General features: G+C 42.8%; 1 protein-coding gene across 1 annotated transcript; it reads right to left on the reverse strand.

Annotated features, from left to right (window-relative positions):
• Window positions 1-4,043: 4,043 nt before the first annotated feature.
• Window positions 4,044-96,489, reverse strand: METTL24 (methyltransferase like 24). The gene is made up of 5 exons (XM_082251403.1): window positions 95,948-96,489; window positions 50,140-50,238; window positions 45,085-45,224; window positions 25,261-25,489; window positions 4,044-4,922 (listed from the first exon to the last, which is right to left on the reverse strand). The coding sequence occupies exons 1-5, from the start codon at window positions 96,248-96,250 to the stop codon at window positions 4,608-4,610; spliced, it is 1,086 nt and encodes a 361-aa protein (XP_082107529.1). The 5' UTR covers window positions 96,251-96,489; the 3' UTR covers window positions 4,044-4,607.
• Window positions 96,490-144,179: the final 47,690 nt, after the last annotated feature.

Genomic DNA, 144,179 nt, shown 5'->3' on the forward strand with positions numbered 1-144,179 from the left:
AAAATATTTTTCTTGAAATGATGTAGTTCTTTACTAAATAAGGACTTATGTGCCACAGACTTTTAGGCCTTATGCACATTGGACATTCTAAAACCGCCAGTACCGTTCGCTGTAGAAAGCTGTGGCTGTAGAATTAGTTTTTCAGGATTTTTTTTAGCTTTTGTGGTTTTTTTTTTTAACAAAACTATACCCCCCACAAATGCTCTTGGCTCAAAAATACAAATAAATGCTAAATAGCCATGTTTTTCAGCTTTTTTCAGAGCTGAAATCTCCTCTCAAACCCATTAGTTCTGGGGTTTTTTTTTCCAGCCAGAAAACTCTCCTGCCAAAAACTGCTGATAACAGCCTATGTGTGCATGGACACATAGGATAACATGCTGCAGAGTTTACTAGCTGCAGAACAAAATGTCTGAAGCCAAAAAACTTGTAAAAACTTCCAGTGTGCATGAGGCCTTAAAATGCAATATCCATTAGCATTGTGTAAAATTACTAAGTACCTCTGGTGGCCTGAGTAGTAAATTATTATTTGAGATACCTTTGTTTAAATTTTAGGAGTGGTCACAAGCAGGCTTCAGCAGATTAGATAATATAATGCGTAAAGAAAAAACCCCAAAAGCACACAACTAAATAGGACTTTAACGGCACCACACCAGAACATTTTCTATGTAAAAACAGTCAAATTTTATTACATCATTCCATAAAAAAAGTCCCCGATAAGGAACTGAATTGCACATTTAGTGAAAAGGCTTTACAATTTAAAAACCTCAAAAGTACATTTACAAACGAGGTTACATTATTCCTTCATAGTAATTCCTTCCAAAATGCAACTTCAGAATAAGAAATTCCCCTTATCACATCTAGTTTGTATTCTTCAACATGTTTCGCAGGACAGAACCTGTTTCTTCAGGAAGATAATTTAATTATGTATAGCTGTCTGTCAAAGCTGTAAACAATATATACAGACATACAAGATGAACAAGCCACATGTATAGATGGATGGACCAAAAACCAGCGATCTTCAAAAGAGCCAGCAAGGCAATGGAGTAAAATAGTGTAGTCATCAACCCTCCTAGGTGTAATTCTACAAAATCCAGGATGTACGACTGTGACTGCCTCCATCCTATGCTGTCCTAGTTAGTTGCATGCTTTAGGTTTTTTTTTTTTTCTTTATGCAAATGTAATTGTAAAGGATGTGGTACCAGTAAGTTCATAACACGAAGGAAGAGGCCTTGTTGCCCTTCTCCCCTCAATGATCTGCGAGATAGATAATACAATGCCAGATATCTTAATCTCTTTAGTGGATACAATTACTTAGGCCAATCATCAGCTATAGTTACTTAAGTGTTTCCTGAACCTGTTCTAAAATTCCACCAACAGTTTGTTTGTTGGGTATTGCACCCATGTCTGTACTGCGTTGCAGTTACTCTATCTATGCACAGGTGAGGTGATTTGGTAAATACAGTGCATTCGGAAAGTATTCACTGTGCTTCACAGCCTTTTTCCACAGTGGATTAAATTCATTATTTTCCTCAAACTTCTACAACCAATACCCCATACTGGCAACATGAAAGACGTTTGTTTGAAATCGTTTCAAATTTAATAAAAATGAAAAATGATATCATATGTATATAAGTATTCACAGCCTTTGTTTAATACTTTGTTGAAGCACCTTTGGCACCAATTACAGCCTCAAGTCTTTTTGAGTAAGATGCTACAAACTTGGCACACCTATTTTTGGGTAGTTTCTCCTTCTTTGCAGGACCTCTGAAGCTCCATCAGGTTGGATGGAGAGCATCGGCATACAGCCATTTTCAGATCTCTCCAGAGATATTCAATCAGGTTGAAGTCTGGGCTCTGGCTGGGCCACTAATGGACATGCACAGAGTTGTCTCGTATCCAATCCTTTACCTTGGCTGTGTCCTTAGGGTCATTGTCCTGTTGGAAGATAAACCTTCGCCCAGTCCGAGGTCCAGAGCGCTCTGAAGCAGGTTTTCATTAAGGATGTCTCTGTACATTACTGCATTCATCTTTTCCTCGATCCTGACTAGTCTCCCAGTTCCTGCCCCTGAAAAACATCCCCACAGCATGATGCTGCCACCATCATGCTTCACTATAGGGATGGTTTTGGTCAGGTGATGAGCAGTGCCTGGTGCCCTCCAGACATGATGCTTGCCATTGAGGCCAATATTTGAGTTTAATCTTTGTTTCATCATTCCAGAAAATTTTGTTTCTCATGGTCAGAGAGTCCTTTAGGTGCCTTTTGGCAAACTCCAGATGGGCTGTCATGTGCCTTTTACTGAAGAGTGGCTTCTGTCTGACCACTCTACCATACAGGCCTGATTGGTAAAGTGCTGCAGAGATAGTTGTTCTTCTAGAAGGTTCTACTCTCTCAACAGAGAAATACGGGAGCTCTGTCAGAGTGAACATCAGGTTCTTGGTCACCTCCCTGACTATGATCCTTCTCCCCCAATCGCTCAGTTTGGCTGGGTGGCCCGCTGCAAGAAGAGTCCTGGTGGTTACAAACTTCTTCCATTTAAGGATGATGGAGGCCACTGTGCTCATTGGGACCTACAATGCTGCAGAAATGTTTCTGTACCCTTCCCCAGATCTGTGCCTCGATACAATCCTGTTTCGGAGGTCTGCAGACAATTCCCTGGACCAAAAAACAATAAGGTGTAACCACCCTTCTCCTGCGCTTGGTATCCAAGCCCCTTGACCACACACTTCACGGGACTGACAGCTGGCTTCTCAGATGGCTAAAGTCTTGCTGCCCTTATCGGACTGGGGTAGTCCACCGATACTAAAAGCAAAAAGAACAAAAAAGGGCGCACCGACCTAGCGCATTATCCTCAATAAAAGGCTTTATTTAAAAGACAATTCCCTGGACTTCATGGCTTGTGCTCTGAAATGCACTGTTAACTGTGGGACCTTAAATAGACTGGTGTGTGTCTTTCCAAATCATGTCAAATCAACTGAATTTACCAATGGTGGACTCCAATCAAGATGTGGAAACATCTCAAGGATGATTAGTGGAAACAGAATGCACCTAAGCTCAATTTTGAGTGTCATGGCAAAGGCTGTCAATACTTATGTACATGTGATTTTTATTAGTTTTTTTATTTTTAATAAATTTGCAAAGATTTCAAACTTCTTTCACGTTGTCATTATAGGGTATTGTTTGTAGAATTTTGAGGAAAATAATGAATTTAATCCATTTTGGAATAAAGATGTTACATTTCAAAATGTGGAAAAAGTGAAGCGCTGTGAATACTTTCCGGATGCACTGTATGTACTACTGATGGGACTTGGGGACAGGTTTTAGAAAAGCAGATACTGAAAGGCTAGAATGCAAAATGCAGTCATTTAAAGAACGCAACTGTCATTGTAGTGAAGTAGTCATGTGACAGCTTTTACAGCAACAGTCATCAGAACTTTTGGCTCAGGTGTTTTCAGTCGTTGCTTCAGCTTCAAACATATTGGGGTTGATTTACTAATGGCAAATAGACTGAACTTTCCAAAGTGCAATTGCACTCTGAAAGAGTAGCTGCTAACATCATCCAACCATGTGCAAGCAGAAATATTGTTTTTTTTTAATTTTCCTTGCATGTTATTGGGTATTCTTTGCAAAGTTAAGATTTACATCATTTACTAAGCTCTGGTGCAACTGCACTTGAAAGCCTAATTTAACAAGCTGAAGTTAAAAGCTGATTGGCTACCATGCACAGCTGCACCAGATTTTTTTATTCTCCAGTTTTAGTAAATCAAGCTCTATATGCCTTGTTATTGGATGGATTGAATTCTCTTGGATGTTGGTTAGATACACAAAGGCCCTCACATATGACATTTTTATAATGAAATGGCTAGTATGCATCGCATACTAGCTCATTATGAAATACTTACCTTAGAACAAGCCCCCGCCGTGCCGCCTGCTTACCTGTATGACGGGCGACATGTTCAGTCGCCCGTCTTCTGGGATCGCGGCATCCGGCCATCTGATTGGCCGGAGCCGTGGTGACGTCACTCCCGTCACGTCACTGGCTGCATGTAAGGTAAATATCTCCTAAAAGGTGCACGTTTAGGAGATATTTACAGTACCTATAGGTAAGTCTTATCATAGGCTTACCTATAGGTAAAAGTTGCAGAGGAGGGTTTACTTCCTCTTTAACTCTCTATAATATGTATGAAATGTCTCCTTATTCTAGCAGCATTTTTGTATAGTTGTGATCACTTCAGCCATACTTCTATGTCATGAAGCAGCACAAATACATTTTAATTCTTGGAAAATGGGCATTTAATGCACCAAAATCAGAATACCTTACCTGCATAAAGGAGATTGATCTGCTAACAAAACAAGTAGTAATATGCAAGAACTTAACTGAATATGGTAAAAAAAAAAAAAAAATAAGAAAAAGTACTGCAATGAATAAAGTGATTAGCAGAAAAATGTCCATGTTTTATAATTTAAACAGTGAAAATTCCCTTCTTAATATGCAACCTGGCTAACATTATTTATAAAAATGTAATTTTTAAATAAACAAATATTTCTCCATCCAGCAGATTTCTGTAAAATAGAGGTTTCTATCAACAATTCTGTAGACATGTTCATTTCAAGACCACCTAGTGTTAACCCAGCTAAGGATATAACAACTGCTTGCATTGAAATCTTCTTTCTTTAGGAACATTTGTGGTTTGGATAAGTCCTTATATGTGTAGAAAAGTTTGAAGTCTTTTCGCTCAAGTTCTTTGAATAAGCTGTACCAGAATCTCACAACAGTGCTGTCATTGCCACTGACCTCAAATCCAGGCCAGTGAAGGTGGATTTCCACAACAAGCTGTCCTATCTGCTCCACAATACCTTCTAAAATCAGATTCTCCAAGATCTTCCACTCTGCACTCTCCATGTCTGCCTTCAGGACATCAATCTGGAAAACGTATAACAAAAACAAAGTAGAATCAGTTAAGTTTCTGTAGCTATCATCAAACTTATCACATTTCACAGAGAAGGCCATCAATCAAAGCAGAGAGATTTATAGGTGTGAGAGGATCTGTCCATTTTGTTTTTTGAGCAGCATTCTCAAAGCTAGTCTTAAGGAAATTGTAAGTTCTGTATAAAATTGTGTTTAATTTTGTATGTTTGTCTATGTATTGCACACTGCACTCATTGTACACATGGCACTAATGATGTTTTCATCACATGTTTGCATTCTTTCGAGTCCTAATCAGAAATTAGCCTGCCTATGTTACGCCCCTTGTTACCATAAAAGTACAAATGTAATATGTGATACTTATGCAATCATGTGTATAAAAAAAAAAAAACTTCAAGTGCACTGAATAAACAGAACAGGTTTTTGGAAAGATGCTGAGTGTATCTTTTGCCTCGTTTCCACTGAGCGGTACGGTTCGGTAGAGTTCAGTACGGTTCGGAACAGTACACCTTAATCAGGCTTGCGTTTCCACCCTCAACAGTACCCTTACATGATTGGCGTGGTGTAGCCGGAAAGTAGTGATCTACGTCACTTGATAGGCCTGGCGAACCAATGGTCAACCAATCAACGTTCTGCAGAGTGTAGCTCCACTCTGTTGCTATGGTACAATTGCGCTTGGTACTCCAACGAAAGGGTCCCAAAAAAGTGGTACAGTACGGTTCGGAATTAGGGTACCATTCACAACTTTTGAAAATGGAAACGGCAAAAATTGCGTACCGTACCGCTCAGTGGAAACGAGGCATAAGTGTCTGTTACCTATTGCAGTAGTTATTAACTTGGAACCACTAATCAATATAAGTATAGGAGTTGCACATGTATAACATTCGAAGAACAGCTGAAAAGAACTCTTGCACACCATCAAGGCTTCTTTAGTATCCTGGGGGTGTACTTTCACAGCTCCAAACACTGTTGCCTTCCGTAAGATATGGGTGTCTAAAACTCAGATCATGCTTGCACTTCTAACTGCTATGTATTGTTTATAAAGGTCTAAGCTCTTCTCAGATTAAAGACAGTGCTTACATGATCTGTGAAAGATCTCTTACATAAACTCCTGGTGCCCAACATGCAGCCAATGGCTCTCTGTTTGTGGCCTGCTGGGTCTGCCACCTGTTGGGCACCTGTAGGAGCTTTGGGTAGCTACAGCAGGTTTCTAGAAACTAAAACACTTTACATTTGAGAACCTGGCACTGAAATAAAGACAGTACTGCCAGGCGGAGATGCTTCTGCCCAACAGTACAATTACAGTACTGATCTAAATGAAAGAGCTGCCTTTCTTCCTTGTTTCCTATGCTTGATGAGCACTAAAGTTTATTCAATACAAAAAACTCACAAAGCCAGAGAATTTTTGTGCACCAATGCTATGAGTTATATTTCTCTTCCACTTCACTGACCATCAATGTGGAGGGGAGTTTAAAAAAAACACTGCCACTGACCACCAATGGCAGGAGTGTCAAACTCAATTTCATCGCGGGCCGCATCAGCATTATGGTTGCCCTCAAAGGGCCAGTTATATCTGTAAGATTATATAAATGTATTTACTGCAAGTCTGAAAAGGAGGGTTGCACACCACTGGTATTATCCACAAGAAACTTTACTAGAGACTTCTCAGAGAGAACATGGTTCTGCCATGGTGTTCTGTCTCAAGTCTCCAGTAAAGTATCTTGTGGGTGATACCAGCGGTGTGCGACCCTCCTTTTCAACTGGCATAGAATCGTAGTATTCTCTTAATACTTATAAGCAGATGTCTAGAGCCCCCCCCCCTTTACATCAAATTTCAAGAGCCCCCCCACCACCAGAAGTCAAGAGTCCACCACCCTACCTTACACAGTGCATTCCCTTACCTTGTGCTGCTGCCAGGAAGAAGCTGGGGGGCGAAGCTGCAGGAGAGGTGCGAGGGCCATATGAAATGACCTGGAGGGCGGGAGGGTCGCATTCGGCCCCCGGCCTTGTGTTTGACACACGTGACAAATGGGATGGGGGTTAAATAACATTGCAGGGGTTTGAAGTAAGGAGCACTGCTACTGACCACCAGTGTCGGGGGGGGAGTGGTTTAATAGAACCGACAGACACCAGTCCTGGGGGTTATTATTGTGTCACTGATACCAATGCTGGGGGCTATTATTTTGTCAACTGACACCGATGAAGGCATTATTATTGCAGTCACTAACACCAAAGCATGGAAGTTATAATTGTCACTAACACCAATGATGACTCCATCTTTCTGTTCAGTGTGCACTGTGGTACATTGCAAAAAATGCAGACCAACATTTTTAGGAGCTGAGGTGCATTACAGCCTTATTCTATGCAAATGCCCTCAACTTGTGAAAATGCGCTGTTCTTGTGTGGCCCTCTGAAGGTATGGGGGGGTCACACTTGAGGCCCTCTATAATTTTCAATGTGACTGTTACTGACATAAACAGTGACTCATTTTTCTACAGAAAAAAATATTAAATTGATGCTTCCATACAGAGGAAATGCACACGTTTATTTGTCTGCACTGACAACTAATATTCTACTCACAATTACATTATTCTTATGGCCAAAAAATTATGGTATCTAAGGAAATTAAGCTAAGGAAGCAAACTAAACATCTTACAAAGCTGCAGCAAACATCTGTCCAAAAAATGATAGATGCAAATCTTTCATGCAGTTGTAGTAGTAATGTAGGCTTCTAGCTAAAAATAGTAAAGAGCAATGCACAAATCGCTGCAGCAATTAGAAATCATCATCCACTCTTCTTACTGCAAAAAGTTTTATTATCTCAATTTAGTTGCCAAAGCAGGCCATACATTATGCAATTTTTTTTTCTTCAACCATAGGTTGAAGAAAAGAAAATTGATCAATTCCTCCAATCAACACAGTCAGTGTTGACAAGGGAAACCCTCCTAGAGCGCTATTGTGTTCTGCTGGCAGGGACCCTTCCCCACCGGCAGAATACAATTATCACTGCTGGCGGCTATCACATGCAGTGATCGGAGGGAAAAAAAAAACCCAACATGCTGGTTGTACTGAAGTTGATCAATGGATCGACTACAGTACAGCCAGCCTGCCCATAGATGGATCGAAAGGAACTGGCCGAATTTCGATCCGTCTATGGCCGGCTTTAGAGTTACTGATAATCACTTTTAATTACACCTTTATATTTACATTACGGTCACCAGATGCCTCTGGTTTCAGGGGACTGTCCCTGATTTCATTGTGCGTTACATACTACTGATCTCGGATTTCCTCACTACTGACCCCTGCATTCAAAGCCCTTCCTGACATCTGTCTAGTCCACGGTGAGCCTCCAGGGGGCCAAAGTCCATCATAACCCCAAACCTCTCCCATATGACTGCATATTGTCACAATTGCCTGTTTGTTCATGTATTGTCATGATTATCCTTTTGTTGCCCACGTATTTTAGCAATTGCAGCATAAATGACATATAGAAGGAAAAAAGAGCTGTTGTCATGGAGTTGGGACCCTGGGAACTCAACAGCAGATGCAATGCAATGACAAGGTCCATTGATTACAATTTCAGAAGGGAATAGGGAATTTGTGACAGAGGTGGTTTTATCATGTGGGCTATATTGGGAGGCGATGGTAATGTTTGCTTACAAAGCATCCTGTGCTTTACTTAATTCTGACTTCTACACTGTTTGCATTACGGACTCCTGACCCATGCACTCTGTGTGTTATGCACTCCTGACCTCTACACATTACGCTTTCTAGACCCAGACGGAGTAGGCTCAGGCTTATTTTATTCATACCCATTTATGCTCCTCCTACTGCAAGCTTAATTTGGCCACACTCACCATTTGGGGTACCACAATTAGCCCCATCCCTGTCCCATCTTCCAATAAAAGTGGGCATGGTAAGAAGGGTTTCCCTGGATCATGTTTTGAAACTCTGGTCATCTTGGTTTACAATGAACCTTTATATTCAAATGGGTAGGTTTTCTAAATGGCCCTTATCAGCCACACAATGCAAGCTGATGTAGCCTGGTCGCACGGCTAGTATTGTTCAAATTGATGTTTGTTGTTAAAGTTCTGCAAATACAGTGACTTTGGAATTATGGGAGATGTAGTTCCGGGAGGAGCCAGGACCATAGACTGCTATGTAAAAGGACTCTTCTCCCAGGGAGCAATGTGACTCGTGGAGCCTGCTGGCAGTGTCTTTATAAAGGGGGCGGGAACCATTTTCACTCTCTTGCCTCAAGGACAGCATGCTGTGAAGAAGGGGAAGAGCTGCTGCGGACCGCAGAGGAGTAGGCCGGAGGCCTAGAAGTGGATACCGGAGCTGAGACGAGCGGTGTGAACAGAAGGATCTCGGTAGTGTGACCGAGTGTAAGGACGCCTGACAGGACGGGAGAGAGTCGCTAAGCAGAGCGGGGCCTGGTTGCAGTGCAGAGCGGAGCTTCCGGTAGTGGGTGAGAGACATCCAGCATCTGCATCTGTATTTATCACACACACTTAGGCTGGCCATACACTATACAATTTTCTTGTTCAACTTTCCTTTAGATTTACCAAAACCATGTAATATAGGGTCAAACCTAAACACTTTCAATTTGTATTCAATCAGGCATGCCCTTGCACTACATAGTTTAAGGTAAATCTAAAGGAAATTGAATAAGAAAATTGTATAGTGTATGGCCAGCCTTAGACTGACCCTGGGCGGAACTGTTGGACCGTTGAGTAGAAGGCCACACTGAGTCCTCAAGCCTTCACTGGACACTGTAGTTACACATAGTGTGTGGTGGGTCAACAAGGCCTTAAGCCCTTTTGCAGTACTAAGTGTTTGCCTGTTGGAGAGCATCAAGATCTGTGTTCCCATTCATCTTTGTGGATTACAATTATTCACTACATTGGGGATTATAGTCATCAATCACCTTTACTTGGATTACAATTACTTTTCTGGATTGACCGAGGATTCGTTGCCGGTTAAGACTAGTGAGCCCTCACTCTCCAGGAGACTCTTGCAATCGAGTGTAAAGGGGGCCCCCGTTAGTACACAGAGTGCACTCTGATATCTAGTTAGTACTGTTACACCGTTTATTCTACAGTTATTCTCTAAACCTGATTAACTTTAATTTGTGGTCACTCTCTATTTACTAAAATAATTCAATGTGTTATATTATTACAGAATACAATCCTCTAGCATATAAATGTATGTATATACATTATATATATGTGGCCTGTATTCCAGATTCTGAGTGCTGAACCCTACTCAAGTTATTGGTTGGGGACTCAGGATCTACATTACTATTAATCTTCTTACATTATAACTGGTTCTATTTGTATATTCTTTAACCTTAAAAAACCAAGAGCAGTAAATTTGATCTTTTATTGCAATCTTTTGTTGTCTTGATCATTTAACATGACAGAGTCAATAGTGTCAGTTGGGTTGGAGCAGGTTCAGGGCAACCGAAGTGAAGAGGATATGCTTGCATTAAGCCACTCCCCTGGGAGCAGGGCTACACTACTATTCTAGCCAATTTACTACACCTTAACCCACCAGGAAAAAAAGCTATGGTGCTATCCCTAAACTGTATGTTTTCTTGTTCAGCACAGTGTCATATCTAGGTAATACTGTTAATATCAAATACAAAGCTGTAGAAAGCATGCAAACAAGATATTAAAGTGACAAGGGAGGACACTGTGTAACATGCTTTACAGCAGCAGTCAGTTTAGTCTGTTGAAATGTTACCACCACATGAGTTGAAACCACATGGCCTGTGCACGACTCACTTTTTTAGAGCCTGTCTAATTTACATGTTTCTATAGCAATGTTTCCTTTGTCTTCACAATGTCAGACCATTGGACCTGCACTCTTACCTAAGGGCAAATTACATTTTCAGGTCTAAGAAGCCTGCATGCCTTACCATGCCTTGTCTGTCAAGATGGGAATTGGATAATTATTTCTACTTAAACCTGGTCATCTTTCACCCTTTGGGCATGGCTGATAAGTACTTAATGAATCAAGCGTATTTATTTTCACAACAGGATGTGCATTTTAGATATAAAATGCACAAATAATGCCTATACCCTGTTTTTATGTACAATACAAAAATCTATGTTTTTGCTCAATAGTTTTGCATTAAAGTTGTCGTGAAAATGAACTGGACCATAATATGCGATCATTCTTTACTTTCCTTTTGATACGCCCTACTAGCCATCTTTTAGGTTTAGTGCACTTTCAGAAAGAAGTGCCTTTATCCTTTTTTTACTTGTCCCTGATGCACACTTACCTTGTCTACATCAGCATGCAAGTGAGGCAGGGGGAGAGTGCAGTACAGTAACCCGGGAGGTGGGCAGAAAAGCAAAAATGCACTTTGACCAAAACAATTTTATGGAAGATAATGCGTCTGCATTTCCAATCTGTAAAGTTACATAAGGCCTTCAACATGCATTCCCTGAATAAGGATGTCTGAGGATATGAGAGTGTCACAAATCACTGTTGGTCTTATGGGTGTGGTAATTCAAGTGAAAATTATGGAAAATTGTCATTCATATTAACTGTAATTTTCCTTTGCTAGCTCTTCCTCATGTCAGCAAACTAATAAGTTGCTCTGCCTCAGATACCTAATAGGACAACCCATCCCTTGAGTACTCCAATGGAGAGGAGAGAGGGGGTCTGTGCTGAGTAGAAGTAAGGGGCTGAGAGCACAGTATGTGCTGTGAGGGTGGACGGTACTGGGAGATATGTACTTAAAAGGGGCTATGAGGGGAATTTAGGGTTGTGGGAGGACATTTGTAATGGGTGGGAAATATCTGTATGGTGGGGGTTATGGAAAATAACTTTTCCTTACTTCCAGGCCGTGCTTTATGGTCGATGGCTTTAACGGCATTGCTGTTGAAGCTTAGGTTTTGAGGGACAGAGAGATCAATTCCGATACCCTGCACGCAGAGGCGATAGCCACCAAAAAAATCTTCTGGGACAGTGCAAGCGGAGGAATCCCCCAGATATTTTCAAAGGAAACATTTATGAGGACTGAAAGCACTACGTTAGTATCCCAAGGCGGTAGTGGAGACTGCACTGGTGGAGCCAGTACCCCCTGAATAAAGGGACGCACCAGGTAGTGCATGGCTCAGGGTCGTTAAAAGAAGACCGTCAAGGCTGAAACCTTGCCTTTGATGGTACTCAAAGCCAATTTCTGCTCAACCCCCGTTAAAGAAAGATCAAGACCCGAGCCCCCAAGAAAGAGCGAGGGTGAACACCAAGTGACTCACACCATGAAATGTACGCTTTCCACGTACAGTTGAAGATATTCCTAGAGGTAGACTTCCTAGCTTTAAACAGTGTTGAAATCATCGACCCAGACTATCCTTCAGCACCTGGCTTTCAACAGCCAAGCCGTTAAAGCCAGCAACTGTAAAGCGGGTTGGAAAATCAACCCTTGGGACAGCAGATCCTCCCTGAGAGGTAGTCTCCAAGGAACGTCAGCGACTAGCCAAACAAGGTCAGCATACCAAAACCGGCGAGGCCAGTCCAGGGCCACTAGAATGACCGGAGTCCCTTCTGCCTCGATCCTGCGCAAGAGTCTCGGCAAAAGCTTGAGAGGAGGGAAGGCATAAATCAGACGATACTGGCCCCAGGGGACAAATAGTGCATCTGTGTCATCCGCTAGCGGATCCCGTGACCCTGCCACAAACCTTTGCACCTTCCTGTTGAGCCGAGAGGCCAACAGATCCACCTCGGGTGTGCCCCCAGATGAAGGGACCACTCCCCTTGGTCCAATGCCTGCCAAATGATATAATCCGCCTGCCAATTTGCTGCCCCTGGAATGTGTACAGCGGAAAGGGCGAATCTAAGCGATCTGCCCACCTGAGAATATCTGCTACCTCCAGAGCTGCCAACGCACTTCTTGTTCCACCCTGGTGATTGACATAGGCCACTGCCATGGCATTGTCTGATTGGATTCGCACAGGACACCCCTGAAGATGATCTGTCATGTGATTCAGGCACAGTCTGATCGCTCGGAGTTCCAGAACATTGATCAGGAGTCTGGACTCTTCCAGTGTCCAAACTCCCTGAGCGGAACTCCGGCTTAGAACACCTCCCCACCTGGACAGACTGCCATCCATGGTGACCACTGTCCAATACAAGGGGAGAAATTATTGCCCTGGCGAAGAGCTGGACAGCGAAGCCACCAGACCAGAGACCCTTTTGTTTCCCGGCTGAGCTGGATCTGATTGTCCAGAGACTTCAGACACTTGTTCCATTTGGCCAAGATCTCCCTTTGCAGGAACCTTGTATGGAACTGTGCAAACGGGACTGCCTCGAAGGTAGAAACCACAGACCCAGCACCCGCATGCAAGTCCGGAGGGACGACTACCTGCTAGACAGCAGGAGATGAATCGCAGCATACAATTTCTAGAGTTTGTCCAGAGGAAGGAACACTCTGGCTAAGGCCTGAGTCAAGAGTCAAAGCCACATAGTCCAGCTTCATAAAGGAACCAAAGCAGACTTCTGTTAATTCAGAAGCCAGCTTAACTTCCTCAGAGTCCGTATAGTGATTTCCACGTTGTCCACCACAGCAGTAGGGGACTCCACTCACAGAAGGAGGTCGTCCAAGTAGCCCAGTATCGTGATGCCCCGTTGGCGTAGCAAAGCTAGCACGGGACTTACTCTTTTGTGAAGACCCATGGAGCAGAGGCGAGACCAAAGGGTAACACCACAAACTGATAATTCTCCTCTGCCACGGTAAAGTGGAGAAAGCGCTGGTGACAGACACATATTGGAATGTGTAAGTAAGCAACCTTGATGTTGATAGAAACAAAGAGAAACAGAGGCGCCTCTAAGTGTAGAGGCGATGTACACATTTAATGGATAAAAATATGCACTCACATCAGTAGGCGTATAATCATAGAAAGGAAACCATTGAGGTAGTTCCGATAAGATGAGGTAATGAGGACTGTCATCTAATCCTGGGTAGCCATCTCGCTGGAGCCGAAATCTCCTCGCCGCGGCCGGTGTTGTAAAATTTTGTCGGACCCGTGAAAAAATCGGACCTCGTCACTTCCGGTTATGGGAGTCTCAAGTGCGCATGCGCACCAGACATTATCTTGGTTTGGTAAACTTATAACACAGAGCGACCAGTTGAATGAGAGGAGGCGGGGCTGAGGTGGGACGGAAGACACCGCCGCGTCATCTGCAGAGCTGAATAGAGGAGGCGGGACGGAGGTGCGACCGTGTAATAAATGCAGGACTTTAGCGACTCCTTCTGTTTTATTATCTTTACTAATTATCGTATTATTTACCCTTAGGATTTCATTACATTTAGTATTTCTTATTTTGCATTATAGAAATACTAAATGTCATGAAATCCGAAGGATAAATAATACGATAATTACTAAAGATAATAAAACAGGGAGTCGCTTAAGCCCTGCATATATTACACGGCCGCACCTCCGTCCCGCCTCCTCCGCCAGCTCTGCATATGTGCCTCCGTCCCGTCGCACATCAGCCCCGCCTTCTCACAATCAGCTGTCCGTTCTCTGTTATAATTTTGCCAAACCTCGAAAAATGTCTTCTGCGCATGCGCACGGACGACTCCTATCAACTGTTTTGTGACGCTCTGTCACCGGAAGTGACGAGGTCCGATTTTTTCACGGGTCCGACAAAATTTTAGAACACCGGGAAGTACGGCGGAGCTGGAATCAGGAAACAGGCTCGGTAGTCACTGAAAGTGAGGCTTGGTTGGCGGTCGGATGAAGATGACATCATCTATGTGCGACGCGTTTCCGAGCGTGCCTGCTGCCGGGGGGAGGGCAGCCGCGCTCCTTCTTCAATTACAATTCAAAAACAATTACTCCAAAGTTAAGTATCATTGCTGCACATACATAGGTATTATTGATGCTGCAAGGCAACATGACAGTCAGTGTTCATGACCTTACACTATTTCTTCCTTTTTCTATGGGTATGAGCCTTCCATTTTATATTTATGTCATTTTCTGCAGTATTCTGATCTAACAGACAGTGTGCTATGTGTTCACAAGCTGTCCATAAAGATCAGCCATCCAACATACTGCCCACACACTACATTTAAAATGTCACAGCAGTTTGGTTATTTTGATTATCATAGCAATTGTCAAATCCCTTATTTTCCACTCCTGCCCACTTTTTTTCCAATTATTGTTCCAACATTCCATTTCAGCAGAGGCACTGTGTAAGAATAAGTGTTTTAATATATGCAAATTGTTTTATTCATATCCATGTATTTAACCACCTAAGAAAAAAATACATGAGCTCTCAGATGCTTTTTTATGCAACTGCTATACTAAAAATAGCCCTGATTAGCAGACAAACTGACTGCCCTTTCTCCCTGCAGAGTGGCTAACAGTGCTTAGCTTTCTATTTAGAAAGCCCAGCATGATTTTCACACTGGGTGTCATGGATGCAACCATGTTTGTTTGGAAAATAAACATTTTATACAAGCAAACATATTATAAATTTATCAGTTTATAAACTGAATAAAAATGACTAAACTAAATATAGCTTTCTTTTAACAGTAAAGGTTTTCCAACACCACACATCCTTTTTAACTAGCAAGTGATTCCTTGCATGGTATATGCCTAGTGGAAAAGGGATCTCTAATCCTTTTTAATAAAGGACAGTGATTTACCTATTTTTTTGATACATTATTGTTTTCTTGCTGCTAATAACTGGACTTTGTGTAGCATTTGGCCACTATAAGAAATATGATTGCTACTGTATGGAATGATGTGTCAGATCTTCTGTTTCTGTAACCTAAATAACATCACTCAATACAAACTAAAATACAAAAAATGGCAAGACGGACAAGACATTATACACAGTGTTCTTGTGGCATATGGTATTTATTTGTGATATCCTCTGCATAGTTTGCATGTGCTAGCTATGGCTTCTAAGATCCATTGGTTTTAATTTAATGTAAATTTCAGGAAATTGCACAATCTCACTGAAGCTAATAAAAATCAAACTAATAATACTGAAAATGTGTACTACCATTTTATTGTCCTATAAAACCTTTAACTTTAAACTCTAGATATCTTACCTAAATGATTGCTGAATGTTAGTTTTCAAACCAGTTCCTAACTTACAGCTGGTACAGATATCATTTAATTTGTTGGAAATGTAAAACCATTTTTCTTTGTAAATGTCCATACTTAGCATCAGTCAGCTTGCATATACAGTATACAGGCTTGTTGACAGAGGAGACGAGTAAGGAGGTCTGGCTGTCAGGTAAGATATGGACTGAGAATGGAGGTTTTATGCCTAATGCGTTACAAAGCTCCTGGGCTGCAGAACACTGAGCAGAACTTATTAGGTCTCATAAACAGATTTTTTTTCAGCTAGAATGTGGTGGAACTCCATTCTGCCACCTCCAGCTATGGTTCTCTGCTTTCAGCTCACCAATGCAAATTATAAACACAGAAGCCCAGCTTCTGTGTTTACAAGGGACAGCTTACCTCTCCCAGCGGCTCCTACAGATGGCCTGTACTCAGGGTGGGGACAAGGGAGTTGCAAGTGCCTAGGGTACAGTGTGGTCATGAATCTAGATGCCTCAATTGCTGGATGATCTTGCTTCTTGGTGGAGCTTTAAAGGACAGGGGTGATGAGGGAAGTGGAGGGGGGGGGGGGGCTGTGCACAAAATCAGGTGAGATGTGGATGGAGAGGCAGAGCCACCTACAATATTTTGGTGGGCACTAGAGCTGGGCCAAGTGCTTTTTGCAAAGGTAAGACACGTGGAAAATGGTGGAGCTTTAAAGGACAGGGGTGATGAGGGCAGTGGAGGGTGGGGGGGGGGGGTGCACAAAATCAGGGCTGAGGTGGGATGTAAGTGAGATGGGGATGGAATATGTGGCGGTAAGGAGCAGTGGAAGGGAGCTAAACTCTGCACCTTGCATAGCCTACCCCTGAACTCTGCACCTTGCGTGTAGCAGCGCACACCTGAACTCTGCATTCTGTGCATACGACACTCCTGAACTTTGCAACCTGTGCGTGGCGCACTCCCGAAGTCTACACTCTGTACGTAGTGCACTCTTAAACTCTGTACGTAGCACACTTCTGAACTCTGCGCTCTGTATGTAGCGCACCCCTGAACTCTGCACACTGAACATGGCAGAGTTCCTGCACCTATTTTCTGAAAAATAAGCCCTACACATCTTAATATGGGGCCGACTATAAGTCCCAGTGGGAAACTCAGCATGGTTTCTTCTGAACAGCTGTGGGTGGGAAGCCCTATTCAAAGCAATGAAGACAAAGCTCATAGCAATTTGTGCCATTCTCATGCATTCAAACATGTAGCAATTACCTGTTGATGAATGACGCTGGAAAAAAGACTGTTTGTGAGAAGCCTAGGTAATAGATACACACTGTCCTTAATCCTGCCAGCCAGTGATATATTTGTGTATAAAGAATGTTATGAATACTGACATGCAGCCTTTGAAAATATTACTGTAATTAAATAGTGTAGTTTGACATTAGATACTTTTGGGTGAGACAATGTTCCACGTTCCAACCACCATGGCTAATCATCTAAAGAAATCCCAATTATTTTTGTAATTCTTTTGTGCACATACTAGATTAGCATTGGCAGAGGCAAACAAGGCATTGCCAGATGCTAACTTTGATTTCAAACACAGCTAATTATTAAATAGCTTCAAGGCTCAGTGCAGATAAAATACACCAGATAATTAAAACTGTATTGTCCATCTATAAACCAAGTTCTGGTTACCATAACAGGTTAAGGCAAGACTACTTAAAGCAAAACTCAATTTCATGTACTTCTATGCACTGAAGCTGAGCTTTGACGTGGTGTCTGGTGGAGACATGAGGTGAAATCTGTTACATTGTGAAAAAATGTCTGTATTTTTATGTAATGCATTTCAATTAGGGATGAGGTTGGGCATGCCAAACTTTCCTGACCTATCCCGCTAGAAAGCTGTCACTACACTCTGCCAATCATAAGTGGCAGAGGAATTCCCTGCCCTGCAGGTGCAAGTATACAAGAGGCATGTAAACACACACCTGCAGGGTGGGGAATGTCTTGGCCACTTATCACTGGTGGTCTGCAGTGACAGCTTCCTGGTGTAATAGCTCAGGTGGGTTCAGATTGGGATCTGAACCCATCTGAGCTCATCCCTGATTGCAACCCACCTGAAGGCTGCCTTGTGGTGTGAACATGCCACATAGAAAACAATTGTTTTATGTGCCCTGGCATTGAGCCTGTGTTGATCTATGTAGCTCAACTAAGGCGGTGTAAAGGAGCCCTTACACTTTCATCCTGGCCTGATAGTATAGCTCTCGCCTGGTCTGCTGCATCTCTGAGTATGCGGAAGCCACAGAATTGTTTGTCCACCCCTCTCTCCCCTTACGCATTTACAGAACTCCTTGTATTCTTTGAGAGATTATGGAATACTATAGCTATGCTATCTGGCTAGGGTTGCCACCTGTCCGGGATTCGCCCAGACAGTCCGAGTTTTGAATCATGTGTCTAGTTTTCAGTCCACCTAGAAACCGGACACATATTTCAGAGTGGACTATCGCTCCCTAAGATAGCTGGAAAGAGGACTGGGTGTTCCCCTCCCTCCACCCTTCAGGTTATAGAATGCTCAGCACTGCAAGTGAATAACAACTGTCTGCCTGGAGACTGGAGAGAGGAATGAGAAGCTGCCTTGTGCAGTTTGTGATCTGTGAGTACAGGATGGGGGCACCTAATGTAAGGGGGGACTTTGATGGGGGCACCTAATGTAAGAAGGGACACTGATGGGGACATCTGATGTAAGGGAGGACTCTGATGGGGGCACCTGATATAAGGAGGCACTGTAATGGGGATGCCTGATATAAGAGGGACACTGATGCAGGCACCTGATGTAAGGGGGACTCTGATGGGGGCACCTGATATAAGGAGGCACTGTAATGGGGATGCCTGATGTAAGAGGGACACTGATGCAGGCACCTGATGTAAGGGGGACTCTGATGGGGGCACCTGATATAAGGAGGCACTGTAATGGGGACGCCTGATGTAAGAGGGACACTGATGCGGGCACCTGATGTAAGGGGGACTCTAATGGGGACACCAGATTAAGAGGGGACTCTGATATGGGCACCTAATGTAAGAGGGACTCTGATAGGGCACCTGATGTAAGGGGGATTCTGATGGGGGCACCTGGTGTAAGGGGAACTCTGATGGGGACACCTGATGTAAGGGGGACTCTGATGGGGATGATCAGTTGATCAAATACCCTCAAAAGAAAGCTCTGTTTGTCAGGGAAAAAAGGACATCGATTTTATTCGGGTACAGTGTCGTACAACCGTGCAATTGTCAGTTAAAGTAACGCAGTGCTGTATCGCAAAAAATGGCCTGGTCATGAAGGGGGTAAATCCTTCCAGAGCTGAAGTGATTAAAGAAATGACGGCAATATATAAACTGGCATACATGCCATGAGATTTAACTTTTTTACACTGCAGAGTTGAAAGAAAAAAAAAATGCCCGGAGTTCTGTTTTAAGTTCTAGGATGGCTACTGTATATTTCCCCACTCATCAAATGTTTTTGTGTCCGAGTTTTTGCAGTATTACAATATGTAAACACAATTTATAAATCCAGTGAGTTACTAATAATGACTGAATTTGTAAAAAAATTGCTTGTAGGTGTAGTTTGGAACAGTGGAACAGTGACCCATGTCTTGGAAGAAAAAAAAAAAAACAATGCAAGTAAGGGCAACCGGGGCTCTGAAGAGCAAGGCTTGTCTGTCACCATACTTCCAGAGTTTCCAAACAGCATTGGTTTATCTACAGTGACCCTAAACATAGAATCATAGAAGAGTGCAAAGAGTGTAAAGCTCCTGTCAACATCAACCTCAAAAAAGGTGTGTTGTATAATGTAGTTAACCCCTTACCCCTCCCTGATGGAATGCAAATAAGCGGCCTCGGCTTCAGGGGGTCGTACCGGGGTGATGCCTGCAGCCAGAGTCCTCACCTTGGTACAGTTGCTTAGAGCCGGCAGTCGGCTTTCTTCTAATAAAACCCCCCTCCTGAGCTTGCAGTGTTACCCGAGCAACCAGCTGGCATGTCCACCGGCTGGCCGAAGACCCGAACAAAGCCGGGTTCGGCTCTGATCGGGTCTCCAATGTAGAAACCTGGAAGCGATGTCAAGACATCACTTCTGGGTACTGGAGCGCCAGATTTAAAAAAAAAAAAAAAAAATGACAGCATTCAAAACAATCAAACTTAGTGTTTTGAATGCTTTTAATTGCAGAGGAGGGAAAAATAATTAAGAAAAAAAAAATTAAAGCACTCTGTCCCTCCGTGCTCACGCGCAGAAGCGAACGCATATTTAAGTCGCACCCGTGACCCGGTGTTTAAAACCCGCTGCAATCGTTAGCTGGAGAACAATAATTCTAGCACAAGACCTCCTCTGTAACTCTAAAGAGGTAACCGTTAACATTTTTTAAAGCGTCGCCTATGGAGATTTTTAAGTACTGTCGTTTTTCACCACCCCACGAGTGTGCGCAATTTTAAAGTGTGACAGGTTAAGCATCTATTTACTCGGTTTAACATTATCTTTCACATTAGCAAAAAAATTAGGCTAACTTTACTGTTTGTTTTTTTTTTAATCCCTGTAAGTGTATTTCTCCCCATCTTCTTCTTTGCATTTGAAAGACCACTGCACAAATACCGTGTGACATAAAATATTGCAACGATCACCATTTTATTCTCTAGGGTCTCTGCTAAATAATATATATATAAATAAATATATATATATGTATATATATACTGTATATATATATATATATATATATATAATGTTTGGGGGTTCTAAGTAATTTGCTAGAAAAAAATACTGATTTTAACTTCTAAGCAACATATGCCAGAAAAAGGCTTAGGCTCCAAGGGGTTATTATGTAAAGTTTTTTTAAAAAAAAGACAATGTCTTCCTAAATATCTATATGCAGTGGTAAATCTAAATAAATAAGCTATATGGTTAGGGAACAAAATATCTTATCCACTCTGGGAATAACAGACAGGAGAGATATATACATTATATACTATTACAGGCTGAATATGGTACAAATCAGACTCAGAAATTTAACCACTTCAGCTCCAGAAGATTTTTGCTATTCAGCACTGCGCTACTTTAACTGGCGATTGCTCAGGCATGCAATGCTGTACACAAACAAAATTTATATTTATATCATTTTTTTCCCACAACAGAGCTTTCTTTTGGTGATATTGGATCACCACTGGGCTTTTTTCTTTTTGCGCTATAGACGCAAAAAAAAGCATACATTTTGAGAAAAAAAACAACAATATTTTTTACTTATCCAACAAAAAGAGTATATTAATTGGCTTGTGTGTTATAGCATCATAAAGCATATAGAATCATATAGCATAAGTTATAGCATCTACAATAAGCTATATGATGGAATTTTTATTTATTTTTTTTCTTTATACTAGTAATGGCAGTGATCGACCTCTGGCGGGACGGTGGGTAATCAGACTCTAACTGACATTTTGTGGGAACTGGCTAACTGCCACTCACATCTCCAGTGACACTGATACAGTGATCAGTGCTAATAATATACACTGGCTGGGAAGGGGTTAACATCTGGGGCAGGCAAAAATGTGTGCCTAACTATAAATACTATGTGTACTGTGGTGCTTTTACTAAGGGATGTGCCGGGTTTTATTCTCTGCTTTGCAGGGAAACAAAAATCGGCATATCGCCGCTGGCAAAAAAAAAGCTTTGTGTTGTTTACATACACAAAGCTCTCTCCTGTCACTCGCTCTGACGATCAGCGGGTCCCGGCCATAAATCATTGGGTGAGCACAGCCCGGTGGGTGAGCACGTACCCTCTACCCAGAAATGCAGAATCATGTATACATACGTGATTCTGCGCAGCCGGCCCACACTGTAGCAGTAAAATTACAGTGTGCAGTCGGCAAGTGGCTATTATGAAAGTGTCATTTTCTTACAAATAGATTTATACATAGAAAGCTATCTCAAAAATCTGAAAGCAGCAAGTTTAGGCTAACATAACACAGCAGTGCAAGAAGAAAAACATTTGTGTTTTCATGCAGCAAAACTGCTAGGTAGAGATCCCACTTTTTCCTGGACCCATTAACCACTTTACCACTAGAGCATTTTGCTGCCTTACGTCTTGGCCACTTTTTGCGATTCGGCGCTGTGCGACTTTAACTGACAATTGCGCGGTCGTGCGACGCCATACCCAAACGAAATTTACATCATTTTTTTCCCACAAACAGAGCTTTCTTTTGGTGGTATTTGATCACCTGTGCGATTTTTACTTTTTGCGCTATAAACAAAAAAAGAGCATCAATTTTGAAAAAACAACAATATTTTTCACATTTTTTATTTTTTTTATATGAAATTCCCCCCCAAAAAAATGTAAAAATCAAAATTTTTTTAAATTTTTGGCCAATTTGTTTTCTGCTACCTATGTTTGGTAAAAAAATTCACAATAAGCGTATTTTGATTGGTTTGCGCAAAAGTTATTGCGTTTACTAACAAAGGGAAAGATTTCTGTCATTTTTGGTGGTTTTTTTTAACGCGTAATGGCGGCAATCTGCGATTTTTTTTGCAGGACTGCGACATTGCGGCGAACAGATCGGACCCTTGACTGACATTTTTGACACTTTTGGGGGTACCAGTGACATTACTGCAGTAATCAGTGCTATATATATGCAATGTTACTGTAAAAATGACACTGGCAGGGAAGGGGTTAATTTTATTGGAGAGGGAGGGGTTAATGTATGCCTGGTGCTTACTGACGTGTGGGGGGGGAGGTGACTGTGTGAGCCAGGGACAGATCGGAGTGTTCAGCTATGCTGAACACTCCGATCTGTCACTCCCTGTCACTTGGGAGATCCGCCCACTTGTGTTTACACAGGCGGGCGGATCTCCACACTAAATCCCCGACGATCAGGGCAGAGCAGCGGCGATCGCCGCTGCTACTCCCCTGGCCCGACTCCCGCTGTGACTGAATACAGCGGGAGCGAGCCTCCGGCGGCGCGCAGCGCCGCCCGCAAAGGGGAGTATCTGACGACGTAGGTCTACGTCGTCAGACGATAACGAGCCACTTTGCCGCAGTAGTACTACGGTACTCAGTGGCAAAGTGGTTAATGCTTAGGTAAATGCAATGTTTATCCAAAAAAAATGTTTTTTTATCTATTTTTTTCATACATTTCGGCCAAAATGTATTCTGCTACATGTCTTTGGTAAAAAGAAAAGAATATAACTTTTGCTAATGTGACTTTAGTAAAAATTCACCCTGATTGCATGCTGTTGGTTGCTGGAATTCTCTTTAGCAATCCTTGCACTCTATTGAATAAACTTGTGAGTGTATTGGCTACAGTGGTTTACCAGATTCTTTTAGGGATATGTCTTCTACGTATAAGATGTTAGAATGTGATTCAACCTGCCAGCACTGATGCAACTGAACAAAGGCTGATAAATCCAAATAATAAGATAAACTTGTACAGACCTGGTAAATACGTACTTTGGCTAACATGATCGCAAGAGGACATTGCTGTCTGCCTAGTCACCAGATAGAGGAATATAAAATGGAGGTTTTATTAAGAGCTCCTAGTGTGGGATGTAATATCTCATGAATCAGAGGGCCGTGTGTCCCTTATGTTGACTGGTAGAATTTACTCTTTATAATAGGGGTGCAACTAATGAATTTTTTCATAATCGATTAGTTGGACGATTATGGATTAGAATTATCTAATAAAAACCTCAAAAAAGGTGTGGTGTATAATTTAGTTAATATCTAAAATTTTTAATAAGTATATATATATATATATATATGTATATATATATATATATATATATATATATATATACAGTATCTCACAAAAGTGAGTACACCCCTCACATTTTTGTAAATATTTTATTATATCTTTTCATGTGACAACACTGAAGAAGTAGTGAGTGTACAGCTTGTATAACAGCGCAAACTGTTGGCACTATATAAATCCTGTGTAGTATACAAGGTATTTCAACTAGGAGTCGGACATGAAGCTATATGAAGGGGGGAGGGGTATATAATCATGGGATATAATCATGGGCGTATCTGCCCCGAGGCAAACTAGGCGTTTGCCTTGGGTGGAATTTTTGAGGGGGTTGGCGCCTGTACCGGGATGATGCATTACTCCGGTATAGTTTTTTAGAGTCGATGGTCAGCTCTCTTGTAATAGCAATCGGAACTGCTTAGTAGCCACCCGATTGCTATTACAAGCAGCAGGAGGGGGCTCCGCAGCTCTCTGGGGCTCTCCTGTCCCACTGGTAGACCCAAGCTGGTCGGACAGCCAAGCAAAGCCGGGATAAGCTTTGATCGACTGTTTGTAACAGTAAACCAGAAGCGATGACATGACAACACTTCAAGCTTACTCGGAAACCATCTGCGCCATTTTTAAAAATCCAAAGCATTAAAAAAACACTGATCTTGGTGTTTTGAATGCTTTTATGGCAGGGGAGGGATTTGGGGTCTTATAGATCTCCATAAAGAGTACCTGTCACATGCCTATTGCTGTTACATTCCTTGTGACAGCAATAATAGTGATAAAAAAAAAAATTGAAAAAATGAAAGCAACAGTGTAAAAAAATAAATAAATAATATTTAAATTAAAAAAATGAAAGTGCCCCATCCTCCCATGCACGCAAGCAAAGGTGAACGTACATGTCGGCCCTACGTGCATGCAAACAGCGATTGTCCCACACATGTGGGGTATCACTGCGAACGTCAAATCATGGGCAGTAATTCTAGCACCAGACATCCTGTGTAAATCGAAAGATGCAATCTGTAAAGGCTTTTAAAGCCTCAGCTATGGATAGTAAAATGTACGTCGTACGCGGCTGGGGTGGGACAAATTTAGATGGGGGGCGTCTGATTTTAGTCTTGCCCAGGGCAGCACAAAACGAAAATATACCACTGGATATAATGTTTCATATAAATATAAGATGCCTCTCCGCATCCCCCCCCCCCCCGAGCTCATATCCCCTCTTCTCTTTCGCCACCCCCCTGCTCCTTCTCCCTTCTTCTCCCCTACCTCCTTGCCCCCAACTCCTATATTCCCAATTATTCTGGACTGGTTTGCATATATTGTCTAGTATCATGTAGACCAAAGCCTGTGGATTTACTTGCACAATGTGTCTGTTACTGCTACAGTTTCTATTCATGCCTATACCATTTTTTCTTTTCACCTGACCTGTACTATTTGTTATACCTCAATAAACATTTTTACTGGCAAAACATTTTTCAAAGCAGCAGAATCATTTTTTTTACCTTCCAATGCCCAAATTCATTGAGAATGGCTCCAAGCTTCTTAGTATTGCTGTGTAATCGATGTGGGGCAATTATTGGGTTAGGATCCCTCCAATCAACCGAAAGTCGATGATGCCAAAGTCGCTCCCCTTCATGGAAGTGAGCAGACCCAATACTTGGATCAAACCGATGGACTTCACAACCGCCAGTGGCCATGTTCACTTCAAATATGCTGTCATCTTCTCCTAATCTAAAACATAGAAATGATTTTAATATTTCATTATCTTCTACTAATTAATTCTATAACAAAACAGGAAACACAAAACAGACATAAAGAGTCGGTTCACACTAATCCGACTCAAAGTCGCCCCGACTTCGGGCGACTAATGAAGTCGCCCGTGCAGGCTTGCAACGACTTGTCAAAATTAGTGCCGGTTCACACTATTCCGACTTGTCAGGCGACTTGGTCGCCTGACAAGTCGTGCTCCATTCTGTGCAATGGGAACCGTTCTAATAGGAGCGACTCAAGTCGCTCCGACTTAGATAAAGGTTCCTGCACTACTTTTGGCCGAAGTCGGAGCGACTTGCATTGACTTCCATTATGTGAAGTCAGTGCAAGCCGCGCCAAAGTCGCGGTGCATGGCGACTTGTTCAAGTCGCCCCGAAGTCGTGTAGCCATAGTGTGAACCGACTCTAATAGAAGTCAATGCAAGTCGCTCCGACTTTGCAAAAAAATAGTGCAGGAACCTTTTTCTAAGTCGGAGCGACTTGAGTTGCTCTGATTAGAACGGTTCCATTGCACAGCATTGGAAGCTACTTGTCAGGCGACCAAGTCACCTGACAAGTCGGATCAGTGTGAACCGGCAGTAAGAGTCGGTTTACGTATATGCGATGAAAGACATCGCATGTGATTCGCAGCGCACTGCTATGCAAATCACCTGCGATGTCTGTGCAATGCAAATTCAGCGAAGCGGGAACCAGCAGTAGATTCGCAGGGTTCCCGCATCGCATATGTGTGAACCTGGACTTAAAAATACCAAATTATTTTTAGGTTATTTATACATTTTCTGGGTTTTATTTCAATCAATATTACCTAAAAGATAAATGTGTGTTTTCAGTAAGTATACACTTTAAGTTGCTTTTTTAAAATACATTTTAGACTCTTTTATTTTTCGACCTGTTACATATTTGTATTAATGTAATTAATTGTATTAATTAGAAAACACTTCCTTTAGCCTGTTGATTGGGGGGCAGTGTAGAAGCAGCTATACACATACTGGTCAATTTTCTAAAAAGAATTGTTGGCCGAATGTAACAAGCATTTGCCCAATGTTGACAAAGTCTTACTGTATTTTCAGTTCCATCTAGTGGCCATAATATGGTATTTATCTCTGATTAAAGTATTTCATAAAAATTACTGCGTAATGGCCAGTAGATGGAGTGGATGATCAGAAAAAATCCTTCTATTAAAAAAGATAGGGTGAATGATTGTCACATTCATCCAACAGCTTTTTATTTTAAATGAATGGAGCTCTAAGGCCTTGTTCACATGGCCAGGGGGTAGTAAAAACTGGTGGTTGAGCATCCGTTTTCTGCTCCCCAGTTCTGTTATACAGGGTATGCAGGATAAGTAGGAGGAGAGGGGAGAGAACATTTTAGGAATAGTTAGACTTTACCCAACTTTAATATTGATGTGAGCAGAAGTCAAGGTCCCGTGTAGAGCCCCGGCCTATGATCAGAGTGGATGCACTGGGATACATAGGTTAATCAGAAAACTAACATAGCCACTTTCAGGCACCATAATGCACCTGTGCTTTAGCAATTTTGTTACCTTTGCTTACCTTACAGGTAAAGTTGATCCAGGGAATATCCGATTGCCTCTCAGGGAATCAGGAAGGATTTTTTCCCCCTGCTGTAGCACATTGGATCATGCTTTGCTGGAGTTTTTTGCCTTCCTCTGGATCAACTGTGGGTATGGGATTGTGTATATGGGATTGTATGGCAGTATTTTCTTTTTTCTTTTATGTTTTTTTATTGGTTGAGCCAGATGGACTTGTGTCTTTTTTCATCCTGACTAACTATGTAACTATGTACTATTTCAGGTCTAATTCTCTCGAAGGTCTTGGTCACACCTGTACAGGTTGCAGTTTGCATATTCCAGGCGCATTTTGCATTTTTCAATACAAGTTTTTGATCCATTGAAGTCTATGGAACCAAAAAACAGAAAAAAGTCCCTGGCCCTTTCCTAAAATGCACGGATGTAAACGTGACACATAGGAAACCATGTTAAATGGACTGTAGTGTGTTTCTGCAAAACTGAAAATGCACAAAAAAAAAATGCATAGGTGTAAACCAGGCCAAAAGAAAAGCTTTCTTGGGAGTCAAATGCAGGCTGCTGACTTATTTGTCTAAAAATGCCAGCACCTTAGACGGCCTGCTAATTTAATGGCTTCAGTAACCCTGTAATTCAATGACCCAGAACAAGTATGTGGATCAGGTGTTCTAAATTCAGTCTGACTTTCCTGAATTGTATGCTAGGTAAATTACAGACACAGGAGAGGCAACTTTTCAGAAGCGAATCATTAATGGCAGTCTTCACGTTTTTCTCAGCACATTTCCTTTAAGGATTGCAATCTCTGTTATATTAGATATCGTGTCATAAATGCCTCGTACACACGATCAGACAATCGTACCAAAAAAATGTCTTTCAAATTGATTGTGCGATAATCGGATCGTTAGTACAAAGTTTTCAACCGGCGATCGCAACATTTCGTCCAACAAAATCCGAAGGGACAAACACGAAAACTTTTGTCGTACGATAGCCTAGCGAACAACAATCGTTTAATCAGTACAGTATGCGTCTGCTAAAAATCGATAAGACAAAAACCATTCATGATCAGAAACACGAAAACAACCCGGAAAAAGCCTGGCTGCCATTGTTTTTGTTTTTCACTATCCGATACGTAGCAACGCAACCGGGAATCTTTTCCAGAACCGTACGAAAAAAAATCATATGTTTAGTACGCATTGTTGAATTCGATAGTATCATGCAACAAAATGAGAACGATAAATCGTCCGATTATCTGATCGATTGTACGAGGTATAAATCTCAGATACAAAATCCTAATATTAGGCACTAGGGTACATAAAATGGACACAAAAGACTGCATAAAAACTGACCAATATCTAAGCCCCGTACACATGATCAGAATATTGTACAATGAACACCACTTTCAAAGCAATTGTCGCTAATCTAATCGTTAGTACACAGCTTTTGTCTGCAAATTTTCTGAAGGGACAAACATGAAAATGTTTTTCGTATGATACCAGATTGTACAATTTTGGTTTAATCAAATACACTACAACACATTACATCACTTCCAAATTTTTATTGTGTCATATGAGAATTTTCATACTTTAGTAACCTATTCGTTTTCGATATGGAGATTAAAAAAACGGATGCTCATTCGCCCGGTAATCTTATTATTTGTACTAGGCTTAAGTCCTGGTTCACTTTAGTGCGATGACAGACATCGCATGTGATTCGGAGCGCACTGCTCTAAAAATAACATGCGATGTCTGTGCGATGCGATTTCAACCATACAGATTGTATGGCTGAATTTGCTTCGCATTCGGATACAACTCACACAGGACCCTTTTTTGGGTCCGCACCAGAATTGGATTGCATGGTGATTCACACCTATGCTAACTGATTCATGTCCGAACTGACAGTTCGCCCTGCAGTATGCGAACTGTCGGGGGGGGGGGGTGTCGTTAACTTTTTATTGACACCCCCAGCAATTCGCATATGGCAGTGTGAACTGCCTGCGATTTGAATGCGATGTGGGAACCCGCAGTGGATTCGCAGGGTTCCCGCATCGCATATATGTGAACCAGCACTTAGAGATTGCTAATCAATGCAACAATGCTGCTTATCTTCTAGTTTACAGTTCCAGATCAGCAGGGAGAAGGGTAAGGAAGGGTTCTATTACAACATGTGTTTCCAATAGTCAGAGAAATGTGTAGTGTAAACTGTGAGTAGAGTTGCTATGATAAAGAGGAGCCAAGTCAAGAGACAGTATTTATACACCCATCAGATACTCAACGTGGTATACAGATCTGTCAAGGCTAGGAATTTTTTTTCGATGTTTGTTCGCGTTGCTATGGAAGTCTTTGTTCAGATGACTAATCCTTAAAGATATACATTATCAACCAATGCCAGCATTTTTTTTTTTAATGTATTAATTCAGCTGAAAATTATGCTTTACTGTGGTTACATAAATTTTCAGAGAAAAAAAAAAAATTTCACATCTTTTGTATACAGAGAGCCGAATGACATTCACCAGCTCCCTGCTTATGAAACACGGAGTTGTTAATTTCCACCCTAGTTACAGCTTTTCCTGCCCTGCTACAGCATTTTGAGTGACTCTTCATCCCTAATCTTGTAAAACAACCCATTCAGTTTAAAATAGCTGCATAAGGAGTTCAGAGAGCTGGGGGAAGAGAAACAGCAGTACATTGGTTTTCCCAGTGAATCACTGTGCAGGGGGGGGGGGGCATGTCAGGACAATCTGATCACTGGAGGAGAGCAGGCTGAGTTCTCAACACAGCTAGAGAACTGACCATGCTGTGCTTGCATGCCTCGTTTGGTCAGATGTTGAAAGGAAAGAAAAAGGATCACCAGATAATTCACACATAGGATGCAATACAAAACAGAACAGTAAACTATTTCATACAAGTACGTAGTACAGCATCCACTTTTCAGATACCCTGTCGAGTCTGGTATGGAATTTCTGAAGAACCTCAAGCACATTTTTTTTAAGAAATGGCATAAGGTCCCTCTCAAAAATCCACACTGGACCCTTATCTGAGCATGCAGCCTGGCAGGCCAGGAAAGGGGGGGGGGCCAAGTATGAAGCCCCCCTGAACAATACCAGGCCACATGCCCTCAAAGTGGAGGGAGTGTCCCCTGGCAAAGCACCTTATTTCCATGTTGATGAGGACTAGGGCCTCTTCTTCCCCGCAACAGTGGTTCTTCCCCGCCCAGTGGTTATTGGTGTGTGTGTGGGGGAGGGGGGGGTGTGACATATCAGAATTTGGGTATATAGCACTCCTACACTTTTACCAACAAAATAGAATGTGCCCTAGAAATCAACACACCAATACTTTTGACAATCTCAATGAACGCCACCTGCACGAAAAAAAAAAAAACATGCTGCCCACCAACACAACCACTCCATCACTTGGCTCCCGCCAACTGACACACCTTTCCATCGCCTCTGAAGTAAGCTAAGGGGCGGAGTCACCCGGTGACACCATTGACCTTACATAAGCGATCCATATAGTGAACTTGGTGTTGTTATTCACTTTAGAGGACAAGGGGGCACTCTACGTCTAGAGGAAAAGAGATTTCGTCTCCAAATACGGAAAGTTTTCTTTACAATAAGAGCTGTGAAAATGTGGAATAGACTCCCATCAAAGGTGGTTCTGTCCAGCTCAGTAGATTGCTTTAAAAAAGGCCTGGATTCTTTCCTAGGTGTACATAATATAACTGGGTACTTATATTTTATAGGTAAAGTGGATCCAGGGAATATCCTATTGCCTCTCCAATTTGTAGAAATTGGATCATGCTTTGCTGGGGGTTTTTCGCCTTCCTCTGGATCAACTGCGGGTATAGAATTGTGTATATGGGATTGTATGGTTGTGTTTTCTTTGCTGTTTTATGTTTCCTATTGGTTGAGCCTAATAGACTTTTTTTCAACCTGACTAGCTATGTAACTATTTAACCTTACATGGACACATTTATATTTGGTCAATGATGTCATAACAGGGTGGGGTCAGCCAGTGATGTCATTGACCATACATGGTCAATATATATAAAATAAGCGAAGGGGAAGGGTCACCCAGTGATGTCATTGACCTTACGTGGACACATTCATATTTGGTCTATAATGTCATAACAGGTTTGGGTCACCCAGTGATGTCATTGACCATTTATGGCCAGGATCTGGTGGCCTCCTTGCTAAGTGGCGCTTCTTCATTCTGGTAATTCAACCGCCTGCAGCCTCACAGACAGTGCCAGGACAAGGTCATCTAGAGCCCAGGGCGAACATGGCATATTGCACCCCCCCCCCCAAAACTGAGCACTAATCTGCATGCTTACCCCCTAAGCATAAATTCCTCCTCCTCCTAGTACAAGTTCAACCCCTACTGAAATTCCCTCCTTCCCAGCACAAATCTTTGCGCCCCCCAGATAATATCCTCTCTCCCCATATACCCCCAGCACAAATTCCTCTCCCCAAAAAAATTCCCCCTCCAAACACATATCTTATAACCCTCAAATGTCCTCTCCAACCACAATTTCTCTCCTTCCCCACTCCAAATGTCCTCTCCAAGCACAATTCATCTCCTCCCCCACTCCATAGAATGCATGAAGGTAAAAAAAAAAAAAAAACCTTCAGCCTTTAGAATCAGTTTATCTCTTAGTGAATTGAGCCCACGTATGATAACTTGAGAAAAAGCACCTAGATGATGAAAGCCTAACAACCAATTTTCTTTCATTTCAAAATAATTCATGTTATGAATCACACTTTAATCACCCCAGGATGCACCTTATTAAGTCTACAATAACATCACATTTTTCTAATTCCACATTAACCATTTATTAGATACTGATGCATTTGAAAATAAATAACACAAAGCTTTTCAAAACTGGGAAAAAAATATCTTTTTGGCTTAATGTATCTACATAATAATGTTTGCCAGGTCTGAGGCTGCCAGGAGAAACTTCTGCCAGGCATCTAGGAGGATAAGATGCAGCCCACAGGGAATTTAAGAGCTTCAGCGATGCCAGGATGAAGGAACGCACAGCATAAACATTCCCCAAGTCCTGCTTCTGTAGAATTTCATAGACTAGCCTTTACTTCAGAGACACATTACTGCTTTCACACAAATAGCACATTCATTATTAAGCTGGCCCAGCAAACTCAAAATGTGTTAGCCTTTGAGCTCCAAGATATGGAAGAATATATATTCATACATTATATATATATATATATATATATGAACATACAAACATACACAGTACAGCCCTGACCAAAAGTTTTGAGAATGGCACATATTTTAACTTTCACAGTCTGTATTCTCAGTTTTTATGATGGTAATTTGCATATACTCCAGAATGTCATGGAGAGTGATTGGATGAATTGCAATTAATTGCAAAGTCCCTCTTTGCCATGAAGATAAACATAATTCCCCCAAAAAAAATATATATTTCCACTGCATTTCAGCCCTGCCACATAAGGACCAGCCGACATCACGTCAGTGATTGGCTTGTTAAAACAGGTGTCAGTGTTGACAAGGACAAGGCTGGAAATTACTCTGTAATGCTGATTGAGTTAGAATAACAGACTGGAAGCCTTAAACGGAGAGTAGTGCATGAAATCATTGTTCTTCGTCTGTTAACCATGGTTACCTGAAAAGAAACTTGTGCAGTCATCATTGCTTTGCACAAAAATGGATTCTCAGGCATGAATATTGCTGCTACTAAGATTGCACCTAAATCAACCATTTTTTGGATCATCAAGAACTTCAAGGAGAGAAGTTCAAATGTTGTGAAGAAAACTTCAGGGTGCCCATGAGAGTACAGCAAACGCAGGACCGTCTCCTACAGTTGGATAAGCTGGGGAAATGGGTCACCACCAGTGCAGAGCTTGCTCAGGAATGGCAGCAGGCAGGTGTGAGTGCATCTTTCTCTCACAGTGAGGAGAAGACTTTTGGAGGATGGCCTGGTGTCAAGAAGGGCAGCAAAGAAGCCACTTCTCTCCAGGAAAACATCAGGGCCAGCTGATATTCTGCAAAAGATACAGGGTTTGGACTACTAAGGACTGGGGTAAAGTCATTTTCTCTGATGAATCCCCGTTCAGATTGGTTGGGGCATCCAGAAAAAAACTTATCTGGAGAAGAAAAGGTGAGGGCTACCATCAGTCCTGTGTCATGCCAACAGTAAAGCTTCCAGAGACCATTCATGTGTGGGGTTGCTTCTCAGGCAAGGGAGTGGGCTCACTCACAAGCCATGAATAAAGAATGGTACAAAAACATCCTCAGAGCAACTTCTCCCAACCATCCACGAACAGTTTGGTGAGGAGCAATGCCTTTTCTAACATGATGGAGCCAGGGCCGGCGCTACCTATAGGCTAGGTAGGCGCCGGCCTAGAGCGCACATCATTCAGGAGCAAAGCCTCATATAAAGTCCCAAACCCTCTCTTTTTTTGCTTTGCTAATGACCCAGGGATGGAGATGTGTGTCCCGAGTCACCACTTTTCTGATGACTCAATGTGCCTATTGTGACAATTTTTGGTTGAGCCCTTCACATATGGACTCACCACCATAATTTATAATACTCTTATTTACCAATTGGTGAGGTCAGGTTGTGTGCATGCTGCCATGTCTGGGCTTTGTCTGATCCCGGGAGCTGCGATGCGTTCCGCCCGCTCTCCCCTCCCTCCGCTCTCCCCGACCTGGGGCAGAAGTGGGGGGCGGGGTCTGTGGCCGCAGCGCATCGGCGTCACGCACGTCCGTGCGGGTCCTGACGTCATGATTGGCGTCGGCGTCCTGACACGTGTTGTCCATCGGCGTTCCCACATATGGACCTTCGCTTCCGGCTAACATAGCCGTTTGCTAATTCCTTGTTGTGGTTCCAGCAGCGTGACGTTGGGAGCCAATCCTGCTCATGTCTTCACGGAGGTACCTTTTCTTTCTCCTTTTCACCACTACTGTTTCCTCCATCCAGTCTCAGATGGTCAGATACTCTCAATGTTATGCACACTTACATCACTCTAACCGGGCTACTTATCTCACATGACCCCCCTGGGAATCACTGGTTTCGTTTACCAGTTATATATTTTTTCTGTAGGATACATTTTTACTGGTTTATCACCATCTACTTTGGTTATCTATCTACCCTTGCACTTTTTCCCTTCTTCCTTTCTTGTCTCCTCCACGGTCGACACACTCTCCTACACTTTGTTACTTTATATTCACTCTATGGTAGACTCTCTTGGCGGCTTGGTTCTCGGGTATGGACATTCCACCTTATCTCCTTACTTATATACGAGCTATCAGCTTCATTTAGCTTTCATTACTTTATTATGATATTACTTTTTTCTAGAAACCCATTGTGGTCAATTGATGGAGCTTTTGGTGGTCCCCACCCTAGGATTCACAGCATCCATAGATCTACTACTACACCTACTCATGTGCGCAGGCTTTGCCCCCTCAGCTCCCGTGTCAGGCACACCCTCCTATGGCGCATCTCCACACATCCTGCAACTTTATCCGGAATATACTCGTGAGTTTCAATGCTACAAGGGCTAGGGATACAAGGCTGTACTACAGCCACATACATGACCATTTTGACATATACATGTGTTTTTTATACATTATTCTTTCTAGATATTTGGACCTTGCCCGCTCCTGATGAAGTGTTTTTACACGAAACGCGTTGAGCTTTCCATGAAGCAAATTTATTTTACCATTTTTGTGTCATCATGTATTTTTATGCATTGTTATACTACCTGTACACATTGGGGACATTCATGTTGCGAGACAACATGCATGTACTCATGGTACTATGTCTCTGTCATTGATGTTACCGATACTACCAGATGCATGTATGACCCACACCCTTTTATGTCGTTCTCCATGTACATTGCCATGATCATCATTTTTTTACCTCTTTCATGAGTACAATTAAACGTGATTCTTCCAGATTTGGTTTTGTTCTTACAATATGGTTGCACAATTATTAGTCACATAGGGCCACACATCTCATATAAAGTCCCAAACTACAATAATTTTTCCTTATCGTGCGATAATAGGGATGGAGGCACATGTCTTTGTGTTGCCTCATATAAAGTCCCAAACCCTCTCTTTTTTTGCTTTGCTAATGACCCAGGGATGGAGATGTGTGTCCCGAGTCACCACTTTTCTGATGACTCAATGTGCCTATTGTGACAATTTTTGGTTGAGCCCTTCACATATGGACTCACCACCATAATTTATAATACTCTTATTACTCTTATTTACCAATTGGTGAGGTCAGGTTGTGTGCATGCTGCCATGTCTGGGCTTTGTCTGATCCCGGGAGCTGCGATGCGTTCCGCCCGCTCTCCCCTCCCTCCGCTCTCCCCGACCTGGGGCAGAAGTGGGGGGCGGGGTCTGTGGCCGCAGCGCATCGGCGTCACGCACGTCCGTGCGGGTCCTGACGTCATGATTGGCGTTGGCGTCCTGACACGTGTTGTCCATCGGCGTTCCCACATATGGACCTTCGCTTCCGGCTAACATAGCCGTTTGCTAATTCCTTGTTGTGGTTCCAGCAGCGTGACGTTGGGAGCCAATCCTGCTCATGTCTTCACGGAGGTACCTTTTCTTTCTCCTTTTCACCACTACTGTTTCCTCCATCCAGTCTCAGATGGTCAGATACTCTCAATGTTATGCACACTTTCATCACTCTAACCGGGCTACTTATCTCACATGACCCCCCTGGGAATCACTGGTTTCGTTTACCAGTTATATATTTTTTCTGTAGGATACATTTTTACTGGTTTATCACCATCTACTTTGGTTATCTATCTACCCTTGCACTTTTTCCCTTCTTCCTTTCTTGTCTCCTCCACGGTCGACACACTCTCCTACACTTTGTTACTTTATATTCACTCTATGGTAGACTCTCTTGGCGGCTTGGTTCTCGGGTATGGACATTCCACCTTATCTCCTTACTTATATACGAGCTATCAGCTTCATTTAGCTTTCATTACTTTATTATGATATTACTTTTTTCTAGAAACCCATTGTGGTCAATTGATGGAGCTTTTGGTGGTCCCCACCCTAGGATTCACAGCATCCATAGATCTACTACTACACCTACTCATGTGCGCAGGCTTTGCCCCCTCAGCTCCCGTGTCAGGCACACCCTCCTATGGCGCATCTCCACACATCCTGCAACTTTATCCGGAATATACTCGTGAGTTTCAATGCTACAAGGGCTAGGGATACAAGGCTGTACTACAGCCACATACATGACCATTTTGACATATACATGTGTTTTTTATACATTATTCTTTCTAGATATTTGGACCTTGCCCGCTCCTGTTGAGCTTTCCATGAAGCAAATTTATTTTACCATTTTTGTGTCATCATGTATTTTTATGCATTGTTATACTACCTGTACACATTGGGGACATTCATGTTGCGAGACAACATGCATGTACTCATGGTACTATGTCTCTGTCATTGATGTTACCGATACTACCAGATGCATGTATGACCCACACCCTTTTATGTCGTTCTCCATGTACATTGCCATGATCATCATTTTTTTACCTCTTTCATGAGTACAATTAAACGTGATTCTTCCAGATTTGGTTTTGTTCTTACAATATGGTTGCACAATTATTAGTCACATAGGGCCACACATCTCATATAAAGTTCCAAACTACAATAATTTTTCCTTTACATCATTCAGGAGTGTCGCTCTGCCATCCTGCTGGCTGCATGCGGCGGTGAGGAGGAGTAGGCATTTCAGCTGTGCTGCCAGACAGACGGACTGCCTGAGATGACACAGGGAATTCCCTCCCCTGCCCCTACCTCCACCCCCAGCAGGGGAGAAGGTGCTGCTGCTTCCAAGATGACTGGGCCTGGCCCGGTCAGGCGCAGTCATCTTGGAACAGTGGTTTAGACATTAATGGCTGTGTGTTGAGTTATTTTGAGGGGACAGCAAATTTACACTGTTATACAAGCTGTACACTCACTAATTTACATTGTAGCAAAGTGTCATTTCTTCAGTGTTGTCACATGACAAGGTATAATAAAATATTTACAGAAATGTGTGGGGTGTACTCACTTTTGTGATATAGATATATATATATATATATATATATATATATATATACACACACACATATATATATATATATATATATATACACACACATACATATATAGATAAGGGCTCACCAAGTTTTGAGACCCTCTATAGTTAAGAGGCTACATGTGCATACCCAAGTATAAGGTGCCCCAACACCCTGTGCAAACCAAACCAAGGCTTACCAGTGGGATGGACCCCAATCGCCAGAGGTCAGTATGCATCTTAGTATTGTATAATCTCTATGCAGGATGCCCCAGAACCACACATGCCACAGCTCTCCACATTACATTATCAGTTGGTTCTCAGATATAACCAGAAAAATAAACAAAATGCTCCAATGGTATTGACCATTCAGATCAATGTAATAAAGCGGTTGTAAACCCTTACTTATAATCTGTGAAGTGACTAGCCTCAGGTGATGCACAGAGATTAAACAAATCATCCAACATACGTTGTACCTGTTTATCTGAGGTCTTTTTTTCACACAGCACCCCTTTCACACAGCAAACAAGAAACATTGTCAGAAGTGACTCAAGCAGATAGCAGAAGACTGAGGCAGTAGACAGAAATGACACTTAGTGCTCTGGTTTGAGACAAGCACACGCTATATAGGAATTTGGGTTGTTCATATTTCATGTCAAGTTTACAATAACTTTAAAAGGATGTCCAAATCTCAATAAAATTGCTGACAAAAGACCGTCATACAAAAAAAAAAAAAAAAGTGTATAAATCCACTATGTATAATACAGTATCTGCTATCTATAATATTAAATAGCAATGCTACTAGTGAAATTGTGTGCATGCATACACCCATGCTTGACATGCATGATGAGACCAGTGTCCAAAGGCTCCACCTGATATGTTTCATCACAATAGACATCTTCAGGATCCATGGACACTGACCGTTACAGAAGCCTTTTATATTACCAAAAAGTGGGTGGGTGTCAACAATAGGGACGATTGGAAATAAAGGCAGATAAAAGGTTAAAGTGTATGTTACCCCAAGCATTTCATATTCTTGATATGCATCTGTTGAATCATGTGCTTGTGTTAAAAATTATTCTGTTGGTTAGTATCGAAGCCTGAACATGCACGCTGTGTTGGAAATGATTATTGGTTCACTTACAAAAACATGTTCTTGTTGTCTGTGAAGTATTCATTAAATAAAAAATGTTTTAAAAAATATTCTGTTCTCTTTGCATTGTTTACTTGTGTGTGAAATACCTGGCGATTCTGTCAGTAGTACATCCATCTCAGCATGGTCAGTTTTCTGCCTGCCTGTCCTCCAGTGGTCAGGCTTGTGCTGACCCCCCTCCTCCCCCAGCCCAGCTCTTCACTGAGAAGATCAGTATCCTGTTGTTTCTCTGTTCCCTTACAGTCTTCACCCCCCCCCCCCCCAGCTCTTAAATCCCCTTATGCAGCTAAGAATAATGGTCATGTGATCACGTAAAGAGAAATACAAAAATTATTTATAATGTTTTTATATGTACAGAAATGCTTTGTTTTGCATTTCTGTTTTAGGCTGAATGGGTTGTTTTTCAAGGCAAGAGTTAACATTAATTTTAATGGTGGTAGTCTAAGCCCACATTCACACCCGTGCGACTTGTCATGCGATTTGACAGTTCCAAACCGCATGACAAATTGCACCCTCTTACCGGCAATGGAACCGTTCATATCACCGCCACTCATGTCACAACGATTATGAAAAAGGTTCCTGTACTACTTTTTTTCTGATTTCATTGTGACTTGCACAGACTTCTGTTAAATCAAGTCACAATGAAATCGGCGGTACAAGTCACAATGAAATCGGCGGTACAAGTCACAATGAAATCGGCGGTACAAGTCACAATGAAATCGGCAGTACAAGTCACAATGAAATTGGCGGTACAAGTCACAATGAAATTGGCGGTACAAGCCGCAATGAAATTGGCGGTACAAGCCGCAATGAAATCGCGTTGAAGTTGTGCAATTTCAAAGCTGCACCAATGTGAACCAGGGCTACTTCTTTGGTAGTTTCCAGTCCTTGGAAATGTAGGACATTACATTGCTAAGGGACTTTGCTAAGGTATCATGGCAAATTAGAAGTTTGAAGATTAAATCAGAGTTTAAAAGTGCTCCTTACAGAACAGCATTGCAGCAGCCAAGGGAAAGATCTTTATATAATAGCCAAGTCTGAATCTTTATGGAGCCATAAATCTCAACAGCAGTTTTTATAGTACAAGCATGCACAGGATGTGATAAAAAATTCTGGTATGACTTTGCAATTAGCATTTACAAGGGACTTGCCACAATTTGTTTTATCCCTTCTGGAACAATTTAATGTTTATTTCTCCAGACAGTTAAGTGCAATACAAATAAAAACTACAGTGGTGGTATAACACTGTACCAAATTTTGTCTATTGCTTAGTTTTATTTGATCAGTTTACTAAAGCATAGCCATGGTCAGAATGTAACATCATGTTCATTTCTACATTGTATTTCAATTATCTCTAGCCGACTCCTTTTAATATGAAAGATTGTGAAGGTTGTAAACTTACGTTGTGAAGATTCCCACACATTTACTTCCTTGAATTCTGTGACACATATTTATTATGTTCTGTTGTTAGCTCCCTACCAACTGTCCCTGGTTTTGAGGGACTGTCCCTGATTTGGAACAAAGTTCCTCTGTCCCTCTTTCCTCCTAATTTGTCCTGTTATTTTGGTCTGATCTATATAGTTGTATATAAAACGCACTACTGATCTATCAAAAAGTGTTTCATAGTAGGGGCATAACTACAGGGGTTGCAATTGCAACCGGGTCCCATGCTCCAGGGGGCCTGTGTGGCTCCCCTGTACACCTGGATAGGAGGGGTGGCGGGGGCAGCATATCAAGAAATCACTGTCCTCCTTTTTCCTTCTGTAGCTGCAGGAGGAGAATGGAAGAGATTGGTTCCTCTGTATGCTGCCCCCGCCACTCCCCCCTATCCAGTTCACTTGTGGTGGCGGGGGCAGCATGTAAAGAAATCATTGTCCTTGCTTTTCCTTCTGTAGCTGCAGGAGGAGAATGGATGAGATGCTGAGAGGAGCTGTGTGCAGGCAACCTACCTTATGTTAGTGGATGGAGACACAGGAGCTGCACAGACACAGCCACACATCTAAGTTTGAATGGCATGCAGGGGTGAGTGCACAGAAATCAGGAAGGGTCTTCCCCTGTAGCTGGGTTTTCCTGAGAATATAAGGTATAAGGCTCTGGCCTGGCTGCCCACATGTTCTGACAGTGGAGGGCATCCTACATGGCTGCAGATCACTTGCTCAGCTACTACTGCATTATCCGGTGTGGCCTCTCTGAGCTGCTGAAGGAGGAAAGCTGAGAAATGTATACTCCCTGGCTATGTCCAGGAATCCAGGCAATAGTAGGAAATTGTGTTAAAAAGTCTTGAACCTGCATCTGAGCATGGTGAGTATTGTAAATAAGTAATCTGCTATATATCTACCTATTTTTTTAAAATCCCTGCTGTTTTTTAGGTACAATCTTTTATTCACAGCATCTTTTTATGTTTCCCGGTGTAGCACCCTACAGGTAGGTGCTAGGTAAATGTATAGTAGGCCTTGTCTGCCTAACAGCAGGGCTGTGATTTATTTAGTTAGGGTGTCATGGCTTCCAGATGTGCCTGCTGAGGGGAGAAATATCTCCACTGGCTCCTCTGAGAGGCTTCTCATAGGACAGTGTGGGAAGCCCAATCAGGGGACACATCGAAGCTTGTAACTACCCCAGAAGGCAAATTATGCTGCAAAGGATTCTGGGAGTGGGTATAAGTGCGTGACAGGGTGTCTTTGGTGGGAGCAGAGTCCCAGGAGGGAGAGTACGGCTGTCTTTCCTCCTGTCTGAGGAAGTGGATGTCTCGGGGTGTCGCTTGAGAATCCAGAGAGTGCTGAGCTGAGCTGAGCTGAGGCGGATTCGGTGTGCCGAGACCCTGCGGAGCGAGAGAGGGGTCCAGTCCCAGGAAAGCCTACACAGGTCGTGAGTACTGAGGATTGCCCCTGGGGGTCTGCCAGAGTCAGAGGGGACCACTTCGGAAGAGGTTCTGGGATCCAGAGCCAGCTAGCTGAAAGGGGGTACCTAGTTTGAGGACCCTGACGTTACAGAGGGGGGTACATAGTCAGTGAACCCCGAAGAGTTCAAGGTTAAAGGGGGCACCTGCATATGGGCCCCGAATTGTAAAGAGTGTGTCAGTTAACAGTTGCAGCTTTACAGAACCCTACAGTGTACTACCTCAAACCAGTGCAAGGCAGGAGGGGAGTATTCAGTGACTTTGCAGTACAGCAGTGTCAGTAATTCTACAATTCACAGTCTTGGGTCTTCTGGACTTATTGTCGAGGATTCAGCACTTCTATCAAGCTACAGTGTGTTCTCAGTGTTAGTGAGTGTTGGCTGGCGTTGGCTGGCGTTGGCTGGCGTTGGCTGGAGTCAGGGGCGGACTGGGCCGGGAGGCAATTTTCCTCCTGGCCGCTCAGATGCCTCCCAAAAAGACCGCTTGCTCCACACTGGTTCCTTCACTGCAGACAGGCATCACACCCGCCGGCCGCCGCTACACTGTGTTGTACTTGCAGAGCAGCAGCGGATCGGTACGAGTATGCTGTGTGTGCTCCTGCATCCAGCTGGCAAAAATCCAACACAGTCACTTCCCTGTCAGGTGAAGTGATCTCCGCCCGACACTCTGCCTGACAGGAGCTTCCTATTCCTGGCCCGGCGTGATGTCATTTAGAAGCCGGGAGGCGGGAAGAAAAAGCAGAGGAAAGTGCTGCTGCTGCTGCTATGACCTGTGAGGAGCCAGTGAAGCCCTGTGCAATGGTGCAAGTGAGTTTGAAGAGGCTAATACACCTTACCTAAGACATTGTGAACTGGCTGAAGTGATTAAACTCGTTGGGTAATTTACAATGCTGTTTGTAATATGCAGCATGGAGGGGGTTAATTTACTGCTACTGGCCACTGATGCATTAGTGACCAGTGGCAGTTAATTAACCCTTTTGTGCTGCATCAGTGGCAGTGGTATCATCAGTGTTAATTAACCCCTGTGTGCTGCATTAGTTACAGTGGCACCAGTGGCAGTGTTAATAAACCCCTGTATGGTGCAGCATGAAATGGTTTATAAACACTGACACTGGTGCCACTAATGCAGCACAAAGGGTTTACGTAATAACTGTCACTGGTTGCTAATGCATCAGTGGCCAGTGGTGTATTTTATTTTTGTGCTGTTCTAGGCAAGACTAAAATCGGGCACCCCCACCATCTATTTGTCCCACCCCAGCTGCAGTATACTGTTTTTTTTTCGGGGTCTGATGAGGAAGCCACAGCTGTTCACAGACTAGTGAATGGCTGCGGCTTCCTCATCAGACCCTGAGACATGAGGGCAGAGGATGGGGTCAGCAGGGCAGAGGATGTGGCGGCACTGGTGGCCACTGATCAGGAGCAATGATGAAGCTGCACTGATATGCGACACTGATGGGCACTAATAGGCAGCATTGGGGGCAGTGATGGGCACTGATGAGGCTGAGCTAATTGGCACTGATGAGGCTGCACTGATGTTCACTGTTTTCATTGCATTGATGGGCTCTGATGAGGCTGAGCTGATGGGCAATGGTCAGGCTGCATTGATGGGCACTGGTCAGGCTGCATTGGTGGACACTGGTGAGGCTGCATTGATGGGCCCTGATGATGCTAAGCTGATGGGCAATGGTGAGGCTGCATTGATGGGCACTGATCAGGCTGCATTGGTGGACACTGGTGAAGCTGCATTGATGGGTACTGATCAGGCTGCATTGATGGGCACAAATCAGGCTGCATCGATGGACACTGGTGGAGCTGAATTGGTGGGCACTGTTCAGGTTGCATTGATGGGCACTGATCAGACTGCATTGATGGGAACTGGTGATGCTGCATTGATGGGCACTGATCAGGTTGCATTGATGGGCACTGGTGCGGCTGCATTGATGGGCACTGGTGAGACTGCATTGATGGGCACTGATCAGGTTGCATTGATGGGAACTGATGAGGCTGGGTTGCTGGACACTGGTGAGGCTGCATCGATGGGCACTGATGAGGCTGCACTGATGGACACTGATGAGGCTGAGCTGATGGGCACTGGTGAGACTGCATTGATGGGCACTGATCAGGCTGCATTGATAGGCACTAATTAGGCTGCACTGATAGGCACTGGTGAGGCTGCATTGAAGGGCACTGGTGAGGCTGCATTGATGGGCACTGATCACGCTGTATTGATGGGCACTGGTGAGGCTGCATTGATGGGCACTGGTGAGGCTGCATTGATGGGCATTGATCAAGATGCATTGATGGGCACTGGTGAGGCTGCACTGATGGGCACTGATCAGGCTGAGCTGATGGGCACCGGTGAGTCTACATTGATGGGCACTGATGAGGTTACACTGATTTTATTTATTTTTGTTAAACCTCCTTTGTTGCTATTAACATTAAATTATGTTACCCCATTGTATCATACTTGTCTTGCTTCATAACACCAATATCCATTATAAAACCAGGTGGGCATGGATGGTGAGCTAATTCGGTGGTTCAGTGGGCCACCTGACTGGACTTGCCCCCAGGCCTCAGGCTGCCAGCCCTCCCCTGGCTGGCGTCAAGGAAGCACCAACGGGTATTTTTCCAGGATTAAGTCCCAAGTCTAATTAGTTAAGCCTAAAGGAGTATCCCACTCATTCCCTTCTCCCATCCCCCTTTTCTACAATAAAAACCCCAAAACCAAGATGCCGGAGTCATCCATGTTTCAGTTCTCATACCCAGGGTCGCATCTCAGATGGGCTGGAGAGGTAACCAGTAACAATGGCAGACCCACATCAGGCCACAGGCCTGGAAAACCTGCTACACCTATTGTTCAAATAAATGTGATCAGCGGAAACAGGCAAAACAGAATGATTCAGTACACTAGAGAGTACACAATAAATAGCATTATACCACTCTGTTATAACTTCAAAGAGAAGTATGGAAATGTGTTTTTTTCTTTTTAATCATACTTACCTAGGTGGATGCAGCATCTGTCCGATGCTGCATCTGTCCTCAAACACTGCCGATTGCTCGGTTCTCACAGCTCCCTGAGTAGAGAGCTGGTGACTTTTATTTGGCTCTCTGCTCTGCCCCCCCATGATCACTAGATTGCTGGACTGTGGAGGGAGTGGGAGTGGCCAGCTCAGGCTCTCAGCTGCTTGCTGAGAGGCTGAGTCCGGTTCCCTGTCCAGGCATGTGGGTGGATCCCGGCCATTTGGGCCCAATCTTTCCCCAGCCTGGATTGCCTCTGTAACGAAAATACGATGCTGTAGCACCTTTCTCCTGCGCTCAGAGACAGAGCCCCCTGTCCGACTTGTTTAGAGATGTTATTCCACGGAACTCACGCTTGCCTTCCCAAATGGCCACAGCCTTGCTGCCTTTTAAGACTGAGGTTGTCCAAAGGCACTAGAGTCAAAAATACAAACAGAAGGGCGCACCGGCCTAGTGCATTATCCTTAATATCAAGCTTTGTTAATATAGAAGTATATATATATTCACAAACATAGGTATAAAAAAAGCACATTCAATCCGAACATCTGGAACAAACTATATCAGTGACCAATGTCCTCAATGTAAGATGGCTAACGCGTTTCGAGGCTCAGCCACTTCTTCAGACGCTCTGTGACGTCAGACAATTTCAGCTTCAGCCCACTGTCAGCTGAAAATGGGTCGCAGGACAAATGAACTGCACTCCTGTGTTCCATAGGAGAAGTACAGCCAAACAAGCTTTGGCTGTTCTCCTTTAAGAAAAAATGTTTCTCTTTACCAGATAAATTCGATTTTTACACACCTACGCAACACTTCACATCATTCATTAAAAAATATATTTGGCTATAGATTGAAATAAGAAAGAAAACATTACCCTAATGAGTAAACACGACATTGCTTATTCTTGATCTGATATGCCAAACTGAATTTGGGATCCAGGCAGATTGTCCAAGGCTTTATACGGTCTTCAGACTTCTCCGTCAATCCATTTGTCACTGGTCGAGAACATACAATCTGGATGACAACAGAATTCCTTTTACTTTCCAGTACAGAACACAGTTTGAAAGTGCACCCCTTATCACAAACACACACACAGGTACTGCCTGGCAGCAGGGTTGTGGATGGTGTAAATGTGTCATCACAAGCCCTGTACACATGGGCTGAATGTCAGGAGACATTTGCCAGTTTAAAAAAAAAAAACAGCGGACATTCGGCCTGTGTGTATGCTACCCTGTCTGACAGAATCTGGCCAAATGGCTGGCGTCTGTCTGACGAGCATGCTGGAACGCTGATCGGAGTGTTCTGGTGGGGGTCCATCCCCCTGTCAGAGCACAATAGCTCAGTGGGGGAGATAACTGTACTAACTTCGCATAGTTAGTACAGAAGCTCTGAACCAGAGCTGACAATTTTCTATTTTTTTTCCGTTCAACCCGCTAATGTTTACCCGGCTTAAAATTCTCACCTACACATTTGTGAGGGGCTCCAGAGTTTAGGCTTCATTTACATATAGGCATCTTGGATCGCAGGCAGAATTGCAGCGGTTCGACCCGCAATTCCAAACCATTGCAAGTCACGAGACGCCCATAAGATTCCCGTGACTTACAATGGCACCCCAAATGTGGCGTGAATTTGGCACGATGGTTGCCAACGAGTCATGGCAATATCCCGCAAACAGAATTGCGGGACCCCTGTGGTCCAAAAGAAGTTCTAGTACTTTTTTTGGGCGTCAGGCGTCCCACGATTCTGTTTGCGCGATTTTACCGTGATTGGTTGGGCAACAATCGCGGCAAAATCATGCTGCGTTTGGGGTGCCATTGCAAGTCACAGGAATCACACGGGTGTCCCGCGACTTGCAATGGTTCGGGATCATGGGCAGAATTGCGGCAATTCTGCCCACGATCCAAGACGCCTATATATGAATGAAGCCTTATGATGAATTTTGAGAAACAAACGTTTTTGTTTTCTCAGTGTCATAACAATTCCTGTACTGGGTCCTGAAGCCTGGAGACTTTATAGAACTTTCAGTGGGAATAAGCCTCCTTTCCTAGGTCCCAGTCGACAAAAACATTTTTGTCATAATTTTTATCAGCTGCACTTTTTCAGTGATGAAAACGAAAGAAAATAAAATTCGAATTAGGTCAATTGACAAAAACTAACGAAAGTGGAAGGAAAGTGTGAGTGAGGTACGTTTACACACCTACACTATCACTTTCCTCGGGGCTCCGCCTGTTAAAGCGTAACTACACTGCCTCAGAGCACCACATACCAAAAACACTATTTAATTCATGTTTAATATTCAAAGCAAACTCACCCATCTATTCGTGTCTCCATGTTTTATTATGACGAAAAATTACTTTGAAAAACACCCCCTAGCATTTCTGACCGTGGCCATCTTGACTAAGGGCAGATGATTCATGTAGCATTTTCTTCTTGGAATCTATGTGCTCTTAGTTCAAGTATGCATGCAGACAGGAGGGTGTGCTTAGCTGGTAAAACCCTTCCTGAACACTCCTGGGATGTATGACATCATTTGCTCAGGCCTGGATACCAGGAAGTAACTGAGGAAATGTGAAACCAAGGTTAAAACAAGTAAATATCATCTAATTTCCTATCTATTTCTTAATACTAGCAAAATAAGTAATACAAATAGTCAATGTTGATTGAGAGAGTGAAGTTTCACTTTAAAGCCTCAGCCCCCTGACAAGCTGTTTTGGCTTAGAGACGCAGGCTCCCTCTGCCTGCTTTCTGGGAGTTTTGGATCGATGCCCTACAAACCACATGGTGAGTGTTTCCCCTTCCAACAAGGTAGCAGTGCTTAGCACTGTGTAAAATAACAACCTCCCAAGACCAGTTCTCTGCTCTGTGCACTCCCATTTTCTTCCCAATCCCCACTATATGTTATTAGGTTTTTACTCCAGGTGTATATAATGAGTTTGTAATTTCTAGAGAAATGCCTAAATAATGCATTACAATTTAACAAAACCCATTATATTTTAGTCAACTAAAATGTACTGGAGATTTTAGTCGACTAAAATACAACTAAAGCCCCGTACACACGCGTCAAAAATCTGCCGATATTTGGCTTGTTAGTATGATGCTTCCAACAACCAACTCCGACTTTTCGGCCGAAAAAAATCTGGTGTGCAGACTATAACATTTTTGTTGGCCGTCAACACAACGGCCGATTTTCATGCAGTCAGTACAGATTTCGACAGGGAAAAATCTGATGAGCAAGTCTGGGAATGCTCAGTGAAGAAAGAACACAAAGAAAGCAACCCAACACATGACATCACTTCTGAAGTAGAATTTTGTTGGGCGAGAAAATTCGTGTGCAGTCTAGGCACATTCCAACCAACAAAACACAACTCTGGACAAAAGACGAACGATCGGTCGGCCGATAATCGTTGCGTGTGTAGGGGCTTAAAACATTTCAGATCAGTGTTTCTCAACTCCGGTCCTCAGGGCACACTAACAGGCCAGATTTTAAGTATTACCTTGGGGAGATGCAGACTAGAATACTGCAATCACTGAGCAGCAAATTTTATCACCTGGGATGGATTTCAGTTTTCTTGAAAACCTGGCCCTTTAGTGTGCCCTGAGGACCGGAGTTGAGAAACACCAAAAATACGTCTAAAACCAAAATTACATTTTAGTCAAAAGACTATTAATAAAACGAAATCCATATTTCACATCAAAATTAACACTGCTAGGCCCTCATCTTACCTGGTAGTCAGACTCATTATTGGTCTCAGCTGTGCAAAGGGCTTTATATGTAAATCTCAAACTGTGAAAAATCAGCGCAACAAGCAAATAAATAGAAATAAAATAACCTGAGGAAAATATATTCTAAAGGAGAAAATCCTGAAGTAAAAAATTAGCTGCAACCATTAATGATGCCTCCACTGCATACAATATATTAAAAAGAAACTCAACAACAGTGCTGCGCTGAAGTGAATCTAGTGCAAAGGGTACTAATAAAAATAAATAACATGTGAAAAAATATATACTGTATATATATTATATTGCTAATAATCAAATAGATAGGTACAAAATACCATGAAAATCAACTGAAATTCAATGTGATAAAACATGCTTTAAACCAGGCATGTCCAACCTGCGGCCCGGGGGCCGCATGTGGCCCGGAACTGCAGGCAATGCGGCCCACTGCCCCCTGACAATTTTATTTATTTATTTTTGCTGAGGAGGAAGGAAGTCAAGTCGGGGGCACGGCCACAGAGACAGCCTTGGAAGGGATCATCCACTAGTTGTGTTAAATTAGTGCTGGGGGGGCGCGGCGTTTTATTACTTATATGCCTTAACTATAGTATATATTTTATATGCGGCCCGAGACAATTTCTCTACACTCATTGTGGCCCAGAGAAGCCAAAAGGTTGGACACCCATGCTTTAAACAGTCCATAAAGTGCAAACGGTGAAGTGAAAAATAGCTTTCAGTGCTGGATAAATAAGTTGCTGTGCTATCCTCCACATAAAGAAATGGCCGCTCACCTCCTGTGTCAGAGCTAGCAGTTCCCCTCAGGGGATAAAAGCAATCCAATCTCTGTAAACCAAGGGACGTCACTACCGCATCAATCCTCCTGCTCACCCAAGGTCCTCAATGTAAATGTATAAAAAATAATGGGAAAATCGAGTGCTCTCCGTATTAAAAGTTTAATGGCCAATATAAAACATTAGTAAACTTTTAAAGAAGGCTGTGCGAGCTGGGACAGCAAAAACTATCACAGGCTAGGTGTCCATCAGATGCATCCGATGTGAGGCTCTGCCCCCCTATACGCATTACGTCACACGCTTGACTTCTTCAGTAGTGACTACTGAAGTCTCATCCGCTGATAACACAACGGTTGGAGCGGGAGGTGAGCGGCCATTTCTTCAGGTTGAGGATAGCACAAGCACCTGAATGCAGAAAACTTTACGCCCCCAGTTACCCATGTGATTGTAGCCTTAAGGGCAATACACACTATAAGATTTTCTGAAGACTTTTTCCTTTAGACTTACCAAAACCATATAATATGAAGTCAAACCTAAACACTTTCAATTTGTATGCAATCTGGCACAAAAGGTAAATCTGAAGGAAATCTAACCACAAAAGTTGGATAGTGTGTATCCAGCTTTAGGCTCTTTCACACAAGAGATCAGATCGGATCCGTCTGTCTGATTTTTAGGCAGACCTGATCGGGCCCTCTATTCTTCTCTATGGGCAGTCGGATGTAAACGGACTTGTGTCTGTTTACACCTGGCTACCTCAGATCAGACCTTGCAAAAAACAAAAAGGGGACCTGTTCCCGTCCATCTGGCCTGATCGGATCAGAGAGCAGTTAGGTGTAAACCGACAGGTGGTCCGTTTACATCTGACTGCTAATAGAACAGAGTGAGCTGTGTCCGTGTCTGCTCTGCATAAGCGGAGCGGACACGGACCTGTCATCTGCCCGCTCCACTTAGCTCAGCAGGAGATCGATGGAAGGATCCCCTGCTAAGAAAACCAAGTCAGATCCACGTGACAGGGGACTAACACATAACATTTGTTATATTGTATATACAACACTAATAGTAAGCCAAATGAAAGACAAACTGATAAAATAAACCTAATAAAAGTCCCAACTAAATATGCTGCTATCACCTTTAGAATCAGAACATAGAAAAAAGATTTTCCTTGCTCGGGTTTTCAGACTTTCTATTAGCTCTGAGTACATGACCTGAATTCTAGAGATGGCTGCTGTATGTAACATCTACAGAGGACAGCCTTCTTTTTTTTTATGCTCTGGTTTTTTTCTTCGTTAGCCCCACATGAATCAGTCGGCTAAATAAGCCAAATTTTAGAAAAAGAAATATCTAAAATCTGACCGCTATTATCATTATCTACCAATTTTTGGGCTTTATATTTTACTTATTTCAACACAATTTGAACCTACCTGTGGTTTTGAGATGTACTTTAGAAAGCGTGTTGCTTCTTCTTCAAGTGAATGTGAAGGGCCGGCCCAGGGCTGAAGATCAATTTGCCATCGTACTGGCTATGACAGAAATAACAAATATTAATCACGGAGAGAATAAAAAGAATGAAAGGTTTACAGTATAAATTTGAGGAGTATTTATACATCCGTGAATGTGACATTCGCCAAACATTCACTGGTCTTAAATCATTCACTGTATATTAGAACACATGCAGAAGGAAGATTCACCTGCAGTGACAGTATGAGTAGTGTAACTACTTTATAAATATTATTTAGTCATGATAAAAGCCCCACTCTTGGCACCAAAAACATTACCCCTGAAGTGCCCCCCCCCCTCCCCCAATGTAAGGGTAAAATGTTTGTTATTTCTAAGGGTAGAGGAATAACCTGTTCCTCTCTCCAGCAGGCTTCTTCCTGGTCCCCTGAAGGGGCTTCTCTTTGGCATCCTGCCTTGCAGTCACACTCTGACCTCAATACATACAATGCAGGACCAGTAATTCTGTATTAATAGTGTAAGTCTCTCGCGCTAATAAAACTAGTAAAGTGCTAATATGTGACAATCTTTTTAGGACTGCTGCAACTTATAATACAATAAAATCACCATATTAGTGCAAATAATATACACCAAGTTGCACAAAATTATTGATAGATGTAAAAAATATGTGAAAAGTCAGTAAATCATATAAAAAATTAATAATATAGCTGTGCAAAATTTGCATATAAACAAACTCAAAATAATGAACACACACTGTGAACATAAAATTCAAGTCCCATAATGTACTTAAAGCGCAATTCCGGCCTATTTTGCAACTTTAGTGATTCCTGGAGTTCTCGCTATGCTGATCAACAATTGGGCATTTTCAATTTTTTTCAGGTGTCCCTTACCTTATTTTCAGGGCATTTTTGATTGTACTTCCTCCTTCTCCCCCCTCTGTAGCCACGGCCACCGACATCACTTCCACCTTTGCATTGCATACTGGGAGCTGTTTGTCATCACTCCCAGGAGGCTGGAATCAGGAAGAACTACCAGAACACTCCCTGGAATCAGGAAGAAGGACACAGCAGATTACACTGCGGCTTCAGATGCCCACGTCTAAGATGGCCGCGCCCAGACAGCTTTTTTAGAAGTAAGATTTTGACTAAAATCCAATACCGTACACCTTGTAAGTATGAGAATAGCGGTTCTGTAAAGGGCGATGGATTCGTATTAGGGTATTTTTAGTTACAAAAGGTATTTGAGGCCGGAACTCCGCTTTAAAGTAATCACACTGCCTAGAATTGGGCAGAGTAGCTATATAGTGTAATCAAAGTTCCAAAACAAATAAATAACAAGTGCTCCTGCTAGTGGCCAATAATCCTGGAATAGTGATCCTTTCAGTCTTTGAAATCCTATTTGGACTCTCCATGTGTGGTTCCCGTGAATGAGACAACAATCACCTATTAAACCACCACCAATGTGCACACCAACTCCCCTTGGATGGTTCCTTACCAGAGATAGTGGCCCCCCCATTCTCGTGGTCTTTTAAAGTGACAGTTAATTAATTAAATTAGTTAATTAATTAATTTAATTTAGTTAATTAATTAAATTAGTTAATTAATTAATTTAAATTAACCGTTTTAATTAATTTCCTTCTCCTATTGCCCTTACCTAAAAAGCATAAAACAGCACATTGATAGATCCACAATAGGAAGTGGAGCGCCCCAGTGGTCCTTACCACTGACGCGCTGGTTGACAGACCGCGGACGCCATCCTCCACTTCCTTCACAAGCACTTGCGGTTTGCCATATAGCCACGCCCCGTCACTTTCGACTTCCACTGGGGGTTAATTATTTGTTTAATTATTTTGGAACTTTGATTACACTATATAGCGACTATAGTGTGATCGCTTTGAGCACATTATGGGACTTTAATGTTATGTTCACAGTGTGTGTTCATTATTTTGAGTTTGTTTATATGCAAATTTTGCACAGCTATATTATACATTTTTTATATGATTTACTGACTTTTCACATATTTTTTACATCTATCAATCATTTTGCACAACTTGGTGTATATTATTTGATTTATTCCACTAATTTGGTGAAACAATTCTGTATTGTATGTGAGGACAGCTAGGGCCTACAAACAACCTGGAGTGTCACGAGAAGAGGTGAGCTCCACAAACCTGCCAAAGTAAGAAAAAAGATAACTGTTGCAGCGTATTCTTTTGCCCATGGACTTAAAGTGGTTGTAAACCTTAGACACTAAATATGAACAAAGCATATCCTGCCATAGTTTGTACTTGTCTCAATTAAGAGCACTAAATGTAATTTCTGTTGCTGCTTCGTTGCTCTACTATCAACATGAGTCACTTCTGACAAGTTTTCCTTACACCAACAGAAAGAGAGGTGACAAGAGAGGGAGCTCCAGCACACAGCCTGTGAATGACAGTCTCAGCTCCGTTCCTGTGTGCTGTGTGATGGAGGGTGTGGCTCTTTCCTCCAATCAGCTCTCTGAGCTCTCCTCACTGTGCTCTACAGTGTATAACTGCAGCTCTCTACTTTCTGGAACCTCAGACAAGTTTTATAAATTCTGGACATTGAATGGATGTAGACAAGAGAAGGCTGCAGATAAACTGGTACAACTTACGAAGGAGGATTTGTTTCATCTCTGTGTATAACCTGAGTCAGTCACTTCAATGGAGATATGTAAGGGTTTACAACCATATAAATATATATAAATCTTATATAAATCTTAAAATAGCTGTAAGCCCTGCTGTTGACAAACCTGCACGGCATTCTGCCTACAAACTCTGTTAGCATGGTGTATGCACTGTAATGAAATATCTGCTTTATTGTGTTTTATGTCATTTTTCTCAGCAGTCATATGACTACACTTTTCCTCTCTCCCTGTTACAAGGTCAAGGCTGTTACATGAAGAAGCTGCAGCCCAGGAAGTCTCAGTTCTTTTGCAGACCAAACCACAGAATTTTTAGATTGTAAGCTCTAATGAGCAGGGCCCTCTGATTCCTACTGTATTAAAGTGTATTGTATTTGTACTGTCTACCCTCAAGTTGTAAAGCGCTGCGTAAACTGTCGGCGCTATATAAATACTATATAATAATAATACAGTTTCAGCCTCTCCACTCTGCTGCGTTCAGTCCAGTACTGCTGGGTGTGGAACATGGACTGACAACTGGGAGCTTTCAGGCACACTGTGTATTAGCACAACTGCCAGTAGTTCCCCTAGCAGAAGTGTGCATGCAAGGGTGACAACGCCAATGCTACACTGGGAGCCACTGTGGTTGGTGTTGTCACAGGGATCTCAAAGAGAAATCGGATACTTGCAGCATCAACAGGTAATGAATTGGGTGTAAGGTAAAAAGCTTGCACTACCCTATTTAACAGTTGAAAATGGAGCTATTTATGGAAATTCACTTTTTGGGTTCACATACACTTTACCCCTTATTTTATTTAACACAAGGACCACATAAAAAGAGGTACTGTTAGTCGGTTATAATATTGCTAAGCCCACGCTGGCGCACTTATGTGGTCCTTCTAGTTATGTTCAAAGTTTACCCAAATTTTACTTATTACAGCCGTTTTACCCCCTACACTCCCTGATTATCTGAATCAAATTGGCAGTTATAAAACTATGGACAAGTGACGCATGTTGCTGGTCATGCACCACCATATTTTCAGTAGAAACATATTTATGTGACCCTAATGATAAACAGATAGCATATGGGGTAAGAAATACCTAAAGCTGGCAATAGACTATTAGTTTAGATTCCTCCATCCACATAAGCAAAGTGGATAGAGGAATCCCTCCGCCATGACACTGATGAGTAGTTGTAGCCTATTGGCTGCAGCTGCTGATTGAGAAAACTTTTCCAACATTATTCTTTTGACAAAAAAACACAAATCATGCACAAAAACACACTAGACTGTTTTTTTTTTTTTTCTCTAGTAACTAGCTTTCCATTGGCTAAAATGATAAAAATATGAAATGGTAAAGCAAAAATGCTCAAAAAGTGTTTGAACAAACACTCAAAAAAAGACTGTGAAAATGATTAAAGACACTTGAGCTGTGAATGCAGCCTGAAAGATGAACATGGTGGCAAATAAAAGGATATGTAGTGCCCTCCTGGATAGGTGCTAGTAAGAGAGCATAGTTTTTGGCTCTCACTGCCTATCAGAGGAGCAGCAGGCAAATCTACGGTTTTGCCTACCAGAGAGCGGGATCTGTGAGTTAGGTCTGCTCAGTATGTGATTCATTGGGTCTAGAGAGTGTTTCACACTGGTCCAATAGGGAGGCATATTGGACAGTAGGAGGAAACCTGACCAATGGGTACATAGACTTTGATACAGTCCTAGTGATTGGTAGAGACAGGCTGTCTCGGTGCATTCTGGGATACTGTATAAAAGCCAGAAGCACATGTGCTGCGGGGTCTTTGGCTGGTGAGCAGAGTTCCGGAGGGAGGGTGGTGGCTGCCTCCTCCTCTGTAGTGGTGGCATGTGGTCGCAGGCGGTCATCCTGGGGACTTGAAGAATGAAACTGAACCCAGACGTCCAGGAGAGCTGACTAAAAGGGGGAGAGACGCTGGAGACCCTCAAAAACAGTATCGTGAGTACAGGGGATCGTGTCTAGAGGCCTGACCTGAGGGGCGTCATCCCGGTGTAGGATAGTCAGAGGACAGGTGTCAGTGTGTTAAGTGAAAGGGGATACTAGAAGAGTATCCTGAAGATAAGCTAATCTATCAAGTCATCTGGATAGATACTTAATCCAAATTCACCTAGTGGCAGGGTGAAACAGCAGCCTGGCTGCATCGTCAGAAGTAGTAGTCCTCCGCATTGTGAATAGTTAATTTGGAGTATCCCACTATTCCCTTCTGCAATCCCTAATTTATATAAAACATTGAAAACAACTACATACCCCTGGACTGATCATTGACTGAGCTAAGAAGTAAAGTGTTAATCTGTGCAGGCTGAAGTTGCTCATGGTAACCCAAGGGAACCCGAAGGTGTGGAATCCAGCAGTCCTCAAGGGGGCAGTGCTACACATATTACTGCCATTTCAATTCAATTCTTTCTCATTTAATACATTTATCACATCACAATATAAAATATACAATGAAATGTATTTGTAAATGATAAAATACAAGACTTAAAACCACTACAAAATATAAATATATAGGACAAATACACTAAAACTCTGTCAGAAAAACTCCCAGTGTGGGTTCTCCATGTCGTGCTTGGATGGCAGGACACACAATACATTGGGCATACACCCCCAGCACTGCAGGAACGAGCGTTCTGTCAAGGATCAAAACCCACGCATGCACAGTGTGCTTTCTTTCAATGCTGAGCTCAGCTGCTGTCGCAACAGAGGAAGATGGAGCTTACAGTGCATGCGTAGGTTTTGAAACCAGCACAGCACTTGTTTTTGTGGTGCTGGGGACACATTGCCCAATGTACAGCATGCCCTGGCATCATGGTAGTTACGGTCACTCATTTTTCTGATAGGCTTGAGAGAGGCTGTGCATTGCCTACAACCAAAGAAATCTGCTGGGGAGGTTTAAATGCATGGGAACTTTTATTGGAAAGGCAAACATAGCCGTTGAAAGATCTGACTGTGTAACTACCATATGAGTACTTCACGTATTTTAGATTTTGAAATATATCACCAAGTACAGGTAATGAGATATCACTTCTGAAATGACTTCATACCACAGTTAAAGGTGTGACATTGTTATTAGGCTGAAGTGATAAGGGATATCTGGAAAGCACAAGGTGTGATATAAAAAAGTGTAAGGAGAAAATAGAAATAAAGGTTCTAGTATAAAGCCCGTGGAATAAAATTCCAATTTTTCCATTTAACCAGCATGAAGATTCCAGCACAGCAAAGCCTAAGGTAACTTGGGTTAGCCTGATCATGCTACAATACTCTACAGTGGGTATTGAGTTGTTTCTAAATATACTTATGTATATTATAAGTAAATATACCAGGGGCGGGCGCAGGGGCGCTGCCCCCCCATCCATGCGTCCGGCCCCCTAATCTACATGAAGGGCGCCAGACGCATGGATTCCAATGTTTTTTTTTTTAAGCACGTGATTAGAGCCAGAGGCTCTAAGAGGCTTCAAAAAAGGGTGGGCTGTCTGACGCCCTCCTCCCGAGCCATCATGGAGCAATATACTTGAATGTATACCCAACAATGACTCTTTTGCTTCTTTAAATATACCATTAAAAGTGTTTTGGTATATATCTGTACGGTAAGTGTAAAAAAAATAACGGTTGATCAGATCAGAAATTCAGAGCTGTACTGTGAACACTTCCTGTGTTAACTCAAGGACAGCAATCAGGCATCCTAGCTCCAATTTTGGATCACAGATCTAATATTACATTTACTGTAGAAAAAAAAACAGTGGGATTGATTCGGTAGTTTAGCGAAAAACAGGTGGGCAGGGCTGACACCACGCGGCCCACAATAATACTGTAGGGTTGATTTACTAAAACTGGAGAGTAGAAAACCTGGTGTAGCTCTGCAAAGAAACCAATCTGCTTCCAGGTTTATTGCCAAAGATTATTTGAACAAGCTGAAGTTAGAAGCTGATTGGCTACCATCCACAGCTGCACCAGATTTTGCACTCTCCGGTTTTAATAAATAAACCCCACATGTGTGTTGTCAGCCCACAACAAAAATGAGGAGCTAAGTGCATGTCTTGCACAGCAACAGGTATTTTCTGTACTTGCAGGGTCCTTAACCACTTGCCGACCGCCCGCCGCAGTTTTACTGCGGCAGGCTGGCTCGACTGCGCGAAACGAGGTAGTACTACGTCGGTCGCGCGCGTGGTGCTGGGGGGCAAGTGCGCACCACCGGCTGCAAACTCCTGCCCCCACTAGGCAGTGGGATGCAGATGCATGGGACAGGCAGCCGCGATTGCCGCCGGGCACCCGCAATCGCTCCCCGTTGATAGAGAAGGACGGTCAGCTGTTGTAAACACAGCCGATTGTTCTTCTCTCCAAAATGATCACAGAGCACCTGTGATCCTTCTATATAGGATCACAGGTCTCTATGGTCATTTCACAAGCCCCTCCCCCACAGTTAGTAAACACTCCCCTAGGCTCAAATGTAACCCTTTGATCACCCACTAGGTTAACCCCTTCCCTGCCAGTGTTATTATTATAGTAACAGTGCATATTTTTAGCACTGATTACTGTAGTCCCTGGTACCCCCAAAAGTGTCAAAAAGGTCAGTTAGGGGTCCGATCTGTCCGCCACAATGTTGCGGTTTTGCTAAAAATCACAGATCGCCGCCATTACTTGTAAAAAAAAATATATAAATAAATAAAAATGACATAAATCTTTCCCCTAGTTTGTAGACTTGATAACTTTTGCGCAAACCAATCAAAATTCGCTTATTGGGATTTTTTTTTTACCAAAAATATGTAGCAGAATACAAATTTACCTACAAGGATGAAAAAAATTTGATTTTTTTTTTTTTGGGAATGTTATATAGCAGAATGTGAAAAGTATTTTATTTTTTTTTCCAGATTTGTCGCTATTTTTTTGTTTATAGCGCAAAAAATAAAAATCGCGGAGGTGATCAAATACCACCAAAAGAAAGCTCTGTTTGTGGGAAAAAAGAACATCAATTTTATTTTGGTACAGCATTGCACGGCTGCGCAATTTTCCGTTAAAATAACGCAGTGCCGAATCGCAAAATATGGCCTGGTTATTAAGGGAGCAAATCCTCTTGGTCCAGAATTGGTTAAAGGAATAAAACATGGAGCAATGTGTATGTATTACAGAGATGTACTGCATCTGTACTTTTATTTTGCCCTAACATTCACTTTAAACACAATTTCCTAGGTACTCTAGAAGTCATCAAACTTTAGAATACACTGTCATACTTTTTTCTTTCAATATGTTGAAACATTTTAAACTCAAGTTACTTATCAGTACAATGGGTGGCATAGTACAGAATTTGAAAGTAATAGGCACATAAGGGTATAACAAGGTGGGGTAGGTCTTCCCAGAACAATGTGAATTAGACTTTGTGATTTTATTGGGTGAAGTAGGTCTGTACTGCTTCCTTTACACCAGGTCTTCCAGAAGAAAGCAATCCAGGGCCAATGGGCAATATGGAGTATAGGAGTATACCAAGGTCTTCTATGGGAAGTCGCTGTGTTTTTTAGGTAGGAGTATGTAACATGGGAGGAGAGGGGAGGTTTTAGGGTAGAAAATGTGGGAGAGGGAGGAGTGTAGAGGGGAATAATACATTGTAATATTATACATTAACAAAGCAACTATACGTGTTATTTTATTATACTGTACATTTGAATACTGTGTGTCTTCACCCATTTTTATGGTCAGATGACTATGTCCATATAAAATGTAGATTTTTACCTATGCTACTTGTATCTAATAATAGTACAAAAATAGACTGTATAGCCTACATACAGCAAGCTAAAATATTTTATAAATATATACAAAACTATCTAAAAGACCATAGAATTTAGTGATAAATATTCTCTATATTACATAGAGTCATAGACAACAAAAACCTACAGGTGAATATTCACAGCCCAAAGTCCATTTTTTGAAGTTTTAGATTGAGTGGTGAGGTTAAGAACTAGATGTTTATTTCTGGGGGGTGGGGGAGTTAAACTGTTTGTTCTGATGACCATTATGTTAAAGCTGGCCATACACTAGCCGAAAAATTGTTTAAACTCATTTTCAAAAAACGAATCGGCCGTGAGAGCAGACGATCGTGCCGTCATGTAATGACTGAATTTCGAATGATAAATCGTTCAGTGGACGTTTTTCGTTCAGTTTGTCACATATGCCTAGTGCAAACAGTTTGGCCGAGAAACACATTAACCTTTCAATTTATCGTTCGTTTGGCAGAATTTTCTAAAATGTTCCTTCGATTTTTCGGCTCTGAAAAGTTAAAAACTATTTGTGCCCATTAACTGGACGAAAAACTAACGAACGGACCAAATGACAGATTTTCAAAAGTGATTTTTCGGCTAGTGTATGGCCAGCATAAGAGTTGCTGCCAAGACAGAATTAGAAGAGAAATCATCCCATGGGGGTAAGGTGGGGCAGGGTTGTGTGGTTGGCACTTGTTACTTTGACAACTATCTAACCTTTCTCAACTCTATCCAAAATGGGAAAAAAAGTTTGGGTTTTAGATCTGCCTTAAAAAATTATAGAATAGGCCGTTATATGAGATGCAGAGATGTCCCCCCCCCCAGGGCTTGTACATGTTTCTCTAAGGAAAAGATTTATTTTTTTTCAATCTAATATCCCAAAGTACTGCTGCTATTCATCGGTTATCTTCCAAGAAAGCCAATTTTGTTAATTAGAATAAGATTCCGACTGTTGACAAAACCATGTCATCTGTTCTTATTTTTCCAACATAACCTTTAATACAAATCTTTAGGTCTACTGCTAATGATATATTTTATTTAAATTACATCATATTAGTTTCCATTATTGGTGGAATTAAGGAATTAAATGGCGGATTTGATTTTGTGACATACTGTATGTATTCCAGGCTCAGCGTAGTTATTCTTGGCTGCACAGTGTTGATTTTCCACTGATTTTGACGGGTCTGTCCAGAAAACAAACATCTCCAGTGATGTGCCCAGTGGCAGTGAATGCACAGCAATCAATCAAAGAAAGCTGCAGACACCTTCATTTTTCTTCATGATACCTTCATCCTAAGAATTAATATATTGGCGCCTCTTATTTAATGATTTGGTTATTTTGTCTTTATACTTTGAACGTCTGTCTACCTCTTGTTCTATAAGTTTGTGACCAACCATTTGAGGGATTTAAAAAAAATGGGGGTATGATTTTGCGGGTGTGGCTACAAATGGGAGTGTGATTTTGTGGGTGTGGCTACAAATGGGAGTGTGATTTTGTGGGTGTGGTCAAAAGTGGGCATGCTCAGTAGGATGTCCCTGAATTTCATTTAAAAAAAATCTGGTAACCTTACAATGAGGAGGCAGTGCAGGTTTGGTGCACTTACAAATACCACAGCTACATAGCCAGTGCAGAGTGGGTTAATGGGAGAGAAGCTATAAAAAAGGCTTAAATGTTAAATAGATTTTTCTTGGTTATTAATAAATAAAGTATGACATCTTAGATAAAAAAAAAAAAAAAAAAAAAAAGGAGGAACAAGTGCAAGAAAACAAACACACACATACATGCATTAGCCTAGTATATATTAGCAACATAATATGTAATAAGTTTTTAAGACCCCTTGGCTTCGATATCCGATATCACTGTTGCATTGCATAAATAATCAGTCTGACCAAAAGTGTTATTTTAGTTTTGTCAGTACCTGGCTTCCTATACAGTATCTCACAAAAGTGAGTACACCCCTCACATTTTTTGCAAATATTTTATTATATCTTTTCATGTGACAACACTGTAGAAATTACACTTTGCTACAATGTAAAGTAGTGAGTGTACAGCTTGTATAACAGTGTAAATTTGTTGTCCCCTCAAAATAACTCAACACACAGCCATTAATGTCTAAACGGCTGGCAGAAAAAGTGAGTACACCCTAAGTGAAAATGTCCAAATTGGGCCCAATTAGCCATTTTCCCTCCCCGGTGTCATGTGACTTGTTGGTGTTACAAGGTCTCAGGTGTGAATGGGGAGAAGGTGTGGTAAATCTGGTGTTATCGCTCTCACTCTCTCATACTGGTCACTGGAAGTTCAACATGGCACCTCATGGAAAAAAACTCTCTGAGGATCTGAAAAATCTACATAAAGATGGCCTAGGCTATAAGAAGATTGCCAAGACCCTGAAACTGAGCTGCAGCACGGTGGCTTAAGACCATACAGCGGTTTAACAGGACAGGTTCCACTCAGAACAGGCTTTGCCATGGTCGACCAAAGAAGTTGAGTGCACGTGCTCAGCGTCATACCCAGAGGTTGTCTTTGAGAAATAGACATATGAGTAATATGAGTACTGACAGCATTGCTGCAGGGGTTGAAGGGGTGGGGGGTCAGCCTGTCAGTGCTCAGACCATATGCCGCACATTGCATCAAATTGGTCTGCATGGCTGTTATCCCATAAGGAAGCCTCTTCTAAAGATGATGCACAAGAAAGCCTGTAAACAGTTTGCTGAAGACAAGCAGACTAAGGACATGGATTACTGAAGGGGTGGGGAACCTGCGGCCCGCGGGCCGCATGCGGCCTGCACGATCGCTACGTCCGCCCCCCCCCCCGTTGCCGCTGTGTCAGAAGGAGCCGATGGCTCCGTCCTGACACTGAGTCTCCAAAAAGGGTGGACCCGGGGCGCAGAGCAGTGCGCCTCGAGCCCGTCCATTTGTGTGACAATTGCGAATGAAAATTCGCTATTGTCTCACGGATCCTCCTTCTCCTTGGCCAATGCCATTGGCCGAGGATGAGGCGGGACGCGGGAGGACTCGCAGAGACGCGGGGACTGAAGAGAGGAAGCCGCCGCTACAACAGGTAAGTAAAGTGCACTGGTCTGGGGGGCTTGGCACGCTGTTCACTCTGCATTGTAAGGGGGCACGATGATCTCTGCATTGTGGTCAGTCTGCATTGAAGGGGGCACGATGATCTCTGAATTGTGGTCAGTCTGCATTGAAGGGGGCACAATGATCTCTGCATTGTGGTCAGTCTGCATTGAAGGGGGCACGCTATGGTCAGTCTGCATTGTAAGGGGGCACGCTGTGGTCAGTCTGCATTGTAAGGGAGCACGCTGTGGTCAGTCTGCATTGAAAGGGGGCACGCTGTGGTCAGTCTGCATTGAAAGGGGGCACGCTGTGGTCAGTCTGCATTGAAAGGGGGCACGCTGTGGTCAAATATAACAGGCTACTTTTTAAGTTGATCATTTTGTACAGCCCCCGAATGATGTTACAAAAATCCAAATGGCCCTTGGCAGAAAAAAGGTTCCCCACCCCTGGATTACTGGAACCATGTCCTGTGGTCTGATGACACCAAGATAAACATATTTGGTTCAGATGGTGTCAAACGTGGCAGTACAAAGACAAGTGTGTCTTTCCTCCAGTCAAGCATGGTGGTGGGAGTGTCATGGTCTGGGGCTGAATGAGTGCTGCCGGCACTGGGGCGCTACAATTCATTGAGGGATCCATGAATGCCAAGATGTACTATGACATACTGAAGCAAAGCCTGATCCCCTCCCTTCGGAGACTGGGCTGCAGGGCAGTATTCCAACATGATAACAACCGCAAACACACTTTCAAGTAGACCACTGCCTTGCTAAAGAAGCTGAGGGTAAAATTGATGGACTGGCCAAGCATGTCTCAAGACCTAAACCCTATTCAGTATCTGTGGGGCATCCTCAAATGGAAGCTGGAGGAGCGCAAGGTCTCAAACATCCACCAGCTCCGTGATGTCCTCATGGAGGAGTGGAAGAGGACTCCAGTGGCAACCTGTGAAGCTCTGATGAACTCCATGCCCAAGATGGTTAAGGCAGTGCTGTAAAATAATGGTGGCCTCACTCAGGGGTGTACTCACTTTTGTTGCCAGCGGTTTAGACATTAATGGGCAAAAATGTGAGGGGTGCACCTACCAAATACTGAAATATTAGTTTCTAGTGGATGAACCCAAATATCTTTAATGTTCACTGGTAGGCAAAGCATCCGCCAGGACGTTGTCACTTTCCATAGGAGACTATCCTTCTGACACATCCAGTAGTTAGAAGAAAGAAGAGCGATAAAGGAGAACTTTCTAAGCTGGCCTTAGATGGATAGAAATTTTAATGAAAATTCTTCAGGAAAGTCTTAAAGAAAATTCATACTTAAATTCTCAGAAACATTGGAATGTCATTCAAAAGATTTAGTTTGGTTTTAACATTTGATTTTGGAATGAATGGACTATACTGAACAAAAACTACGTACACTGTAAGAATTTTTGTTAGAGAAAAATTATCCATCCTACTCCTTCAAATTTTCTTGTCACTGCAGTCGAAAACAAACTATCAAATAAAATCTATTTGATCCCATAAAAGATTAGAAAAACAAACAAACTTTACCATACCATTCTTTTCCTTAGGTAGAATTTCACATGAAAATTCTATCTATGACCAGCTTACAAGACCCCCTTGTATAGAAAAAAAATGAATCTAGCAGATGTACAGCTAGGCTTTCGAATCAGAAGTCCAGTTTTCTTATAATCAGTATAACAAGACTGGTGTGACTATGTCGTAGCCATGGACATTAAAAAGTCTTCCTGTAGGGGAAATAACAGCTGTTTCAGTCAGAGTTGGCCATAGTACACACTCGAAGCAGCCAAGTGACAACAGCCAATTTTACTTCATAGGGATCATTTCATATGGCATGGAAAATCTTTCTTGCAGGCTGTGTGTATCCATGACCTAACACATGAGTTATTAAACACGATGCATGGGAATATCAAAATGTTTTATACATGCGTCTAGATTTAAGATTCTAATTTGTGAAAACTCTTTTGGCTCTGCAAAAGACATACAAAGAAAATAAAAGAGGTTCAGGTGTTCTTTTTCTGTACACATCAGTTGGCCAATGTAAAAACATTTCCAATATTCTCCATTTGCACTTGTATTTCACACAAACTAAACTTTGATATGTTCCATCACCTCACAATAAATATATACAGTGCATCCGGAAAGTATTCACAGCGCTTCACTTTTTTCACATTTTGTTATGTTACAGCCTTATTCCAAGATGGATTAAATTCATTATTTTTCTCACAATTCTACAAACAATACCCCATAAGGACAACATGAAAGAAGTTTGTTTGAAATCTTTGAAAATGTATAAAAAATAAATAAAAAATTGAGACCTTCAATGCTGCAGAAATTTTTCTGTACCCTTCCCCAGTTCTGTGCCTTGATACAATCATGTCTCAGAGGTCTACAGACAATTCCTTGGACTTCATGGCTTGGTTTGTGCTCTGACATACACTGTTAACTAGGGGGCCTTGAATGGACAGTTGTGTGCCTTTCCATATCATGTCCAATCAACTGGATTTACCACAGGTGGACTTCAATCAAGTTGTAGAAACATCTAAAGCATGGGTGTCCAACCTTTTGGCTTCTCTGGGCCACATTGAGTGTAGAGCCGCATATAAAATATATACTATAGTTAAGGTATATAAGTAATAAAATGCTACCGCGCCCTTCCTGCGCCGCCCCATCCCCCAGCACTAATTTAACACAACCATAGGGTAATGAAATGAAATGTAATCAGTATACAGAGGTTTACTTCTTCTGAGAGATATAAAGGAACACTCTAACCACCATGACCACTTCAGTGATTTGAAGCGGTCATGGTGGTAGGAGTCAGAAAAACTGCACATGCTGGGATATTTACAGTTATGTGCTGGGGGCTATTTGCACCCCTAGCACATGTGACTTATGCAGCCAGAAAATGTCATGTCCTTATTCATACATGTATGAACAAGGACATGACATACAATGACAAAACACAACTAGTTATTAAAAAACAGTTAGCAACAATTTACACACGCTAATGCAAATACCTTTTCTACTTTTTTTGCAGACTGCTGGCGGGTACTGCTGGTGCGGTTACTGCTGGCGGGTAATGCTGGTCATGCGGGTAATGCTGGTCATGACTTTGGGTACTGCTGGAGGAAGCAGCGGCTACAGTAGAGGGCAGAGCCGCTGCTTCCTGTATGGCACCTGTCACAGGCGGAGTGAATTTCATATCACTCCGCCTGTGACAGAGCTGGAACTATACAGGAAGCAGCGGCTCGGTCACTGACTGCAGACATCCTAAGTCTCCCGCAGCAGCAGGGAGATCGCACTTGCAGCCTAGTGCGTGCCCATTCAATGCAGCCTAAACAGTGCCCATCCAATGCAGCTTCACCAGTGCAGCCTGATCAGTGCCCATCCAATGCAGCCCCACCAGTGCGTGCCCATCCAATGCAGTCTGCAATGAAGAGAGAGGAGAGCCGCTGGATTACACAGAGTGAGGATCTCCCGCTTACCCAGCGACCGCTGTCATACAAAGTCCTGCCTCCTGGACCAGCTCCTATGATAGACGTCACCAATGTGCTGTCTATCATAGGAGCTGGTCCAGGAGGCGGGGCTTCATTTGACAGCGGCTGCCGGGTAAGCAGGAGATCCCCACTCTGTTTGTAATCCAGCCACGCTCGCCTCCCCTCCCCCCCTCCCCTGCCCTCCAAGGCAGCCTCTGCCTACAGTTAGTTGGAAGTCGCTGTGGCTGTGCCCCCGACTCGTCTTCCTTCCTCCCCAGCAAAAAAAAAACAATTGTCAGGTGGCAGTGGGCCACATTGCTTGCAGTTCCGGGCCGCAGGTTGGACATGCCTTATCTAAAGGATTATCAGTGGAAACAGGATGCACCTGAGCTTAATGAGTATCATGGCAAAGGCTGTGAGTACTTATGTACATGTGATTTTTATTTTTTTGTTTTTTATTTTTAATAAATATGCAAAGATTTCAAACAAACTTCTTTCACGTTGTCCTTATGGGGTATTGTTTGTAGAATTTAGCATTTTGGAATAAGGCTGTAACATACCAAAATGTGGAAAAATTGAAGCGCTGCGAATACTTTCCGGATGCACTGTATTAAATAGAGAAATTAAAAGTAAGCAGTTAACAATCACTGATATAGATAATGTACTTATCTGAGTAATAAAAACTTAATTTAAAAAAAAAAAATTATAAATGTAAAAGAGGGCAACATAAAACTAGTGTGATATTTGAGGCTGGGTTCACCCATGTGCGATTCAGGAACAAGCACGATTCCTGCGCGGGTTCCCGCATCGCATGTCTATCGCAGGCAGTTCACACTGCCCTCTGCAAACTGCTGCGGTTGTCTACAAAGTTAATGACAATCCCAGATCAGTTCGCAGATCGCAGAGCGATCTGTGAAATGGTGCAGTAATCAGATCGCATAGGTGTGAACATCCATGCAATCCGGACCAAAAAAGAGTCCTGCACCATTTTGGTTCGAATGCGATGCGAATGCAGCCATACAGTGAATCATATACAGAAAGCTGCGCTTTAATCAAATTAAGCAAAAAGGCATTAAAGACAAAATGATCTATTTGCATAGAGCCAGCTGCTACATATATGTAGGATAAAAACATACAGCATAAAATAATAAAAGAAATTGCAGCGCTATAGGCAAGTTGTATCAGTTCAGTAGTGCTAATGCAGAGATCAGCTGATCAGGTAGAGTGACACCACCACCAACCGCACTGCCTCTTACCATCCGACTGATAATATCAGAGCATTAATATATCCCACAGCAGGCTAATCCGGTCTCCTTGTTCCCAGCCGATACTCCCATAAAAGAGATGGTATCTCCAAATAATCACATTTCCAGGGAAGGATACTCAGAAAGACCCTAAGACATTTGCAAACAATGATTGCTGTACTGTGTCCCAGGAAGCTATTGTGGAGTATGATTAACTTTTTGACCTTACTCCTCAGGCAGGACTTCAAATATATCTGGCTCTGTTCTTCTCCAATACATGGAAGTTGATGGGACTCTACAGCTCCTAATGCTGGAGAAAGTTTGGCTGCATGAAGGTGATTTGGGCCTTCTTGCTCTCAATCCAGAAAACTTTTCTTAGGTGCTGTAGAGTCCCATCAACTTCCATGTATTGGAGAAGAACAGAGCCAGATATATTTGAAGTCCTGCCTGTTTGAAAATCATGGATATAATGGAGTAAAGCCACACAGGGACAAGAAGTGTGAAATAAAAACAAATGCAGAGACCTCATCTAAGGACTAGATGGCTTAGGAAGAGGTGTTTGCAATCAAGACCGAGGAGTAAGGTCAAAAAAGTTAATCGTACTCCACAATAGCTTCCTGAGACACAGTACAGCAATTATTGTTTGTAAATGTCTTAGGGCAGTGGTTCTTAACCTGGGTTCGATCGAACCCCAGGGGTTCGGTGAGTCAGTCTCGCGGGTTCGGTGGAGGTCAAGACACACCCGACTCATATGATTAGTGATGACACGCCCCGCTCATTGGCTGCAGATGATCACATAACATCGCTTGGCCCATCTGTGCTGCAGGGAATTTGGCGTGCCCAGTCGTCGAATTGTAACTGTCGTGATGGTACGTCGTGTGATTTCTTTCTTTCTTAATATTAATCCCTTCATATCGAGCAAAAAAAAGAAAGTGGTCGGACGAATATGTACAATATGGATTCACATGTATAACAGAACGTGATAGGAGTCAGCGTCCTAACTGCATGATTTGCATGGAGATGGAAAATACAAGAACACAACACTCGCTGAATTCAAGGTGAGGAGAGCCAGATTTGATGAAAAGGCTAGTCTGCCTGTTCTCGGCTTTGTACCCATCAACAAACTGATCCTCATAGCATAGTACGAAGTTGCTTACCTGATCACAAAGCAGGACAAACCACACACCATTTTTGTGTGAAAATCATGTTTTAATGGTTTTGTTCTTTGTTCTTAATGGTTTTGTTTATTTTGTGCACCTATGTATAAATATATACCTAAATATATACCTATGTTTTGAATTTGAAAAAAATCATATTTTATTTTTCCAATTAAGAAGGGTTCGGTGAATGTGCATATGAAACTGGTGGGGTTCAGTACCTCCAACAAGGTTAAGAACCACTGTCTTAGGGCCTTTCTGAGTATCCTTCGCCTATCTTCCTTCCGGGTCCGCGGACTCCAGCTGTGTGACTGGCGGGAACCCTACGTTCAGTGGTGGAGGTGCCAGAACTGCATTTCCCCACGTTCCCCCTGAAAAAAAAAGCCCTGCCTATAGGTAAGCCTTATTATAGAATTACCTATAGGTAGAAACATTCGAGGAAAGTCTTCTTCTTTAAGTGTAAAAAAAAACAAAAAAACAATATTTTTAAGTAAGTTTAAGATTTTGTGTTAGGCCGCATTCAAAGCTGTCTTGGGACGCATGTGGGCCAGGGGCCATAGATTGGATATTCCTGTTCTACACCATTCCAACCATTGAAGGAGTGACAGAGTTGTACTCTGGTGATTCTAACAATGGGAAGGCATCACTATTGGAGAATCCCCTATGCTAGCTTAGACATGGCTCAATAAATAAGAGAAAGAAAGAGACCATAAATAATAATACAGTGCCTAATATCAAAAAAATTATGAATGCACTCCTACAGCTTAATATATGAAAATGAATCCAATCCAGCAAAGAGACATCCCCATATATTCAGCAAAGAGACATCCCAAACCAGCAAAGAGACATCCCCATATATTCAGCATAGAGACACCCCAATCCAGCAAAGAGACATCCCCATATATAAAGTAAAGAGACACCCCAATCCAGTAAAGAGATGGCCTCATATATTCAGCAAAGATACATCCCAATCCAGTAAAGAGATGGCCTCATATATTCAGCAAAGACACCTCCCAATCCAGTAAAGAGACAGCCTCATATATTCAGCAAAGAGACATCCCAGTCCAGCAGAGAGAAAGCCTCATATTTTCAGCATAGAGCCAGCCAAATCCAGCAGAGAGACAGCCTCATATTTTCAGCAAAGGGACAGCCCAATCCAGCAGAAAGACAGCCTCATATTTTCAGCAAAGAGACAGCACAATCCAGCAAAGAGACATCCCTTCAGCTGCATCGAGTTACTCTGCAGCCACCCTGCTTTAGCAATTGCTAGTTACTACAGCAGCAACAACTCGGTCACATTGGTTGGGGCCTGGGCAGCCGCGCCCCTTGGAACGCCCAGACCCCCTACATGTGTATGGGCTGGCCCCCCTGATGGCTGCCTTAGCACTGACAAAGGGAGTACTTTTTTTTTGTTTTGGTTTTTTCAATCTTATTTTGTTCTTAAATTGTCTGCTTAAGCTGCCTTATAGTAGCACTGGCCCTGTGCACTGGTGCAGAATACACATGACTGACAGTAGAGATATGCAATGGAAAGACAGCATGATTACATCTGTATGTTTAAAAAAGATGAAAGTGAAATTGCTCAAATAATACTGTATATCAGTTTCAGGTGGATGCCATTGGATTTAAACAGCACCATGCTCCCTTTATCATTACCATGATCATTTAAGGGGACCGTTCACTAAAGGGTTCTGTATGGAGGTCACATGACTAATTTAATAGAGATAATAAAGGAGGCAATTCATCAAAGTAAAGTATTGAATGTGAGTTAAATACCAAAAAAATTGAGATACATCATTAAAGTCAATCCACTTTGGTTCACACTGAATGCAACTTTGAAATCACTTGAAGTAGCACAATTTCAAAGCTGCAGGTCAATGCAATTTTAGGTGCAACTTGCCTGACATCTGTGTGACTTCATGCACAGATGTCTATGTAAGTCGCACCTAAAATTGTAAAAAAATAGTGCAGGGACCTTTTTTAAACCGCAAAGTTGGAGTCACACTGATTTGAACGATTCCATTGCCGACAATAGGGTGCAACTTATCATGCGATTTGGAACTGTCAAATGGAATGACAAGCCACACCGTTGTGAACAGGAGCTAAAAAAACACACACATTGGTTATTTATCACCTTGCAGTAGGCAGTTGGTATTTTAGCAATGTACAGAATAACAAGGAGAACTCTGCACTGGCTGGTAAGATAAAAGTATGCAATGTATCAGTGTAAAAATGTTCTGCCCTGAGCACAGGAATGAAAACAAATGATATCATTTCACCAGAGGGAGATGGCTCTGTGAATGAAAGCGCACTAGAATGGTTTCATAGTTTCACAATATTTCTGTGTGACACAGAACTATCTTCCTCTGGTGCAGTGTTAGCATTTAAAAAAAAAAAATGCAAAAAAACGATGTAAAAAATCTATTAAAATGATAAATATCACAAAACATAAATATTTAATAAATTTTTTAGTAAGGCTCCATTCACATATAGGGGTCTCAGATCGCAGGCAGAATTGCCGTGATTCTGCCCACGATCCCGAACTATTGCAAGTCGCAGGACACCCGTGTGATTCCCGTGACTTGCAATGGCACCCCAAATGCAGCGCGATTTTGCCATGATTTTCGCCCAACGAAACGCGGTACAATCTTGCAAACAGAATCGCTTGTACTTTTTTTGGGCGACAGGGGTCCTGCGATTCTGTTTGCGCGATTCATCGGGCAACAATCGCTGCAAATTTGCGCTGCGTATGGGGTGCCATTGTAAGTCACCGGAATCGCGCAGGCGTCCCGCGACTTGCAATGGTTTGGGATCGTAGCAGAATTGCGGCAATTCTGTCCGCGATCCGAGACGCCTATATGTGAATAGAGCCTAAATTGACTACTTTTAGGATACATTTAAGATAAATACTGCATTAATTATTTGATCTCAGAAATGGATGCAGTATTTATCTCTTAGTGAATTGAGTCTATTTATTTTTTGTTAAGACCCCGTTCAGACAGGGGCGACGCTACTTGCTGGGGCAACCTGTGAAGTCGCGGTGCACAGCGTGCACCGCGACCTCGGCGCGACATGCACGGACTTCATATCATTGAAGTCAATGCAGGTCGCCTCCAGGTCGCCCCAAAGTAGTACAGGACCCTTTTTCTAAGTGGGAGCGACTTGTGTCGCTCCTATTAGAACGGGTCCTGTGCTAATCAATGGCAGGCGACCCACCGGGACTTGTCAGGCGACCAAGTCGCCTGACAAGTCGCGCTAGTATGAATGGGGACTAAAAGACAACATGAAAAATGGGGTTTCCTTGTCTGACCACTCCCTTGCTTGAATGGCCATGGTAAGGATGTCTAGTTGTGGTCGCTAGTTGTTTAAATACTGCAAAGTTTCTCCTGTTGTATGAGAGATTTGATATGCAGACTATAACGTTTTGCCTTTACACTTGCACTAAAGTGTATGTTTTTTTAATTTTGAATAGAATGGTGAGGGGTTAGAATCCCAGTCAGGTTTTATTACTGGTTGAATCCCTCTCACAATTTCTGTAATTGTCCAAGTAATTAAAGCGGAGTTCCACCCATACTTTCATCTTTGTACCATCCGATTCTATGCAGCAAGTGAAAACATCATTGGGCATTTTAATTTTTTCTAATAGACCCCAAATCTCCATAAAGAGGACCTGTCACGGCCCATGTTGTCACAAGGGATGTTGTTAATCGCTTGCGATAGCAATAACCTTTGTAAAAAAAAAAAAAATGTAAAGCGCCCCTGTCCCACTGTACTTACGCGCAAATGCGAACGCATACGTTAGTTAAATGGTGATCACTCCACACATGTGAGGTACTGCTACGAACATCAGAGCCAGAGCAATAATTCTAGCACCAGACCTCCTGTACCACTCTTAACTGGTAACCTGTAAAGGTGTTTAAAGCATCACCAATGGAGAATTTTAAGCACCATAGATTGCCGCCATTTCACGGGCAGAAGCAATTTTTAAAGCATGACATGTTAGTTATCTGTTTACTCTGTGTAACATTATCTTTCACATTATACACACAAAACTGGGCTAACTTTACTGTTTTGGTTTTATTTTATTCATGAATGTGTTTTTTTTGCGTTTTAAAAACCACTGCGCAAATGCCATGTGACATAAAAAATTGAAACACACCATTTTATTCTATAGGGTCTCTGCTAAAAAATATATATATATAATATTTGGGGGTTCTAAGTAATTATCTAGCAAAAAAAAAAAGTAGATTTTTACATGTAGGAGCGAAGTGTCAGAATAGGCTTGGGAAGGAGGTGGTTCATATTTTGAAAGTTTTGACTTTAGATACACTTTAATGTTACCTTATATACGTTGAAGTGCTGTGTTCTACTATGTAAAGTTTACAGGACACGCTTATGACTTTAGATACACTTTAATGTTACCTTATATACGTTGAAGTGCTGTGTTCTACTACATAAAGTTTACGGACACGCTTGTGACTTTAGATACACTTTAATGTTACCTTATATACGTTGAAGTGCTGTGTTCTACTATGTAAAGTTTACGGACACGCTTGTGACTTTAGATACACTTTAATGTTACCTTATATACGTTGAAGTGCTGTGTTCTACTACATAAAGTTTACAGGACACGCTTGTGACTTTAGATACACTTTAATGTTACCTTATATACGTTGAAGTGCTGTGTTCTACTATGTAAAGTTTACGGGACACGCTTGTGACTTTAGATACACTTTAATGTTACCTTATATACGTTGAAGTGCTGTGTTCTACTATGTAAAGTTTACAGGACACGCTTATGACTTTAGATACACTTTAATGTTACCTTATATACGTTGAAGTGCTGTGTTCTACTACATAAAGTTTACGGACACGCTTGTGACTTTAGATACACTTTAATGTTACCTTATATACGTTGAAGTGCTGTGTTCTACTATGTAAAGTTTACGGACACGCTTGTGACTTTAGATACACTTTAATGTTACCTTATATACGTTGAAGTGCTGTGTTCTACTACATAAAGTTTACAGGACACGCTTGTGACTTTAGATACACTTTAATGTTACCTTATATACGTTGAAGTGCTGTGTTCTACTATGTAAAGTTTACGGGACACGCTTGTGACTTTAGATACACTTTAATGTTACCTTATATACGTTGAAGTGCTGTGTTCTACTATGTAAAGTTTACGGGACACGCTTGTGACTTTAGATACACTTTAATGTTACCTTATATACGTTGAAGTGCTGTGTTCTACTATATAAAGTTTACGGACACGCTTGTGACTTTAGATACACTTTAATGTTACCTTATATACGTTGAAGTGCTGTGTTCTACTATATAAAGTTTACGGGACACGCTTGTGACTTTAGATACACTTTAATGTTACCTTATATACGTTGAAGTGCTGTGTTCTACTACATAAAGTTTACGGGACACGCTTGTGACTTTAGATACACTTCAATGTTACCTTATATACGTTGAAGTGCTGTGTTCTACTACATAAAGTTTACGGACACGCTTGTGACTTTAGATACACTTTAATGTTACCTTATATACGTTGAAGTGCTGTGTTCTACTATATAAAGTTTACGGGACACGCTTGTGACTTTAGATACACTTTAATGTTACCTTATATACATTGAAGTGCTGTGTTCTACTATATAAAGTTTATGGATACGCTTGTGACTTTAGATACACTTTAATGTTACCTTATATACGTTGAAGTGCTGTGTTCTACTACATAAAGTTTACAGGACACGCTTGTAATTTAAAAAAATATATATACTTTTTCAGAGGTGTTACAGAAGCCCTGAGTCACATTTATCTCAATTATGACTCTTCTCAGCCCCAGGCAGACACCTAATGTCTATAACATGGATTCACATGTCTGTCTTGTCATTCAGCTCTTGCTCACTTAATGTATTTACCCGAAAGCAAGAAGGCTTATACTGAGACTGAATTTCAAAAAGCACATTTTCTCAACAGACCACCACCAACAAAAACTTCAATGAATTATGTGTTATGTCAGTCTAAATCTTTACAACATTGTAAAGTATGTTTAAGTTATAGGAAACGGCTAAAAGATTGTAACATTCTTCTCACCTTTCCATGGAAGTTCAATGCAACATAACACTTTAATACTCCATTGGTAGAGAGGGAACCTCTTTAAATCTCACACATAATATTAATTGACATAAATACATATGATTGTGTAATAATTGTTTTTTCTATTATTATACAGGATTTATATAGCGCCAACAGTTTGCGCAGCGCTTAACAAAACGAAGGCAGACATTAGTTACAATACAATTTATTTTTTCACAAAAGATTGCGTTTGAAAGACTGCAAATATCGTGTGACAAAGAATATTCCAACGACTGCCATTTTATTCTCCAGTCTTTGCTAAAATACATATATATATATATATATATATATATATATATATATATATATATATATATATATATATATATATATATAATTGTGTGGGGGTTCTAAGTAATTTTCTAGCAAAAAATACAGATTTTAACAGTAAACAACATCTGTCAGAAAAAGGTTTGGTCCTTAAGTGATTAAAGTTGAACTTTAGGATACCCTAAAAGTTTTTCAGAAACCACTCTTCCCCAATCCACAAGAATAACGTATAGTATATTTTTCTCTAGAGCCATTTTCACATGGGGCAGTGAGCTGAGGTTTTACTGCCCCCATCTGACTACCCTCCTAAAGCCTACTATACAGCCAGAGGGGGCTTTTCACAAGTTAACGGGTTCACTTGGCTTGTATTTGCAGAGCATAAATCCCATTAAAAATTGCCTCTCTGGAAAAAAATAAATAAATAAAAAGCAACAAATAGGCATTCAGGAGGTGGCCTACAATGAACGCCCGACAATGACTGTTAGGATACACATGTGTGTCCCTAGCCTTACTTACACGGAAATTGGTATTTGAAAATGCCATCATGTCAATAAAGTCACTTATAAACTGGAGGTATGTCTGGCCATTGGGGGAGACATAATTAAAGCTGCTGACCTCACATTCTTTGGATATTCAATGTGCCTCAGTAAACTACATGTCCCATGTTACACTGGAAAATCAGCGCAGAATTGTGGTCGTGTTGGTTACTCCTCTGTCTCTGTGAGAAGAAGCATTGACAAAGTCAGCCTTTGCATAAGATGCCCATCAAGGTATGGCATAGATGTGAGGAACAGACTTGGTGTCTGTCCACCTCTCATTGAAGAGAGTGCTGACTTAATTCCTTTGCTGCTAATCCCAAAGAACTAGAGGGGGGTGGGGGGGGGGGGAGTGTTTACATGCTCCTGTCCAAGAAAAAACCATAGCAGCAGCCAGTCATAATCCAAATAAACCTTGGCGTAAAGGGCAGTAAGACTAAGGCTTCACACTAGAGCTGCCAAGGTAGATAGCTGTTCAGAGAGCGCCTAATTACGTGGCTTCCAGGCATTCAGTCAGCAATCCTTCTACCTTCCTAAATACTTTTTTTATTTTTTTATTTGACAAACTGCAAATTTGAATTAAAAAATCTCCTGGCTTGCGGTTGGGAGACATTCCCATTAATTTGAATGGGTGAGTTTGACAGTTGGTACCACCTGGCAACTGGACATGCTTTGTAAATAATGATCCACTGAACATTACTTTTCGAAAGGGGTGGCGCACATCAGTGCTGAGACAAGGTCATGTAGAGCTCAGGGTGAACATGCCGAATTGCGCCCCCCAAGATGTATATGCATTGGTGTCAGCAACACATTTAGACATTTGGCTGTATAAAAGTCCCGTTCAGCTGTATGCTATGTTTCAGATGGCCCATCAGGAGCCCAATGGCCTGTTTTTACCGCCGCCTGTTTGCCCATGTGAAAGAGGCCTTCTTAAGTGGCTGCTGCACAAATTGAAAAACAAACTCACTGCCTGTCAAACTCACCCATTGAAGTCAATGGGACTGCGCCACAACTGCCAGCCAAATGGTTGACTTGCAGCACAGTAATTCCATTCAAAATTCCTGTTATTGCAAAAACAACCCAGCCAAAAAAAGAGGTATCACTATTGCCTCCTGAATGTCTGCAAGCTGCTGCTCTACCACCCCCTGACCTAAATAATGATCCACCGAACATCACTTTTCAAAGGGGTGGCGCACATCAGTGCTGGGACAAGGTCATCTAGAGCTCAGGGTGAACATGCCGAACCACGCCCCCCAAGATGCATAAGGCTTGTGTCAGCAAAAATCATCCACCCCCATAAAAATTAAAAACGAATCTGCATGCTTACCATAAGCATAAATTCACGCTCCTCCCAGTACAAATCCACCCCCATTGAAAATCCCTCCTTCCCAGCACAAATCTCCCCCCCAGCTAAAATCCTTTTCCCTCATATGCCCACAGCAAAAATCCCCCCCACCCAAAAAAAAAAAAAACAAATCCACCTGGCATAAATTCCCCTTCCCCAATTTCCCATTCTAGCACAACCCCTCACCCCCCCAAAAAAATAAATAAATAAATAAAAATCCCCTCCTAGAACAAATCATACATAATAGTACAAATACCCCCCCACCCCACCAAAAAAATATCCCCTCAAAGCACAAATTTCCCCTCCCCCTCTACCATATCACATTTTCTAGCACAAATCCCGCCTCCTAGCACAAATCCTATTCCCCCCTCCCAACACAGATCTCCCCAAATCACCACTCCCAGCCCACCTCCTCAAATTTCCCCTCCTAGAAACAAACTTAATCCCCCCCCCCCCCAATTTCCTCCTCCCAACACAAAAACTCTTTGTGGTGCCCCCCACCTCACACAACACCACAGTGCCCAGGGCAGCCGCCTCTCCTGCCCACCCCCTGTCCCGGCCCTGGCACACATGTAAACATAGCTTCAGTGTCGGACATTCAGCGCTTACTGTACTCTGCAACCTAAATGAAAGTAAGAGTTTCTCCAAACGCATCAACAGCCACACATGGCACACACTTCATCAGTACTAACTTATTTTTACTGTGCAAATGGAAGTGCAAAACTGTTTTTGGCCAGAGTTCAGCAAAGCTCATTAGGAATTCACCTACAATTATAATCAAACCAGAAAATGTCATACATTTTTTAACATGTCTAATAATACCATAAAAAAGTTTAAAAATGTAGGTTCCAATTCCTGCTTGGTAACAAAGGAGGGAAAAGCGCCTCCTGAGGTATTGAAAAAGAGCCGCGGTGGATTGTGACAGCGGTAATTATGGTTGTCAGCAATTCTCTGTGCAATGAGTCAGTGAATTCTGTCTGCAGACACACCTGGCATGTGGGTGAGGAACGTGTATACAGCTTGGCACATGCTCTCACATTACCTTCACTGCCTGTCTGACAACTTGCCCATTCTTCAAGTCATTTTAATTGTTTTTACATGTTCAAAGTACAAGTCAGCTAAGTATTCATCCCCCAATATGACTCATAACAGCCACCACCATTCTGTCTTCTTTGACAAAATTGAATTACCTTGAATTTACTTAACCACTTCTGGACCAGAAGATTTTCCCCTTTAATGACCAGGTTATTTCTTGCGATTCGGCACTGCGTTACTTTAACGGACAATTGCCCGATCATGGGACCCTGTACCCAAATAAAATTGATGTCCTTTTTTCCCACAAATAGAGCCTTTTTGGTGGTATTTGATCACCTGTGCGATTTTTTTTTTGCGCTATAAACAAAAAAAGAGCGACAATTCTGAAAAAAACAAAAAATAAACAATATTTTTCACTTTCTGCTATATAACATTTAATACAAAGTGTGGCGCTAATCCAAAATTAGGTGTAACAGATGCACAAGACCATATTCAGATGCACAAGTCCATATTCAGAAGGAAAGGTCCCCACTGTATCAGTGTCCACTCCACACTAATAATACGCTAGCGTGCAAGCTGAAGAACCACCACCGAGTTTAAAAAACACTGCCTCTTACCAGGTGACCAGGACCTTCATTACAAAGGTCATGGACAGCAGAGATCATAGAGATGAACAGGTGACCCAAATGCTTCTCCAATGTCTCTCATAAGGCAACGAGTAATACTCCTCCAGTAGTAGATGGCTCTCCCCAATTGCTGCTTCCAATTGCCTTGGAAGCAGCGATCGGGGAGAGCCATCTACTACTCGAGGAGTATTACTCGTTGCCTTGGAAGCAGCGATTGGGGAGAGCCATTTACTACTCGAGGAGTATTACTCGTTGCCTTGGAAGTAGCGATCGGGGAGAGCCATTTACTACTCGAGGAGTATTACTCGTTGCCTTGGAAGTAGCGATCGGGGAGAGCCATTTACTACTCGAGGAGTAGTACTCGTTGCCTTGGAAGTAGCGATCGGGGAGAGCCATTTACTACTCGAGGAGTATTACTCGTTGCCTTGGAAGCAGCGATCGAAAAACTGAAATTTTTGACACTTTTGGAGGGACCAGTGACCTTACTACAGTAATCAGTGCTAAAAACATGCACTGTCACTGTAATAATGACACGGGCAGGGAAGGGGTTAACCTAGGGGCAATAAAAGGGCTAGGTGTGAGCCTAGGGGGTGTTTTCTAACTGTGGGGTGGATGAGCTTGTAATATCAACACAGAGACCTGTGATCCTAAATAGGAGGAACACGGGGGCTCTGTATTGATTTCAGAGAGAACAATGGTCTGCTGTGTTTACAACAGCAGACCGCCATTCTCTCTTCACGGGGAGCGATCATGGGAGCCCGGCGGCAATCGCGGCCACGGGCCCCATGCCTTGGCTTCCCCAGTGATTTGCGGGAACCTGACGACCTGTGCGGCTGGTTGGCAAGTGGTTAAATAGACTTTCAAAAATACATATTTTTATTAAATCCCCAAGCGCTTTTTAGATAGATGTCCAAGCAACAAGTTGGAAAAATAACCCTTTGTCTGCACATATGGGCTTACTTCGAAAGCTGTTCTGAAATGAATTAGGGAAATGACATATCACATGCTGGAAAATCTGTAATGAATCCAAATTATTTTCAGCCCTTCCAAACACTTTTCCCAACCCATGTCATGTTAGTATACACTAGGGCAGTGATGGCGAAATTTGGCACCCCAGATGTTTTGGAACTACATTTCCCATGATGCGCCACTACACTGCAGAGTGCAGGAGCATCATGGGAAATGTAGTTCCATAATATCTGGGGTGCCAAGGTTCGCCATTGCTGCACTAGGGTCTTGCAGCACAGCTTGGGCTTTATATAATCCCACTGATGCTGTCTGTTTAAATTGTGACCCCCTAAGGCTTTTTTTTCCTCAGAAAATAGATGCAGGAACTCAACTACGACCCCCCAAACCCCCCCCCCCCCCCCACACACACACACACCCTCCAAACCACATCAAATAGTGGGTGTAGTCAAATTTCACTAACAGTAGGAGGGACTTAAAGGGGCATTAAATACCAGTGCATTATGTACAGGGTTTGGGGTTACACACAGAGTGCAGAGTTAAGGGATGCACTACACATATAGTGTAGAGTTCAGAGGTGCGCTGCATACATAATGCAGAGTTCATTAGTGTGCTATGCATAGAGTGCAGAGTTCAGGGGTGCCCTGCATACAGAGTGCAGAGTTTATTGGTGTGCTAAGCATAGAGTGCAGAGTTCCGGGGTGTGCTGCATACAGAGTGCAGAGTTTATTGGTGTGCTACGCATAGAGTGAAGAGTTCAGGGGTGCGCTGCATACAGAGTGCAGAGTTTATTGGTGTGCTAAGCATAGAGTGCAGAGTTTCCGGGGTGTGCTGCATACAGAGTGCAGAGTTTATTGGTGTGCTACGCATAGAGTGCAGAGTTCAGGGGTGCGCTGCATACAGAGTGCAGAGTTTATTGGTGTGCTACGCATATAGTGTAGAGTTCAGAGGTGTGCTGCATACATAAAGCAGAGTTCATTAGTGTGCTACGCACATAGAGTGCAGAGTTCAGGGGTGCACTGCATACAGAGTGCAGAGTTTATTCGTGTGCTAAGCATAGAGTGCAGAGTTCAGGGGTGCGCTGCATACAGAGTGCAGAGTTTATTGGTGTGCTAAGCATAGAGTGCAGAGTTCAGGGGTGCGCTGCATACAGAGTGCAGAGTTTATTGGTGTGCTAAGCATAGAGTGCAGAGTTCAGGGGTGCGCTGCATACAGAGTGCAGAGTTTATTGGTGTGCTAAGCATAGAGTGCAGAGTTCAGGGGTGCGCTGCATACAGAGTGCAGAGTTTATTGGTGTGCTACGCATAGAGTGCAGAGTTCAGGGGTGCGCTGCATACAGAGTGCAGATTTTATTGGTGTGCTAAGCATAGAGTTCAGAGTTCAGCCTTCTTCTACAGCTGCTTATCTCTACATCCTCCATCCACACATCACTTTTACCCTTCTTTAGCTCTGACCTCGGCATGCAACACCCCCTCGACTGCCCCTATCCCCCCCCCCCCCCTCCTTAAAAGCTCCACCATCTTCCACATGTCTTACTTTTGTTGCTGTATTAAGCTGAAGCACCCAGCACCCAGCCAGCTCTAGTATCTCCCCGCACACTGTAGGTGGCTCCGACTCTCTCACTTGCAGGGAGATCATCTAGTGAGGTGTCAGCATCCACACGGCACCTGCATCTCTCTTGTCCCTATCCTACACTCAGTGGGAGCTGCTCAGGAGATCAGATCTGTGGGAGCCATTGGGAGACAAGCTGTCACTTGTAAACCCAGAAGGCAGCCTTCTGGGTTTACAAGTGATAGTGGTGAGCAGGGAGGAAAGGGCTTGAACCAAAGGTGGTTAAACGTTGAGTTCCACCAAGTTCCAGCTGAAAAAAAGCCCTGGTGACCCCTCTGGAAGAAGCCAGACCTCTGTATATGGTGCCATTGGCACTCCCTGTTTCTATGATGGCCCATCTAGAAGAGGTCCAGCCTCTGCAATGGTGACACTGATGCTGCCTGTTGCTATGGTAACATATCAAGAAGAAGTCAGGCCTCTGTAATGATGATATTGCTGCTACCTGTTGCTCTGTTGACCCTTCTAGAGCACCATTAAAATTACAGGAGACTTTGATTATAGTGCTCCTGTGTTTGCATCCTGATGAATAACAAACACTGTATATCCTTGCCACGCTGTACTATGCAGTCATTCCAGCAGACATCTGGTTTTATTTCACAGTCATTACACACTATGGTGGCCTGTTTAATTCTCAGCCATCCATTGTATAACTTTTATTTATACTAAATAGTATAATAGATTGTTTTTTGCATTTAAAGCAGTAGTAAATGTTAAAAAAAAATACAAACCATGCAAAACAAAGGCATAATGTGCTAGTATGCATTGCATTCTAGCACATGGTGAAAGACTTACCTTGAAATGAAGCCCTCCAGTGGCACGCTGTCACTGCTGAGCCCCCCAGCTGTTCAGGAACTACAATTCACATCATGCCTAGCCATTTGTGAATGTCAGAGTTTTACAATTTCTCATCGGAGCTGGAGGGCGCGCAGTTTGAAGATCCCTGTCCTAAATGGAACACACTTAGGAGATATTCATTTAACCTACAGGTAAGCTTTATTATAAGCTTACCTGTAGGTAAAAATAAAAATACAGACTTTACGAATGCAATAACCACTTACCAACTGCCCTATAGCAATTATACTGTTACAGGGCAGCCTCTGTGTGCAGGAATACTATTTATGTGATCCTGCACTTCCGGGTAGGGGGCGCAAATGTGCACTGGCAGCGGCTCACTCCCGATGTGATTACACCCAGCGGAGGTTGATCAGTGGGTACCGTGGACTCGATGTCTCCCTGACCTGCAGCTCAACAGCCACAAAGACAGAACTGCAATCTGCTTACATCAGGGTTTCTCAACCAGGGTTCCGTGGAATCCTAGGGTTCCTCCTGAGGTTGCTAGGGGTTCCTTGAGCAATAGGCAATTTCATAAATTAAAAGAAAGCAGCTTACATAGTGGAATCCAATTGTCAGCATTCGGTTAGGTCACAGAAACAATCGTTGGTTTCCCCACCAACAAGATGGCCGTTGCGTCCCTCGTCTGCGCATGCGCCAGCCGTCAGACAATTTCTGCCTCTCATATAAGTTTACAATGACACCATTGTTCCTTTTAGCCCTCTGGGTAATTGGGTAAGAGTCGGTTCACACTATGGCGACACGACTTCGGGGGCGACAAGTGAAGTCGCCGTGCTCCGCGACTTCGGCGCGACTTGCACGGACTTCGCATAATGGAAGTCAATGCAAGTCGCTCCGACTTCGGTCAAAAGTAGTGCAGGAACGTTTTTCTAAGTCGGAGCGACTTGAGTCGCTCCTATTAGAACGGTTCCCATAGCACAGAATGGAGCACGACTTGTCAGGCGACCAAGACGCCTGACAAGTCGCGGTAGTGTGAACCGGCAGTAATTCTTCCGAATGATGACAAGAGTAAGGAGCCTTCTTCCTACTGACTGTCACACTAATGTGTCATGAGTTGTAGATTTTTAATTTTTAGCAGGGGTTTCCCAAGACCTGAAATTTATTTCAAGGGTTCCTCTGTGTTGAAAAGGTTGAGAAAGGCTGGTCTACATAAACATGGCAGATTGCCATTCTGACAAGAGGGAAGGCATGGATCCTGTTTCTCTGCAAAGCAGGGACTAGAATCCATGTCTTCTCCTAGTAAAAGCACTTCCCACAGTTTAAAAAAACACTGGTGTGGAAAAAACACATACCATTAACCCTTTGATTGCCCTTGATATTAACCCCATCCCAGTCAGTGTCATTAGTACAGTGACAGTGCATACTTTTACCACTGATCACTTTATTAGTGTCACTGGTTCCCACAAAAAGTGTCAGGTGTCAGTATCAGAATGTCCACCGCAATATTGCAGTCCCGCTATAGGTCACTGATCCCCGCCATTACCAGTAAAATAAAAATTTAAATAAATAAAAATATCCCATAGTTTGTAGACACTATAACTTTTGCGCAAACCAATCAGTATACACTAATTGGGAATTTTTTTTTTTTTTTTATTAAAAATATGTAGCAGAATACATCTAGGCTTAAATTGATGAAGAAATTTGTTTTTGTTTGTTTTTTTTTTTATAGCAGAAAGTAAAAAGTGTTTTTTTTTTTTTTTGTTTGTTTTTTTGTTTCAAAATTGTCGGCCTTTTTTTGTTTATAGCGCAAAAAATAAAAAACACAGTGGTGAATACCCCCAAAAGAAAGCTCTATTTGTGGGGGAAAATGACATACATTTTATTTGGGTGCAATTGTCAGTGAAATGAATGCAGTGCCGTATCCCAAAAAAAATGGCCTGGTCAGGAACGGGGGTAAATCTTCTGGAGGTCAAGTAGTTTAGTGTCAATAAAAGCAAAACTTTCTTTGCTTTGTTTTGGATAGAGTGGAAAGGGATTAGAACACCGGTGAGTTCTTATTGCTGTCTCTGTCCCTGTTAGGGACTTAGGCTCGGTTCACATTTGTGCGATGCGGGAACGCTGCGAATTCGCAGCCTGTTCCCGCATCGCATCCGCACATCTGGCAGTTCACACTGCCATATGCGATACGCAGGGGGTGTCAATGAAATGTTAACGACACCCCCAGTTTGATCGCATATCGCAGTGCGATCTGACAGTTCGCACAGGATCGGATCGCACATGTGTGAACCACTGTGCGATCCAATTCTGATGCGGCTCAAAAAAAGCATCCTGTGCGTGTTTGCTGCGGATACAATGCGAATTTAGCCATACAAAGTGTATGGCTGAACTCGCATCCGCACATGAGATAGCATGTAATGAAGGAGCAGTGCGCTCCGAATTACATGCGATCTCGCAAGCCGCAATAATGTAAACCGGCACTGATAGAGGGGAAATCCCTCCCCTACTCTATCCAAAATAAAAATAAAAAGTTCTGCCTCTAGTTACACATTAATGTCTTACATGGAACTGCTATACAAGGCACGTGCAAACCCCACTCACATTCAGAATCTGGGGTTCCAGTTAGGCAGCCCACTTACACTGAAACACTTATTTTATATGAATGTTACAATGTGTTGTGCAGGGTAAATATGAATTATTGCATATGGATCATTTATATTTTTATTTTCAGCCAGCAGATGGAGATTTAGGCACCTTTTTTTCTTTTTACAGGTACTGTTTTGCCTAAAGAGGTTGTAAACCCCAAGGAAAAAAAAAAAAACCTGTAAAATAAAGGCATAATGAGAAAATACTTACCTTAGAACAAAGCTCTCCAGCGGCCCCCGTACACTGCTGAGAGTGAGACAGCTGACATCTTCCACTGTGTTTCTTCCGGGTTCACAGGCTCCAGAACTGTGACTTGCTGGAGCCGCGATGGCGTCACGCTCTGAAGGTCTGGCACAGTAAGCCGGACCTTCAGAGCGCATGCGCTGATGACGTCATTGACTGCATGCACTCTGAATATCTTCTAAAGTTTAGAAGATATTCACAGCACCTACAGGTAAGCCTTCTTATAGACTTACCTGTAGGTACAATTAAAAAATAAGACTTTACTTCCTCTTTAAAACAGCCTGCTGCTTACAGAGCTCAATAGCTCAACCTAACATTTCCACAGGCAACTAGAAGAGTTAAAGCAGTGTCTCTTCCCTTTGCTTTCACTTTCTCTATTTTCCACTGTCCCAATCCATCTAAGGTTTCATTCAGAGACAATGGGGTTGATTTACTAAAGAAACGAATCTGTAGTGTTTACCCAGCAAACTGAATGTTGGTGAATAAGGTAAAGCTGTGTTAACTGTGGAATACCCAATCATGTGCTAGCAATAATCCTCAAAATGTTCCTCTAACATGAATGTTTGAAGTGAACACAGCTTCATATTATTTACTAACATTCACGTAACTAGGTGAACAGTCGCTACTTGTTTAGTAAATCAACCCCAATGTGTCTGAAAGTAAACAGCTTCTGCTGTATTTTCTGTTAAGAAAACCAGTTAGACTCAGCATAGCCAGTATCACAGGTCTACACATACATTGTTAGTAATGTATAAACCTAAAACAAATAACCATAAAGACCTTTACTGCCGGTTCATATTTCTGCGATCAGAGAGACCGCATGTAATTCGGAGCGCACTTCTCCAAAATTACATGCGATCTCTGTGCAGTGCAAATTCAGCCACACAGTTTGTATGGCTGAATTTGCACCGCAATCGCACCCAACTCGCACAGGACCCTTTTTTTGGTCCGCAGCAGAATTGGATTGCATGGTGGTTCACACTTGTGCGATCCGATTCTGTGCGAACTTACAGATCGCACTGCGATATGCGATCTGATCTGGGGGTGTCGTTAACTTTTAATTGACACCCTCAGCGTATCGCTTATGGCAGTGTGAACTGACAGGGGCGCGGATGCGATGCGGGAACACGCTGCATATTCACAGCGTTCCCGCATCGCAGAAATGTGAACTGAAACTTAGTGCTGGTTCACACTAGTGCAATGCCAGACATTGCATGTGATTCCCTTCGCATTGCTGTGCAGATCACATGCGATGCGATATCAGCCATACAAAATGTATGGCTGAAATATCATCGTATTCGCACCAAAATGGTGCAGGGCCCTTTTTTTTGGTTTGTGCTGGAATCGGATCGCATGGGTATTCAGATTCCTGCACCGTTTCACAGTTCGCACTGCGATCTGTGAACCAATCTGGGGGTGTCATTAACTTTACATTGACACCCACAGCGATTCGCAGATCTCAATGTGAACCATTGTGCGATGCGGGGACCGTTACTAATTGGCAGGGTTTCCCGCATCGCTCCAGTGTGAACCCGGGGGACTTAAAAGTTAAGCTAAACTAGCCATTATTTTGCAGGGTTTCTACAGCTAGAGAGCCAAAGCTATTTTATAAGTAAAGGAATAATGAAACACTTGCATAACACTGCCCAAGGTGACACCAGACATACATTGTTATCTCCATAGCTCTCCAGTATCTATTTACATGCATATGACCTTTTCTGGAATTCTCTGTTCTCCAAAGTTATTTTAGCCTGTTACCTTCCTAGATCGTATCTGTTAGAATCATATACTTAACTTGGCTATAGATTTACGATTTCTTAAATAAATACGCCCGATCTGTTATTAATGGTATCACAGAATGACTGCTCTGTTGAAGTGGTTTCATCAGAAAGGAATGAATAAGGAAAACCTGACATGCATATTTCTATTCTTTTCATTTATCAATTTCATCCAAGCATAAATCCTTGCTGCCAGAACTTCAGTCAAATCAAAGGGAAGGATGACGTTTTGATATAAGGAGCGTGTATAGATGTCTGATATGGTTCGCTTCTTGGCTCTATGGAGTTGATTTACTAAAAATGGAGAGTGCAAAATCTGGTGCAGCTCTGCCTAGAAACCAATCAGCTTCCAGTTTTTATTGTCAGATGAAGTTAGATGAAGCTGGAAGCTGATTGGCTACCATGCACAGCTGCACCAGATTTTGCACTCTCCAGTTTTAGTAAATCAACTCCTTTAGGACAATGACATTGACCTAATATTGCAAGGCTGGTCCTGGTTGGTCCAGCTGATGAGTAAAGAGTTTGACCGCCCTTTCTGTATCCTTTTATATGATTATACCGGTTATCAATTTTATTCTTTTATGTCTTGACAACATTTTTAATAATTATGAGGAAAAATTTGCTTTCATAATTCCTGAATAAAACAGCTATTTCTAACTTTCAAGCACTTGTGGGGTGAAGAGGATGAGAAGGCATCATAGCACTTCCTTACCACTTGTCAAATGCCTATGAAAAGCAATCCAAATGTGGATCCCAATTTCAGAGGCATGGCAGTTTAGACTCAAGCCTAAACATTGTCTTAAAGCGATATTAAAGCTAGGGATCGACCGATTATCGGCAAAGCCAATATATCGAGGGGCGATCTGCACTTTCCCCGATATATCGGAATCGGCCTTTTGATTTACCGATATTGCCGATATCTCGGGAAAGTGCATGTACCGGGGTGATGCCTGCAGCTTGAGACATCACCCTGGTACCGGTGTTCATAGCCAATGGTCGGCTGTCCTGTAATGACAACCGATGGGGCTGAGAAGCTGCTCGGCTGTCATTCCAAGGAGTGGGAGGGGACGTCCCCCCTCCTCCCGCCACCTTCAGCGGCTCGCCCGGGTCTCCTGTCCCACCGGGTCTGCTGGTCACTCGCGATCTCCCGCTGGAGAGGGAGAAAGGCAGACGGCTGAAGTAAACAAACCCGCCTGTCATTCTGCCTGATGTAACTGCAGAGACTATATGATCCTGCTATATAGGATCGTATTTCTCTGTGGTTACATCACAAGCCACGCCCCTTGACAGTTAGAATCACGCCCCTATGGACACACTTAACCCCTTGATCACTAATAAAGTTAACCCCTTCCCTGCCCGTGTCATTTTTACAGTAACAGTGCATATGTATAGCACTGATTACTGTAGTAATGTCACTGGTACCCCCAAAAGTGTAAAAAATGTCAGTCAAGGGGTCCAATCTGTCTGCCGCAATGTCACAGTCCCGCAAAAAAAAAAAATCGCAGATCACCGCCATTACTAGTTAAAAAAAACCAATAAAAATTACATAAATCTTTCCCTTAGTTAGTAAACGCAATAACTTTTGCGCAAACCAATCAAAATACGCTTATTGTAATTTTTTTTTACCAAAAATATGTAGCAGAAAACAAATTGGCCTAAAATGTTAAAAAATTTTGATTTTTACATTTTTTGGGGGGGGGGGGGAATTTCATATAAAAAAATGTGAAAAATATTGTTATTTTTTAAAAATTTACGCTCTTTTTATGTTTATAGTGCAAAAAAAATAAAAATCGCACAGGTGATCAAATACCACCAAAAGAAAGCTCTGTTTGTGGGAAAAAAGGACATCAATTTCATTTGGGTACAGCATTGCACGTCCGCGCAATTGTTCGTTAAAGTCACGCAGTGCCGAATCGCAAAATAGACCCTGGTCTTTGAGCAGCCAAATCTACCGGGGCTTAAGTGGTTAAGTATTGAAGTTTGGCGCTATTCCGCGAGTGTTCACAATTTTAAAGCGTGACACGTTCGGTATCTATTTACTCGGCATAAAGTCATCTTTCACATTATAGAAAAATTTGGCCTAACTTAAAGCGGAGTTCCACCCAAAAGTGGAACTTCCGCTTTAGGGAGTACTGACCCCCTGACATGCCACATTTGGCATGTCATTTTTTTTGGCAGGGAGCGGGTACCTAGTTTTGACAGGTACCCGCTCCCACTTCCGCTCGGAGCGCCGCGGCGCCCTGAACGGAAGTTCTCCTCTCCCCCTCCCTCCCTGCAATCTTCTGGGACACGTCAGAGGTCCCAGAAGATTGCCGGCCAATCAAGACGCGCAGCGCGACTCGCGCATGCGCAGTGGGTACCCGGCTGTGAAGCCGTAAACAATCACAGCCAGGTGCCCACAGCAGTGATGCCGGCGCTGAGGGAGAGGATCGAGGCTTCGGGCGGCCGCATCGCTGGACCCTTGGACAGGTGAGTGAATGGCTGGAACTCTGCTTTAAGTGTTTTTTTTTAATTGCTGCGAAAATATCGTGTGACATACAAAGTTGCAACGAACATCATTTTATTCCCTAGGGTCCCTGCTAAAAAAAGAAAATATATATATATATATATAATGTTTGCGGGTTCTGAGTAATTTTCTAAAAAAAAAAAAAAAAGATGATTTGTACATGTAGGAGAGGAGTGCCAGAATAGACCCGGTAAAAAGTGGTAAAAAAAAAAGAAAACGCTGGAACTCTGCTTTAAAATTTAACTAATTGTAATATAAATTCCCAAAGTTCCTGTTTTGGAAATTAGGCCAATGTGGCCTGTTGTTTAAAGTTAAATGAAAAATAAAATTGCTAGGAAAGTAAAAAAAAAAAAAATCCTCCCTTGTAGTGGGGGCTGCCCCAGTACTGCATTGATTACGGCTGCTTGTCTATGTCTAGGGGACTAGGAAAAGCAGTTTTACTTACACATGTGCTACAAGATCAGCCTCTTTTCCCCTATGACTCGGCAGTAGGATGCCCTCTGACATCACCAAGACCAAGGCAGGGACCATAGCTCTGCGCTGGAAATGAGAACGCCGAGGGAGCATGGAGGAGCACCGTCTGCTGGGGGAAATGGAGGACCAGAAGAGTGAAGGTGCTTTTCCATTTCCTAGACATTGAGGATTGATTAACCTTTGCAGTGCAGTGGCATCCCCAGTGCAAGGAGGAATTTTTACTTTTCTCAAAGTTGGGCTTGAATTATACTCAAGCCTGTTTCATTACAGTCATGTTGGAACAGGAAGGGGTCATCTCCAAACTGTTCTCACAAAGTTTGTCCAAAATATCTTGGTAAGCTGACACCTTAACCACTTTACAACCCCCCGCCGCAGATGTACTGCGGCAGGCATCCGCTACCAGGCAAATTACCGTACATGTATGGTGCTAGCTCTTGGGAGGCTAGAGGGAGAGTGCGCGCCGCCGCGCCCCCGCTCCTCAGTGGGGAAGCTGATGCAGTGGGCAGGCGGCTCCAATTGCTGCCTGACACCCGCGATCGCTCCTCGCTGAGAGAGGACGGTTGGCTGTTGTAAACACAGCTGACCGTTCTTCTCCCTGCAATGATCATAGAGCCCACGTGATCCTTCTATATAGGATCACATGTCTCTATGGTCATTTCAGAAGCCACGCGCCCCCCCACAGTTAGAATCACCCCCCTAGGCTCACATTTAACCCTTTGATCACCCATAATGTTAACCCCTTCCCTGCCAATGTAATTATTACAGTAACAGTGCAAATTTTTAGCACTGATTATTGTAGTAAAGTCAAAAAAAAATCGCAGATTGTCATCATTACTAGTAAAAAAAAAAAAAAAAACAATAAAATCTTTCCCTTACTTAGTACACGTGATAACTTTTATGCTTTTATGCAAACCAATCAAAATACGCTTATTGAGATTTTTTTTCACCATAAATATGTAGCAGAAAGCAAATTGGCTGAAAATGTTAAAAAATTTTGTTTTTTCCATTTTTTTTTTTTTTTGAGAATGTCATATAGCAGAATGTGAAAAATATTGTTTTTATTTTTAAAAATTGTCGCTCTTTTTTTGTTTATAGTGAAAAAAATAAAAATCGCACAGGTGATCAAATACCCCCAAAAGAAAGCTCTATGTGTGGGAAAAAAGGACATCAATTTTATTTGGTTCCAGCTTCGCTCGACCGCGCAATTTTCCGTTAAAGTAACACAGTGCCGATTCGCAAAATAGGGCTTGGTCAGGAAGGGGGAAAATCTTCCGGGGCTGAAGTGGTAAGGAGTTCCCTTCACTGGAACTAAGGGGCCAAGCCCAACCTCTGAAAAACAACCTCACATCATAATCCCCCCTCCACCAAATGATTTGGACCAGTGCACAAAGCAAGGTTCATAAAGACATGGATGAGCGAGTTTGGTGTGAAGGAACTTGACTGGCCTGCACAGAGTCCTGACCTCAACCTTTGGGATGAATTAGAGTGGAGACTACAAGCCAGTCCTTTTCGTCCAACATCAGTGACTGACCTCATAAATGCGCTTCTGGAAGAATGGTCAAAAATTCCCATAGACACACTCCTAAACCTTGTGGAGTTTTCCCAGAAGAGTTGAAGCTGTTATAGCTGCAAAGTATGGAACAACTCAATATTGAACCCTACGGACTAAGACTGGGATGCTGTTTAAGTTCATGTGCGTGTAAAGGAAGGCCTACTAATACTTTTGGCAATCTAGTGTATATTGAACATTATGTGTGGCCCTTTGGTGATATCCGAGGCCGCATTTGAGGCCCCCTTCAGCTCATAAGTTGATACCAATGGTGTAGACTGTGACAAAAAGGACTGTGGTGGTTTCTGTAGTGTTAATGAAGAAAAATTGGTCATTTGTGTGAATTCATTGTTCTACTCTTTTCAGTGTTCTGCTTAACAAATGCACTGCACATCTAAATGAACTGCTTGCCGATCACCACATAGCAGATTTACTGCTACAGGGGGTCCATGCTGTGCAGAATCATGTATTTTTAGTGATGCTGCACTTACAGGTTTGGGCGCGAGTGCGTGCCGCCGCAGGCTCACTCCTGCCTTGATTTCACACAGCAGGTCCTGTGAACCCAATGACTGCCGGGACCCGCCAATCCTTCAGTACATTGACAGAATGGCAGTCTTCCTATGTAAACAAGGCATATTGTCATTCTGTCAGTACAGTAGGCATGGACCCTGTGTTCCTGTAAAGCAGCAGCACCAATCCATGCCTTCCACTAGTAAAAAGCACCTCCCCCAATACACTGAAACATTAGCTAGGCACACAGTTAACCCCTTCCCTGCCAGTGTCATTAGTACAGTGACAGTGCATATTTTTTAGCACTGATCACTGTAATAATGTCATTGGTCCCCAAAAATGTGTCAAAAGTGTCAGGTGTCCGATTTGTCTGCCACAATATTGCAGTCCTGCTATAAGTGGCTGATAGTAAAAGAAAATAAATAAATAAATATCCCATAGTTTGTAGACGCTATAACTTTTTGTGCAAACCAATTAATATACACTTATTAGGATTTTTTTTTTTTTTAAATAGTCAAAACTGTCTGTTAGGTGTCTGATTTGTTTGCCACAATATCGCAGTCCTGCTCTAAGAGTCCATTCAGACTAGCGCGACTTGTCAGGCGACTTGGTCGCCTGACAAGTAGCGGTGGGTCGCTCGCCATTGAGTAGTACAGGACCCGTTCTAATAGGAGCGACACAAGTCGCTCCAACTTAGAAAAAAGGGTCCTGTACTACTTTGGGGCGACCTGGAGGCGACCTGCATTGACTTCAATTATAAGAAGTCCGTGCAAGTCGCGCCGAAGACTTCACAGGTCGCACCACAAAGACGTGCCGTGCCAGTCTGAATGGGCTGTAAGTCTCTGATCGCCGCCATTACTAGTAAAAGCAAATAAATAAATAAATATATCCCTATAACTTGTACGCAAATCACTCAATATACGCTTATTGGGATTTTTTTTTTTTTTTACCAAAAAACATGTAGCAGAATACATAATGGCCTAAATTGATAAAGAAATTTGATTTTTTTAAAAATTTTTATTGGGTGTGTTTTGGAGCAGAAAGTAAAAAATATTATTATTTTTTTTTTTTTCAAAATTGTTAATCATATTTTTTTGCTTCTGGCGCAAAAATTAAAAAACGCAGAGGTGATGAAACACCACCAAAGGAAAGCTCTATTTTCGTGAAAAAAAAAAAAAAAAAAAAAGGACATCCATTTTATTTGGGTACAGTGTCGCATGGCCATGCAATTGCCAGGAAAAGTAACCCAGTGCAGTCTCGCAAAAAATGACCTGGTCATAAAGGGGGGGGGGGGGGTAAATCTTTCGGAGGTGAAATGGTTAAATGTCAAAAGTGTCAATATTGTACAGTTAGGCTGGCCATACATGTTCAATTTTCTTGTACAATTTCCTGTTAGATTTATAAAAAACCACATATTATGAGGTCAAAACTAAACAACACTTTGAATTGTATCCAATTAGGTAGGCCTTTGTACTACATAGTTTAAGGTAAACCTAAAGAAAATTGGAAGAAAATTGTATAATGTATGGCCAGCCTTAATAAAAAAAAAAAAAGCATTGGGAGGCAGAAGAATAGCCTCCTGAGTGCCTGCAAACCTCCTTTCACTATACCTCTGAAAAGCGATCCACCATAAATTGCTTTTCAGGGGGCAGTAAACACCGTTGCTAGTGTGAAAGGAGCCCAACAGACATATCAAAGGTAAAAAAAAAAAAATAAAAAATCAATTTGTCATATGTTTGATTGCTGTAAGTTTACCCACAATGACAAGGCTTTATTTTTCTAAATAAGCGCCACACACCTCAGTGCAGGACCGCAGACAAAGGATAATGACCACTCTTAAAGTAATAACACCCCGGGGCATCGCTCTTCCCTCCAGCCCTAGGTTTTCCTTCTTCATTCACTTGCAAGTATTTTAATTAACCCTGCAGAGAAAAGACTCCACTTGTGCGGGAAGCTTTTTGTTTCTGGGTGACCTAACAATGTGAACATTGTATTGTAGCATGTCTATGGACTGCTAGTTAATGTTTATAAATAAACTTCTATGGATCTCTCGTCATCACAAGTTTAAATGGAATCTTCAGGATCTCATGTATCCTGGTCAGATCACGAGTAGTAGTTACCCCTTTCACACTTGTGCGACTTGTCCTGCGATTTGGGGCTGCAAAGTCACATGATCAGTCTTACTCTATGATTTCCAATGAGTACCGTTCATATCTGTGCGACTTCAAGTTGCAACGACTTCAAAGCAGCCCCTGCACTACTTTGGTCCGACTTTGATGCGTTTTGATGTCCATAGGCTTTGCTTCAAGTTCAGTCAAAATTGCGGCAAAGTCACGTGACTTTTAGGTCGCACAAGTGTGAAAGGGGCCTGAGTCACATTTACTGGACTGTTCGCTAATATTTGTAGAAATATTTGACATGTATATCATCTGATCAATGTATCAATTTATTATAATGCTTAAAAGACTGTAGGGGTTGATTTACTAAAACTGGAGAGTGCAAAATCTGGTGCAGCTCTGCATAGAAATCAGCTTCCAGGTTTTAGCCGACATTCACATCAATCCCCATTCACATTCACATCGGCATGATTTGACATGCGATTTAACATCGCAGTCTATTGCTGGCAACGACACTGTCCCAATCGGTGCGGCACCGCAAAGTCGCACTACTTTTGGCGACTTCAAGGGCGATTTTAATAGACATTTTAATAGACATCCGTGCATGAACCCGCACAGATTTCTTATAAATTGCCCCCAAACTCGCATTTAAACGCGGGTTTGAAATTGTGCGAGTTTAGCTGAACTCGCGCGATTACAAGCCCGCGTTCAGTGTGAGCGAGGGTTTATTGTCAAAGCTTAACAGAGCAAGCTGAAGTTAGAAGCTGATTGGCTACCATGCACAGCTGCACCAGGTTCTGCACTCTCCAGTTTTAGTAAATCAACCCCCGTTCACACCGGTGCGACTTGCCATGCGATTTGACAGTTCCAAATCGCATGACAAGTCACAGCCTATTTTCGCCAAGGGAACCGTTCATGTCGCAGCCATTATATAAAAGGTAAACAGTAAAAGCCATAAAAAATAAGGAGATTGGAGATAAATATTCACTTCCCTGATGGTGTATACACAGATGTAAATAGACTTATCATGTTTTAATAAATTACGCTTATTATATCGCGTTTTATATTTTAATAATATTTTTTGTTCTTTCACAAGGACTTTTGTGGTATTCAGCGCAACTTCATTTGTTGTTTACATTACATAAAAGGTTCCTGCACTACTTTATGACAATTTAAGACCCCGTTCACACTGGGGCGACCTGTCAGGCGACCTGGTCACCCGACAGGTCGCCGTAGGTCGCCTGCCATAGAGAAGCTGTGGACCCGTTCTAATAGGAGCGACACAAGTCGCTCCGACTTAGAAAAAGGGTCCGGAGCTTCTTTGGGGCGACCTGGAGTGACCTGCATTGACTTCAATGATATGAAGTCCATGCCGGCCGACCTGTGAGGTCGCCCCGGCAAGTAGCGTCGCCCCAGTGTGAACGGGGTTTGAATCGCGACTTGCATTGACATTTGATGTGCGGCCTTAAAAAGTATTTTAAAGTCGCACCGGTGTGCACCAGGACTATGGGTTTGCACGACTGCGATGTGGGAACCCACATTGCATCTCCCCCCGCAGGAAGTTCACTGCCCTCTGCGAACCGCTGCGGGTGTCAATACAAAGTTAATGACACCCCCAGATCGGTTCACAAATCGCAGTGTGAACTGTGAATTCTGACAGCAATTGGATCGCATGGGGGTGAACACCCATGCGATCCAATTCCAGTGCGGGGAAAAAAAAGGTTCCTCCACTTTTTTCGTGCAAATCCAATACAAGTCCAGCCATACAACTGCATGGCTGAACTCGCATTGCACAGACATCACATGTGATCTACACAGCAATGCGGTGCGAACCACATGCGATGTCTGACATCGCAGTAGTGTGAACCCAGGCTTAGCGATGCGGAAACCAGTGCGATTAAGCAGCAGCCCTGAGATACTTTGTTCATGATTTATGAGTGGTCTTCAAAAAGTTTCCGCACTTTTTTACATTTAATAAAGTTAAAAAAAAGTGCAGACATTTTTTAAAGGACCTTCGTAGATTGTATTTCGATCGATCAGTTTATGAGATTGCATGGTGAAAAACAGAGATGCGATTGATAACATATGGTTGGGTCTTCCAGCTATCAATCAAAATCCACTTCCCTTAGTGCCATATTGATAACATGGGCTTTCCACTAAAGATTGATTATTCCTATCGATTGGAAAATAATCATATATTAAAGTGTTTTTAATGGTGGCCATACACGCTTTGACAAATGAACGATTTCTTGTCTGATCAATCTTTTCCTGATAGGAAAAAATCATTTGTTGTGTCTTCCAATTATCCATCAAAATGAATTTTCCTGTGTGCCATATTGATCACAACAGATTGACTATTCCTATCGACTGAAAAATAAATTGATCATTTATTAAAGACAAATTAATTTATTTTCTGATCACACTTTCCTGATAGGAATAATCAATCGATAGACTGGAAAAAAAATTGATCACTTATTAAAGTATTTATAATGGTGGCCATACACTCTTTGACAAATTAACGATTTCTTTTCTGATCAATCTTTTCCTGATGGAAATGATTTTTTCCTATCAATCAAAATCCATTTCCCTGTGTGCCATATTGATCACATGGGCTTTCCACTAAAGATCGATTATTCCTATTGATTGGAAAATAAATCGATCATTTATTAAAGTGAGTATAATGGTGGCCATACATGTTTTGACAAATGAACGATTTATTTTGTGATCAATCTTTTCCTGATAGGAAAAATCATTCGTCGTGTCTTCCAACTATCATTTAAAATCCATTTCCCTGTGTGCCATATTGATCACAACAGATCGACTATTCCTATCCATTGGAAAATAAATTGATCATTTATTAAAGACAAATGAATGATTTATTTTCTGATCACTCTTTCCTGATAGGAATAATCAATGGATAGTCAACAACGTTTGATATGCCACACATGGGGAAGTGGAATTCAATCGGCAGCTGGAAGGTACGATTAACGATAAGTTATTGATCATTTCTCTTTTTCCACCAGGCAACCTCATAATCCAATCAATTGAAATGCAATCAAATTATTGACTATTAAGTCAGTTCTGCTGACTGATGCAAAATGATTGTTAATTTGATCAGTAATTTTCCACCCAGGCCCGGTTTGATCAAATCTGGTCAAAAATCAATCGGAGGGATTCAATCGGTTTTTGATTTGATCATTTTGAATGCTCAAATAATAGACTGGAAGTGTGTAAGAGTTGTCACTGACCTTTAAGTTGTCCCTCTTGGGCACATTGGAGTTGACCCCTTGTCTCCCAGAGCTTCCACCTCTGCTGCTCCTCCTGACATATATCACCTGCCTCTTGCTGGGCACCTCCTCTGCTCTCCTGTTGTGCCCCTCTATGAAGATGCCAGGCTCTCTAGGTTGGACTTTAAGAAGCAGATCAGCCTGTGGCCAGGACTTTCTTCTGAGCTGAGCCATGAAATGGGTGCAGAGGAAAAATGCCAGGCACAGGACCAGGAGGCGCAGGGTGCAGGCTCTCCATCGCAGTCTCACCTCCCTGGCCAGCATGGTGCTGCCAGGTCAGTGCATGAAGGTAGCCCCACAATCCAAATCCATAGAAGAGAGAAGTTTTAGACTGTAGCAGCCATTCCTGGAGTGCAATGTCCCAGAGGTGAGAGCTTAATGCTGGAAGAGGGAGGAAGTCCCAGGACTTTTCCTCCAGAGCCTCCCCTTGTACCTCCCTCCTCCTGACCCTGTCTATCCTTTACAGACTGCAAGATTCAGGTGACAAGGACACTACTACCATGTGGACATTACTATCCATTGCTCTATCACTCATGACTGCCAGTGAGTACACATCTGTCACATCAATGATCTATGGGAATGTCCTCAGCGTTCACTCTTCACTGCATCTGGAATTCACTTCTCATCTAATATTTCACCGAATGATTTAAAACAAAAAAGGATGTCAAGTGAGAAGGAGAGTCAAAGTTGTAACTGGGAACATACAGTTGTCCCCGCAATAAGAAAAGTGCATTCTTTCAATGGGGTCACATATACTGGTGACAACTGAAGCTCCCCCTACATGTTACAATCTGATTGTACAATTTCTATACAATCAATGTTACATTTACAAAAATGATGTAATATGAGGACCGCCCTGAACTAGCCTATTAATCTCTATCCAAAGGCTAGTACACACTATAAGAAAATCGGGGCGAGAATTTTCGTCCAAAGAGCTTTCGTACGATTTTCGTACACAACTTTCTACAGCCGATTCCGACTTTTCGTACAAAAATTCCAAAAGGACAAATTCCAAAATTTTTCTCGTACTGGAACAGAGCGAACGATTTTCGTTTAAAGTGGGTGTAATCCCACTTAAAATACTTTTACCTATATGTAAGCCTATATTAAGGCTTACATATAGGTGCTATAAATATCTCCTAAACTTGCACCGTTTAGGAGATATTTACATTGACGTCATCGGCGCATGCGCTCTGAAGGAACGGCCACCCATGGCGTTCCTTCAGAGCCCTGTGCCGTGGATGGCGGCTCCCGCGCGCAGGCAGATGTAATCGCGCCTCCGGCCAATCAGATGGCTGGAGGATGCGATCCAGGAAGCAGGACGGGCGTCCTGTCTGCACTGTGGGGGCTTTGTTTTTAGGTAAGTACTTCATAATGAGCTAGTATGGGATGCATACTAGCTCATTATGTCTTTGTCTTTACAGGTTTTTTTTTTGTTCACATTTTTTTCAGAGGGTTTACTTCCTCTTTAATGTGTACCATCCTCGTACAATTTTTGACAAGGAAAATCAGAAAAGAAAGACTGCGCATGATCAGAAACAATATAAAACAAACAAAAAAAAAAAGCCTTTGTCGTAGGAGAATGTTCGTAGAAATTTTTGTTCATTGGTTTCAATTTGCTGTGAAACAAGGAGGAAAAATGGATGACCCCCACTAGGCAGGCTATAGACCAGTGATGGCGAACCTTGGCACCTCAGATGTTTTGGAACTACATTTCCCATGATGCTCCACTACACTGCAAAGTGCATGAGCATCATGGGAAATGTAGTTCCAAAACATCTGAGGTGCCAAGGTTCGCCATCACTGCTATAGACCATGCAAGAAAATTGCTCGTTCCCCCACCCACACGGACTGATCCCTCCCGTGGAGCTATTGTATTCTGCCAGCAGGGGGAAAACACAGTGATTACTGCTAGCAGCTATAATAGCCGCTGGCAATAATCGCATGTAAAATCCGACAAGCTGGTTGTACCCAAGTTGATCCATTGATCATCTTGGATACATTCAGCCTGCACATACATGGTCCCTGCTGAATCGGCCGAGATTTAAACCATCTATGGCAGGCCACGGATTATGTGATTTTTCTCTCCTTCCATCACAGGCGGCAGGAAAGAAAATCACTTGATTCCTTCATCAACACAGTCAGAATCCATCTTGCAGCGCTATTGTGTTCTGCTGGCAGGAGGCAGGGGGAGCCTTCCCAGCTGGCCGAACACAATGATCACTGCTGACCGCTGTGGCCACCAGCAGTGATCACTTTAAAAATATCCGAAAGACTGGTTGTACTTTTGATTGAATGATCGACTTCAGTACAACCAGCCTGTCCATGGATTGATAAAATCTTGGCCGGTCCTTGCTGAACCAGCAGAGATTCAGCCCATCTGTGGCAGCTTAAGGAGCTTGCACCACATACATTGGTAGATCTAACGGTGGCCACACACTTTGATATCATCACCTGATCAGTGTCGGATTTGATCAAAATGATCAAATCTTCAAACAATCAAATAGCCATACCATCCCTTTGATTCGATTTAGACTCAGTTTGGATGAGATTCCAGCAAACTGAATTAATTGACTTGGGCCCCTTTCACACATGCGGACCGTTCAGATCCACCTGTCAGTTTTTCAGGCGGATCTGAACGGATGCCCCATGCATCTCTATGGGGCAGCGGATGTCAGCAGAGACATGTCCGCTGACATCCAATCCGATCCTGTCTGTCAAATCCGGACGGATGGAAACCCTATTTTCCATCCGTCTGGCGGATCGGATGAGAACGGACAAAATAAAAAATAGCGACAATTTTGAAAAAATAACAATATTTTTCCCATTTTTTATATGAAATTCCCCAAAAAATAATGTAAAAATCAAAATTTTTTAACATTTTAGGCCAATTTGTTTTTTGCTACATATGTTTGGTAAAAAAAATCGCAATGAGCGTATTTTGATTGGTTTGCGCAAAAGTTATTGCGTTTACTAAGGGAATGATTTTTGTCATTTTTATTGTTTTTATTTTAACGAGTAATGGCGGTGATCTGCTATTTTTTTTTGCGGGACTGTGACATTGCGGGGGACAGATCGGACCCTTGACTGACATGTTTGACACTTTTGGGGGTACCAGTGACATTACTACAGTAATCAGTGCTAACCATATGCACTGTTACTGTAAAAATGACACTGGCAGGGAAGGGGTTAACTTTATTGGTGATGCATGGGTTAAGTGTGTCCCTAGGGGCGTGCTTCTAACTGTAAAGGGGAGTGGCTAGTGATGTAACCACAGAGACATACGATCCTACATAGCAGGATAGTATGATCTCTGCAGTTACATCAGGGAAAATAACAGGCGGCTTTGTTTACATTAGCCGTCTGCCTTTCTCCCTCTCCACCGGGAGATCGCGAGTGATGTCCGCCGGTCACACGGGCGGACATGTTAGGGAACGAGCGGGGGCGGGAGCGCGCCTCCGGTGGGGGGCGGGAGCGCGCCTCCGGTGGTGCGCGCTCGCCCCCTAGAGGCTCTCAGGCTAGCAACGAAGTACTACGTCACTTTGCCTGTACGGGGCTGACCGCCGCAGTAAATATACTGTGGGCGGTCGGCAGGTGGTTAAGCAAAATATAGTCAGAAGTCATGAGGACTAGGCAAATGTTTGTGACATTTGCCTAGTTTTTATTTATTTATTTATTTATTTTTTTAATAAATAGACCTAATAATTGTAGCACTCTCCTAGGTGGGTGCTAGGGAGAGAGTATAGTTTTGAGCTCTGCCTGCTTACCAGAGGGGCTGCAGGTAAAACTATTGTCAGGTCACCTGTGGCCAGGTGACAACTGCACCCTGTTGGAGGCAGGGGCGCAGCATAAGGTAGTGAACCCAATAGCAGACTGCTGCGGATGGACCGGAACGTGAGCCCAAGATTCCCCAGGGCGCGAAGTCTAAGACCCAGCAGGTGTTCACCAGAGCCTCTAGTGGTGAGGATGGACTTGGCTGCAGCTGGGCCCAGGTCGCGGCCCCTGGGGTCCCCCAGGTCACGCTCCGTAGGGAGAGAAGGGAAGCAGCCACTCAGGACACACAGAATGGTGATGGGTAAGCCAAGGTCGGGGTAACAGGCAGACAAGGGTAGTCAAGGGACAGGCTAAAGGTCAGGGTAACAGGCAAACAGGAATAGTCAGAGACAAGCCAAAGTCGGTACACAGAAGAGTAGTTCAAGCACACGGCAAACAGGAAACAGGAAACTAACACTGTTGAACAGCAAAGCAGACTTGCAGTGCACTGGTTAATATAGACTTCCTGTGATGACCTGGGTGGGGAACCAGAAGTGCAGTCTGACCTCTAATACAGACATGATGGGACAGGTAAGCTTGCCAAACTATTGCAAGTCCATGACAGTACCGCCCCTTTTACGAGGCCTCCCCCTACCCCGCCTGGGCCCGGGTTTAGAGGGAAACTTCAGATGAAACCTTTTTAACAGACAAGGTTCAAAGACCTCCGATGCAGGAACCCAAGACCTCTCCTCAGGACCAAAGCCTTTCCAATGAACAAGGTACTGAAGAATGCCTCTACAGAGTCGGGAATCCAGAACTTGACTGACCTCGTATTCCTTAGGAATGGGCAAAGGCATGAGGAGACCAGCAGGAGCTTGTGTGGAGGATTGAGACTGAGCACAGACATGACAAGCCTTGACATAGTCTTTGACCTCCGAGCGGAGATTAGGCCACCAGTAGTGAGGGCTGATGAGCAAGAAGGACCGGAGAAAACCCGCGTGGCCCGCCACCTTGAAATCATGTCCCCAATGGAGAATCTTAGCTCTTAGCTCAGTGGGGACAAAGGTCTTACCAGGAGGAATTTTTATATCCAGGGTGGTAGAATGGGCAACAATGCATGAAGTTGGGGCAATCGGCTCAGGTTCAGGCTAGGTTCACTGTCCAAAGTGTCAAAGGACCTGTGGGGAAGAATCACCTCATCTGATTTCTTACAAAACGCATCCCGGTAATCGCTGTATGCAGCGGGAAGGTCAGAAGATACCGATGTGGTAGCAACCGGAAGTCTCTCCTTTGGAGTCATCTTGGAAAGGCATGACGAGAGACATGAGGGGCCCCAAGCCAGGATCTGCCCAGAGACCCAGTCCACATGGGGAGAGTGGAGCTTTAGCCAAGGAAGGCCCAATACAATGGGAGTAGAGGCTTTGGGTAGGATGAGAAAGGATATCCGCTCCTGCTGGAGAATCCCCACCGACATCCTAATAGGTGGTGTCTGGAAGCGAATAGGGCCCCCTGGAAGAACAGTGCCATCAATTGCCAAAACTACTAACGGTGTAGAAAGGGGTGAAAGGGCGAGCTACATAGAAGAAGCAGTTCTCCAGTCCATAAAGTTGCCCCGAAATCCAGATAAGCAAGGGTTGATTGGGGAGAAGTGCTTACATGAAGGGACACCGGAAGAAGAAGACGGGAAGGCGATGCTTCTGGGTTCAATATTCCACCTTCTAAATGTATTAACCGAACGTTTCCCGGGCGAAGTGAACAGGAGTCACGAAAGTGGATCTTGCCTCCACAATAGAGGCATAAGCCCAAAGTTCTGCGTCTAGCATGTTCTTCGGGGGATAGTCTGGTCCGGCCCAGCTGCATAGGTTCCTCAACAGGCAGAGGATGCTCCGCGGAAAGATTTGAGGGGAGCTCAGACTAGCTAGGACCTAGGGAGTTTTGGCGTTTTTTTTCTATGGACCTCTCCTGAAAACTAATATCGATCTGGTTGCATAAGGAGATGACATCGTCCAGACCGACGGGAATGGTTCTTCCCGCTAATTCGTCCTTCACTCGGTCAGAGAGACCATGCAAAAAGGTAGCGACCAGGGCCTCATTGTTCCAGCTCAATTCAGAGAGGATACGGAACTGGAGAGCATATTGTCCCACTGAACGGGATTCTTAGCGGAGATGTAAAAGAGCACTTGCCGCTGAAGAAACCCGAGTCGGCTCCTCGAAGATGTTACGAAAGAGGTTTAAGAAGTCGGACAGGTTGGAAACTTGTCCCATAGGGGGTCAGCCCAGGCTAGAGCTTCACCGGAAAGGAGGGAAATAATACAGGCTACCTTTGCCCGATCTGACCGGAAGTTTTGCGGCTGAAGCTCAAAATGGATGGTGCATTGGCTAAGAAACCCCCTGCAGGCCTTGGAGTCTCCAGAAAAAGGGATTGGAGGAGGTAGTTGCAGCGAATGCGAATCTGCGACCGGCGCGACCGGCCCAACCACTGGTTGCTCTTGGGGTTGCGGATTCGGGGTTCCCAACGAGGTCTGAAGCTGTTCAAAGCGGGAAGCCAGATCCTGTAGGAATCGCATCACCTGAGTCTGATTAGCTTCTTGCGTCTCGAGTCTGCGAACTAAGCCCTGTAATGGATCATCTGGAGGGTGCGGCACGTCGGCCGGGTTCATGGCTGTTCAAACTGTCAGGTCACCTGTGGCCAGGTGACAACTGCACCCTGTTGGAGGCAGGGGTGCAGCGCAAGGTAGTGAACCCAATAGCAGACTGCTGCGGATGGACCGGAACGTGAGCCCAAGATTCCCCAGGGCGCGGAGTCTAAGACCCAGCAGGTGTTCACCAGAGCCTCTAGTGGTGAGGATGGACTTGGCTGCAGCTGGGCCCAGGTCATGGCCCCTGGGGTCCCCCCGGTCACGCTCCGTAGGGATAGAAGGGAAGCAGCCACTCAGGACACACAGAATGGTGATGGGTAAGCCGAGGTCGGGGTAACAGGCAGACAAGGGTAGTCAAGGGACAGGCTAAAGGTCAGGGTAACAGGCAAACAGGAATAGTCAGAGACAAGTCTACTCTTCGGTACACAGAAGAGTAGTTCAAGCACACGGGAAACAGGAAACTAACACTGTTGAACAGCAAAGCAGACTTGCAGTGCACTGGTTAATATAGACTTCCTGTGATGACCTGGGTGGGGCAGGAACAGGAAGGAGAGGTGATAAAAAGGAACCAGAAGCGCAGTCTGACCTCTAATACAGACATGATGGGACAGGTAAGCTTGCCAAACTATTGCAAGTCCATGACAACTATATTGCTTTCTGCTTACCAGAGGGCAGGATCTGTTAGTGAGGTCTGCTCATTGTGCTCAACATGCGATTCAGTCAGTCTAGAGAGTGTTTCATACAGGTCCAATAGGGAGGCATGTTGGACAGTGGGAGGAAACCTGATGAATGGGTGCATAGGCTTTTGATACAGTCCTGGTGATTGGCAGAGGGCAGGTCGTCTCGGTGCATTCTGGGATACTGTATAAAAGCCAGGAGCACATGTGCTGCAGGGTCTTTGGCTGGAGAGTGGAGTCCCAGAGGGAGGGGGCAGCTGCCTCTTCCTCTTTGGAGGTGCCATGCGGTCACAGGAAGTCGTCCTGAGGGCCAGAGGAGTGGTGGACAGGAGCTGAACCTAGAGGTCCAGGAGAGCTGACTGAGAGGGGAGACACTGGAGACCCTGGGACTGCAGTATTGTGAGTACAGGGACTTGTGTCAAGGGACCTGACCTGAGGGGAGCCACCCCTGCTGGAAGAACAGTCAGTGGATGGGTCTCAGCCAAAGAAGAGAGAGAGGATACTAGGGAGAGTGTCCCGAAGATAACTAGTTGGTCACCAAGTCATCTTAAGGACAAGAGGCTTAATCCACATTCATACGAAGTGGCAGGATGAATCAACAGCCTGGCTGTTTCAAATCTATAGTAAAGCAGAGAAGATAGGAATCTTCAATCACTGTAAAAAGTTAAAGTTGGAGTATCCCACTATTTCCTTCTCCTATCCCCCATTTTAAAATAAACCACAAAACAACCAAATACCCCTGGACTGATTATTGGAGTGTGAGCCAAGGAGAATTAAGGGGATGTCTTTTCTTATAGCCATGTGCTGGTAACCAGGGGGAACCCACAGAGTGAATATCAAGCAGTCCTTCCCGGGGCAGTGCTACATAATGATAGTATATAGTTTAATAACCTTCCTAGCGGTATTCCCGAGTGTGGCACGGGGTAATATTCAGTGCCAAAAGCGGTAACCCCGAGCCACACTCGGGATTACCCCAGAATGATACTCACCTTCCCCTGCGTTCCCCCGCCATCCTCCCCAGCCATCCTCCAGCTGTCCTCCCGCTGTCCTCTCGCTGTGTGTTCAGCCGATGCCGACACTTTCTTCCGGTTCCCTTCCCTGCGAGCGCCGTGGTACTTTATGCCTGGAAAATTGATAACGTCCATGGCGTCCAAAAAGCGTTCTTTTAGCTCAAAAATACTTTTGGACGAACTGGAAAACAGCCACGGTGAATCAGAAATATTTGAAGAACAGAGCGATAGCAATTCGTGGGAAAATTCGTCATCAGGTACGGAAAGTGACAACAGCGAAGATTCTGCGACTGAGCTCAGCGATGTGAGGACTTGGTGCTTTATTGACTGCGGTACGGATCAGGCAGCACCCCCAAGATTCCCATTTACTGGAGCACCTGGTATGAAGGTTGACGTTGACCATGACAACCCCTTGGCATACCTACAATTATTTCTGACCGATGAGGTTATTGAAAAAATAGTTACCGAGACCAACTGGTACAGAGAGCAACAATTGGCTACGCATCGGAAGTTTGCAAGATGCAGAAAGTGGGAACCAGTGACCAAAGATGACATTTGGAAATTGCTGGGCCTAATAATTCTTCAGGGAGTGGTGGGAAAACCCCTGCAGAAGTAATATAGGACAACCAATACATTACTTGCCACTCCGTTCTTTGGCACTATCATGTTAGGGTACAGATTCTCCCTCATATTGCAATATCTCCACTTCGAAAACAATGAAGAATATGATGAAATTTATTATTATATTATAATTTATGGTTTCGTGTTTCAAACTTTATCATACCCGGGATGTCTACTAGACTCTTGTTTGGACAGATTTAGGTGGGTTATTCCTAAGAATTACAGGCCTAAAATATAAAATAACATATTTCCAGAGTTGTATAAAGTACTCGAAACCCATACTTGAGTAAAAGTACAAGTGCTCGATCAAAAAGTGACTTGAGTAGAAGTGGAAGTGCTCATTCAAAAAGTGACTTGAGTAGAAGTACTAAAGTATTCAACATTTTTTGTACTTAAGTATTGCAAGTATTTTTTTAAAAATTTTGCTACTCAAGTGCTGAAAGTAAAAGTACCAGTAGTTTTGAAAAAAAAAAATTGCTACTCAAGTACTGAAAGTAAAAGTACAAGTACTGTGTTATGTAGTTATTAAAGAAAGAAGTCAAAAGTTTGAACATCATATTGTTTTTTATTATTTCAAATGCAGCTTTTATTTATACATACAGTAGCATTTATTTTCGTATGCGCTGATAATACACATGTTTTGAGCTTCATGAAACCTGCCATCTACTGTTCTGGCAGTGGTAATTTTTATAATAGTAACGAGTAACTATGCAGCACAAAAAAAAAATATTGGAGTACAAGTATTGAAATCATCGAAAAAATGTAGTGAAGTAAAAGTGGAGGTAGGAGAAAAAAATTCTACTCTAGGAAAGTACAGATACCGCGTTTCGGTACTTAAGTAGAGTAGTGAAGTAGTTCTACTTAGTTACTATACATCTCTGCATATTTCCATGCAAAACAATGTACCGCTTATAGCACAAAAATTCTGACATAAACAGACCAACAGGGAGGTTAAAGTGATTATAAAGTCTCAAGGTTTTTCACCTTAATGCATTCTATGCATTAAGGTAAGGTGAAAAACCTTCTTTGCTGCAGCTGCCCCAGACCAGACCCCCCCTCCTTTTTTCTTACATAAGCCCGATCCGACCCAGTAATAAGCACGATAAGCACAAGCACCTGCTGCTGTTAATCAAATCCAGTGACACAGGAGCGGAGGGGGGGGGGGGGGGGGTGCGGGGCCGAGTCCTGCTGTCTGTGTCAAAAGCATCTTTCCGTAGGGGCACCCAATGAGGGGGGGAGGAGCCAGGAGCGCCAGCGGGGCACCCCAGAAGAGGAGGAATGGGGCAAGGGTTTTGCACAGAGCAGGTAAGTATAACAAGTTTATTTTTATTAAAAAAAAAATAGAAACCTTTACAACCCCTTTAATTTATTTCCTTAATTTGAATGTGCTTATTTATTTATTTCCATTTACATGCAGACTAAGCTGGTCAGCAAAAGGGGTGCTTGAACAGTTGCAGCAAGGCTACATTCACACTTGCAAAAAATTCTAATGCTGACACTAATGCAAACCAATGCTGCCTACGGTGTTAACGCACGTTTTTTGACGTGTGTAATGTGCATTTAAGGCACATTAAGAAAACTTCCCCCAGATGCCCCCCACACGTGAAAATGCATGCAAAACCCGGGAGCCAGGGTCTTAAAATAGACTCTGCCTGACCCAAGAGGGCCGCCAGAGTCACATGGGGTGCTAGCATCCAATCAGCTACCTCAGTGACGCAGGAAACCATAGAGGAACCATGTTCCTCTTGACCCCCCCCCCATGCAATGCCACTGCGGTCCAGCGCTACCTGCATTGGGGAAAGCGGACTACACATGCCTACATTCCCCTCCCCTTTGACAGATGCTGTCCTCAGCATAGCACAGGAAGAACAACATGACACTGTAATATACGTGGTTAAGGCAATGGCAACAACATTTCAAACAAAATAATCAGAGTACTATGGAAGGCAGGCTTTAGTGTTCAATGTAGAGCCTCTATTTGCATAGTCATCCTTTCCAATAGTTCTGAAGCCTCAAGTAGATGAGAGTCATTAGGACCAGTCACACTTCCTTCACCCAAGCCCGAGGCTGGCTCCTCAAGAGTCTAGATGGTCAGTTGGGCCTGTAGGGACCTCTGGACTGTCCGAAGACACTGTACTGGAGCTTTTGTCATCTGAGTCTAGAGTCCCTAGCACAAGAGGAGGAAGGTACACACTGTACTGGGGCTTCTGTCATCTGAGTCTAGAGGCCCTAGTACGAGACGAGGCAGGTACACACTATACTGGGGCTTTTGTAATCTGAGTCTGGAGGGCTTAGCACGAGAGGAGGCAGGTACCATTTGTCTGGAACTTCTTGTAGTAGTGGAACATCCATGGACTCCGAGACCTACCGATCTCTGGCAGGTTTGAAAAAACAATCACCACTTAGCTCACAGGGTCTCAACAGGTTACGGTGAAGCCGTTTCTTGATGGGGTTGGGACCCTCTGATATCAAGTCATAAACTTGAGTTGGAGGGAAAAGGAGGCGCTGACGACTTCACCTCTGCCAGCCATTCATACAGCGTTAAGGGAACTCACCCAGGACGTGACCTGGCCTCCCTGAAACAAGAAATGTCATCATTCAAACAGGATTTGGCCCCTCCCTCTAATGACGAGAATCTGTTACAGAGGAGGACCTGAAGGGGCTAGAACCCTCCCTTACCCTATTCAAAATTAAAAAAAGTTTTGGTCCTAGTTCTACTTTGAAATTACAGCAGAATGTGCACATCATCTTATCATGATTTCCATTGTGTACCACCCTATACAACAAGACCACAGGTATCTAGAAATATACATTTTGATATTTTGACACTTTCATTTTCATTCATTTCACTTTAAGTTTATACAATGTATGTATTATTGATAACTTCAGTACCTTGTGGTACTGACAAGCTGGCCACAGGCTGTAATTCATAAGGGACTGGAATTTTTATGTCTTTGAAACAAGTGTCAATATTATAGTGCAGGGCTCAAAATTTCAAGTGCTGAGCAATTAGCCAGGCCTTAAGAATTGCTTGCCACCAGTTACCCCACCCAACCCCTACCCTGCCCCGCCCCTAATTCTGCCCCTAAACACGCCCTCATAAATTATCTCATGAAATGACACTGTTAAATGTTTTATGCAGAATGAAGAAGTTACAAACATAAATATTAACTTTAACAATATTAACATAAAGCATATTTGATTGATCTGACTGTGGTAAATAATTTGAGAATAAAATATGATTGGCTACTATAGGCACTGTTTGGCAGGATCGGGTAGTATAGTGGCATGTTTGGGTAGTATAGTGGCAGGTTCGTGTAGTATAATGGCAGGTTCAGGTAGTATAGTGGCAGGTTTGGGTAGTATAGGGCAGTATAATTGCAGGTTTGGGTAGTATAAGGGTGGTATAGTGACAGGTTTGGGTAGTATAGGGTGGTATAGTGACATGTTTGGGTAGTATAGGGTGGTGTAATGACAGGTCTGGGTAGTATAGGGTGGTATAGTGGCAGGTTTGGGTAGTATAGGGTGGTGTAATGGCAGGTTTTGGTAGTATAGGGTGGTATAGTGGCAGGTTTGGGTAGTATAGGCTGGTAAAGTGGCAGGTTTGGGTAGTTTAGGATGGTATAGTGGCAGGTTTGGGTAGTATAGGGTGTATATATGCTATGTGTGCAAGTGACAGTACTCCTCTCCCAGCAGTGCACACACAGCCCTCTCTGCCCTGCACCATTCCTATGAGAGCAGAGGAGGGAGGGGCAGGGGACGTGCATAGCTGCTCTAATTTCCTGGTGGCAGCTCCTGTTGAAGCAAAGTGCCTGCAGCTTGCACACTCCTCCTATAAGTTGTAGCTGCTCTTTGGTAGCAGCCCCTCTCTCTGTACTCTCTAAGTAGGGGGAGAGAGGATTTGGGGGGAGAAAGGACAGCTTTGTACTGAAAGTAAAGACGGGTTGGGGCATAGCTCTGTTTTGTGGGATTGGGGATAATTTGTGGTAATCTGGTCTGTGAAAAAGGCACTACCTAACTCTGCACCCTGTACATAGCATACCTGAGCCCTGCATCCTGTTTATAGCACACGTCTAAACTCTGCACTCTGTATGTTGCGCACTCCTGTACTCTGCACTCTGTATGTAGTGCACTCCTGAACCCTGCACCCTGTACGTAGTGCACTCCTGAACCCTGCACATGGTACATAGCAGACTCCTGAACTCTGCACTCTGTAGGTAGAGCACTCCTGAACTCTGGAGCGACAATTCGCTCAGGTGTGAAGAGGTACAACTGAAAGCCATGGGATGTTAAGCATTTTGGAGCTTCAAAACGCCCAGGTGTGAATGAGGCCAAAAACATCCATGTCTACGGGACCTAAACTAAATTTTTGTGCGTAAACCTACTACTTACTGGTTGTATTAAAAACTATTAGGTAAAAAAAATAAAAAAATAAAAAGCAAGTCGAAGTCATAAAGGGAGGGTAATACTGTAATGATATGTTGTGAAGGTATGATTGGAATGTAAGGCACTGGAGGGTGAGCACAGTGTACGGGATAGATGGGAAGGAGATTATTAGAATGGAGTTTGGAACAATAGGACATCTGCCCACTTTCACTGCACTGACCTGTAGGGAATGCTTTTAATACCATTTCATGCTGTCTGGTCAACTGTGTGATAATGCCGGCAGCTTTAGTGTTATGGGATTTCCTGCTATTCGTCTAAATAAAACCACCAAAAAAAATCTATGTTTTAAAAAAAAAAAATATATATATGAATCGTAAATCTTTTCGAAAATTATATATTACAGCATCTTTTATCTTGCTGCAAACTTCTCCAAATTGATGGCAAAAATTGTGGATTTTCCATGGATGGATGTTTTCTAATGAAAAGGGATGAAAAGCACCTGCAGTGTTACTGTATAAAGGTCAGGCATCCTTTTACTCTTCAATAGACAAGTCCTCCCCTTTAAGAAAACAAAACAAAGATGGCATTACTCTGGAGATTTTCTAATGAACAAAGCCTCTGAGTTTTAACAAAGTCAATGACTGAAAGAATTTCACCTGCTAGAAGACAGATTCCAGGCAATGCTCTCCTAACAAAAGCTCTTTTCACCCAGCTTATTTCTAAAACTGAGGTTACAGCGCGATGGCGGCCAAATACGATCCAGACTTCATTATTACATCGCATTCAGAACATCTATCTGTTCACTGTGTAAAACTCCATTTAAAAGACTTAGTGTTACTAAACCCACTACAGTAAAATCTGTATATGCAGTAAAGCATGCTTGTTATACTCACTGTGGAACCTAAGGGGTTAATCCTCCGCATTGTGTAAAAAGGCTGTTTGATCCTGTCTTCTCTGATCCTCCCCTTCTTCCACAGTCCCCAATCCATCACCTGCTAGTACAGAGTCTTAGGGGCACTCTGCACATGCTCAGTTTGGTGTGAACTGCTAGAGAGCACAGGGCCAATCAACACTGTCCAGACAGAGGGTCAGGGGTCATCCAGCCTCATAGGACAATGAAAGCTCCTCCTTACAAGCTTTAAAGTGGAGCTCCACCCAAAAGAGGAAGCTCCACTAGTTTGCACCCCCCCCCCTCCACTGCCATATTTTGGATTTTGGGGGGGGGGGGGGCAGGGGGAGCAGGCACCACATAAAATAATAAATAATCAGCGCACGTTTGTATCCCTCTCAAATTGACCAAACAATATAGATTAATCAAAATGTATACTAAAACAAAATCTCAATTCATATATACATAAGCATCATGATGAAAAAATCAAAAAAACTTAAGTGTAATATACACTGTGTGAAAAAGTGCAAGTGCAAATAGGTAAAAATATATTAAAACCACAAAAAGTACATCATTATTTCATATAAGTCTTTAAATGTGATGAAAATCTAAAAAAATAAAAAGATATGTATGTGTTAAAAAGCAATATATATATATATACAGGCATACCCCGCTTTAGGTACACTCACTTTACATACACTCGCGAGTAAGGACACAGCCTGGTCAGCTTGGCATGACACTACTCCCGGTTTTTAACATTGGCGTCTATGGGAAATCTTGGTCAGCTTGACATGGCACTGCTCCCAAACCATAAGTGACAGGGATACCAAACTTAGGGAGCACAGAGAGGGGACTCAGGACTACAACATATCCTTTTTGTGGCCGGCCAGCTTGCCTAGGTAATCTACCATGTCATAGTCCTGGATCCCCTTAACATGCTCCCCAAGCTTGGTGTCCTTATCACATGGTTTGGGAGCAATGCCATGCCAAGCTGACCAAGATTTCCTATGGAGCTAGTGTATTTACATGCATTGAGAAATGAAAAAAGGGATTGCTTCACTTTAAGTACATTTTCATTTTACATACATGCTCTGGTCCCATTGTGTACTTAAAAGTGGGGTATGCCTGTATATATAAAGTTCATGTGGAAAAAATATATTAAGAGAAATTAAAAAACAGTCAGTGATATGAAAGTCCCAAAGGTGCCAAAAGTGCTGAAATCAATATGTGATTCACTCGATTCTCTATTTACTGTATTCACTCGTGAGAAAGCACCCGATTGTGCTCCTTCCATCATATTCTCCCCATATTAACTCACCAGATAGGGAGCTGGTTAAATTATAAACCAGCAATCACGCTTCAACTAGTATAGATATTTCCCAGCAGGTTGGTCCAAAATCCACAGATGGATCTTCCCACTTTAACCATAGATATTAGATCTCAGAGGTATAAGAGGTAGCATTTGAGAGAAAAAATAAGGGTTCCCATAGCGTAATTCTGTAATAAAATAGTTTATTAAAACATGTTGTAGTACACTCACATTTCTATATGTCTACCTGACACTGGGGTGATTCGCGCATATATTTCTCCCTCCGGCTTCAGCTGCTAGTCCAGAGTGTAGACCAAGCTATGTTGCGGTGTCTGTCGGCATCCTGGCCCCACCCTACTAGTTTCGTCATCTGACGTATTCACGAAGCGATAGGAGCAGGGAGCGGGTACCTTGTTTTTACAGGTACCCACTCTAACTTTCCGGTATGATCACCGCATGGCGATCTGCTTCATGTCCAGTCCCTCCTCCTTTCCCACGCTGCCTTGTGGGACCTGTGTGCGTCCCAGAAGACAATGGGACTATTCAGAAAGCGCAGGACGACTGTCGCATGCGCAGTAGGAAACCAGCTGTGAAGCCTGAAGACCTGTTTCCCTTACTTGCAATGCCGACACCTGCACCTGAAGCCGATGGACAAATCGGCTTGGGGTGCCGACATCGCAGGACCCCTGTACAGGTAAATGTCCTTATATTAAAAGTTAGCAGCTACAGTATTTGTAGCTGACTTTTAATTTTTTTTTTTTTTTTTTACAGGCTGTAACAGTGATCAGTCTCCTGCAATCCCTTGTACAGCAGAGCTCAGACCAGGAGAGAAGGAGGCAACATAAGGAGCCAGCCCATTGTGCTGCAGTGCTTGTGTTCTAACAACGAGCATTCCGATAGGCAGAGAGAACGGAGTGCCAAAGCTCATCATTCTGCCGTTTCTCCTTTCACTGTCCAGTCACAGGCAAGGCGAAGGACTAGACCTGTAAGGCTAAATTTAGACTTTGCCACCACTCTGAAAAGTGATCTTCAGTGGATTGTTTTTCAGACAAGTTTGAAAGGCAATGAAGAAGTGATATTTCATTCTTCCTCGCACTTTTTTTTAACCCTGTAAATGATGCACCACCATGCTGCAACTGCCATGTCTGTCATATACCTATACACTAATCTACTTTAGTTGTATTTCTAAGTCATGTGTGATCAGTAGCCGATGATCATGGCAAGCCACGAGCCACAATTGTTGTCATTTACAATACAAAGATTGGCGACCTTTCAATTGAATGCCAATTTAACCTCAGAATACATCATAGCTCAGCTGTATGGTCAACAATGGGTTCACACTTGTCAGTATGTAGCCTTCACCACATGGGCACTGCAGAAAGGTTATGGCAGGAATTGTGGGGTATAATTTAAATGAAGACATGCAAATATCTTGCTAACCGCCATAAAAGGCAAAAAATGCCACAAAAGAAGTGGGCTTTTGTTATCTGGTATACCTGTGTGTGGCTTGCAGCAATAAAAAGGCTACACATGAAAAAAAAAATGGGTAAAATGCATTGACTGCGTTATACCATAAAGGCCCATTATAGCAAAAATTCTGTATTCTGATAACTGCATGATATTAAAATCTGTAATCAGAGCTTTTTGTTGAGCTGGAATGTGACATAACTCTGTTCCACCACCTCCAGCACTTACCCTGTGCTCCCTGCTCTCCCCTGTCACATGTAAACACAAAAGCATGGTGTCTGTGTTTACATGTGACAGCATTCCTCTCTCAGCGGCTCCTACAGATCCCTCCTTCAGGGCCAGGACAGGAAAGGTACAGATGCCCTGGGCACAATGTGGTCATAGGCAAGACAGGGTTGTCACGTGATAGGCTGCACCCTATCATGCACCCCAGATCCTCATCTGTTCCTAGGCCCCACTGCTAGCTGTAAGCCAAGTAAGAGTGGCGGAGCCATCTAGAGTGTGAGAGGGGAGGCACTAGAGCTGAGCCAGGATCTTTTTCCAAAGGTAGGGGAATGGAAGATGGTGGAGCTTTTAAAGGAGGAGTGAAGATGACGGCAGTGGAGGATGACGGCAGTGGAGGATGAGAGAAGGGGGTGTGTGTGCAGACGTCAGGGCTCAGGAGGGGTGAAAGTGAGATGTGGAGTGGGATGCAGAGGTAAGGAGGCTGTGAAGGAGCGCACCCCTGAACATTGCACAATGTATAACATATTCCTGAAAACAGCACTCTGTATCTGTATATAGCGCACTCCTAAACCCTGCACCCTGTGCGTAGCGCACTCCTGAACCTTGCACTCTGTATGTAGCGCACTCTTGTAACCTGCACCTGTACGTAACATACTCTTGAACCCTGCACTTTGTATGTAGCACACTACTGAACCCTGCATTCTGTATAAAGCGCAATCCTGAACCCTGCACCCTGTGTGTAGTGCATTCCTAAAACAAGCACCCTGTGCTTAGAGCACTCCTAAACCCTGCACCATGTGTGTAGCGCACTCGTTTTTTACTTAATAATGCAAATATATTACTCTCCCACCATTGTATAATGTGGCTACATTACAACTTTTGTCTGCGGTTGGGCTAGGGGGTTGACTTCTCCTGCACCTATTCTCTGACAAAACATGCAGGTCAAGTTGTCCAACAAACGTTACAATTATGGTTACAAACCATATAAGTGATATAACGCTAGCAGGGGTTCTTACAATGATCATCTTTTGTTCAAAAGAAAAAAAAACTGTTGCTGTAACTGCCTAAAAAGTCTTTGCTGGCGGTGGTCATTAATTTGTTTGTATCTTACTTTAAGCCTAGGCTTAGACCTGTGTCTAAACCTGCAGCTCCTTTTAAAAGCGGTCTGCGTTCAGATCGCTTTTCAGGGGTGATTGACATATGGTAAGGACCACAAGTATTGTACATGGTTGCGAGGCATTTGTGGTGCCTCCCTCTTCGCTTGAATGGGTCATGTTTGGTGGGCCTATATTGACCTGGCAGTTTTTGCTGCAGCTGCAAAGTGAAATACCACAACTGTGGCATGTGAACCCCCCCATCTGCTGCCATTGAAGCTTAGAGGAAGGAAGTTGGGACATGCTAAAAATATGGCTTAACCACGTGTTTTTAACGCACCCCAACTGCTAGTCTAAATGAGACCAAAGTTCAACTACCCGGCCCACAGGTTAACAATGTTGCTGTGCAATTTTTTTGCAGAAAGAACCTGTTAAAAGAAGTGGAAAATAAATTGATCTACTGACAGGATTAACAGGTAATAAAACCATGGTAAAGGGAAAACCGAAAACCGCTGGGAGAGATTGCATCAGATATGTACATTTTTCCCACATTTTCACTATCATACTTAGGCTGGATATTGACGGGATTGAAATTTCTTCTGAACCATCCAAATTTAGATCTATCTATGGGCAGCCGAGTTGTCCTGCAGGTAAGCATTTTTTTCCAAATGGGGTTCTGTCGTCTGAGGTTCACCTCTTCTAGCTGAAGCACACCTCTATCTTCAAACAAGGTCTATGTCTGCAGATGTAAGCCTTGAGCTAGGGCCAGGCCTGGTTTACTCACAACCTCCAGGCCTCCAGCAAGACCTGGACACAGGATTGAAGGCTTTGTCCTGTTAGACACTTTGAAGCCTTAAAGCTCCCAAACCAGGATTAGAAAACCCAAAGAAATCTAAAAAAACTATGTTTTCTCCACTCGCAATAAACATGCCAGAGCCCCGTACTCTGTTTTGGTGAGAATCCTGTGTAATTTCTTTATCCATTTCCATAGAGGCAGGACCTCGCACTGTCACAATATGTTGTTTAACATGGAGGGTTTACCAACACTTTAAAAGAAACCCTTCACAAATAGGTAAGTTTACATTCTCACAACTTGCCACATTTTGGAATATTTTACACAATGTTAAAGTGTAAATAAAAGCAAAACTTTTTGGGGGGTTTGGACAGAATGGAGAGCAATTAGAAAACCTGTCCAGTTTTTTTTTTTTTTTTTTTCCAAAATATCTTTATTGAGTATCAAATTATAAAGAAACTTGCATACAGCAAATTCAGAGTAACGTCTGTGTTAACGAGTAATATGAGGTTACAATCATATTCTAACATCAAGAATACTGTATGAATCCAAAAACAATAACACCTGTCCAGTTTTTAATGCTGCCTGTGTCCCTGTTAGAGAGATTCACCCTCTCTATTTGGCATGTTCACCATGATCACTGAAGGTGAAAGTCAAGGGAATCCCTTTTCCCCAGAACAGGAATAGAAGGGGAAGGATCTAATGCAGGGGTCTCCAAACTTTCTAAACAAAGAGCCAGTTTAGAGCCCATTCACACAGGGGCGACACGACTTGCTGGGGCGACCTGTGAAGTCGCGGTGCACAGCGTGCACCGCGACCTCGGCGTGACATGCACGGACTTCATATAATTGAAGTCAATGCAAGTCGCCTCCAAGTCGCCCCAAAGTAGTACAGGACCCTTTTTCTAAGTCGGAGCGACTTGTGTCGCTCCTATTAGAACGGGTCCTGTGCTAATCAATGGCAGGCGACCGACCGCGACTTGTCAGGCGACCAAGTCGCCTGACAAGTCGCGCTAGTGTGAATGGGGTCTTACTGTTATTCAGACTTTAGGGGGGCCGGACTGTGACTAGCTGCAGAAAACCATTCCCTATCTTTGGTATTAGGGGGAGAAATTGTTGGTGTCAGTGAAAGAAATAGTTCCCCATTATTGGTGTCAGTGGAAGGAATAGTGCCCCATGGCTAGTGTCAGTGGGAAGAATAATCATTGGTGTTAGTGGGGGGAATAGTGCCCAATCACTGGTGTCAGTGGGAAGAAGAATGATTGGTGTCAGTGGGAGGAATATTGCCCCATTGTTGGTGTCAGTGGGAGGAATATTGCCCCATTGTTAGTGTCAGTGGGAGGAATAGTGACCCATCGTTGGTGTCAGTGGGAGGAATAGTGCCCCATCGTTGGTGTCAGTGGGATGAATATTGCCCCATCGTTGGTGTCAGTGGGAGGAATAGTGCCCCATCGTTGGTTTTTAGTGGGAGGAATATTGCCCCATTGTTGGTGTCAGTGGGATGAATATTGCCCCATCGTTGGTGTCAGTGGGAGGAATAGTGCCCCATCGTTGGTTTTTAGTGGGAGGAATATTGCCCCATCGTTGGTGTCAGTGGGATGAATATTGCCCCATTGTTGGTGTCAGTGGGAGGAATAGTGCCCCATCGTTGGTTTTTAGTGGGAGGAATATTGCCCCATTGTTGGTGTCAGTGGGATGAATATTGCCCCATCGTTGGTGTCAGTGGGAGGAATATTGCCCCACCTTTGGTGTTAGTGGCAGGAAAAATGCTTTATAGGGCCGGATAGAGGCAAGCAAAGGGCTGCAGTTTGAAGATCACTGGTGTAACGAGTACACAAACTTTGATGATCCTGGTGAGGACCAGGGATTCCTTAACTTTAGAGGGATTTCCCCTCACTTCCTATTTTGGCTATGGGACAGGAAGTGAAGGTATATCTTCTTGAAGGGACACAGATGGCATAAAACACCTGACAGGAGTTATAACCCTCCCTTGCTCTATCCAAAATGTAAAAAAATCAAGTTTTGCCTTTATTTCAACTTTAACAATTCCTTTGTAGCGGAGCATATATTGTGATATCAGCCACTTGAAGCCATGAAAAAGCTCTAGCGAGTCTGACTGCAGTGTTCTTCAATGGCATTACAACAAAGAAAGTCAGCTGGGTATTGTCAAATTATTGTCAAATATTGCATGCTGTTACCTCTACTTTGTCTGCAGTATCTATTTTTCCTTGATAATGTCTGTTAATGTTACCCTTGGTTCTTTTATGTAAGCTAATCCATATTTTTTTTGTTTGCCCACTGGCATGTTACCATTACGTACAAGTAGCCTTTGAAGTTTTTCAAGATCTGTAGAAAGTAGAAATTCATTATGACTCACTTGACCTCCTGAAATTGCTTAGCACTCCCTATTGAACCTCTAGCTATAAAAGTCAAAGCTTTGCTTCACAACCATAACAGATCATGATTAGTTCTGTTGTAGACAATCAAGTCCCTAAAATCATTTGTTAAAGTTTAATTCTAAACCTGGATATAAATAGCTGAATCTTTCGATGAATGGGCTACCTGCAGTTGTATCTATTGCCATGTTCTACCAGCAGCCACAAGTTCCACTTTCATCTTTAACATTATTTCTGTATAGCATGATATAAAATTGCTCTCAGTCTATTAAATCCACAGGTTTTCATTGCACTTACAAATTCGGGTTGATCTACTAAAGCAATAACAAAATTTAACTAGTGCACTAAAGCTGTGTTCTAATACCCAAACACATGCTGGTAAATGTAAAAGAAATCCTTTGCATCCTTTAAAGTGTTTGTAAACGGTCACCTTGTAAAACAACCCATTCAGGTTAAAATTGAAATAAAAGACAAAACGTGTATATCAATAAAAAAAATATATATATATATATATATATATATATATATATATCTTTTTTCCTTTTTTTTTTTTTTTTTTTTTTTAGAAGAGATCACATTCCCTCTGTTCTCAGCTGCATAAGAGCTGGAGGGGAGGAGATACAGCAGCACACTGATCTTTTCAGTGAAAGGCTGTGCAGGAGGGGGTGTGTCAAGACAAGACTGATCATTAGAGGAGAGCAGGCTGAGTTCCCAGCACAGCTAGAGAACTGACCACAGTGTGTTCTCCTGCTTAGTGTGGTCAGTTTTTAGTAGGATAGTAGAGGGACTGCCAGGATCACCAGGGATTTCACACAAAGGAAGCAAAGGAAACAGAACAGGATACTTTTTATTACAAGTACATTGTACAGCAGGCACATATCAGGAATATGAAATGTTGGGGTAACAAACACTTTAAAATGAATACAATGTAACTTAGCTAGGTGACTGTTTTACTTCTTTATGAAATCAGTCTGTAACTAACCAGTTAATTGTATCTAAAACTAGAGTTTGTTGCTTTTCCTAATGGCATAGTCATTGTATGACTTGCATAAGAATGCGGTTTCTGTTTTTGATTGATTGTTTTATCTCACCGTTTTGTAATGTGCATTTTAATGCTAAACTTCAGGCAGATATACAAGACACAAATTAATGTTTAACTCCAAGTATGGATTTATTAGTTAAAGCAGACTAAAAGAGGGAAAAAAAGAACAAGGAGTGAATTATGTATGGGGGGGGGGGGGAATAACTGTACTGAGAGGGCAGAACTTTGCTGGAGGCAATGCTGTACTCAGAAGCAGGGGGGAGGGGGGGGGACAGGGACAGTAGTGCTGTGGGAAGGTCTGGGTGGAGGATATTCTTTGTTGTACTCTGTCTACTAGCTCATTTGTCATGCTTTTCTGACCCCCTGTACACTGTATGTTATGCACTCCTGACTTACTTTTTGTGTCTTATGAACCCCTGCACTCTGTGTGATGTATACTCCTGACCTCTGTGCCTTCCCTACTCCTGACCCCTTCACTCTGTATGCTATGCACTCCTGACCCCTACTTTTTGTGTCTTTTGCATGTCTTTCTAGGGTGACCACATGTCCCGGATTGCCCGGGACAGTCCCGCATTTTGCTGGTCTGTCCTGGGCCTCTTCATTCCGGGACAATGCAGTGTCCTGGAATACAGTGGGGATCCCAGTTGTCACTGGAAATGAGGCTGGGGGGCTGGCCGCTGTGTGTCAGCCCTCGGTGGAACTATTATTTCCCTACGTAATACATGTTGCTGACACTGAGCAGCTGCACAGCCCCGCCCAGGACATGCCCTCCACTCACACCCCCTCTCCGGCCATAGCAGAGCGGCCGTCCTGCTGTATGACACCTCACAGTCCGCGGCTCTCATCCCCGGCCCGCCTGGCTCCGGTGCCGTTCACCTGGATCCAATGTGTGTGTTTCGGTGCAGCACAGCCAAGCCCTCTGTTTTCATGGGGCTTCCTGAAATGGCAGAGACTCTGGGGGAGTGGCTTTAAGGTAAGCTGCACCCCTTGTGCTATACACTTGCCAATTTTGGTGACAGTTTTGGAGTTTCTTTGCTTCCTTCCATCCATCCAATAAGGGATGGGTTACCCTTCTTAATTTTCCAGAATTTTAGCTTGAGCTGTTGAAACAGCAAGGATTTTAGAGTGAATATTGGGGAGAAACATGCAAAAAGGAGGCTAGAACTCCATGTAATGGCTGGTAAAAGACTACATAATATTCATATGCAATATTTCATATTTGCATGATAAATAACATTTTTTTCTAGTTATTTGCTCTGTACACCTCCAGTAGCCTTTTCCATGCTGACTTTTAGGTGGAGCAGGAAATACAGTGTAAATATATTGTGATTGTTTGCATCTATTGTTGTACATCTGTTTTACATTTCATTGTAAATTGGCTCAGGTTCTGCTTTCTATTATGCAATGGTTTTTTTCTTATCCAATGATGCTTTACTGTAAAAACAGAATTTCTGTAAATTAAAAAAATTAAAAAAGAAAAATTCCTAACAGATAGGTGGCCAGAGGAACAATCAGTCATTACTAAACCAGGGTGATTTTGGCAAGCATCCTTAGAAATTAGGGGTTCATGATGGGACTTGTAGTCCTTCAATTTTGGGGGATGTGACACCCCCCAAAAGTGAAGGACTACAGGTCACAGCATGAAACCCTCAGAGCGAAAAATGTGACCCCCGCCCCAAAAATTGGCCAAAAAAAAAGATATCAAAAATCCCCTTTTTTTTCTGGGAGGGGGTCCCTGAATGGCAGTTTTTAAATGTAGTCACCCTACCCCTGACCCCTGAACTCTGTGTGATTTGAACTCCTGAACCCTGTGTGTTACCTACTCCTCACACCTACACTCTGTGCAGTATGGACTCCTAACCATTGCACTCTGTGTCTCACGCACTACTGACCCCTGAACTCTGTGATGTGTACTTCTGACCGGGACAGTGATTAGCGGCAGGGAGAGGTTCCAGACGATTAGGGAAAGGATAGGGACATGCAATCTTTATGGAGACCTCCCCATTTGATGTTGGACCAGCCAGGCCGCATTGCGCCCATCAAGACAGACGCTGTTGGCACATCTGAGATCTGCTCTGCTACACATTGCTGTTATATACTATAAGTGTTGCTGGTCGGGTGCTTTCCTGCCGGGTTTGTGTGAATTACTGGGTTCTCCATTAATACAAGTTCAATTTTCTGCAACTAGACTCTGTGTGTTTACTACCGCCACACCATGCTGCACCTCCCCACAGACGCAAGGGATTTGTTTCAGAAGATAACCAAAAAGATGCTGAGCTACCTGGCTCTCTTGTCAGCAGCACTGCTGCTCTTTGCACTGATCCCTCAAACCCAGCTCTCAGCCTTAGTTTACAGCACCTACTTGGGTCCATTCCTGGTCTCTAGACAGGGGATCTTCTGGTTCTCCTACTCCTCCAAAACATACAGAATCCCTCCAGTCCCCTGGACTCGCTAGTTGCCTCAGCTCTCTCAGTCCTGCAGACTTGCTCAGCTATCCCAACTCTACCAGTCCTGCAGGTAAGCAATAGTTTCCAAATGGGGTACTGTCTTCTGAGTGGTTCACCTCTCCTGGCTGGAGCACACCTCTATCATCAAACAAGGACTTTGTCTGCAGATGTAAGCCTTGAGCTATGGCCAGGCCTGACTTATAACGAATCTGCAGACCTGTGCACTCTGCTTGACCCCTGCACTCTGTATTTTATGCACTCCTGACCCCTACTTTTTTTGTCTTATGCATCCCAGATCCCTGCACTCTGTGAGATGTGCACTCCTGACCCCTGTGTGTTACTTACTTTTGACCCCTGCACTCTGTGCGTTATGCACTTCTGACCTCTGTACTCTGCATGTTACACACTCCTGACCCTGCTCTCTGTGCGTTATGCACTCTTGTCTCTGCACACTGTGCGATATGCACTCCTGACCTCTGTACTCTGCATGTTACACACTCCTGACCCTGCTCTCTGTGCGTTATGCACTCTTGTCTCTGCACTCTGTGCCATATGCACTTCTGACCGCTGTACTCTGCATGTTACACACTCCTGACCCTGCTCTCTGTGCGTTATGCCCTCTCGTCCCTGCGATATGCACTTCTGACCATTTCACTCTGTGCCTTAAGCACTACTGACCCCTGCACCCTGTGTGATATGCATCTAAGTTTTAAGCCCCTCCCAGACATTTAAATTGCCACCTCATTTTTTTTCACCCAGAGACAACAAAATCTAAAGCCCTGAGAGAGGGGAGCACATCAGTGTGAGGAGTACCAAAAGTACTGTATACATCAGCAAAAGTTTTATCCTTGTGCTTTTAGCTGTTTGCCTGGAATTCACTATTAAGGGGTTAGGCCACCTTTAATGTTCTTTGACAAAAACACCTCCCTTTCCATTACAGCAGTACTCAGTACATCAAAGAGGAGTTCCCATCTGTAAAAAAATATATATAAAATTAAAAGTCAACAGCTACAAATACTGTAGCTGCTGACTTTTAATATAAGGACACTTACCTGTCCAGGAATCCCGTGCTGTCAGCACCCCTAGCTGATTCGTCAATTGGCTTCAGGTGCAGGCACCGGCATCTGTAGTAAGGTAAGCAGGAAGTCAAGCCTTCCAGCTTTACAGCTTGTTTCCTACTGCGAATGCGTAAGTCGCACTGCGTTTTCTGAATGGTCCCGCCGTTTTCTGGGACCTCTGTGTGTCCCAAAAAGCAGCGGGGGAGGAGGAAGGGCCTGAAATGTCTTAGATCAAGGAGTGGTGCTTTTACCCTGAAGTGGGAGTGGATACCTGTCAAAACCAGGTATCCGCTCTGCCCCAAAAAGTGCCAAATGTGGCAGTGGCGGGGGGGAGGGTGCGAACAAGCGGAGCTTCACCATTTGGGTGGAACTCCTCTTTAATATGCAGTCCTCTGTTATGTAAAAGAATGAGAGAAATAAAAATGTCTGAATGGCTGCACTCCGATGCAACTCTCATTTATTGGAATTAATAAAATCCATACAGCATTGTAGAGGTACAGGAATCAAGAAACTGATGCGTTTCGCATCTACAGCATGCAATGTCAAGCGGCAGCTTCCAAAGCCAACAGAATATTAGCATGCATAAAGAAAGGGATGTATTCCAGAGATAGGACTATAATCCTCCCACTTTATAAAACTCTGGTCCGACCGCATCTGGAGTATTCTGTCCAGTTCTGGTCGCCAATCCTCAGGAGGGATGTGTTGGAGCTGGAGAAAGTCCAGAGAAGGGCAACTAAACTGATTAGGGGGTTGGAGCACCTTAACTATGAAGAGCGGCTGCAATCGCTCGATTTATTTTCCCTGGAGAAGAGACGTCTGAGAGGGGACATGATAGCAATTTATAAATATCCTAATGGGGATCTCAGCTTAGAAAAAAAGCTGTTCATTTGAAGGAATTGCATGAGGACTCGAGGACATACAATGCGATTAGAGGAGAAGCGTTTTAACCTCAGGCAACGAGGAGGGCTCTTTACTGTTAGGGCTACAAGATTGTGGAATTGTCTACCACAAGAGGTGGTTCCTGCGGGTAGTATGGAGACTTTCAAAAGACTCTTAGACTTACATCTCAAGGATCAGGACATTATGGGCTATGTTAGATGATTACAGTCACACACACCTACACAGGTTGAACTGGATGGACTATTGTCTTTATTCAACCTCACCTACTATGTAACTATGTAACATTAGTGCTTAGTCATAGCTACAAATGTAAAAGAATGTCTACGGTTTAAGTTGCCTTTTCAGGAGTACTCCCTACTCCATCCTGCAGATGACAGAATGTAATGAGCATTGGATACACAGCCCTGGAAACTCACAAATCAGCACTTGGCTTTGTTCCCTACCGCAGTCTGCTCTGTCTTACAGCTCAGCATTCTGCAAGCATAAAAGTGAATGGACTGTGCATGCTTGGGTAGGGAACAAAGCCAAATGCTCTTTATTGAGTTTCCAGGACTGAACGTCTAATGCTCAGAATGTCCTCCATCTGCAGGATAGAGAAGGGAGGACAATGAAGTAAACATCTTAAAAAGTAAACGTTCTTTTACAAAAAAAGAGCATTCCATAGATATGTGCTTAGGACGCTGTAATACAGAGGACGTGTTTAGCAAAAGTCATGAAAGGTGAACTAACCCTTCAAGGCAATCACATGATACCTATGGATCCTCATAGGAGTAATCCAATAGCAAGAACTATTGTAAAGTGTGCTGTTAGTGTTTACGTTTTCTCTTTAAGCTTTTTTCTACCTAGCAAAGCATTTTATGTTTAAAGGCCACAAATTGTTATACAGTACTATTTACAATAAGAATACTTGTATCTGCTCACAGCTCACATACACCAATGATTTAATAGGATTTAGGAGCCATTTATAAATGTGCTTTGGTTCACAGCAACTATGTTATTACGTTCTCTAATTTGCCTCAATCACATTAGAAATAAGACTGCTTCTTGCTTTACTGACTGATTGACTGCATATTAGAAAAGCGGATTAGTAATTGGCACTTTTTCCTCACAGCACTGTTGACACGAGTTCAATTATCTGCATACGAGGACATTATCTCCACACACTTTTTAAATTCCCCTCAGCGTTTACTGACATCCTGCAGAAGCGATGAGTAACTGAATTCTAGTTGCACAGTGTATGTGTGTGTGTACACTTGTACATGTGCCTCCACAAATGTAGGTGTCATATCTTAACAAAACTAAAATAACAAAAATGTAAAAGAATGAGACGTCAGAGCTAACCAATAGCCTTCGACTTCTTCAGTAGGGGTCAAAGTCGAAGGCTATTGGTTAGCTCTGACGTAACGCGTATAGGGGGCGGAGCCTGCGTACCTGACGTCGTACTTTCCCTTTGTCCCAGCTGCATGTGTATCTGTCTGCATTGCGTGCACCGCTGAGTGCCGCTAAATGTGAGTACCTTTTACTATACCTAATAAAGACATTGGTATTCAGACGGAGAGCACTATATATGTTCCTTTTGTTTTATATATACACCGATTTCTGAGTTTGATTGGAGTTCATCCATCCCCACCTGAGTGATCTATGTTGGGCTGTCAGAGAGCTAGGAGAGGATAATCCCCAGGCTGCTACAGCTGATACTATATGCGATCTTTGACCCTTTATGGGTCTGTGGCTGAGGTGAGAGACCAATCTAGCCGGTGGTGGGATATATGCACAGCGGTGTTTGTGAAGAAATTTTTATGATTTTCTTACCACCTTGGTTTTTTTTTTACCACCTTGTTGGAAGTTTCTTTTTTTCACTTTTACTTGGACACTTATGGACTTTATTTTAGACTCTTTTGATATTTATGACACCATCAATATCACCTGTTTATATATTGATTAAGTATTTCTGGCGCAACACTTTTATAGGTATTTGCATATTATTTGTGAGGTGTTACACAATTTGTGTTTGCAACCGGATTATTGCACTGATATTTGTATACTTATTTGCACCAGTATTAATTTGCTGTTTCAATTGTTTATACCATCTTTGTTTTTTTCACTAGTTGGTTGCGCTGATAATTTATTGATTATCATTCACAGGCAGTCTAACTATTCAATAAGACACTGAAGTTGAATCCAATGCAATTTTACTTTATTTTTTCAGCCTTTAGAAGTGTATGAAGACAATGACTTTCCTAAGCCCTGTCTCTGTGCATAACGAATGGAACAACAACAAAAAGAAAAGGGGCGCACCGACCTAGTGCATTACCGCTAAAAATGTATTAAAAATATTAAAAAGTATACATTATACTCACAAAGCAGGTGTGAATAACCACACATCAACATGATACACATAAAGTCTCCAAGGTAGCCAAGGAACCGCACTGTGCTGAATGGTATGCAGTGTGCCACATGGGGCACATCTAGGCTTACGCGTTTCTGGGGCGAACCCCCTACCTCAGAGCCAAAGAGAGTTGTTGTTCCCTAGTTGGTTCCGGATACCCTTGGTCCTGAAGGGGCAGCAAGACTACAAGCTTTGTCTACTCAAGTCTGAAGTATTCCTCTTCCCTCCGGGCCTATTTTTTACTCGAGCGCAGGAGATTTGTTCTACTACATAACGAATGGAACATGGAAGAGGTGGGGATGATCTAGCAAGGACTAAACAGTAGGGGAGGACAGAGGAAGAAATAAGTTTGAGTGGCCCGAAACCACCACTGGATATCAGCATACTGCAAAACAATAACAACCTATTGCAGTTCATTACAAGACATAAAAAAATACACGGAAGTGGGGGGAGAACAGGCCTTTGGCACTTTTTATGAAGCCATGCATGCACTAATCTGTGTTTTCCTATTGCTCTATTACAGCAGTGATCTCTAGCAATCTCATGTAATGTGTCTCCAGTCTATGACTGTCTCTTGAAGCAACTCCTTTATTGTGTTCACAGTCTCTGAACATTTTTTGTGTCATGACCATAGTCTCTGATCATCTTTGTATCATGTCCAGAGTATCTGATCATCTCTTGTATCGTGTCCGTTATCTCCATCTCCTGTATGATGTTTGCAGTCTCTGACCATCTCCTGAATCAGGTCTACAGTCTCTGACCATCTCTTGTATCATGTCTTCAGTCTCCATCTCCTGTATGATGTCTACAGTCCCTAACCATCTCTTGTATAATGTCTACAGTCCCAGACTATCTCTTGTATAATGTCTACAGTCTCTGACCATCTCTTGTATCATGTCTACAGTCTCTGACCATCTCTTGTATAATTTCTGTAGTCCCTGACCATCTCTTGTATAATGTCTACAGTCTCTGACCATCTCTTGTATCATGTCTACAGTCTCTGACCATCTCTTGTATCATGTCTACAGTCCCTGACCATCTCTTGTATCATGTCTACAATCTCTGACCATCTCTTGTATAATGTCTGCAGTCCCTGACCATCTCTTGTATAATGTCTACAGTCTCTGACCATCTCTTGTATCATGTCTACAGTCTCTGACCATCTCTTGTATAATGTCTGCAGTCCCTGACCATCTCTTGAATAATGTCTGCAGTCTCTGACCATCTCCTGAATCATGTCTACAATCTCCATCTCCTGTATGATGTCTACAGTCCCTGACCATCTCTTGTATAATGTCTGTAGTCTCTGACAATATCGTGTATCATGTCCACAGTCCCTGACCATCTCTTGAATCATGTTTGCAGTCACTGACCATCTCTTGAATCACGTTTGCAGTCACTGACCATCTCCTGTATGATGTCTACAGACTCTGACCATTTCTTGTATCATGTCTGCAGTCTCTGACCATCTCTTGTATCATGTCTGCAGTCTCTGACCATCTCTTGTATCATGTCTACAGTCAATGACCATCTCTTGTATCATGTCAATAGCCTCTGACCATTTCTTGTATCATGTCTACAATCTCTAGCAATTTCTTTGAATCCTGTCTACAGTCCCTGACCATCTCTTGTATCATGGCTGCAGTCTCTGGCCATCTTTTGTAGCATGTCTGCAGTCTCTGACCATCTCTTGTACCGTGTCTGCAGTCTCTGACCATCTCTTGTATCATTTCAATTTTAACTTTAACTTCAACTTTAAATGGTACATATTACAGTACCAAAAGGAAGCAAATAAGAATTTTTGTAAGCTAATTTCCATGCATGGGCTGAAGTGAATAGTTCAGTGTTCTCTGTAAAGCACAGCAGAATTTGCTGGTACTATATATGAGTAAAACATGACCATTTGCACTAGATGCATGTTTCTTACAATACAATCGTTATCCTTTCTTGTACTGTTTAAATACAGTGCTATAGTTACATGCCAAGCCGTGTGTGAATGACAACTCTACTCATTATAGAGATGAATGGCGGCTGCATGCTATGAAATGCTTAAAGGTGCTTATTACACAGTAACTTGTATTTGTCTGAACGAGCCCAACTGAAAATCCAGTGTTGTATTGAATCTGGGATGTTATAGTAGACATTAATTACATCTTTTTGTTCCTGGGAAAAGTTTCACTGATGATATGGGATGGCACATATTTGCAACTCTACATGCACTATTGCTGCAAAGGGTATGTGATGAAAAATGTATATGGAATGCTTTCCAATACAAAGTCATGCAATAGGACACATTACATCATCAGTCCATCATTTTCTGATTAAATATCTGTAAAAGCTAGCTTCAGTTTTTAACGTAAGAAATTAAATAATTATTCAAGGGAAACCTCACCCAAAAGGGGAAGCTCCACTTTAACTCCTCCTTCCTCCCTCCTCTTCCACATTTGGCGTATCATTTTTTGGGGAGAAGCAGGTACCTAGTTTTGACATGTAGCTACTCCTACTTCTGCTCGGATTGCATAAGGTAGGCCAAAGATCTCCAAACTTTCTAAATAATAGGCTAATTTACTGTCCCTCAGACTTTAGGAGGGTCAGGCTGTGGCCAGTGGGAGGAGAAAAGGCCCCAGAATTGGTGGTCAGTGGGGTAAAATAATTACATAATGCCTGCGGACAGTAGGAGGTATTGGTATTAGTGGGAAGAATAATCTCCATTGTTGGTGTGAGTGGGAGGAAGGGTGTGTCATAATTGGTATCAGTGGGAGGAAAAGTGCTCCATCATTGGTGTCTGTGGGAGGAATAGTGCCCCATTATTGGTGTCAGTGAGATTAATAGTTCTCCTTCTTTGGTGTCAGTAGTGCCCTGTATGAGTAGGAGGTACAGTGTCCTAAGGGCCGGATAAAGGCATCTGGTCCTCAGGTCGCAGTTTGGAGACACTGCCACAGAGAAATCAATTTTCTGTCCTTCCACCATGGGTGTTGATGAGGGAATACCTCCAAGAGACAGATATTGTGTTTTTTTTTAGTGTGGGGGGGGGGACAGGGGGGAGCTGAGCCGTCCCTGCTGGGAGAACACAATGATTGTTGCTAGTGGCTATAACTATTGGCAATAATCACATGCCAAAAATCTATCATGCTGGTTGTAACCAAGTCGATCGGTGGATCAATTTGGGTACAGTCAACCTGCCCATAGATGGTTTGAATCTTGGCTGGTGCCTGCTGAACCAGCTGAGATTCTAACCATCCATTGCTGGCTTAAGAGATGCGAGTGTAAGCTTGCCCCCCCCCCCCCACTCTTCACCTGCAGCTTTCTGGGACACATCACAGATCTCAGAAAGCTGCGGAACTATTCACATAGCATAGCATGGCCCACACATACTGTAGACACAGTAGGATCCCGGCTGTGAATCCCCAAGCTGGTACAGCTGGCTTCCCACACTAAGGATGCTGGGGACCTAAAGGCTAGTAAAGAACTACACCGGGTGGGGACGGCGCTGGATCCCTGATCAGGTAAGTGTCCTTTTATTAAAAGTCAGTAGCTACAGTATTTGTAGCTGCTGACTTTTCTTTTTTTTTACCTGGAGTGAAGAACCTCTTTAACTATGATAGGTCAGCTCTCTTGCTTCCTTATGTCTGTACAAGTTCTTGAAGTGCCCTTCATGTCTAGTGGGTATTGTTAAAAACATTCTTGGATACTTCAACCCACGTCTCTTTCTACATTCCTAATATTTCTTACTTTACACAACCAAGCATGACAGAGGTTACATCCTCTGATACTAGGCTGACCAATATAAACACACTATGACAATTATTGATTTTACAAATGACATATACTTCATAAGGTCCTGTAATGCCATACTTATCGCCAGCACAAATCCTATTTTTTAACTGGATGTATACTATACGAGTTACACTTCAATTTACGACCTGTTTTAAAGCCAATAAAATCAGACAAAATAAAAATGTTGTTGGTTACCATGCATGTAGACAGAGAATTAGTCTGCTGCATTCTTTCAGAGCTTCTAATAGCAATAGCTGTATTTAGTTATCCTTGGCATCCCACAGATTATAATCATTCCCTATAGGACACAGTGCTATTTCAAGACATTGCACAAGGATAGGGAATGAGAATGTTAATAAATACTATTTACATGTTCACTTGTATCAGTGTCTTGGCGTTTCATTTCACATATCAGAATGCTTTGTTGGGCTTTAAAAATAGAAAATTAAAGCGGAACTTCACCATAAAAGGCAGGTTCCGCTTTATGTCCTCCTCCCCTTCTCCTCTAACACATTTGGCACAATTAACTTTTTTTTGGGGGGGGGTACCTAGGCAATCTGAGTGAATGTTTGGCCCCCCCTCTCTTTGCCCACAGCCTTCTGGCACATATCACAGGTCCCAGAAGGCTGTGGGACCATTCACAAAGCACAGCTTGCACATACTCAATGAAAAGCTGGCTGTGAAAAAGCAAGGAGTTACATCTGGTTTCCCTTAGTAAACATGGCAGCAGCAGGGACCCGAAGACTGGCAAAGAACTGACCTTGGTGAGTGAAATGCTGGATTCCTAGACACGTAAGTGTCCTTTTATTAAACGTCAGCAGCTCCAGTATTTGTAGCCACTGACTTTTATTTTTTCTTTCTAGGGTGAAGTAGATGGCAAATGCTAGCTAAAGGATATTTAGTTTATTAAAGTGTATGATAAATAATTATTTTTTTTTTAATTAAAGACTTTTAGTCCTTGTGCCTTTTCTCCAGCTGGATTCCATGACAGCAGTCTATGCCTGCATAATGTGTGTTTAAAGGACCACTTGTATACTCTGATAATGTGGGCAAGTGTGTTGCATTTGATATAAATATATTTATATGAATTTTCCCTTAGTCAGAATTGCTTTATAAAAAGAATATGTTTAGCAGTTTGTCGTGGAGACAGAAATAATGTTTTCTTGGAGTGTTTGAGTGGATATTTTTCAAACCCATGCTGCTGAATGCAATGGTAACATAGATACCATTTGTTGTATTTCAGTTGACAGTTGGATCAGTCTATTGTTCTGTAACCATGGTCACACAATAGCTTGGCTTTTTTGACATATTTAACCTATGGCATGTATAATACCATAGTGCCATCTTGAGGTAGGATTTGAGAATGTTTCTCTAATTGAAACACATGTATTGGTAAAGGGGCCACACCCATGTGGGGATGGTAAGCTTTCCAAATAAAAGGTCATCAGGCACAAGCTGACAACGAGGACTCCATAATGGCCTAACACCAAAGAAGGTCTGTACCAGCCAGAAGAAGCTATACATTTTGCCTGATCTCCAGCAACTGCTTATAGATTAAGCCTGGGTCCTCATTGCCTACTGAAATCATTCACCACTCTAACGGGGGTTAAGTAACTTTTTAGCGTATTTCTACTGTTCACAGACCATAGTTTTTGCTAATTTGCTAGGAGCATTTTGCTTCTTATAGGTATATCTGTCGGCCTTGGATTGTATTCCTATAATTGTAATAGTTTTGTATGTACAGCATTTTTGCGTAGTAAAAGTACATAATTACACTGCAGAGGTCTGAGCTTCCTTGTTTATAACACAAAGTCATCTTAATATATCAAAGCAAAACAGCGAACAACTGGGAGACAGAGCCTTTTCACCCTGTACCAGGAAGTACCTGAGCAAGGACTTTAATGAAAGGATCACCAGATAGTAGCTTCATGAAAACCGCAGATTTAAAAAAAAAATTATCATGACAAAGAACTCAAAGATTATTTGATGCAAGCAGCAGAAGCAAAAAATAGTTTAGTGTTTGGGGGAATTGCAGTATCTCACAAAAGTGAGCACACCCTCAACATTTTTTGTAAATATGTTATTATATTTTTTTATGTGACAACACTAAAGAAATTACACCTTGCTACAATGTAAAGTAGTGAGTGTACAGCTTGTATAACAGTGTAAATTTGCTCCCTCAAAATAACTCAACACACAGCCATTAATGTCTAAACCGCTGGCAACAAAAGTGAGTCAACCCTAAGTGAAAATCTCCTAATTGGCCCAAAGTGTCAATATTTTGTGTGGCCACCATTATTTTCCTGCACTGCCTTAAGCCTCTTGAGCATTGAATTCACTAGAACTTCACAATGGAGTCCTTTTCCACTTCTCCATGATGACATCATGGAGCTGGTGGATGTTATAAACCTTGCGCTCCTCCACCTTCCATTTGAGGATGCCCCACAGATGCTCAATAGGTCTTAGATCTTGGGACATGCTTGGCCAGTCCATCACCTTTACCCTCTGCTTCTTTAGCAAGGCAGTGGTAGTCTTGGAGGTGTGTTTGGGGTCGCTGTCATGTTGGAATACTGCCCTGCTGCCCATGTTGGCATTCATGGTTCCCTCAATGAACTGTAGCTCCCCAGTGCCGGCAGCACTCATGCAGCCCCAGAGCATGACACTCCCACCACCATGCTTGACTGTAGGCAAGACACACTTGTCTTTGTACTCCTCACCTGGTTGCCTCCACACACGCTTGACACCATCTGGACTAAATAGGTTTATCTTGGTCTCATCAGACCACAGGACATGGCTCCAGTAACCCATGTCCTTAGTCTGCTTGTCTTCAGCAAACTGTTTGTAGGCTTTCTTGTGCATCATCTTTAGAAGAAGCTTTCTTCTGGGAGGACAGCCATGCAGACCAATTTGATGCAGTGTGCGGCGTATGATATGAGCACTGACAGGCTGACCCCCACCCCTTCAACCTCTGCAGCAATGCTGGCAGCACTCATACGTCTATTTCCCAAAACAACCTCTGGATATGGCGCCGAGCACGTGCACTCAACTTCTTTGGTCGACCATGGCGAGGCCTGTTCTGGGTGGAACCTGCTCTGTTAAACCACTGTATAGTCTTGCCCACCATGCTGCAGCTCAGTTTCAGGGTCTTGGCAATCTTCTTATAACCAAGGCCATCTTTATGTAGAGCAACAATTATTTTTTTTCAGATCCTCAGAGAGTTCTTTGCCATGAGATGCCATGTTGAACTTCCAGTGACCAGTATGAGAGAGTGAGAGCGATAACACCCGATTTAACCCACCTGCTCCCCATTCACACCTGAGACCTTGTAACACTAATGAGTCACATGACACCGGGGAGGGAAACTGGCTAATTGGGCCCAATTTGGGCATTTTCACTGTAGATGTACTGTATTTGCTGGTCCCTGCTAACAAAGAAAACCTGTGCTGATGGAAAACTGTATTTCTGCTATTGCTGACCTTTCTATCTGAATACATTAAATTGTCTCACTGTCATATGAATCCAATGGCTTCAATACTTTGAGTCATTAACCAGGAACAAATATGCAGATCAGGTGATTTAACTGTACTTGGGTTGATTTACTAAAGGCAAAGAGACTGTTCACTTTGCAAGTGCTGTTGCACAATGCAAGGGGATTTGCTCCAGAGCTTAGTAAATGAATGGAAGCTCTGATGAATTCCATCATCCAATCATACTGTTTTTTTTTTTTTTTTTAGTTTCCTTGTATGTGATTGGGTATTCTTTGCAAAGTGAAGCTTCCCTGCATTCACTAAGTTCTGGAGCTAATTCCCTTGCAGAGTGCAATTGCACTTGCAAAGTACACAGTCTATTTACCTTTGGTAAATCAACCCCCTTTTTATTTCATTAACTGTTCATAGACTTGTTCACTGTCAGTGACATAGACAAGTGCCTGGAACTAAAGCCCCGTACACACACACCGATTGTTGGCCGTAAATTTTTGGCCAACGTCCGATCGGCCGATTGTCGGCTTGTTAGTATGATGCTTCCGACAACCAACTGCTACTTTTCGGCCAAACAAAATCTGGTGTGCATGCTATAAAATTTTTGTTGGCCGTCACCAGAACGGCCGATTGTTCGTCAGTCAGTACAGATTTCGGCCGACAAAAGTCAGATGAGCAAGACTGGGCATGCACAGAGAAGAAAAAACACACGGAAAGTAGACCAGAACATGACATCACTTCTGAAGTTGGTTGTTGTTGGCCGACAAAATTAGTGTGCAGTCTAGAGCACATTTCAACCAACACAACAACACTGGACAAAAGACGGCCGATCGGTCAGCCAATAATCCGTGCGTGTGTACGAGGCTTAAGAAAGTTTAATTTTTAGAAGGAGGTCTTCAAATCTTCAGTCTTCAAATTTCTCCCAGTACAAGAATTTTCAGCACAATTTAAAATCACAATTTCCTTTTTTTTTTTTGGACCATAATTTTCCTTTAAGGTACTGTTGTCTGTATGAATGGGGGTTGAGCCATGGTACTGCCTATCAAACTCACACATTTAAATAATGCGGCTGCACCACACAGGGATTCAGAAGGCAGAAGGATCACACAAATAGTATATATATATTTCTTCCTAATCAGTGACATTTACAGAGAACAAAACAGGAAAGAATGTGATAAGGACCAGTATTTATAATATTTCTGCCAAACTATGCTCTGCTACATACCTAGACGAAGGGAGTAGGCTTAGTTTACATCTCAGCACATTCCTTTCTTTTCATGGCCTTGTAGTTTCTAGAATACTGGATTAAAAATGGACATGGAGTGGCATACGCAGTGGTATTAGATTTACAGTTGAAAATTGATGTTATTGAATTTTACTCTTAAAAGGTTATTCTACCTTACAATGTATCCTGCTGTATGAACAAATTAGTGTTTTTTTTTTAAACTTTTGTAGGTACAAATTTGTATTCCTTTAGCCCTTTTGCTGTCAGGACTGTTTTGCGTCTTTTCCACATATGTTCAAAAAATCATTTTAGGCCCAAAGATTAATTAAAACCTCCAAACAGTACATCATTTCTGAAAGCAGAGACCCTGGAGAATAAAATAGTGATAGTTCCAATTTTTTTTTATGTAACACGATAGTTGCACATCAATTTATCAGGTGCAAATTTTAAGTAAAAGATACACTAAAGGAAATTTTAGGGCAAACAAGCGCAAATTTTTGTTAGTAAAATATAAAATAACTGCACGCAGCTAACTTTGGTACCCCAAATTTTCATTAGGTGGCATTTTAAAAGCCCCTACAGGTCATCAGTTTGGAGTTAATTGGGAATAATGGCCCTAGAATTATTGATTCCACTCTGCCATGAGCAATGACATGTAACATGTGTAGTGCAATCATTGTTTTCTTACGTAGGCACCCCCGACAAACGTGTTTACATTCAGGAACGCGAGGGTGGGGCAGGATCAAAAATCTTTTTTTTTTTTTTTTTTTGGAGTGGGATTAAAGTGTAACTCCACTTTTGTGGGGAAAAAATCAGCAAATAAAAAGAAAATATATATATAGCGTACACTGTTGCGACACAAATCATATTGTAATTGAATGTTATTAAAAATGACCTTTCCATTTCAATCTGCAGCTGCTGTAATTTTCTGAAAATTCAATGCAATATGGCTAACTGGAGGTGTTCTGTGCACAGAATGTGTACTGACCACACCCCAGAAACATCATTTCCTGCTTGTGTGATTGGATCACCGATTTTCCCAGAAGTCTGCCTAAGATACAAGTCAGATTTCTGGCATCCCCTGCAACAAAAATGTCATTTTTAGTGAGATACTCCCAATAGGAACACGTCTAAAGGGATGCAGGCCCAGCAGCTTTCCTCATTAGAGCCCTGTAGCTGCCACAGCTAATAGATAATTATGAAACCACTCCTATTTGACCCACTCAGCACAGAGGAACAAACAATGATTTTTTCAAAATAACAAAAGATAGGAATCTACAACAAAGTTTGTCAAAATCCCTGCAATGTACAGAGATCACCCAGAGGGAATGTTTTTTTCTCAACAAAAGTGGAGTTACACTTTAAGTGCTTGTGTGTAACTTTATTTTTTCCCATTATTTTCCACTAAGACTCTTTTATGTTACATAGGGGACAGGTTCTCTTGATTGATTGATTATTGTTTTACACTCTTTGTTTTTTTGCATTTGGAATTTGCAAAATTGCTGCATGTAATGCTGACTGCATTCACAATAAATTGGTTTTATCATTCCAAGATATATGTATCTTTTCCTTTTTCCTGTTGGTCCTGTAATGCTCCATGTGTACCCAACCTGTGTATCACCAGGCTAACGTTAAAGATAATAGAGAAAAACATTTGGCTTCATCTGTGTACAGAATTGATTTCATGGTGACATACAACATCCATAATAATTTAACTACCTGATAAGTCACTGACCTAGAACATTCATGTACACGTCAAGTGTGAAGGCAGGAAAAAGCCCCAAAACAAACATGCTTCCTCTCTCCATATTTTTAGAACACAGGGGGAGGTGTTCTGTAGTAAAGAGAACTGGGCAGGACTGTTTGAGATTTCAGAGCAGCAGACGTATTGTGTTCTCAAACAGAATTCTGTGCTGACGGATTTCCATTACATACTCCTGGTAAATTTAGAAAAGATTACTTACAAAAACTGGAGCAAATAACTTATACAAAAAAAAAAAAGGATATGAACAGCTGAAAATGGTATAAACCTTAGAAAAGAAAAACGATAGCATAAAATTCACCCAAAGCCATAGTTATTTATCTTTCCTTTAAACTGCAGCTAAAGAATAAATGTGCAACTGCTAACAAATGCTAAAATTGCAGTCAAATTTTGCCATCTAGTGGCAATGCTGCAAACAAAACCTTGGATTGAGAATAACTCGGTTTGAGAGCATTTTGCAAGACAAGCAAAATTCTTTTTTAACCTCCCTGGCGGTTTTCCCGAGTGTAGCTCGGAGTGGGATTTCACTGCCATAAGCGGTAACCCCCGAGCCACACTCGGGGTGCCACCAGGGAGCATCGCTGGATCCTTGTAGAGGGTTACTTACCTTGTAACCGGGATCCAGCGATGTGTCCCTTCGGCATACCGCGGGCGGATCTTCCGCCCGATGCTGTAGAGCCCCGGCTTCCGTCTCCTGCGACGTGACGCTCGCAGGGGGGTGGAACCGGCGGCAAATTTTAAAAGTTATACACACAAGCACACTGATTTCATTGCAAAATAAAATAAACTGATAAACTGATATAATAGAGAAGATAAATATAAGTTTGCCCCCCAGTGCTCTTTCCTGCAGTTTTACTGTACTTTTTATATATATACATTTTATAAAAATTATAATATAATAAATAACTATAAATAAGTTAAAGAGTGTATATATATATATATATATGTATACGTATATATATATATATATATATATATATATATATATACTCTTTAACTTATTTATAGTTATTTATTATATTATAATTTTTGATTTTGTGTTTCAAACTTTGTCATACCCGACATGTTATAAAGAAGAACGCACAGTAAAAAAAAATCATATGTAAATAGTTGGTTTGGGCTGCTCTTCCTTAAGAAGTACTAGCAAAATAATTGTACCGCTTTCAGCACCTAAAATCAGAAAGAATCATACCGCCAGGGAGGTTAAACTCCGATTTGATAAACAAGCGATGTCATGGCTTTTCAGCAGATAACCAGTCATAATAGATGTTTTGGGGGCTTTAAAATACAAGTAGTGTCACCACACAGCTGAGTATAAAAGAGAAGAGAGGCGCCTCTAAGTGTAGCAATATGGTTACATTTAATGAAGGTACAACATTTAGCAACTCACATGGTTGATGATTAAAAAAGGCACATCTAAGTATGCAAGCATCCGGGGTAAAGCTGTCCGCATAGACCGTCCTCTGCAGCACCATCAACATCATCCCTTCCACGCTGCACTCCACGAGCGCTTCAAGCCTCACTTTCAGATCGCTCTACTGCAGGGTTGTCTTCCCTGTCACGACTGAAGACTGACAGCGGTGGTGCGGAGGACGGTCTATGTGGACAGCTTTACCCCAGATGCCTGCATCCTTAGATGTGCCTCTTAATCATCAACCATGTGAGTTGCTAAATATTGAACCTTCATTAAATGTAACCATATTGCTACACTTAGAGGCGCCTCTCTTCTCTTTGATACTGTGTAGCCCCTGCTGGATTTTGCTTGTAATCCCCTTGTGGAGGCGCCATTTGTGGATGGACATATTATGGTTACACAACCTATCACATTGCTATAATCTTTTTATAAGGACCATAAACTGAAGGACTTATAAATAAATGGTTGTGGAGCGAATCATCTAAGTTTCTATTATTTGCTTCGATATAAGAGTGCTCTGGATTACAAGCATTTTTCCGGAACAAATTATGCTCACAATCCAAGGTTTTACTATACAGTAAAACCTTGGATTCAGGGTAACTTGGTTTGAGATTGTTTGCAAGACAAGCTAATTTTTTGTTTACAAATTTTGACTTGATAAGCGAGCAATGTCTTGATATACAATGTCACAACTGAGTATAAAAAGAGAAGAGAGGTACCTCTAATGCTGGCCATACACGTATAGGTTTTTGGGACGAGAATGTTCGTAGAACAGTCGTACGAGAAATTCTTTGAACATTCGATAAATGGACAAATGTTGTTCGGAAATTTTCTTTTTCTTTTAACATTCAATTTTAAAATGAATGTAATTTCTGAGCGATAACCACATACACTGCCCGAAAATGTGTTGACTGAGAAAAGTTTTCCTTCCTGCCCCTTCAAATTTTCTCCTCACTGCAGTCGAAAACTGAGATCAATTTGACCCCATTAACGATTAGAAAGTCAAACAAATTTTCTTCAAACAAAAATTTCCAAAAAAGAAAATCTATATGTGTTTGCCCAGCATTAGTGTAGCACTATGGTTACATTTAATGACGGTACAACATTTAGCAACTCACATGGTTGATGATTAAAACAGGAATATCTAAGTATGCAGGCATCCGGGGTAAAGCTGTCCACATGCAGACCATGCTCCACACCGCCACTGACATCATCCCTTCCACACTGCGCTCCACGAGCGATTCAAGCCTTACTTTCAGATCACTCTACTGCAGGGTAGTCTTCCCGGTCACAATTGCAGCAGACTGACAGCAGTGAGAGCCGGTGGTGAGGAGGATGGTCTATGTCAGGGGTAGTGAATGAAAATTTAAGGCGGTCCGGTCAATACAATTTTTACCCGGCGAGATCCAGAATAACAAGTCTGTACCATGAAAGATTGTAGGCATCTTCTTTCCTTTTTTTTGGCACAAACCGCGATCTATGGCGCTTTTCTTTTTTTTTTCCATAATAAGGCGCTTTTCTTACTGTTTCCTCAACATACTCTGGTAATACTCTGTAAATGTCCCCACTAGTGTTCCTCCTTACATCCCCCTTACATCAGCTACCTGCACCAGAGTAATTCATTACATTGGGTGCCCCCAAGAGACTACCCCCATAAATCAATTGCTACTGTCAGGGTACCCCCCTTACATCAGGTGTCCCCATCAGAGTGCCCCCTTACATCAGGTACTCCCATCAGAGTACGCACTTACATCAGGTGTCTTCATCAGAAGGTCCCCTTACATCTGGCGTCTCCCATCAGTGTGCCCCTTACATCATTTGTCCCCATCAGACTGCCCCCTTTAGGTGCCGTCATCAGAGTGCCCCTTTACATCAGGTGCCCCTTTCAATTAGGTGTGCCCATCAGAGTGCCCCTTTCCATCACAGTGCCACCTTACATACGGTGTTTCCATCAGAATGTCCCTTTACATCAGGTGTCCCCATCAGCGTGCCCCCTTAACATAATATGTACCCATCAGCGTGCCCCCACTATCATATGTGCCCATCAGTTTGCCTCGTAACATAAAATTTGCCCATCAGCATTTCACTTATTTTAAGTTAAGGGGCACTCTGATGGGATTGTTATGCCCATTAGAGTGCCCCTTAACATAAAATGTGCCCCATCCTCGTTCCCCTTACCATGAAATGTGCCTATAAGAGCAAACCTTAACATAAAATAAGGGGTATGCTGATGGGCAAATTTTATGTTAAGGGGCCTCTGATGGGCACATTTATGGTAAGGGGCACGCTGATGTGCACAACAAAATGTGCCCATCAGCGTGAACCCTAACATAAAAAATGCCCATCAAAGTGCCCCATAACATAAAATGTGTCCATCAGAATGCCCTTTATTTTATGTTAAGGAGCACACTGATGGACATATTTTATGTTAGGGGTATGCTGATGAGCACATTTTTTGTTAAGGGGCACGCTGATGGGCACATTTTATGCTAAGGTACATGCTGATGGGCACATTTTATGCTAAGGGACACGATGATGGGCACATTTTGTTGTGCCCATCAGAGTGCACCTTACAGAAAATGTGCCCATCAGTGTGCCCCTTAACATAATATATGGGGCATTCTGATGGGCACATTTTCTCTTAAGGGGCACTTTGATGGGCATATTTTAAGGGGTACGCTGATGAGCACATTTTGTTGTGCCCATCAGAATGAACCTTACAGAAAATGTGCCCATCAATGTGTCCCTTTAGAGAAAATGTGCCTATCGTTCCCCTGTAATTATCACACCCCACATACTTTAAGGCAGACAGGGAGCTGAAGCCAGCAGAGGTAACAATCTGCAGGGGGGCGAGAGCTGCTCCGGGAGTCTTGCTGAAGGGGGCAGGGCATGCATTTAACATCATACCTTGCGGCCGGCCAAGTGAGAGCCGGAAGCCGTGAAATAACGAGCAGCAGGGGCGTGCATGTGACATCAAGTCTTTCCTCGTAGCCCGGGTCGGGAGCCGCGAGATAGTAAGCAGCAGGGGGCAGGGTCTACATGCAATGTCATTGGTTGCAGGGGCGCCCACAGTCCCAGCTACCAATGACTGCTGAGCGGCAGAGTAGGGATGTGGCACTGTACACTGATGGTCCGGCAGGAGCATTGCTTGGTCCGTGTTTGGACCGCAGGCCGCCATTTAATGACAACTGGTCTTTGTGGACAGCTTTAACCCGGATGCCTGCATACTTAGGTGTGCCTTTTTTAAATCATCAACCATGTGAGTTGCTAAATGTTGTACTTTCACTAAATGTAACGATATTACTACACTTAGAAGCCCCTCTCTTATATTTATAGTAAGTATCTGCTTGTGAAGGCTGCCATTTGTGGATGGACATTTTATGGTTACTAGGGATCGACCGATTATCGGCACCACAGATATATCGGGGGCCTATATGCACTTTCCCCGATATATCGGAATCTGCCCCTGAGGTTACCAATATTGCCGATATTTGGGGAAAGTGCTTGTACCGGAGTGATGCCTACAGCTAGAGGCATCACCCCGCTACCGGCGTCCATAGCCGACGGTCGGCTGTCTCGTAATGACCACCGATGCGACTGAGAAGCTGCTCGGCTGTCATTACAAGGAGCGGGAGGGGACACCCCCCCTCCCGTGGCTCGCCCGGGTCTCCCGTCCCACCGTGAAACCCGGTCATCCTACCTGCACGGCCGCCGAAGACCCGATCAAAGCCGCATTCAGCTCTGATGGGGTCTCCATGTAAAAAACCCGTACTCGGCGCCAAATTAAAAAAACTGACAGCATTCAAAACAGCCAAACTTGGCGTTTTGAATGCTTTTCAGCGCAGAGGAGGGGTTTGGGGTCTTTTAGACCCCCAGATCCCTCCACAAGGAGCACCTGGGAAAAAAAAATATTTTTTTACATGTCCGAAAATATCGGCCAATACCGATATCCGATGACCAAAATATCAGTATCGGTTTCAGCATTAAATAAAACGATATCGGTCAATCACTAATGGTTATACAACCTATTACATTGCTATAATATTTTTAAATGGACTAAAAACTGAAGGACTTCAGAAACAGGGTTTTGAAGCCAGAACTTACTGTCAGGAACACTTCCAGGATGATAAAAGGTTCCAAGTTGTCCCCCATATACCAGTACAATTTGGCCATGTCCCATTGCTGCTTTCTTTGCACAATTTGTGCTTTTAAATTGGTAGTATAATTAGGGAGAATTTATCAAAATTGGAGCAGACAGTATCTAGAGTAATTATACATAGCTAGCAACCAATCAGCTTCTTTCTTTCGCTTTTTCAGTTATGCGTTGAAAATGAAAGATTTTAGCTGATTGGTTGGCATGCAAAACAGTAGATCCACCAATATGTCAAACACCCGTCCCACACAGCCATGAAAATGCACAACAATTCCCCTTTCATTTTCTTGAAGATCTTAACCCTTTGAACTTAGCACACGCCGACACGGCTACTCCACCACGCCAAACTCCAACTTCTCTCCGTACCGTAGGGCGCCATTGTGGTATGGAGAGAAGTTGGAGTTTTTGCGTGGTGGAGAAGCCATGTCGGTGTGTGCTAAGTTTAGAGTGTTAAGATCTTCAAGAAAATGAAAGGGGAATTATTGTGCATTTTCATGGCTGTTTGGAGACCCCTCGATCTGTGAGTGTGGGACGGGTGTTGACATATTGGTGGATCTACTGCTCTCCTGTCAGAAGTCCTGCAGAGCCCTGTGAACACCAGGATATCTTGACCACCTTAGTGGCTGTTTGGCTACATTACCTGTGCTAACTGGTAAGCAGACTTGCATGTGGTAGTGGATTGGTGCACAAGCGGTGGAGGACAACACAGCACGTGTCTGCATTCATACTCAAGTATTGATATACTTCACTTATAATCACCATTTTACTTTTTGGGACTTTCATTAGTCATATTAATTTATTATTATTGATTATATGGACATTTAGTCACATTTATATGTACACTCAATATTGTACGTTTATGCATATTGGTTATTTGTGATACCTCACATCTGATATTCACATTTCACCTGATTATCATTTTTTAAGCACAGCTTGTATTATAAAGACTGCAACATCACTGGATCTAGATGTGCTCAGGTAAGTATTAGAGGGACCAAGGGGGGTTGCTGCACACAGAAGGTTTTTTTTTATCTTAACCACTTAAAGCGGAGTTCCACCCAAAAGTGGAACTTCCGCTTTAGGTATTCTAACCCCCTGACATGCCACATTTGGCATGTCATTTTTTTGGGGGAGGAGCGGGTTTCTAGTTTTGACATGTACCCGCTCCCACTTCCGCTCGGAGCGCCGCGGCGCCCTGAACGGAAGTTCTCCTCTCCCCCTCCCTCCCTGCAATCTTCTGGGACATGTCAGAGGTCCCAGAAGATTGCCGGCCAATCAAGACGCGCAGCGCGACTCGCGCATGCGCAGTGGGTACCCGGCTGTGAAGCCGCAAACTGTCACAGCCGGGTGCCCACAGCAGTGATGCCGGCGCCGCCGAGACCAGAGGGAGAGGATCGAGGCTTCGGGCGGCCGCATCGCTGGACCGTTGGACAGGTGAGTGAAAAGGCTGGAACTCCGCTTTAAGCCCCAGAGGATTTGGCTGCTCAAAGACCAGGGCCTATTTTGCGATTCGGCACTGCGTGATTTTAACGGACAATTGCGGGGTCGTGCGACGCTGTACCCAAATGAAATGGACGTCCTTTTTTTTCCCACAAACAGAGCTTTCTTTTGGTGGTATTTGATCACCTGTGCGATTTTTATTTTTTGCGCTATACTCAAAAAAAGAGCGACAATTTAGAAAAAATAACAATATTTTTCACATTTTTTTATACGAAATTCCCCCCAAAAAAAATGTAAAAATCAAAATTTTTTAACATTTTAGGCCAATTTGTTTTCTGCTACATATTTCTGGTAAAAAAAAAAAAAATCACAATAAGCGTATTTTGATTGGTTTGTGCAAAAGTTATTGCGTTTACTAACTACGGGAAAGATTTATGTCATTTTTATGTTTTTTTATTACCTAGTAATAGCGGCGATCTGCGATTTTTTTGCGGGACTGTGACATCCCACAGAAAGATCGGACCCTTGACTGACATTTTTGACACTTTTGGGGGTACCAGTGACATTACTACAGTAATCAGTGCTATAAATATGCTGAGAAAGCTACGGGTGTTCGTAGCACAACGCGTCAGAGATAAGCCGTATTGACGTCACTTCCGGTCTACGGCCGAGACCGGAAGCTTCGGATCGTACCGCATCGGCGGCTATAGAGGAGACTGTCTGCATTATATGATCTTCAACTTTGTGAGTAGCCTGTAACTTTGACTGAATAAATTTATACCCTATGTACTGCACCATGAGAGCCTCTCTTCTTTAAGTATTAGACAGAGGGATTGTGAGATACCAGCGTGGACCGACACTGAACCACTTTACTGATATCAGCTGGAGGACAATTAGTATATGCCCGAAGAGTGAGAGGAGCCTGGATAATCATACCTAACGCTCTTTATGAGTGTTGTGGAGGTGAGCGGCCACTGCACTCAGTGTTGGATTGCGAGCTCACCGGGACACACTCACTTGGCTGTGTTTGAAGTGTGACCTCACCTATTGATTGCACTGGGATAGATCACCTAATTTCGTGGCACCCTGCACTTTAAATCACTGCATTGGACTGACATAAGCCGTATAGCACTTTATATCACTGTTTTGGACTGTTATAAGCCTTACAGCTATTTTTTGGACTATTCATGCACTTTTATTTGGCACTATTGCACTTTTTGAGTCCGTTTTGTGACACCTGTTCACACCAACATTATCACCTTATGTTGCTATTTGCACATTTATAACATTTATAATTTATTGATTGTTGACTACTATTTGAATGAGTAGATACGTTTCACTATTTTGCAATAGCACTTTATATTTATATTTATATTTGGATTCATCAGCACTATTGGATTATTATTTGTGAATATTTCTTTTCATTTGTGTTATTATTCCTCATTTTTACACTTACACATCTATTTATTCATTATTGCCTCATTGCACAGCTTTGTAAGAATATTTAGTATTAATCACTGAAGACAGATAGAGTGGTCCCCCTCATTTAGAGTTGAGCGCTGGTTTTCTACTTTTATAAATATGCACTGTTACTGTAAAAATGACACTGGCAAGGAAGGGGTAACTTTTTTGGTGATCAGTGGGTTAAATGTATCCCTAGGGGCGTGATTCTAACTGTGGGGGGCGTGGCTTGTGATGTAACCACAGAAACATACGATCTTACATAGCAGGATTGTATAGTCTCTGCAGTTACTTCAGGGAGAAGGACAGACGGCTTTGTTTACATCAGCCGTCTGCCTTTCTCCCTCTCAAGCGGGAGATCGCGAGTGGCCGGTGGACATCGAAGCCG

This window comes from Pelophylax lessonae (genome assembly GCF_965119305.1).
Source record: "Pelophylax lessonae genome assembly, chromosome: 3".
In the NCBI taxonomy this organism is placed as follows: domain Eukaryota; kingdom Metazoa; phylum Chordata; class Amphibia; order Anura; family Ranidae; genus Pelophylax; species Pelophylax lessonae.

Excerpts from the sequence above, each read along its gene's own strand:
- METTL24 (XM_082251403.1), bottom strand. The coding sequence starts at position 96,250 with ATGCTGGCCAGGGAGGTGAGACTGCGATGGAGAGCCTGCACCCTGCGC. Across the intron at positions 45,225-50,139 it reads AGTACATCTCAAAACCACAG|ATTGTATGTTCTCGACCAGT; the intron begins GTAGGTTCAAAT and ends GTTGTCATCCAG. Across the intron at positions 25,490-45,084 it reads TGTCGTGTTTACTCATTAGG|ATTAGGAGAAGATGACAGCA; the intron begins GTAATGTTTTCT and ends TCTATGTTTTAG.